This window comes from Cryptomeria japonica, chromosome 5, assembly GCF_030272615.1.
Source record: "Cryptomeria japonica chromosome 5, Sugi_1.0, whole genome shotgun sequence".
Classification (NCBI taxonomy): Eukaryota; Viridiplantae; Streptophyta; class Pinopsida; order Cupressales; family Cupressaceae; genus Cryptomeria; species Cryptomeria japonica.
The window spans coordinates 693690347-693834525 of NC_081409.1; the positions used below are offsets into that span (position 1 = coordinate 693690347).

The 144179-nt window shown below is 34.9% G+C and overlaps 6 protein-coding genes and 1 pseudogene across 6 annotated transcripts; 5 read left to right on the forward strand and 2 right to left on the reverse strand.

Annotated features, from left to right (window-relative positions):
- The first annotated feature begins 36409 nt into the window (after window positions 1–36409).
- Window positions 36410–37547, forward strand: LOC131067352 (abscisic stress-ripening protein 5). Its single transcript, XM_058002319.2, has 2 exons — window positions 36410–36708; window positions 37024–37547. The coding sequence occupies exons 1-2, from the start codon at window positions 36499–36501 to the stop codon at window positions 37204–37206; spliced, it is 393 nt and encodes a 130-aa protein (XP_057858302.2). The 5' UTR covers window positions 36410–36498; the 3' UTR covers window positions 37207–37547.
- An 8417-nt stretch (window positions 37548–45964) lies between these two features.
- LOC131067350 (abscisic stress-ripening protein 5-like) lies at window positions 45965–47193 on the forward strand (annotated as a pseudogene).
- A 32333-nt stretch (window positions 47194–79526) lies between these two features.
- Window positions 79527–79943, reverse strand: LOC131067341 (uncharacterized). The gene has a single exon (XM_058002301.2). It carries the CDS (start codon window positions 79941–79943, stop codon window positions 79527–79529), a length of 417 nt encoding a protein of 138 aa, XP_057858284.2.
- Window positions 79944–84819: 4876 nt separating this feature from the next.
- On the forward strand, window positions 84820–85846 carry LOC131067355 (abscisic stress-ripening protein 5). The gene is made up of 2 exons (XM_058002323.2): window positions 84820–85157; window positions 85471–85846. The coding sequence occupies exons 1-2, from the start codon at window positions 84948–84950 to the stop codon at window positions 85651–85653; spliced, it is 393 nt and encodes a 130-aa protein (XP_057858306.2). The 5' UTR covers window positions 84820–84947; the 3' UTR covers window positions 85654–85846.
- A 1666-nt stretch (window positions 85847–87512) lies between these two features.
- LOC131067353 (abscisic stress-ripening protein 5) lies at window positions 87513–88505 on the forward strand. Its single transcript, XM_059221627.1, has 2 exons — window positions 87513–87838; window positions 88153–88505. Exons 1-2 carry the CDS (start codon window positions 87629–87631, stop codon window positions 88246–88248), a joined length of 306 nt encoding a protein of 101 aa, XP_059077610.1. The 5' UTR covers window positions 87513–87628; the 3' UTR covers window positions 88249–88505.
- A 29715-nt stretch (window positions 88506–118220) lies between these two features.
- On the reverse strand, window positions 118221–118847 carry LOC131067342 (uncharacterized). Its single transcript, XM_058002302.2, has one exon. The coding sequence runs from the start codon at window positions 118845–118847 to the stop codon at window positions 118221–118223; it is 627 nt and encodes a 208-aa protein (XP_057858285.2).
- Window positions 118848–123502: 4655 nt separating this feature from the next.
- On the forward strand, window positions 123503–124492 carry LOC131876394 (abscisic stress-ripening protein 5-like). Its single transcript, XM_059221628.1, has 2 exons — window positions 123503–123826; window positions 124140–124492. Exons 1-2 carry the CDS (start codon window positions 123617–123619, stop codon window positions 124320–124322), a joined length of 393 nt encoding a protein of 130 aa, XP_059077611.1. The 5' UTR covers window positions 123503–123616; the 3' UTR covers window positions 124323–124492.
- The last annotated feature ends 19687 nt before the right edge of the window (window positions 124493–144179 follow it).

A 144179-nucleotide genomic window follows, 5' to 3' on the forward strand; every position in this document is an offset into this window, starting at 1 on the left:
ATTGTAAATTATTTGATTTTAAAGATATGGACTTATGTTGCATAAACTATTATTCTCCATTTCAAAATTTCAATATAAAGTGCTTTGTAATGTTTATGAAGACTAGAATCTTATATGAAATTTGAGCCAAATAAAAAGAGTGGCCACATTTGAACATTTGCTCACGTAAAGACAATTTCTCTCACCAACTCTTTGTATATTAATATAAATGTTCTAGGATATTCTTGATTCAGAATAAAAAATTATCAAAATGAAAACCACATAAAAACTTGTATGAATATTGCTTAACAACAAAAAAGGTTTTCAATTATATTTTAAACACTTATAAAATTATGGAGGCATCATAGACCTTGAGATATTCGTCTATTCATGCTATAACATCCTCCAATTCTTTCAATTCATAAAATTTGGTTTGCTTGTCTTTCTAAATATAGTTCTTTCGCAAGAAAAATATTTGTTATAAATCAATGTGTTTCTTTTCAAGTAATTGTTCATATAAAAAAAATACATGAGATCAAGCATACCTTACAATATAATTTTGGTGATTGAGTTAATTAAAGCATCAAATTATATGATTATGTCTTGATCCTTACCTTCATCCAAATAATTAGAGTGTTAAGTGGTACAAAATTTAAAAATAAAATTAAAAAATGAATGATTCTATAAAATAATGCTTTGATCCCAATCTAAAGAAAAATAAGACATTATCTTCTCGAATTTAATTAATTGAAAATTTAAATAGTTTATATTTTTATTTTATTAAGATCCTAATCAATGTTTTATGAAAACTTCACTATTTCTTTTCTCAAATCATAGCTTCTTTTTCTTTCTAATTCTTTCCCTTTGATTAATGAAAAGACAATGCTCATACACTTCCCCTGAAATCATGCTTCTCTTAATGAACTAGGAGACATATGAAATGCAAGTTGCACTTGTATTGGTTTCTCCTTCTCTTTCTATTATCTTCTTTTCCCAAACATTTATTGATCTTCCCTTTTGTTTGTTCTTGGCATCCTTCTCCTTCGTCCCTTGTCTTGGAGGCTCAACTCTCTCTCTCTCTCTCTCTCTCTCTCTCTCTCTCTCTCTCTCTCTTTGTGTGTGTGTTAATTTCTTTATCTATGTCTTTGTCTTTGTCTCCCTCCCCCCCTCTCTTTATATCTCCTTATATATATCTCTATTACAATTTATCTCATCATGTATATGTATCTATCTCGCCCACTCCCTCTATATCTCTCTATCTCTTCCTCTCCATCTCTCCATATTTCTATTTTCCTATCTTCATATCTCTTTCTACCTCTTTCTATCAATTTATCCACTTCTTCCTATCTCCCTCAATCTTTGACTCTACCTCTAGATCTTCCTCTCTAGGCCTCTTTCTCTTCCTAAAACTCTATATCTATATCTCTTTTCCTCTATCTATATCTATCCATATTCATTTTCCCATCTCTCACTTTGTCTCTATCTTGTTATCTCCCCATCTTACCCCTATATCTCTCCCTTTGTCTCTATCTTGTTACCACCTTACCCCTCATCTCTCTACCTCTTTCACTATTGCAAACATAACATGAGCTTGTTCGTAATGTAGTTTGATTATCTTCCTAATTTAGAGGTTTTATTTTAATCATTTTTGGATCCCTATAAGTAGATTAATAATCAATTCAAATTAAGCTATCACTTCTCCACTGATACCTTTGTCTCACAAATAACATAGTTTGCTAAATAGCCTACCAATTGACCTGATGAACTACACAAATATATGCAAAAATAGACTAATTTTTTATCAAATGGACCTTCCACAGCTCTTCGACGTACCTATTGCACACCAGATTGCGATTGCTAGTTTTATATTTATGTCTCTGGAGACTGTGTACAGCATGGTAAACTGTGGAGACTTAGAGGTCTCAGCACATTTGAGTGCAGCACCGTGCTTTGAATACTACATCAATTTGGGCGTGTTCCTTCTTATATATTATCCTACCCAGCAGGTTCTCTATACTTTAGGAGCATGATGGAACTCAGTGCCACACACTCACTCTTAACATCGGTAGTGAAGCCCACGAGACTTTCTTTTAATTTGAATCTAAATAATTTCTTTGAAAGAGCTTTTGGAGCTCATGGCTATGCCTGAGAAGTGAGAAATGAGTGTCATACTTTAGTTACTATCTGTACACATCGAAATACTAAGGACTATTGTATTTTTATCCATAGTATGTAGATCTTGATTGTCAAACAACCCTCTTTAAAGGAAATTTCCTGATGGAAGAAAACCCCAAACGATTCGCCTATTTTCCTCAAAATATATGGATCTGGAAATTCTAATGGTTGACGAGGCAAAACAAACCAAGTAGTTTGTAAAGTCGTGAACCCTTGTGAAGGCTTTAGTAAGGGTTTCCATGGGAAATCCAGAAGCAGATTTTTAATCCAATAAAATGATTTCTTAAGAATTCAGTCCTTAGCATCCTTCGAATTGAAAACAATAACAAAAGAATTAAAAGAGAGAAACTGGCAATTAATTGAATCATATTAGTTCTAGTGGACCCATTTTTGGATTTTGTACAGAGAAGTTGCCTCACCCTAGATCTGAACCAGAACAACATTGTTATGAAGATCACGAGCTTTGTAGTTGAGAGGAGCCATATCCACTTTAATAAGCAGGACTCTGCACCTAAAATTCTGCACTGGATGTTTCGTTTGAACATTATCTGTCTTCTTGGGGATTTTCTGCACCCTTCCATCTCCGAGAGGATCTCGTTTCTGCAGATTTTCCATGGCCTTCCCATTATTGTTCGGATTATGCTTAATAGATTTTTCTGGGATCTTGTCATCACTATTAGGGTTATGCTTTTGGAATGGTAGGGTTTTCTTCCATGTATTACTCGAACGACGTAAAAAATATTAATTCTGTATGAGTATGTTTTCTCTTGCCAGCATGTCGCCAGGAGGAATCGTTATGTGAGCGCGAGGTATTCCCATGTCATGTGTTCTTGATCATTTTGTATCTGAATGGATTTATCAACCCATTTCCCATTTTGAATTACCCATTGAGGAATATGATGTGTACTGTCGTACTCCCTATATGCCAACTCTGCATCATCGGCTCACCATTCTCTACTGACGCCCATCAAATTTCCACCACCGTTCACCATTCTCTCCAACATCACCATCATCAAGAGTAAAAGTATTCTCCAAGGTGACTAAGCCCTTTGGCACTTTCGTTCATCTAAGTTGATGATTTGATCATAATTATCAAATATTTGTCAATTTATATTATTATTTTGAATAATAAGTCAGTATTAATTTGATAGTATCTTTATTGATCAAGAGATATTTTCTTAGATCAAATCTGATCATTGTTAAAAGGTTAGCTTCAATATTTTTTGTTTGCGAGATTACATAGAAATTTGGAGGCCCACAACATTCTAGGAAATCCCAAATACTACGATAGTACGATCAGCCTAACACTTTTGCTAGTCTAATGTCTAATAACTGGTTATGATTCTAAATTTGTGATGTAACTCAATTTGTGATGTAACTCAAGTTACAGTTATTATTCTAAATTCGTGATGTCACTCAAGTTTTAGCAAATTTTTTTAGAGGATTCAATGTACTAATATTTTATAATGTACTTATTTCTTTGTGCTACATATCTGTAGGTGAGACTTTCTTAGAGTTTTCTTTTCTTTCAATGATACAATAAAAACTCTTTCTCCAAACTCATGAGCACATCTAATATTGTCATAATATAAATTCCTTAATTCATAAAAATCCTTATCTTCCATCTTAACTAGTTTTTAACATTATTTACTTCCAGAACAATTTAATCTATATCATAAATCATATAAATTTCCAACATTATTAAATCAAAATTTTTAAATGGGTCGCAATGGCTACTTCATCTATTTAATTACAAATTGATTTGATTCTTGGATGCTAGGAATAAATTCCTATTATTTAATAGGATGAGTTAAGTGGAGATGATGTTATATTTGTTAATGATTGTAATAATAATTTAGAAGAAGAGGAAAGGTCTGTGAGAATTGGAGCTTTTCTTAGCCATTATCATTTTTTACTCTTATAATTATTATAAATCTAAATAGTCATCAGCGCACAAACAAAGAGGAGAGTATAATGACATTAAACTAATTATTTGTAAAATAAATCCAACTTTTATTTGAGGACAATGGAAAGTTAAAGTTTGGGAAGAAAGGATTGAAAGAAATTGGCAAGAGGAAGAGGCGGTTAAGATTAAATTTAACAATGCTACCATCTACGAAAACAAATATAAAATGAAAAAAAATTCAGAAGAAAATGAGAGAAACAAAAAGCAATCTATACCTATTTCCCAGAAACAAAACTTGAAATTTCTTGTTTGTCGGCCAACAAAAAACTCATCCCTGGAAACGACGCTCTGCAAAACAATCAGTTGCAGGCCTTGGACATGCAAAACGACCCATATATTCATCCAGAATATTCATCCAGTCTTTATCTTCCTCTATAAATACAAAACACAATTCCTTCTGCAATATATGTAAATGTAAGATCTGTACAACTACACTCAATTGGGAAATTATGGAGAAAAGAAATTAAATTAACCATCTTGTACAAATAATATCCATGGCTTTCAAGAAAGAAATTACGGTGAAAGAAGCCAATGAAAACTAGGCTAACACACTGTTGTATTAGTTAGCTTATTGTAGTAATTCATATGAGTTGAATACCTATAAATTATTGAGAAGAAGCTTCAGTTATGCAATTGACGAGAAGAAGCACATTGTCAGTTCTGTGATGCATGAAATGCATGAAGCAAAACTACTGCTAACACCCCCTCAAGTTCAATTAAGGAGACATAAAAGAGGTAAGAAAAGAGGAAAGAGGGAAAATCCAATGGGAACAAAACCCTCCTTCAAAAATAAACACTAACTCTACATGACACCTAATATGCTACTATTGTTCTTCACCTAAGAAGGTCCTAAAGAAAGTGAAAATGAAAAGATAGGTGTCATGGGAGGATCAAAAAACCCTCCACCATATGCAGATAATGGTAGATGATCGAATGCTCGAAACTGGATGCAAAAGATGGTCAACTATCCTCGAACAACATTCCTCCCCTTAGGAATAAACAAAGCCAAAAATGAATGAATGGAGTCTCCCAAATCCTGAAAGGAATATGTTGATGTCTTTGAAAACCAATGTAGATCATAGTCGAAAGATAGTGATGATCCCTTCAAATGCTGCTCAAATGTCTTTAAGCCAATGCCAAAGTGTGACAAATGTTGATAAAATAAATCAGGTACCATATAAGATTCAGGTACAGTGACCATGGATGTATGGTGATAGCTGAACCAATGAGAATTAGGTATTGCCATGATAGAAGAAAATATAGGCAAAGAGAGAGCAAGAGAGTATGAAGATGAGACCATAACATTAGAAGAAGATGAATCAACTCCATAAGAGCTATCATAAAAGAGGATATGAAGATCCTCAATGGTATCCTCCAAATCGGCAATATGGGATTCTACAAACAAGAAAGCAATGTTTGATTAATTATATCTAGCTCATCAAGAGGACATAAATTAACTTGCTGAAGAGAATCTGAAAGGGCATTTAGAGAAGCCAAGATCTCTGTCAAACTTGCAGGTGAAGGTGAAGGTACATCAACTATTTTCGTAGGTGGAGAAGGAGCAACTTGAGATTTTGACGCATTCCCAAAATAGAGTTGAAAGGCATTATGTGAGAAATGAGGACACCATTCATGCCCATGTTGATTGCTCCCACAATACCTGCATCTGCAACCCTTATACATATGCATGATTCACTCTTTAAATTATCTCAAAAAAGTTACAAAAACAGAACCTTCAATACAATGAATATTTCACTCTAAAACAACTCAATCTTCAGTGCTTGCAAATAAAAGTGTTTTGATTATTCTTCCTAACAACCTGCTCTGATACCATGCAAAATTTTGTCAGCTATCCCTACAAAATAAAATAGATCTAGCACAAAAGAAAGAAAGAAACTTGCATGTAAAATAGAGAAGAAAATCAAAACTGAATTAATGCAATTCAATCATCTTCATTACTACAAATCTGTATGAATTACAAATGATATATAGATCACAGGAAACAGAAATTATGCATGAGATGCATGAAATTTCTAAAAATATAGATCAGTTAAACTGAAATTATGAAGTAGAGTCGAAATGAGTCTAATTCGCAGTTCTCCATAATTAGCTTAGTGTAAAATAAAACATGCAATATAAGTTCACCTTGTTCTCTATAAATCACGGAGAAAGACTGGAGCTTACTGAATGCTAACAGTGTGGGGTGGGCCTGGGTGTAATGGCTACCAGGCCACTTACAGTTTTTGTGAGTGCGTTAGCTTACCCTTCCATGGAGGATATGAGTTTGTTCACGGAGAATCGACTGCATTTCTTTATAATGATGATTCTTGTGCTGGTGAAATACATACTACGCTTTCCGCCAATGCAAAAGACTGCAGTGATTTTGGGTAGAAAAGCCTCAAATCCAGTGCCCATAATGTATGTTTTATTCAAATATAAACTTAACAACCATTGGTATTAAACAATGACAGTTAGTATGAATAAAGAGTGTGTTTTGTGCATCTTTAGTTGTGTCTACTGTAGGAGGAGGTGAGTCAGCTTGTTTATCTGGTCTAATCTGTTAAATGTTGTAAGATTTGTAACTCGTCTTTGTGATCGAGATGCATCCTTATTGTTAAATCTACTAAGATTTGTATCCAGTCTTTCATTGACAAATAACTTTTATGTTATATGTGTGGTATTAGATTCGACCTTCGCTACCATATGCATCTTACGTTGAAAAAAGTACTGAGTATTCATAGGATGAGATTTAAGTTCATTTCTTCAAGATCGTACTAAACAATTGGTGATGTATTGGTAATAAAAAATTAAATTGTGTGACTTTTTAAAGTAGATTTATTTATGAAATGATATTTAAATAGAAATTTGTATAGTGTTTTATATTAATTTTGTTTGGTGATGTATTGGTTTGTCTTTTTTTATTTTATTTAGGAAGCTGGTGTTGATTAAGACATTAACAAAATTAAAAATATAAATTAATTAAAATCTAAAATAATTGAATTTGAAAAAGAAAATTGAATTTGAGGAGATAATGTTCTATTATTTTTTGTATTGAGATCAAAGTACTAGTTTGTAAAATCTTTCATTTTTCGATTTATTTTTTTAATTTTGCATTACTTAAAACATTTTAATAATTTGAGATAGATATTATAGATGAAGATAAGCATTGGGACACAATCAAGGAAATTGGTTCTTTGATTGACTCAACCACTAACACTATATTGTAAGGTATGCTTGGTCTCATGTAATTATTTAGTATGAACAATTAGTACAAAAGAAACTCATTGATTTTTAAGGAATATTTTCTTGGGAAATGAGTGTATTCAGAAAGAGAGGTAAGTGAGATTATAGGAATCGAAAGAATGGAAGGATGCTATAGCTTGAGTAGAAAAGACTGCACTAGTTTTGGGTGGAAAAGTGTCAAAATTTAGTGTCCATAATGTATGACTTATACAAAATACAAGTTTAACAACCATTGCTATTAATTATCAAACAATGAGTGTTAGTTTGAATAAAGAAAGTGTTGTGTGAATCTTTAGTTGTGTCTGTTGTAGGAGGAGTTGAGTAAGGTTCTTTTATCTAACGTATTTTCTTCAATTTAGTAAGATTGTATCTCATCATTATCATAAAAAAGGTTTCCTTATGATTAAATCCACTAAGATTTGTATCTAGCCTTGATATTTTTTATGTTAAATGTGTGTGATTTATATTTGACCTTCGATTACTTGAGCACTTAACTTATGCCTTATTATTTGAATTAGGTCATTTCTCATATTTAATTATTGATAGTGAACACCAAATAGTATTTAATAGATTCCTTTATTTATTTTTATTCAAGTAATTAGTCTATTGTTAGTTATAAAGCTTTATTTTCTTCTATTTTTAACTACATGATTAGTTGTATAGCTCAAAGTTCCATAGATATTAGTACAAATTACCCGATAAGGCTAATTTACAATTTCAATTCCATTCCCTTGTTTGTTTTTCTCTAACTTTTTTATTACTTGAATCAAACCATATGGATTACCAATAATAGTTACCATAGTCTATCTTCGCAATATTTTTTTTAAGCTTATAAATGTCCTCATAACCTCCCTTGATGGTATGCATGATCAAAATCCATGAGGTATATCTTAACTAAACATCATTAAAACTTCATTTCAAGAGAATTTGATCAAATAAATTAAAACAAACACTTGAAACCTATATGAAATTGTGTTGAAATAGGACATATGTTTCAAGATAATCTATGAGTTTCATAAATTGAATCCTTTCTTAAATCCATGATTCTAGACATATTCTCCTAGAAATATAAAATTGTCATATTTTGGAAACTTTTCTTTCTTCAAATTTGAATTTTTTCAATGTGTTGACACAAAAACATTCCTCTTATACGTTTTGGATGATTGATGTTTTTGATTAATATAAGTGTGTAAAGGGCCATCAACCCTTTTAGTGTAGAATAAAATACCATCAAAACCAAAGGCTTGGAGATCAAGCCAGTTAAACCATGTTGACTAAGAGAATTTTATAACTAGTACATACAAAAAACCATTAACGTAGAGTCCAAGGATAGCATAATCGAAACAAGAGTATTTAAAAAAATAGAGCGACAAAGGAAACATGAAGACTCTAAACAATTTGACATATCTTTGAATACAACAAGAAATTCTTTTACTTCCCCTCAAGCTAAAATGATTGAATGTGTATTATTTGAAGAATGAATTTCCATTCATTGAGAGGGAAATTCAATTTAGATCCATCCTCACTTGTAAATGAGAAATAAGTTCAATCTTTCCTTTAGAAGTGTGAGAATTTGCCAAGATCTAGAGGTAGTGGAAAACACAAACAACAGAGAACAAAATGTGACAAGAATAAACTGTATTCCTATCAATGATGTAAAATGTGATCAACTAAACCATCAAGATTGTTGTTGTTGTTACATACAATTTAGGATAAGCCTTCTTATAAAGACAAGGCTAAGAAACAAGAGAGCACACAATGGTGACATGTGGCTCAATGAGATGCAAGGGTAGGTAGAGGTAGGTAGGAGAAATAGCAAAATATTCTACATGAGGTGGATCACCCACCGAAGGTGGAATTATCACTCCACAACAAGTGGATATGATAGAGTAGTAACAAGATCACAACATAAAAGGTGGAAATTTTCCTACATACACAACTCCAATGTATGCACATCTCCCTAAGTGTCTCATATGCAAACTACAATGTTGTGCATGTACCTAAGCAAACTTAAGTAAAGTGTAATTATATCTCAGATGAATAAATAATTACACCAAAACTCCCCCTTAAGTGCAACTTAGGGGAATGCACTTAAGTCTACAATGCCACTAAGAAATGCAAGATGGGTCTCAGCTACATGTCCATGTTAGGTACCCATGTACAAATCCAAATTGCAATCTCCCATAAAGTGGGAAAAGAGAAAAAAACCCAATGGGAAAAAACTCTCCCCAAAAAGAGAGATGATGAAAGCACACAATGCTCTCAATGATGTATGAGAAGAAAAAAATTTGTCCCCCCCATAAGAGAGAAGAGGAGACTATGAAGCCCCGCCCCCCCCCCCCCCCCCCCCCCAATAATGTAAAATCTCCTGCAAAGATGGTCCAATGATGTTGACCAAAATACCTCCCTATTAGGAAGAAAGAGAGCCAATATTGCACCAATAATATCAAATTGTGAAAAAACATGGTACCATGTCGATGATTATGAATCACTTGCTGCATGAAAATAAAGATCGGGCATGGAGACAACCTTCTTTGAGCATCAACTAGATACTCGTAAATAGCAGAAATACTAGTACAATCAGAGTCTCATGGGAGTCATGCACAAATGTGTACAATCTAAGCCTCAATTAGAGCCATGCACCAAGTCTCACAAGGATATTCCTAATCTACATGTACAAGATGATTACATCACATATGTCATCAAAGACAAGATACAAAGAGGTGTGACACTTTATGATAGTGCAAGTATAACATTTCTCATGCAAGAGCATACAACAAGAAATAGTGTAAATCTAAAAACATGAAGACGATGCCACCAAAGAAGCCCTGTAGAATACAATATATGAAGACGTCGCTGAGAAAAACATAGGACCAATAGCTCCCCTCCTCCTTGGCTATCAATTGGAAGCGCTCCAAGACAGGCATGGTAGACAAAAAAAAATTTATCCCAATTTGACTTATTATTGATATTTTTGTTTCTTAAAAACTTAATTAAAAGCTTAATAAAAACAATTTATTAAAATTTCCCAAAAACAACTTTATTAAAAAATAATAAAGAAAGGCATAAGTGACTTTTAAAGAAAAATTGATATTAAAAAAAACTTTAACAAAAATTTATTAAAGAAAAACTTTATTTTTATTATTAAAAAAATCATTTAAATAAAAAAAAAAAAAAATTAAAAAAAACTTTAACAAAAATTTATTAAAGAAAAACTTTATGAAAAAACTTTATTTTTATTATTAAAAAAATCATTTAAATTTTAAAAAAAACATAAATTAAAAAAAAACGAGCCTACGGATTCTCCATAGGTACACTGCGGGGGCCACAGGACCTGTGTCACCTATAGGTAGACTTTAGGTCACAAATAATAGAGAACAAAATGTGACAAGAATAAATTGTATTCCTATCAATGATGCAAAATGTGATCAACTGGATCATCAAGATTGTTGTTGTTGTTACATACAATGTAGGATAAGCCTTCTTATAACGACAAGGCTAAGAAACAAGAGAGCACAAAATGATAACATGTGCCTCAATGAGATGCAAGGGTAGGTAGGGGTAGGTAGGAGAAATAGCAAAATATTCCACATGAGGTGGATCACCCACCAAATGTGGAATTATCACTCCAGAATAAGTGGATATGATAGAGTAGTAACAAGATCACACCATAAAAGGTGGAAATTCTCCTACATACACACCCCCAATGTATGTACATCTCCCTAAGTGTCTTATATGCAAACTACAATGTTGTGCATGTACCTAAGTAAACTTAATCAAAGTGTAATTATATCCAAGATGAATAATTAATTACACCAACAATAAGATTAACTTTTTAAATAGATTTATGTTTAATTTTTCTAGATTGGTAAGACTAGTAACTCTCATGTTAAAAAAGGACATCAAAGCAAATCACCACAAATATGACTATGTCATGTCAATGCAAAAAGAAAACCTATATAACCATGCCACCATAATCATCACCAATATTGTACCTGCACCCACATGAGACTCCAAATCTCAAATCATGTCCGACAATGTCCTCAAATAGAAGACAACTTGTGTATCTATCACCATCAAAGTCCAACTCTAAAAAATACTTGTAAACCTGTATCAAGGAGCAACGAATCAGATAATCAATTATATCATTATAATTATCTCATAAAAATATGTGCTCACTCAAGGTTTTGCCTAATGACTTATCTAGATGCTCACATAATCACACCCTAATCTCAGGAACTTACAAGTGATCAACTAAGTACACAAGTCTACATACTCATCAAAATTGTAAAATAATATCACCAGTTTTTTGTCAATTGAACATTCTCTTCAACACATCTTCAAAATTAAAAATATGATTTCATATGCAAAAGCTATCACCCAAACTATGTAATGGAGAACATCTGGCTTCCAGGATCCAAAAACATGTCAAAATGGAAAAATTAGGGAACCAAAACTATACCATGGAATAGTTCTCAAAACTAGCTTCTAATGAGTATAGGAAGTTGAAAATCCAACACCTTGGGTGAAAGTTATGCCTGTTTGAAAAACAACCAATTTTTCTACATGGGCAATAAATTTGTAGATTTCCAAGGCAAATACTCCAATGAAAGTATACCATCTTTAATGAGTTGTCAAATTAAATGCATGTGGATCTCAATATGCTTAGTGTGTTGATGTTCCACTTCATTACAATAAATATGTATGGCACTTTGATTATCACAACAAAGAGTAGTGGGATGATTAGTTGGAAAACCAAACTCAATTATCAACTATCAAAGCCAAAGAAACTCCTAACTAGCCAAGACAACTCCTCAATACTCAACCTCGGTTGATGATAATGAAATCGTAGTTTATTTCTTGTAAAACCGTGCAACTGGACACGAACCAAGACCAAACAAAATAGCTAGAGGTAGACCTTTTATCATCAACATCACTAACCCAATCTCAGTCAATGAAGCCCACAATCTTAGTAGCACCTAATGTGTAACGAATGCCAAACTGTGTAGTGCCCTAAATGTACCACAAGATATGATTAGCTACCTTCCTATGAATTTCATGAGGATATTGACAGAACTGAGAGACAAGATCAACTGCAAAGGAAATATCAAGATGACTATGTGTCAAGTATTTTTTTTTAAAACCAACTATCGATACAAGGTGGCATCAACTGATGGAGTCATGCAACTAGTAGACAAGACATCGCCTGAGTCAAAAACAACAGGGGTTGGATTGCAATAAGCCATCCCAAATATTTGATGCAAATCAAGAGCATACTTCTATTATGAAATAGAAATACTGTTAAAAAAACTGATGAATTTGGAGACCAAAAAAATAGTTCAAGAAACCAAGTTCATTTATATCAAAATGGTCCATCAAATCTTTTTGACTATCCTAATCATGGTGAGAGAACTCCCCGTGAGAATGAATTCATCCACATAAAGAAAAATAATGAGAAGATCCCCCTAGGCCTCTGAATATAGACTTTAGGATGGGAGTAACATCTTGTGAATCTAGAGGTAAGAAAAAACCTATCCATCTGCTCATACCAAGATCTTAGAGATTGTTTGAGATTGTACAATGTATCTCGAAGCTTGAAAACAAGTGAAGGGTCTTGTACAAAGCTTGGTGGCTACTAAATATAGATATCCTATTGAAGATCATTATGTAGGAAAGCACTCTGCACATGCATCTGATACATGGACTTACCCTTAGATGCAACAAATAGAAAGTACAAGATGAATGGAATCCATCTTGGCTATAGGAGAAAGGGTCTCAAAATAATCAATACCCTCAACCTAAGAAAATCATTTAGTCACTAGATGAGTGTTATACTTATCAATAGAACCATCAACTACAAATTCAGTATGATACACCCACTTACACCAAACCAAGTTTCTTCCCTTAGGAAGAGAAACCAAATCCAAAGTATGATTCTTAATCAAAGGAGAATTCTCTTCAGCCATAGAACTATCCCATTTTGGAATACCAAAATCATCTAAAAAATTTTGAGGATCAGTAGAAATTGCATGACTCAAAAGACTGATACCTAAAGTTTGGGAACAAGTGTGATGAGTAGTTGCGGAATCACCTGCCAGAGAACTGACATCCTCAACAACTGTACAATCCTATAAGGGTCAATTGGGTGCATGTGTAGGGGAAGGAGCAGATGGAGTAATATCAACAACTAGATCAATACCATCATCAAGAATAACGTGATCAAGAGAATTAGCATCATCGCCATCATCATCCTCTAGAATCAAAACATCATCTAAAGAAGAAATCAAAAGAAGGGAGGGAGAGCTCTATGATAGTGAATCCATTGAAGTGAAGGACTCATCAAAGTGAAAATCATGCTGAAAATGTACCACTCAGGTGACATGATCAAATAATTGATAATCCTTCACATCCTCACAATAGCCAACAAAGATGAACTATTAACTCTTCTTCATCATTTCTTTGTACGAACCATATAGAATGAATGTCCATGTATAACTTCTAAATACTTTAAAAGAGGAAACCTTGGCCTTGACATGAGACCAAACCTCCTTAGGAGTCACATTCCAAATAGCCTCATGAATCATACGATTCTAAATGTAATTGGCACAATTAACAGTCTTTGTCAAAAATATTGGAGCCATGGATCTAGACTCATTCATACAATTGGCCATCTCCCATAAGGTTCTATTCTCCACTTGGCCACACCATTCTACTAGGCAATGTATAGCACCATATGCTGATGAAGAATACCTCAAGAATGACAAAATTCATGGAAAACCTGATTGACATACTCCCCCCCATTATTTATGTGCATCTTCAAAAGGAAATATCTTGACTACTTCTCCACAAATGCAAGGAAGGTCATAAAATGTCGAAAAACCTCATCCTTGTACTTCAAAAAGCATACCCATGTGCACCTAGAGAAGTCATAAATAAAGTTAAGCACATACTTTGCCCTTGCATATAGAATGGGGAATGACATGAGGTTACTATGCACCAACTCAAGGGGTGTTGAAGCATGTGTGGCCATACCCTTAGGAAAAAGATCTCTATGATATTTTCCCAGGACACAAACTTGACAAACTCCATCTAAACAAGAGATCTGAGGTAAGCCAATCACCAAATTTTGTGTGCTCATCTACTAAAGATATCTATAGTTCAGGTGCCCAAACCATTCGTGCCAAAGATTTCTTATAGAATCTGCATGAGAAATAAGGGATGATCCTGATGAAGACTAAAATCCATCAAAGCTATACAAACAAGATGCATGATCAACTGTGTTTGTAGCAATGACATTGTTAGGATCTTGCATCTCTCAAATGGTCACTTGTGTAGGAGAGAACTCAATGATTCATCCATCACCATGACTGAAAATTAGGTAGATGGAAAGGAGATTATGATAAATATCAAAAACAAGAATAACATCAATGCTATCATCCTCCATTTGAATTAGAGCATATCCCGAAAACTAGGATCTGAGAAGAGTTCCAAACAACAATATGTGAAGTAGGACTATCAAAAAGAGAATCAAGAAGATCCATAGTGTGAGTCGTGGTGATACACACTAGAATCAAGAATCCAACTAGACGTGGTAGAGGATGAATCCTTAGCTGAGAGAGCTTGCCCTTTTCCAAAAGAAGAAAAAATAGGCATGGCAAGGTTGTGCTTCCTCATAACTTTCTCCAACACTGCTAGCCTCATAGAATGTTGTGTATTATTATGCCTAGATTTTCCATGAAATGAATTATTCTTAATTTTCTTCTTCTACTTAGAAGATGACCCTTCTAAGTTAGAAGGAGGAGGAAGAGGTTTAGTCCATTGATCATTCTTCACCTTTGGAGTGGAGGGAGTTTCACTCCCTAAAGATGAATCTATCTTGAGCTTCTTCTTATACTTACCCTTGCCCTTTGGGGATTGAGCCATCAAAGTATGACACTTAGGATGTGCATCCATCTTAATTAACTTGGCCTACTCCCTACTCAAACAATCACAAAACACTTTAAAAGAAGGAATTTTATACTCTTCTCCTATACCATCCATAGTAGAATAGAAGGTAGAGGAAAACACTTGGAAATGATCTCTAAGCTTAGACAAAATCAAGAAAATACACTCCTTAACTTGTTTAGCATGACCCCATCCTTTCAACTAAGACAAAATTGACTTAAATTATGCAATAAAATCTTGAGTGGAGGGAAGTGCATCTGGAGTGAGAGAAGTGATATTAGCTTCAAGGTGCAAGATTCAAAATTGGTTGACCTTACCATACAAATTTTCAAGCTTGTCCCACACCTCCTTAGGTGATGTACACTTAGAAATATGAAATAGCAAGTTATCTAACACATGAATACTGATGATTCCTTTCGCCTCGTCCATTTTGTTTCTATGAATAAACTACTCAAATGTCTTAGTGAATTAAGGTTGGTTGACATCCAACATTTGCTAAGGACCTTGAGATTGCAACAGATTGGACATTTTGAGCTTCCATGTGTGATAGCTATGTGGAGTGAGCAATTCAATCCTAGGGTTCAACATGATGTATAGAGGCACACAAAGGACTGATATCAAAGATAGACCCCCTTAGAGTAGATACAAACTAAAATTGCAATTCCCAAACACTAAATTTTCCAAGAGAGATGATAGAAATAACTTGCAACTTCAAATTAGTAAAAGTGTCAAAAAATGGCAAAATTTTTAGAAAATACCTCTAATACAATGTAGTTCATCAAAGAAGCTTTTAATGATATCTTGTTTGTTTAAAAAGGAATTCATAGGCAAAATTTATGTGAGATTGAAAAAAAGGCCTATTTTAGGCACTTTTAGAATCAAAGTAAAGTTCTTGGTCACCAATGTGACCATCAAATTATCAAGTGCTAAAAAAAGTGGGAGTGGTGGATAAAAATGCAACATCACCGATTAGGCTAGCTTTAACAACCAAGGCATAAGATACAATGCACAACATGTGTTAGAGAGGAGCCACATGAGTATTTCCTCACAATACACTCCTTTGCAATAGGCCATATATAGAGCACAACATCATCATGTACAATGAATGTGGGACTAATATACCTGCACCATAATATTTAACCATTTAACAAAAAACAATCACCTAGTACATGGTAGTGAGAATGGCCATGTGGAATGCGAGGAACATATAAAATGAATGAAGGAAGGAAGTAATTTTAATGACATCCACGAGACCCAACAATCCAAGAGACCAAGAACCAAAATTAGCCCATGTTCAAGTTCCTTTCCATGAAGCCTTGTCTCTTCAAAAAGTTCACTCAAACTGTCCACCTTTAACTCCTTAAACTGAATATGAATATACTCATAATAAGAATAACACACGAAAAAACCATAAAATTGTCGCAGAGTAAGAGTCACCATATGTTGGATAGTGACAATAATTAGAAACATGGAAACAATCGAAATGAGAAATTCCTAATTTCTTCTCACCTTCAGAATAGCACTTCTTTGTGAGAAAGTTTCTACTTTCTTTTAAGGAGTTCTTCTTTGTGAGAAAGTTCATGTTTCCTTTTAAGGAGTATTTTCTTTGTTAGAAAGTTCCTACTTTCTTTTAAGGAGTTGAGTGGGATATTTCTATGTTGGTGGTGGTTGCATTTAGAAGATTTTTTGTATATATCTATGCTGCATATGAAGGCAAATATTAATGTAATTGGTGATGTAATAATTGTTGTTGTGTTTTGCAAATTCAAATTGCAAAAAAAGAAGAGCAACTGTGAAGTTTGTAATGTTTTCTCTTTAGTAATAAGAATACTGATACCTTTCCATGTGGATCTTTCCTTGGCTTTTTGTCAAGGTTTTACCACATAAATTCATGTCTTTTGTGTTGTTTCAATGTTCAGTTAATTTCTTCAAAATATCTTTCCATCTAACTTATTCTACAATATTTAATTATTTGGGGTTTTTGCTTTCTCATGCACAATAAGTGGTATCAGAGAAATTATTTTTTGTAGAGGATGCGTTAGGATTTGGTGTTGATTTTTCCAGAAAGAAATGACAAAGGCTTCAAATTCTAGGTTCGAGGTGGATAAATTTAATGGTAAAAATAACTTTGAGCTATGGAAGCTCAAGACATGGGATTTGTTAGTGCAACAAGGATTGTTTAAGGCATTGACTGGAAAATCAAAGAAACATACAAATATGTTTGATGACGACTAGGAGTATATAGATATGAGAGCTCTAAGCATAATTTGGTTATGTTTAATAGATGATGTTCTCTTTAATATTGTTTGAGAAACTACAGCAGCACGTTTATGGAGCAAAATGGAGAGTCTTTACATGACAAAATCCTTGACAAACCGAATCTACTTGAAGAGGCAACTATATAGTTTACGAATGAAGGAAGGTACAAAAATTACCAATCATTTAAATTTTTTCAATACCCTTATTTGTCAATTGGGTAGTATGGATGTAAAAATTGAAGATGAAGACAAAGCAGTCACTCTATTATGTTCTTTGCCCGAATCTTGGAATCACTTAGTCACTTCTATTAGACTTAGTTCAACCGACTCTCTTGAATTTGATCATGTTGTGGGAGATTTTTTTTCTGAAGAGGTGTGAAGGAAGTCTAATATAGAAACATCCACATTGGAAGCAATGGTGACTAGAGGTCGATCCATAGAAAAAGGGGAGGGTTTGAGAGGTAAATCCAGATCCAAGTCAAGAAGCAAAAACTATATGAAATGTTGGTATTGCAACAAATCAAGGCATCTCCAGAAAGATTGTTGCAAAAGGAAAGAGGAGAATGATGGATCCAAAAAGGAAGAAAAAACTATTGAGACTGATTTAGGTATGGTTGGTGAAGTGTTATCTATTTGTAATATCTTACATCATCAAGATAAATGGATTTTGGATTCTGGTGCTTCTGATGACATGTGTCCACATAGGAGTTGGTTTTCCACTTACCAACCTATTGATGGAGGTTTTGTTCTTATGGGAAATAATTCTTCTTGAAAGACTATTGGGATTGGGAGTATTAGAATCAAGATGTTTGATGGTGTTGTAAAGACACTAACAAATGTAAGACATGTACTAGAGTTGAAAAAGAATTTGATTTCCTTGGGTGTTTTAGATTCTTGTGGTTATAAATTTTCTTGTCAAGGTGGAGTACTTCAAGTGTCCAAGGGCATTTTAGTGGTCATGAAGGATACAAAAGTTGGAAACCTTTACAAGTTAGAGGGGAGTACTGAGGTAAATGAGGCAACAATGGTATCTAAGGAAGTAGATGAATCTACTCATTTGTGGCATCAATGATTGGGTTATATGATTGAGAAAGGGCTAAAGGTACTGGTAAACCGTAAGTTACTTTGACGTTTAAAATATTTGAATTTGAATTTTTGCAAGCATTGTGTCTTTGGGAAGCAATGTAGATAGAAGTTTGAATCATGTAGTCATACAAGTAAATGTGTTCTAGACTATATCCATTCAGATTTTTGGGGTCCATCCTCTGTAGTTTGTTTTGGATAAGCATCATATTTTGTGGCATTTATAGATGACTACTCCAGAAAGGTATGGGTCTATTTTATTTAAAGAAAGGTTGATGTGTTTGGTGTATTCAAGCAGTTTAGAGTTTGGTTGAAAAGAGTACTGACAGATCAATCAAGTGTTTAAGAAGAAACAATGGAGGTGAGTTCACATCTTTGGAGTTTGAAAATTATTGCAAGGAAGTTGGGATCGTAAGGCATAAAACCATGTTTTTCACTCCTCCACATTGTAGAAAATGATTTGGAGATTTGGATGACGAGATATATATGGAACAACCAGAAGGGTTTGTTCAAGATCGCAACAAAAGTTTTGTTTGCAAACTTAAGAAGTTATTTTATGGCTTGAAGTAGTTACTCAGGAAATGGTACAAGAAGTTATTTTATGGCTTGAAGCAGTTACTCAGGCAATGGTACAAGAAGTTTGATTCCTTCACGGTGAGCCAAAACTTTTAAAGATGTGAGTATGACCATTGCATTTACTTTTAAAGTTTGGAAAAAGGCTTATTCATTTTCTTGGTGTTATATGTTGATGATATGCTTGTAACAAGTAAAAGCATGGTTCAAATCAACAAGTTAAAGGCTCAGTTGGCTAGGACTTTTATATGAAGGATCTAGGAGTAGTAAAACAGATTTTGGGCATAGAGATAAATAAAGATAGGTAACATGGTAAGATTTGGTTATAACAATAGAAATATGTGGAGAAGATCGTCATAAGATTTAGTATGGAAAATATGAAACCTATAAATATCCCTTTGGATTCCTAGTGTAAGATTTCTTCAAGTTTATGTCCTAGTACTAAGGAAGGAAAGGATTGTATGCCTTGTGTACTATATGCTAATGCAGTAGGAAGTTTGATGTATGCGATGGTATGTATAAGACCAGATATTTCACTTCCAATTGGTGTTGTTAGTAGATACATGGCAAATCCTAGTAAAGAGAATTGGGCAGTAGTGAAATGGGTTCTTCAATATCTGAGAGGCACAAGTGATTATTGTATCACCTATGATGGTTGCAATGGTTCAGTGTGTGGCTATGTTGATTCTTATTTTCTAGGTGATTTAGACAAAAGGATATCTACATTAGGTTATGTCTTTTTTCTTGTAGGTGGAGCTATTTATTGGATGTCAAAGCTTCAAGAAATAGTTTCTTTCTTCACAACTAAGGAAGAGTATATGGTTGCCTCACATGTATGTAAATAAGCTATTTGGTTGAAGGTTTTTTTGGGAGAGCTTGGAAAGGTGCATGACAAAGTGATTGTATTTTGTGATAGTCAAAGAGTTATTCATTTAGCTAAAAATATAGCTTATTATAGTAGAACCAAGCATATTGAAATTAAGTACCATTTTGTAAGACAGGGTATTGATGGAGGTGGAGTAATCCTTGAGAAAGTTCATACACCTAAAAATTGTGCAAACATATTTACTAAACTAGTAGTGGTAGAGAACCTGAAATGGACTGTGGCTTCTCTTGGCTTGCAAAAGGGGTGATAGTGGTTTTGGGTAGGTATTAGGTAAATTGTTGTCAAGGCGGAGATTGTTGGATAGTGACAACAATTATAAATATGGAAACATTAGAAATGAGAAATTTCTAATTTCTTCTCACCTTCAGAATAGCACTTCTTCTTTGTGAGAAAGTTCTTACTTTCTTTTAAGGAGTTCTTCTTTGTGAGAAAATTCATGTTTCCTTTAAAGGAGTGTTTTATTTGTGAGAAAGTTTCTACTTTCTTTTAAGGAGTTGAGTGGGATATTTCTATGTTGGTGGCAGTTGCATTTAGAATAATTTTTGTATATATATATGCTTCCTATGAAGGCAAATGTTTTTTATTAGCATAAACAGGTTTTGAGGGGACCAAAAACCCCATGCAATAGGTTTTGAAGGGACCTAAAACCCTCAGATTTTTCACGGATCTGAAACCAACAAAGGGACGCTGCTAACAGATACAACAAAGCTAAACAACAACAAAGCCATAGACATCCAAGAAGGATTAAAAATTATATATCTTGTGGCACAGAGTAGCCTAAACAAAACTACCACCAACCAAACACAAAAGAAAGACAATACAAACCAGACTGGCCATAACAACAGATCTAAACCACCCTATAGATCTAATAAATAGAAAATGATTGTTTATCATTCATCCCCAGCCAAAATTCAGGGTATCCTAGGCTCCCTTAACCTATAATAGAGTCTCCAAATCACCAACAACAAAACCCAAGCCTAACCAGAAACACAAACTGGCCAAAATCGACCCTTGAAAACTGCCAGCATCTAGCCTGCCCATGAAAAAAGAAAATTACCAAGGGTTTTTCTAGGCTCCCTCAACCATGATAGTGGGTTTTAAGAGGCTCCCACAACCTAATAGGATACTACTAGCATCTAACAAAGTGGGTTTTACAAGGTTCCCACAACTAGACAAAACACAGATAACAACAACAAATCCTGAAGGTACAATCTGGGACATAGGGTGTAGATCAAGCACCCATAACCAACTGCAAAAATAAACAAGAGGGTTTTGATAGCCTCCTGAACTAGCAACACCAATAGTAGCAACAATAGCCAAAAAAATCCCTCACACCATCTCTCCACCTCAATAGGAGAGAAAACCACATCAATAGTCCAGAAAGGAGAGAAGATCAACTGCCCAGCCAGCTTCCTCACAACCCAAATCTCATGCAGCCTCTCCACCTCCATAGGAGAGAAAGAACACCACAAACAAGGTTCCAAAAGAATGGGAGAGAGGAACAGAATAAACCCCCATTAGAGAATAAGAAACAAAAGCACAAAGGGTCCACCCCAAAGCAACATGCCTCAAATAGGCAAAAAACTTCTCCACCTCCAAAATAAAGACAGTAATCCACTAAGGGAGAAACCAAACCTAAAGACACACAAAAATAGATTAACCGGTGTCCTTAAATAATTCCACAAAAAAGGAGCAACCGTCTCTATGCACCAAAGGTGTCTCCACCTCAATAGGAGACATATTCAGCAAGATAACCACAAAGGATGAGGATGGAAGTCTCCAAAACACCCAAACCCTAGGATTTTCCCCCACAATCCCCTCCACCTCTATAGGAAGGGAGAGCAACTCTGAAGAAGATGCAGAGGAAAAAAACAAAGTTAGGATGGTGAAAGCCCACATAATAAACAATTTATCCAAAAAACTTGAAGTAATTGGTGATGTAATAATTGTTGTGTTTTGCAAATTTAGACTGCTAAAAAAGTAGATCACCTATGAAGTTTGTAATTTTTTGTCTTGAGAAATAAGAATAATGATACCTTTCCCCATGTATGTTTCCTTGGTATTTTGTCAAGGTTTTACCATGTAAATTCATGTCTTGTACATTATTTTGATGTTCATTTATTTTCTTCAAATTCTGTTTGCATCTAACTTGTTCTGCAATGTTTAAATATCTAGGGTTTTTGCTTCTCCTTGCACAACACCATAGACTGTGCGAGCCTAAAATCATGTTACAAATGATGTGTCAAATATATTTTATAGTCCTAAATTTCTTCAATTGCATGTATGTGGGACTAAAGTTTGTGTTCACGCCCTAGTGCCAGCCATGGACGGGTCCACCATGAGCACTTCTCTTAAAGAATGAAACCCTAAATGCCCAAATTTGTATCCAAAATTTCATAAGTTTAGGGCCAAATATATAAATTAAAAAATTAGAAGAATCTGTGCATGGAAGCCAGCACAACTACGTCGATGGGAAATAGTATTGTGAATCATGCCATTCACAAAAAAACTTCTACAGAGGAGCCAATGAACAACGTTTCTCAACAAGACAACTGTCCAATGTAAATGCGACCAAGCAAGAAAAATATAGCCTCATTCTAATTTGTGGTCCTTTTGTAGGCTATGCAAGGGAAAGAGAATTTAACACAATTTTTTCATTCCACCTCTCATGAAAAACATCGAGCCATAATGTCTTTGCAAGCCATAGGCATAGAGACTTCGGTTACCAAAAATGGTAGCACCGAATCAAATAATGCAACACAGACATAGTAGCACCGAATCAAAGAATGCAACATAAACATAGGAACATTTGTCCATAAAGAGATTGATATCAAATTGATGAAAAATTAGTTCCTAGAAGGGGTTTCATGGTCAAAGGCTCTTATACCATGTGAATATTTCTAGGATCCTGGCTTGCAAATCAAACCTTCACAAACACAAGAAACTTAACTAGACAATGAATTACATTGATGGAAATGAGATGAGATTACACTCACAATATCTTATATTTATAACAGAAATGAGTGTGGAAGATAGAAGGTAGTGTGGGATCACACGATCAACATAGGATCCACATAGAGTGACTAGAAGTGGCTAGAGCGGCCATTGAAAGTAGAATAAAAGATATGTCACCTAATTGTAATTAAGTGAACGTGCACACCAACAAATATGTCACAATATAATATCATAGTGGCCTCAAGAATATTCTAAAGGAATCTCTACATGTTAAACACATCCATGCCCAACATCTCATAATAAATAAAATATTACAATTATAAACATTATTATGGAAGGTGTACAACACCTATTTCCCAACAAGGACTACCACCACTTTAGGTAAATGGGATATATCTTTACACTATCTTAGTAAAATAATTTGGCCTCGTGATCTACTAATTTTTATTAAAGATATAATTAATCAGAGTGTCTACGGGGTTAGTGCAGGATCATGGGGGACCAAAAAGTGGTGATATGAAAAAATAGCCTTTTCCTCTCGCTTAAAAATGTGAAAATCCATGTTGACTTTTTGCTTGGCTTGGGTGTCAGTAAACCTTGGCATGGTAAACACCTAGGCAAATTAGATATCTGATTTTAATAGGTAATTTAAATTAAAAAATAAATTATATATTATATAAGATATAATAATATATAAGATATTATATATTATATAATATATAATATTATATAATATATAATATAATATAATATATAATATAATATAATATAATATAATATAATATAATATAATATAATATAATATAATATTATATATTATATAATATAATAATATTTTATATATTATATTATTATTTTAAAGTAATTGAACTATAAAAATTGGATATCCGATTTCCTTGAGACAATAAAAGAGGATTGTGACAACCTGTGGGTTATTTTTAACCCATGGGCTACACGAATTCAAGCAAATCCAATATCCGGTTGGACCCAATATCCAATTTTGTGACCCAAATTTGCAAAAAAATCCAATAAAAGGTAGGATTTTTAATGTTTTTCATCATTGTCATTCAATTTTTTTCATTTTTTTAATGTTTATTTGTTGTTTCATTCAAAATATGTTTTTTTTAATCAAATACAAAATTGTTCAAATTTGTTAACTAAATTCAATTGTCTACATTCAATTAGGTAAAAAATGGGGGATAAAAGTGAAAACATTGATCAACCACAACCACAACAACCAAACCCTTTTGCACAAAACCCTCCTTTTGCAAACCCCCCCTCAAATCAAGATTTAATTGCACAAAATTTTAACTAATTGAGGGGGATTGCAAATTTCTATCGAAGGATCCCTCTTTTGAACCCAATGTTTGATCCCCTCACATCCATCATAAAGAGTATAGAAATTGTCACTAAGGACCATAATGCCGCTATTTTATGGCAAGATTCTATGACGGAAAAATATGTGGGTGGCTTCTCCTATAAGGAGATCAAGGATCTTGAGATATCCAAAGCCGATATCACTGCATTGTTTGTGAATCCCCGCACTGGTCAATTTGTAGACCCCCCAAAAAGAAAACTTTCTATCAAATGGTGCACAAATGATGATATTGTGAAAAAAATTTGGGATCGTTGGTGGATGGTTTTCAATTAACCACCCAACAACAATCTTGATGTCCCCTTCTACTTCATCAAAATATTTTATGTTAAGTTTGTTTTAGGAAAACATGTGAACTACTCTGACATCCAAGCTTTCTAGGGTTTGGGTTAGGTACATTCTCGAAGAGACTTGGGACAGTCAGAGTATTCCAGTGACCATATGTCCCCCCTCCTCCTGTTGATCCCCCACCTCTAGTGCAACATCTAGATATTATCTGTGAGGCGGTGTCATGGACCATGTCGGCTATTCACTCTTTGAGTAGCCTTTTGGTTTCTTAGGCTGGGGCAGTAGCTCATCCTTCTTTTGATGGTAGTAGTGCATCTGGTGGTGTTAACATGTCCTCCTCAGCTCCACATATTTGCATGCCCCATAGTTCTGTCATGTGTGGGTACCTATGCTTGGGTCCAGTTGGACAGCCTGTTGATCCTCCTGCACACACTGCATATTATGAGGTGCATGAGTTGCATGATGCACTAGATATTATGATGGGGACTAGAGGATACCTTGGAGAGTCCTCACATGCTAGAGGCAAGGAGACACCTTCATCATACGTTGATGATGTAGTGGTAAGATTTGTATTTTTGCAGTTCATTCTATATTTTCAATGAATATTTATAATCTAGATAATATTAAGTAATAATGTTTATTTACATTGTCTATTTAATAGTTGATAATAGAGGAGGAGTTGACACAGATCTAGGAGGGCACCTTGATGGCCATTTCATTTGGCCTTGATAGCTTTACGGTACATATATTATTGCACCTAGTCATTTGTATTTTATTGTACATACATGGTCATCATTTATATTTCCATTAATTAGATTATGTAGTAACTTTCATGTATATGTTATTTTACTCTTGTAGGGCACAAGTAGTGTGAGTGCGGGGCTGTGCGATTTGGGATCTGGTAGTGTAGTTGGAGACAAGGGAAAGGTAATTGAATGCAAATATGATTGAATGAATAGTTTAAAAAACTTATAATGATTATACACATCTATAAATAGATTAATAGTTTCACATACTTCTTATGTATATGTATAGAAAATTCTTGGCTTCACATCCTTGTTGACTACACCCACTATACCTGAAGAAGATGAAGAAGAAGAAGAAGAAGAAGAGATACCTCGGGTACACGTGTCTATTTTAGTTTTTTTATTAGATATAATTTGTTATTATCAGTGACAATTATATACTAACTTGTATTTATGTCATGTTTGTGAATATATGTAGGTTGTGTATGAAAATATTGAAAACATACCTCCTCTACCAAAGACATACATCAAGAGTCCTCCAAAGACAAAGAGAAAATTAGGAGATGAGGTAAACAAAAATAGTTCAATTATAGTTCATTTTTATGTTAAATTTTTTAATGTGAGTTATATAATATAACTAATCTTAATCGTGGTTTGTTTTTTCTTGTGTAGGATCCTTCAGAGCCAAGCAATGCAGTGAAGAGGATCGATTTTGATGATCCATCAGTAGCTTAGGATGTTGTAGATATTTTTGGGATGCTTACATGTCTAGTTGGCATGTATATTTTATATATGGACATAAATTCACATATATAGACATACATTTTGTTTGAGTTGGCGTTTATGCCATATTTATGAATGGACATATACTTGTAATAATTTGACATTTTCTTATATACAGAAGTTGATATTTGATTATATAAATTGTTGCTCATGTGTGCACGGTGTTATCATTTTAAACTTTAATCTTCAATACAATAATTAAAAATGGTTAATAATGGTTATTTAATGAACAATACAATTCATTTGATTTCATTGTAAGTGTTGTTTGTATAATCTTCAAATTATGTATAATTCATTTCATCTAAATTGGAAGTGTTAAATTTTGTTTCCTTTGGAAACCTCACCAAATTTAATGACCTCCTTGCTCATTAGGCTCCACGAGGTCAAATATGGAAGATAGGTGTTTTGATGGATTCTCAATGTAGATAAGGTGAAATATAATCATTTTTTATGTAATAAGGTCATCTAGACCAATATTTGGTATGTCTAGTAATAGGTTACTCATATTGGTAAAATTGCTCAAGATTGCTCAAAAGTTGTAAAAAGTTTAAAATGGGGGATTCATGTGTCGAAATGATTCATCTCGGTTTCTCAATATTCCCTACAGTTTTATTAGAGAAGAATTTTTTCAGTTAGCAAAAAAATCGTCAGTCTCATTCAATCAAATGTTGTTGTGTGGCCAATTTCTCGTTCTTCTCATCATGATCATGAATCATCAGTTACAACATTTCCAAATAGGAATTCTTACCCTATGCATGCTCCTATTCCCCCCCCCCCCACTCGGTCGAACACTTGGGGTCATACCCTACCGGTGTCGTCCCTTGAGCGTCCTAATTGCTAAAAACTATCAAACTTTGATGGGCCCTAACTCAAAATCTGTGGCACCTGCGGATGATCCATTTGAACCTATGGGGCCATGAGAGGGGTCCCTACAAAAGCCTATCTCTATTTTCCAAGATTCCCTATGGTTTTATTAGGGCATCATTTTATTAGTAGATGAAAAAATCGTCAGACTCATTCAATGAAAAAATATAGATAAACAAGCATTACACTGTAGACACATAATGATCATCAATATTTCGATGTATTGTATACACATAATTACCATTACACTTTCATGTGACATCCATGAATGAATATGCCAACATGATTTTTCATCATTATCAATACAACTACACCAATGTACTCATGTATAGATACATTGTATATCATCAATACAACTAAACCAATTTGCTCATGGACATCATTTATCATCATAAAAAAGTTACATTAATTAACATCCATATACAAATACAACATCTGACTTCATCTACATCAAACATCCTCATGTCCTAAGAGAAAATCTTATGTAGAGAAATGTATGCATATAAATAAAAACCAAAATAAGCAACCTTTTTATGCGGAATGAATGTGCTACAAGAAAAAAATTATAACCCTTAATACAAATTATAAATAGATCATTTGAAACATTTTTAAGACGTACAAGATTGTATAATTATGAAACTTACCAATTTCTCTATAAAGTCTACAAGCATAACTTTGAAGAAAGACACATGTTCATTAAATCCCTTCTCACTGCATTTCTCACTGCATTCTTTGCATGGTTGAAGACAATGGCAGATATTGTCATTTCTGAATGGCAATACATTCACTTGACATAGTGTGCAAAATTTTACAAAATTTAATCACATTGACAAAGTGAGGTACTTAGTGTTTACACACAAAATTTAATCTCATTAATGCACACAAAATACGATGTTTTGTTTGACTGTAAATTTTGGCAGTTATTGAAAAGAAAACTTAAAAAGTCGCTAAATATTGATAACCCCAAAGAATATGTACCATCACCAAGAGTAAAATAGTCAAAGATGAATGATCTAGCATGAACATGTATTTTTAAGAATTGTTAGTCTACACATAAAATGCATGCACGAACAAAAAGGATTTATAATAATCACTTCAACTAAAATGCATGATAATAAATAAAAAGGTGGGATTATATACCGTAAAAATATGTCCCTTTGAATTATATCGAGTGAACCCACTATGTTGAGGCCAAAATCATAATGCGATAGTGTTGTATATCATCAAAAAGCCCTGCATGAGAATAAAGGTTTTGTGATAATTATATCATCAAAAATTGTCAAATAATTTTGTCTATTATAAAAAATTGTAATGCTCATCAAATGCATGATAATAAGCCATGTTGCAAAATACGTCACTTCAAATTATATCGATTGTACCTGCTATGTGCATGCAAAAACCATGTTGCAAATAAAAACATTAATCAATAGACCTGCATTTTGAACACATACTTAATATACATGTAGCAAACTTGAATATTAAGGTTTAATGATCACTGTTTGAAATCAAATGCATGATAAAAAGAATAAGACACCACTAAAGACCTACTATTCAAGTGTGCCTGAAGGGTCATCTCTTTTATTAAGAGTATCCAGTATTGCTTCATGATCAACAGTAGTCATTGTCCATAGCTCTTTGGTGTTCAATTTTGCTTGATACTTCAACAACCTAACATTTGTAGCTATAATAAGGTGTGAATACATGAGAATGGTTTTGTGTCTCTCATAGTCTTCAAATGCAGGTATGCCATTCTTTCTAATCATGTATATTTGCAACCAAGTTCCCACAACAACAATTGAACCTGTAGGATATGTGAACCCATCATCATCTATTATTGGTTGTGTTAGCTTTTGTTTTCCCTATACACATTGTTCCAACCAATATTTTGATCTCTCTTCATTCCCTTCCGGTGCAACAACTGCAAAACATGTCCTAGTTATACAAGATCTGATAGACGGTCATACTCAAGTGAACTTTCCATGTCATCGTTTGACAATGATACTGTTTGAGATAAAGGACATAGATATTATGGAACCCACATATCAACCCACTCACCTGAATCACACTGATCCCAGTCACTCTGAACAAAAATCTAAAAAAAACAAGCCAACACTTATGTCCAAATGGTCCATATACTTGCATCTGAGCTAAGAAATGAATGCATCTTTGAAGAAATTTTAATTGTTTGACAGTCCAATTTGTCTCACACTGTGCCCTCTTCAACGAACCAAAATAATTTGGTCACTGCTGATTCAAGAGTACCTCCATGTGACAATGTTGAACTACACCAATCAACAATAGAACATGCATCAGATAGATTTTCACCTAAAATCCTCAATTGCTTCTTAACTAGAGCTCTCTTCAAACATGCATCTGCTCCATCATGCACCTCCTTCCCATGCCCTGCCTAAAAAAAACACCAAATATGAGGTATACACCTCTCTACATGCATTCTACTCAACCAATAAAACATATGGTCATTCTTGAATTGTCCCATATAGTTATTTGACCATATGATATGTCTGTCAATTGCAATATCTTTCTCATGCAAGAACTCAAAAAAAATCTCAAGAATGTTGCACATACTCAGAGGAGTGTGATCTATCATGACTCATATAAAAATGATACTCCCTGATTATCTTCTTATCCTCTTCTGTACTATCAGGAGCATGTTTATATGCAATGTGAACAAAAATAACAATCTGGCTTGAATTGTAGCACTCAATTTGTACCTCGTTCTATGGTTGCAATGTATAGTTCTCTGCAAAATCAACCACCGATACAATAGTTCCAATTGGGAAAGAGTTCTTACACACCCTAAACTATTGATCCAACCATTGAGACCTATGGGTGTGCCTTTCTTACTTGTAGAAAATATTTTCTTTAAAATCCAAAATAAAATCAGAAACACTCACTTCTCTTGAGACTAATTCGCATCTAGAACCTTCACCTCCACTCTTCAAAGTATATTTCATTGTCTCATATCTTTTTTTCTCAACATAATTTATTCCAAACTCGTGTTCGCTGCCCTCATGAAAACATGAAACAAACTTTGAAAACCCACCACATTGTGAGAACTTCTCATTCAAACAATCATTTCTATAGAATTAGCAATCATCATCTCTAGGGCATAAAAATAGATCTTGTAAGTCTCTTGATGATCTCAGAAATAACATTGCACCACACTCCTGGAAAATCTCATTAGTATGCATCATAGAATGAATATGGCATAAAAGTTGATGGTACATTGAAAACTCCACATGGTACTTGTAATGACAAGTAATACGAATCTTAAGAGGTACACAATAAAATGGCTTCAAAGATTCAAAGGCCCTTTGTGATATTTGCAAAGTTGGATGTACTTCACAAAATTTTATGTACAACATTGTTTGGCTTGATTCCAAGAAATGTTTGGGATGCGGTGTGAAGTCTCGGTTGCCAATTCTTAATTTCAAAACATCCTATACATTGGGTGATACTCTAGAATTAGAGTGCCAAAATTGTTTAATTTCCTCCTTCACATTGTCAGTCAACTTTCTATCAACACATGGAAGCCTCCCACCAAAATCCCATGTATCTTTTTGAAGTGGATCATCAAGTCTTTGTCTTCGTGTAAGTGCTCTATCCAAAGTTTTACGTTTTGTGTTCAAATCAACACAAGTTTGTCTCATTTGACGAGCCTTTCTGATTTGATGGCTTACTAAGGAGGTTGCAATCACTCTTCAAGCGACTCTCTTATCTCTTTCCTTGATATTTTTTCCAATAGAATTGAGAGCATTAAATAGATTTTTGATAATAATATAATTTAACTCCATCTTCTTGTTCATACGAATCTTCAATTTGTTTAGCAATGGTCTCATATTTATCATCTTTAGCAACTGAACAAAAAGTTGGCATTGCTTGTTCAATGTCTTATTGCTAAAATTTTGGTCGAAAAGTTGTGTAGCCCACAATCGAACAGTTCATGTTGACCTCTTGCCTTCAAGATTCACAATAATGTTCTCATCAATTTCAAGTAACCATTTTGGGGTTCTTGAAGGTCTTGGATTTGGAATTTGTATTTCATCCATGAGAGGGTCTTCATTTCTGAATTAATTAGGTGTTACATATTGTTCACTTGGTTGAGAAATTCCACCTTCAATGTCAAAGTTTTCCATATTTTCAACTCCAATGTCAAAATTTTCCACATGTTCATTTCCCATGTTGAAATTTTCTACATTTTCACCTCCAATATCAAAAAATTTCATATTTACACCAAAATTATGGACTCCTTCATTGTCAACTTCCAAATTTTCACTTTCCATTCTTACATCATGTTGAGCATTTCCATTATCACTTTCAACATTTTCAACATGTTCAACATTTTCAAATTCAATTTCCTCTTCACTTGAAGTAACATTAGCAATATTTAACATACTTTATCTTCTCCTCCTATGACCTTCCCTATCTCTTTCTCTATACACTTCAATTTGGTCATTTGAAAGCTTTTTTTTTGCGTTTAGACTTTCGATGACTACTACTCCCCATTTACCTCCACAAAGATGATCCTAAATGATTGACAATGTAAGATTTGAGTTTAAGAATCAATCAAAAGTACAACTTTGTCTCAACCTATCTGAAAACCCATGATTGTCGATAGAAACCAGAATGTGAAGAATGTGGACCATTGTAATCCACAAAATGGACCACAAGGCTCTTTTTTATTTACAAAAATCAGATATCTGATTTTAATGCATAAATTTGGGGGTCCCAAAAATAATTCCCGTTGTTGCCTTTTTTTCACTATTGCCACATTAGTGGCAGTGGCAGAAATCGGATATCCGATTTGAGTACTCATATTTGAGAGAGAGAGAGATTAGGGGAGGGGGAAAGAGAGAGATTAGGGGAGAGAGGGGGAGAGGGTAGGGAGAGAGAGAGAGGTTAAGGGAGAGGGAGAGAGAGAGATTAGGGGAGAGGGAGAGAGAGATTAGGGGAAAGGGGGAGAGAGAGATAGAAAAGGGGAGAGGGGGAGAGAAGGGGAGGGGGGGAGGGGGAGAGAGATTAGGGGAGAGGGAGAGAGATATTAGGGGAAAGGGGGAGAGAGAGAGAGATAAATATCTAGGGAGAGGAGGAGAGAGAGATTAGGGGAAAGAGAGAGAGAGAGACTAGGGGAGAGGGAGAGAGAAAGATTAGGGGAGAGGGGGAGAGAGAGAGATTAGGGGAGACAGGGGGGATGGGAGAGAGAGAGAGAGAGAGAGAGAGAGAGAGAGAGAGAGAGAGAGAGAGAGAGAGAGAGAGAGAGAGAGAGAGAGAGAGAGATTAGGGGGAAGGGGGAAAGAGAGAAATATTAGGGGAGAGGGGGAGAGAGAGAGAGAGACTAGGAGAGAGGGAGAGGGAGAGATTAGGGGAGAGGGGGAGAGAGATTAGAGGAGAGGAGTCATATGACCCCTTAGGACCCATAACAACCCAATATGGTGTCATAATGGGTCATATTGTGTCCTAAGGGGTCATATGGTGTCTTAAGGGGTCATATGACACAATATGACTCATACGATACAATTTGGTGTCGTAAGGGGTCGCATATTGTCTTAAGGGGACCTAGGACCCAATATGAATCTATAGGACACAATATGACCCATAATGATACTGTATAGTATTGTAAAGGGTCATATTGTGCTCTAAGGGATCATATGGTGTCTTAAGGGGTCATATAACACAATATGACCCCTTAGGACACAATATGACCCATAACGACACAATTTGGTGTCGTAAGGGGTCATATGGTGTCCTAAGGGGTCAGAGGATACAATATGACCCCTTAGGACACTATAGGACCCATAATGACCCAATATGGTGTCCTAAGGGCTCATATGTTGTCGTTATAGGTCATATGGTATCTCATGACCCCTTAGGACACCATATGACCCCTAACAACACCATATGCTGTCATAAGGGGTTATAAAGGGTCATTAGGTTTCTTAAGGGGTCATATAACACAATATGACCCCTTAGGACACAATATGAGCCATAACAACAATTTGGTGTCATAAGGGGTCATATGGTGTCCTAAGGGGTCATACGACATAATATAACCCCTTAGGACACCATATAGGACCCATACTGACCTAATATGGTGTCATAAGGGGTCATATGTTGTCCTTAGGGGTCATATGGTATCCCATGACCCCTTAGGACACCATATGACCTCTAACGACACTATATGTTGTCCTAATGGGTCATAGTGTGCCATAAGGTGGCAAGATGAACCATTATTACAATATAAAAAGCAATGCCAATACTACTTACAAAACTTTGACACCTAAGGGGTCATAGGACACAATATGACCCCTTAGGACACATTATGACCCCTTCCCCCTCCCTCTTTATCTCTCTCTCTCTCCCCCCTCCCTCTATCTCTCCCCCCTCCTCCCCTCTCCCTCCCTCTCCCCTAATCTCTCTCTCTCTCTCTCTCCCTCCCTTCCCCCATCTCTCTCCCCCCTCTCTCTCCCCCACTGCCCCCTCTCGCTCTCCCTAATATCATAAAATAATATATTATATTTTAATATAATAATAAACAATAGATTAATTATGTGAAAATTTAGTTATTGAATTACTTATTAAAATCAGATATCTGATTTTTGTTGTACAAATTTCAAATTTGAAATTTTGGCTTGGGTTTGCTTTGGGATTTGGCTTGAAAGTGACAAGCCTAGAAAGTCAACTAAAAAAACGTGTTTGTCAATATTCCTTGATTTTCCAGACTTTACACTTGTGGTTGACAAAATTTTTTATAGCCAGAATTGATAAAACAAAAAGGGTTTTTTAAGGACGTTCTCAGCTTTCCAACAATATAAGGCTTATCTTATTTCGAATTTAATAAAAAAATTATTATTTATTTTCTAATTGAATTTTGACAAAAGTCTTGATTGGTAGACTGGTTGAAAAACATTCATAACTTTCAAACGATATAACATTTTTTGAATCCAAAACATGTGTCGCATCCTATGCTTCTTCCACTATAGGGAAAAATTTTAAAAAATGAATTTCATAAGGTTTTGACCAAGTTAAGGTTGTCAGACATAGGAGTTTATGAATTTATGAAAAAGATATAGTAAAAAAATCATAAATAATTATTTATTTTATAAAAAATTATAAAAAAATATGTGTCACATCTGGATATGAGTCTAATACTTATATTATAAATCTTATAAAATAATATTATGATTTGATTGTGATTAGGGTGGTTAGACATACACCTACTTATGTTTTTCCTGAAAATTTAGTACCACTACATTGAAATTTAAAATTTTCATCAAATAGGATTTTTTTTTCCCAAAAAAAAACTAGTAGCTTAGAAAATACATTCAATTTTCTATAGATTCTTTTCTTACATATTTTTAAAATAATGTTCATAACTTATTCAAATTTTCATGTCAAGTTGCATAACTCTGATTTTCTGAAATTTCATTATCACTTAAGGGTCTGTTTTGGCACACCATGATCCTGCACATACCCAATGTTTTTTGTAAATTTAGTCAAATTTTATTTTATTTTAATTAATATAAAATATATAATGTACTAACTATATAATCTCTTTATTCCCTACTATAATTATTGTAAGAGGCTAGGGCACCAAGGTAGTTTCATGAAATGTGCTTTTCTTTATAAATGCTTTATTCCACAAAGTGTTTCATGATTAGTTCACCAGTCTAAGTGTTGATCAAGAGGAAAGTGTTTCATATCTTGTTTATATAACTTCTTAATGATGAATACTTTATTCGCAGTTGAAGCCATAGCATACATAGATGTAAGCTTGTCCCAAACTTCTTTTGCTATAGATTCGGCTGTGACATTATTGGACAATGAAAGAAAAATCATTCCTCTAGCCTTCTTTTCTAATTTTTCCAAGTCTTCATTAGCCATTGTGGATGACTTCTCCACTTTCCCTTCAAGAGCCAGTGAGAGATCTTGCTTAATCAGTAAGGACTCAATCTGCACTTTCCACAAGCCAAAGTTCTGGCCAGAGAACTTCTCGATTTTCACTTCTTCCATTTCTCAAGAATGCAATCATCGAATTCCAACCAGCATCTTTAACATGCTCTGATACCAATTGTGAAGTAGAGAAGAGCGAAAAAAAAAAACATAAAACTAGAACAAAAATACATAAAGCAATTTGACACCAGAATTTATCGTGGTTCACCAAAATCTGACTACATCCACACTGAGCATAGGAATATTTTATTATATCATAACTATTCATTTACAATAACACAGCAACAACATATATAAAATGCATCATGTATGCATAAGCTGAAGAGTCAGCAATTGGAGGGAAACAAGAAGTGTCCGTTGGCCTTCAGACTTAACATTTTTAAGTTTCAAGATATATTTAAAAAGATTGCCTTGAGTATTTTTTAATATGAATCTAGAAACTTGCTTCTATTATAACATTAAATATATTCTTATGATTGATAAAACCAATAAATAAATTTAGACAGAAAGTTTTTAATAAAATTAGTGATGAATTAATTTTTTTTAACAATTTATATATTTTTTTTCTATAAAATATCAAATAAAAGACATTCAAATGACCAAACAATCATAGAAATTGAATGATATTTTATTGGATATATTAAGAATAAAAAAAAAGAATATGCTATGGAATATACCACCCCATAATCTATACCACCCCATAATGAAGCTGTTAGTTCAGTAACTTGAAACTCCAGTTACTCCACCAAGCAAACCTTTCCCCACAAAAGAAAGGCAAACAGAAAATTGCTCCTTATCTCTGAAGCCGACAATTGTCCACCACCAAATAATTGCATCTGCAAAAAGAAAAATCTTTAAAGCCTGCTCTCTCAAATCATACACTGACAACACTAGTTTACCAAATAAATTTATGTCTATCCCATTAACACGTAGCATTTAAGAGGAGTCTCAAATAGTCGAAAAAATACCCAACAGATATTTTCGAAAAGGAATTGGAGGATATTTTTCAGATATTTTCGATCAGGAATTGAAGGATATTTTTCAGATATTTTCGATCAGGAATTGAAGGATATTTTCCCCGCGTATTGTCCGCATCACACTAACCAACAATAAACACAAATAATGCACGTCTTTTAACAGGCTGTCATGTGAGCGCCCCTCACGCCGTCCACAACGCGGTTACCTCCATCAGACGCAGTGCCCATACGGTCATATACACATTGCATATCTCCCTATTCTAAATAACCCTTTACAACCTCCATCACAGGCACTGTCGCTAGTGCTATATATACATTGCATATCTCCCTATTTCTATATCACTCGTTTCCAACAATTTTACAAAATTGTACCTATCTTTAGTGCTTTGAGTTGTAGCTTCTGTGTATACATCCATACTTTTCATTTCCAGTATGTCTGAGGAACATCAGCATCATCTTTTTCACCACAAGAAAGATGAGGAGTTGAGCGGCGATGCAGATAACAGTGCTTATGTAGAGCAGACGCCTGGTGAATATGGGGGTGAAGACAAGTATGAAAAGGCGAGAAAGGAGGAAAAACACCACAAGCATCTGGAGGAAGAAGGTGAACTTGGAACCGCCGCCGCTGGAGGATATGCGATGGTATACTTTATTTGATATATATACACTATATATATGATAAAACTGCTGCTTTTTAGGGTTTGAAATTTAAATTGTAGGCCGTCTTTCTACTGAATATATGTTAAAACTGCTTCTTTTAGGGTTTGAAATTTAAATTGAAGGCCGTCCTTCTGCTGAATATATGTTAGAACTGCTGCTTTTAGGGTTTGGAATTATAATTGAAGAGCGTCCTTGTACTAAATTTTTTGTTATAACTATTGTTTTTAGGGTTTTATGTTATAATGTGAAGGGCGTCCATTGTACTGAACCGATATTTTGGCATGTGTGATGTGACAGTATGAGAAGCACGAAACAAAGAAAGATCCAGAGAATGCTCACAGGCACAAGATAGAGGAGGAGCTCGCTGCAGCCGCTGCTGTGGGCGGTGGTGGATCTGTATTCCATGAACACCATGACAAGAAGGAAGACAAGAAAGAAGAAGAGGAAGCCCATGGCAAGAAGCATCACCATCTCTTTTGATATTCCAGTTCTAACAATAAATCTATTACAGAAAATAGATATTTATATATATATATAAATATATATAAGTGTATATAAGTGTGGTGCTGTATTGGAGATATTATTAAGCCAGCATTGTATGAAGTTCTTACCATAAATCTACTACAGAGATATTTGTTTATATATATATATATATACATATATTATTAAGTGTTGTGCGTGTTGTGCTGTATTGGAGATATTATTAAGGCAGCATTATTGTGAAGTTCTTGCCAAATGCTGACTGTGCTGAAGAAGTTATAGACAAAGGCAAAGCAACTCAAATAATTAGATTAATTATTAATTCAAAATGAGTTGAAAGATATTCTTGTGTGGTTGCATAACTTATTTCTAACCATGAATAAACCAAAGCTTTTGGAGAAGCATTAATTGGAATTACTATTGTACTTCCATACTAAAAATGCAGTCTAATAACTAAAATAGAGAACAAGTTTTTGCAACTTCAATAGTATGTGAATATTTTTAAGTTCATGAAACAAAATGTATGTATAATAGGCTAATATTTGAGGAATGTTAAAAATTTTGATTAATGAATTGTCAAATCTAATATTTTTACTTTCATAAATGCAAAATCATGACTTATAACTAATTTTGAAGATTTATAGATGTATTAAACCCTATCATGACATTAAAGAGGCTAACACTTTTCTTCTGATTTAAATGACCAGATGTACTAGACAAAATTATATTGTGATTTCATGCAATACTACATAGCCAATGAGAAACGATTAATAAAATGAAAACATCATTATTTTGATAGACAATAGTACCAAATCTTAGCCACTACTTAATGACTTAATTTTTAAAATCTAGGAATAATGTAGTCGTAGACCCTAAAGTGGATGTAACTCTGCACAAACATTGAGTAAAATGGATTAATTACCATTAAGTTATGAAATGCAAATTTTACCATAAAACATGCTTTAACAACTTTAAAATGAGATGTTGGGGTTTTTATAGACCACTTCAAGCATGTCGTGGAATTATTCACAAGCCCCTCATATGGCTGAAATTGAGGTATTTTTAGACAAATATTTTGTAACGAAACCATATGCTGGTGGACTTTGGTCTTTTCTACAAACACTTCAGAGACAAATCCCACGTTGCCGAAATTTAGCCTTCTCTACAAAGAAGTTGTAAAATGAAACCCCATTTTCATTAAATTTGTTTATTTTTCATAAAATTAATCTTTTATGGAGCCGTATTCAGGGAGTTATTGCTGAATACATAGCTTGAGTAAGACAAGGAGGCAACGAATGCACTATTGGGAGTGGTAGTGGGAAGGAGCCTAAGACATCAAATGAAAAATTTGGATTCATTAATGCCTCATGTAAACAGTTTGAAAAATTTGGAATGTGATTGAGCTAAAATAAGATTTCGTCATGTTTGAGAATACCAGTCTACCATCGTTTCATAGAAAACTTATATAAGTAAAAGAAACCTTAATCAAATTTGATCAGGATTTAGCTTCTAGGCAACAAATCTGAAGTCGTTTTCTCCAATTTTAAAGTCATTTTCTAATGCAAGAAAAAACTCCCCTTGCCTACAACCCAGAGAAACACAAACACAAAATCTTCACAAAGCCTCTCTCTTAGATTACACTTTTCTCAAACTCTCTTTTCCTTCTTTTGCACATTCTGCACTTCTACCATTCCTCTTCTCAAAGTGCGACCACACTACCACCTGTGGTCTTCCAAAACTAAATTCAGCCTCACGCCCACATAACTCTCTTCGAAACAATTTCAGGGCCCTTCAGTGCAGTCCTTGCAGAGTGAATCTCATACCCCTAGCCAAGGAAGTTTCCAGTAGTCTAGTGGGCCAATAGGTAAAAGAGGACCAAGTAGAGGAGCTTGCTTCTCTTGTAGGCAGTTTGATCACAAAGCCGCGCAGTGCCCTCAGCGTTTCCACAATACAGGTAGTCAGAGGTTAGCAACATCAGAGCTTACAAGATGTAGGGAGATCTGATAGAGTGTTTATAGTGGTGGATGACTGCCAAGTTGATCCTTAGGTAAGGATCCTATAGGACCCAAATGATGAGACCTTGGCGACTTGGGAGGATGCAGCGAAGATGAGAGAGTTGTATTCTTATTTATTTTAGGCTTCTAGGAGTAAGCCTAGTTTTGGGGGGAGAATGTAGTACCCCTACTCATTTGAACTTATTAGTTGCAAGCTTCATGATATTAGAAATATATTTTTATTAAAGTTTTTGTGGAAAAATAAATTAAATTAATTGTATTTATAATTCCCTAAAATTATAAATAAATAAAAGAATAAAAGAATAAATAAATGAATGAATAAAATAATTAAGTAGAATTAAAGTATTGCTTTAATTTCTTTATTTAGAAAATTAATTAATTTGCATGAGAAAAGAAAAGAAAGAAAAATGATTTTTAATTATTGTATGTTAACTTATCCCTTTGTTAGAAAATTGGAAAAGAAAATAAAATTGTTTTTATTCTTTATTTAGGTTTTTGAGAAAAAAGTTATTCAACCTAGAATTTTTGTTTAAATAGGGGAATAGGTCTTTATTTTAGGGACACACAGAAACAAAAAGATTAGGTCTCTTCTACAGATTTCTTCCAAGAAAGTTATACCAGGTTGGATGACTTCTTTGATTGTGGGTTTTTAGAAAATATTTCTATTTTTCTCTGAATGATGTGTTTGTGAATTATTTGTCAGTTTCAAAACCCTCTTTTGGTTAATTCAGGTTTTGAATTAAAATTCTTGCCTGATGTTAATTTTCTAGTTTGTGGGAGTAATTTAATTTTGAGAACATTGGGAAAATTATTATGGAAAAATTATTCTCTCTGGTTTGATTTGATCTGATAGTCTTTTAAATAAATCTATGTGATTTCTTTAGAAATAAATTTAATTGTGAATTAAATTTATTGGATTATCTAATGTTAAAAAAAAACTGTAATTGAAATAAAATTCTAGGAATGAATTTTATTGGATAGGAAAAATTTAATTCTATTTAAATTCTATTAAATGTTTTTTTGTGGATTTGAAAATTATTTTCATGTTTTAAAAAAAATATATATAATAAATAACTTTGGGTAGCGGCTACCTATGGTAGCAGTGCTACCGGTGGTAGCATAGGCTACCGTGCGGTAGCATAGGTTATCGTGCCAGGGCCAGTGTGTTAACATTTTTTGTTAAATTAATTTTTTTTTACCCTGTGCGTACTATGACATACTATTTCGGGTTTCGAGCCAAGGGGTTAGGTAAATAGAATAATTTATGTGTTATATTATGTGTTATATATATATATATATATATATATATATATATATATATATATATATATATATATATATATATAGATGTGTTTTCTTTATGGTGGTGATTATAATATTTTAACTGTTATTAAAATACTAGTGAGGAGTTGATATATATATTTGTAATATAATTATAAGTATATATATATAGGTATGCATACAATTATACTATAGTTGTAAAATCAGTTTATAGTTTGAATGTTTTAGAAAAGCTTATAATTTTTAGAATTTATAATTCTGAAAATACTTTAGGAGAATTATTTCTGTTTAACTTTATTGGACAAATGACAAGATGGATTTATTTGTATAATTATATACTTGTAATTTCTTATTTTCTGGAAATTCTTTATTTTCAAGTAATTTATGCTTTTGACTGTTTTAAGAAAAGATTGTTTGTATTAGGATCTTGTGTAAATGGTGGTTGCAGTCAAGCTTAATTTCATTGCAATTCTAGTTGAGTTGTTATTATGTTCTATGTTATTTCTCCTTGGTCAGGTGTTGTTGTATAACCTTGTTGATATGAACCATTGTGTGTTTTGTCTAAATGGTCAATCTTGGGTTAGTGATTGTGTATCCTTCACCTGTGCTTTGTCAGGATTGTTTATGGTTGTCTATTTTGCCATAGTGTTCTCGTAGAGAGAGACTTTTCCTGTTAGTGTCCTATGAGAGAGTGGCTTTCAAGCGGGGGCCATGCTCGAAGTGGATGAAAGGATAACCTGCCAGAAGTCAGTTAAAATGTGATAACCTAATAATTGATTAGGAGGTGAGTAGAATAAATATTAATTAAGATAATGTACCTCGTGCATAGGTGAGTGCTTGTACAGGTCTCATAATGTTACAAGAAGGCTTGGAATTGAAAACTTACTACCTTGTGTTCACGAAAGGATTGGTAGGGTCCGCATGAGACTTAGTTGGAACCGAAGGCTCGAGAGAGGTTACCAGGAGAAACCTAGGATGGGGGCCGAGACCTATGGAGGCTGTACCATTGTATCCACCGTAAGACATGTGATGACACTCTCTCCTTAGAGTCACTAGTGTTTTGTGAGTTGAGTTACATGGATGTTTGCAGAGTCTTGTAGTCCTTTCGTACTTGTCTTACTTTTCTTTCTTGAGGGTTTTCTACTATCTCCTAGCATGGTGGGGTGGTTCCACTTCAAGATCACATCGTCGGGTGGTAGTGCCACTTCCCATCAGATGTTCTGGATTGTATCTTCAGGTGAGGAAAGGCTTTGCTGGTGTTCTTGGTTCATGGTTCATGTACCAGCTCTTGTTCGAGATTATTATTCATTTGAGACCCTGTGGTCATTGTATCAGACTTTTATGTAACCTTGTTAGGGTAACTTTGTAATCTGTGGCATCATTGGAAGCCATGTAGTTATAGATATTGTAATATTATGTCAGTGGAATGTATGTTGATTCAATTGCTTTGATATTATATATAAATGAAATATGGATAAATAAATGCATTGGAATACTTTGATTTCTTTCATTATGAAGATTTAGATGTATGTGTAGTTTTGAAATTAAGCATTTAATCTATCTAAGTATTTATGGACAATTGGATTAACTGTGGTGGTAATGTAATCTATGAATTAATCTTCATTGGTAACCCTTAGGAAATCATATGTTAGACTTCGGCTGTGTTATTAAATGTGCAATAGTCATAGTTAGTGCACTTAGTCTTTTAAAAAAAAATTATTTCACCCTTTAGTTGCCTAGTTGTGTTTTTTTCCTTTAGGGTTCCTGGCGGGGCACTACAAAACTTAACCAGACAATGAATTACATTGATGGAAATGAGATGTGATTACACTCACAATATCTTGTATTTATAATAGGAATGAGTGTCGAAGCTAGAAGGTAGTGTGGGATCATGAGATCAACATAGGATGCACACAAAGTGACTAGAAGCGACTAGAGTGGTTGTTGAAAGTATACTAATAAATATGTCACCTAATTGTAATTAAGTGAACATGCACACCAACAAATATGTCACAATACTATATCAAAGTGGCCTCAATAATATTCTAAAGGAATCTCTACATGTTACACATCCATGCCTAACATCACATAATAAATAAAATATTATAATTATAAACATTATTATGGAAGGTGTAAAACACATATATCCCAACAAGGACTACCACCACTTTAGGTAAATGGGATATATCTTTACACTATCTTAATAAAATAATTTGGCCTCGTGATCTCCTAATTTTGACTAAAGATATAACTAATCAAAGTGTCTATGTTTTTGCAAATTTAGTCAAATGTTATTTTATTTTAACTAATATTAAATATATAATGTACTAACTATATAAGCTCTTTTTTCCCTGCTATAATTATTGTAAGAGGGTGGGGCACCAAGGTAGTTTCATGAAATATTGACCAACAAAACCAAGAACCCCTACCCATATCCATATAATGAAATTGGGTATAAATAATATAGCAATAAACCTAATTAATTCATCCAATCATTTTATTCTTTAATTTATTTATATGTTCATTCTCTCTTAGCCATCTCTATAATAAGATGCTGATGATTTTCAATAATTTTCTTTTAATATTTTGGTCAAGAACTTATCAAATAGATTTATAAGATAGTAACAATTTCTCTGAAGTGATACAAGAGCAAGACCTTCATAATTTCAAATATATATATTTCTATCCAAAATCCTATAATAATAAAATTTGAAGATAGTAATTGCTCATATAAAGTGATTGTTGATGGTGATATTAGCACTACCAATGTCAAGTAGAATGATAGGTTCCTATTCAACCAAGTCTTGATTATTTTAGAAAAGACAAGTGGCTTGTGAGATTTGTTTACAACGAGGCTTTGTTGGTGTTATCATATTCAACATTGATAAACAATTAAGTGGTTCAAATTTGCTTATACGAAATATTGGATCTTTAAGGTTCCAATGCAAGCCTTTCTTTTTAAACACTTTAACAATCTTAGCTTATCCTATATTTAACTTAAGATCTAAGTTAAACTATATTTTATCCTAGCTAAAAAAAGATCAAAATATGTTAGGATTAGAGAAAATAAATTAAAAATAAATAAGTGGACAATGACTAGTTCCATTTTGTTTCTTAAATTTGAAAGGTTAGATGAAATCCAAGAAACCAATATTGTAATGGTTAGTATGTCGAGCACACCAAATAGAAGATGTGGTATGAACCAATATCTCATTCAATGGAAGAATATATCATTTGAAGATGTCACATGGGAAGATGAAAAGTTCATTCAGAAGAATCCTTACTTGGTTAGCATTGAGGATAATGCTTGTTTGAAGAAGGGGGGAGTGTTTCTCCCTTAATCCTAGAGAATACATATGTTTAGGAGTAGTCAACTTGTGGCTACCTTAACCCTTAATTAAGTCGTATTATCATTATTACATTGTTATTTAGTTAGTTAGGTCAGCCTTATGCCTATATAGTAATATTTAGGCCAGTCCAAGTAATATGCTATGCATAAATAGGATATTCAGAGGTTTTTCTCCTTGAAGTGTCTTATTACTTTATGATATTATATATCCTCAACATATTTCATATTATCTTCCTTATTTGTGCAAGTTACTTCATTACAAGGTTCCTAATTTAGTGGAGGCTTATTATATATGGGGATATAATAAGATATGGAGGTTAATTGATATCCTTCACATTATATTATTAAAGAATGAAATTAATCTTAAGTTAAGAGTACAAATTTTAATGATTTTTTTTTTGTAAACAAGCAATAATGGCATCATTCTATGAGTCTACATAACCAATCAACAAATGATGTTTTAAGTTACATGACAACTAAAAATTTGTTTTCTAGGGTTAGTGAAAATGGAGTGTCAAAAATATCTAAGTTGTTCAAAATAATTAGTGAAGGATTCCCAAAAGGAATGATGATTTGGAGTCTCGGGATTCATAATTTGCCAATTTTTCATAATTAGTGGAGGATTCCCAAAAGGAATGATGATTTGGAGTCTCGGGATTCATAATTTGCCAATTTTATTAAGTTGGTAGGCTAGTTTATTGGCGAAAGCAATATTTGTGATAATATGTTGAAGGCCTTCTCAGATGATAATTGCAACAACTACTATAATCTAGAGGTGAAATATCATTTAAAAATATTATTTTGTTTAACCTATGACATACCCAATTACATACTGGCTTGTTAAAATTATATATTAAACACTAATGATTTCCCTTTATATTTGATACATGTCCATACCCTATTCACTTGATTTCTTACAAGATATATCTATGCTACATAGTACCTCAATACCTCTAAATCGAAGTCAAGTGCTCACACATACCTATATGAAACTAGCAACAAAGAACTTTAGAAAACCTATTTAATTCTTTCCTAGCCCTCTTCTCATTTCGATGACTTTTTTGGAATTATTTGTAAAAATAAAAACTTATCTTCAACTAATAAAATTGGACACTAGCCAAAAAGAGCTAGATAAACCATCAATTTCCATGCGCTAAAAGAACAAGAAAAAATCAAACCTCAATAAAACTCTTATTTTTCCTCTCATATGCTTATCAATGTGATGTTAATGCTATTTTGTTTAGATGAAAACATTAATCCTCAACCCATACAGATAATGACTAACAATTAACATTTTTTAATATTTTTAATGAATTATCATCCACTATAATTTTTAATATACTCAAATAATTAATATTAAGCAATATTTTATATTTTATTAGAATAAATTTGATTTGTAGAGAAATGATATAGAACTAAACAAGAAAAACAAACAAAAACTATTTAGAAAGTCCAACACTTCAGTGCACAGTTGGAATAGTTTTTAATATGAATTGAAAAACATAGTTAATTTAATTTTTATAATTAGATTGTTTAGATATTTTCTAATATGAATTTAAAAACTTGGTACATTTTAAATTTTTGACATGCATCACTTATCATAATTTAATATCAAAATATAATTTTATGAGGTTTAAATTATAAAATTATATATTAATTTAGAATCTTATTAAAATAAAATATAATTATTTTTAACTTTCAAGCCAACAAATCATACACTCACAACGCTATTTTACCAAATAAATTTTTGTCTATCCCATTAACACGTAGCATTTTAGAAGAGTTAAAAAACGGAAAGCTTCTCGCACTCACCCAACAGATATTTTCGAAAAGTAATTTAAGGATATTTTTCAGATATTTTCGAAAAGGAATTGAATTATATTTTCCCCGCGTATTGTCCGCATCACACTTACCATCAATAAACACAAATAATGCACGTCTTTTAACAGGCTGTCATGTGAGCGCCCCTCACGCCGTCCCCAACGCCGTTACCTCCATCACACTCAGTGCCCATACGGTCATATACACATTGCATATCTCCCTATTCTAAATAACCCTTTACAACCTCCATCACAGGCACTGTCCCTACTGCTATATATACATTGCATATCTCCCTATTTCTATATCACTCGTCGTTTCCAACAATTTCACAAAATTGTACTTATCTTTAGTGCTTTGAGTTGTAGCTTCTGTGTATACATCCATACTTTTCATTTCCAGGATGTCTGAGGAGCATCAGCATCATCTTTTTCACCACAAGAAAGATGAGGAGTTGAGCGGCGATGCAGATAACAGTGCTTATGTAGAGCAGACGACTGGTGAATATGGGGGTGAAGACAAGTATGAAAAGGCAAGAAAGGACGAAAAACACCACAAGCATCTGGAGGAAGGAGGTGAACTCGGAACCGCCGCCGCTGGAGGATATGCGATGGTATACTTTATTTGATATATATACACTGAATATATGATAAAACTGCTGCTTTTTAGGGGTTGAAATTTAAATTGTAGGCCGTCTTTCTACTGAATATATGTTAAAACTGCGTCTTTTAGGGTTTGAAATTTAAATTGAAGGCCGTCCTTCTGCTGAATATATGTTAAAACTGCTGCTTTTAGGGTTTGGAATGATAGTTGAAGAGCGTCCTTGTACTAAATTTTTTGTTATAACTATTGTTCTTAGGGTTTTATGTTATAATTTGAAGGGCGTCCATTGTACTGAACTTATATTTTGGCATGTGTGATGTGACAGTATGAGAAGCACGAAACAAAGAAAGATCCATAGAATGCTCACAGGCACAAGATAGAGGAGGAGGTCGCTGCAGCCGCTGCTGTGGGCGGTGGTGGATCTGTATTCCATGAACACCATGAGAAGAAGGAAGACAAGAAAGAAGAAGAGGAAGCCCATGGCAAGAAGCATCACCATCTCTTTTGATATTCCAGTTCTAACAATAAATCTATTACAGAAAATAGATATTTGTTTTTATATATATAATTAAGTGTTGTGCTGTATTGGAGATATTATTAAGCCAGCATTGTTCTGAAGTTCTTACAATAAATCTATTACAGAAAATAGATATTTGTTTATTTATATATATATATATATATATATAAATTTTATTAAGTGTTGTGCTGTATTGGAGACATTATTAAGGCAGCATTGCTGTGAAATTCTTGCCAAATGCTGACAAGACAGTTTTGTGCTTAAGTTATAGACAGCCAAAGCAACTCAAATAATTAGATTAATCATTAATTCAAAATGAGTTGAAATATATTCTTGTGTGGTTGCATAACTTATGGATATTTCTAACCATGAATAAACCAAAGCGTTTGGAGAAGCATTAATTGGAATTACTATTGTACTTCCATACTAAAAATGCAGTCTAATAACTAAAATAGAATACAAATTTCTGCAACTTGTGAATATTTTTAATTTCATGAAACAAAATGTATGTATAATAGACTAATATTTGAAAGAAAATTAATTTTTTTGTTTAATGAATTGTTAAATTTAATACTTTTACTCTCATAAATGCAAAATCATGATGTAAACTAATTTTGAAGATTTATAGATGTACTAAACCTTGTCATGACATTAAGGAGGCTAACACTTTACTTAAGATTTAGATGATCAGATGTACTAGACAAAATTATATTGTGATTTCATGCAATGCCACATAGCCAATGAGACATGATTAATAAAAGAAAACATCATTATTTTTGATAGACAATAGTACTAAATCCAGGCCACTACTTATTGACTTAATTTTTAAAATCTAAAAAATAATGTAGTCGTAAACCCTAAAGTGGATGCAATTTTGCACAAACATTGAGTAAAATGGATTAATCGCCATTAAAGTTATGAAACACAAATTTTACCATAAACCATGCTTTAACAACTTTAAAATGAGATATGTTAGGGTTTTAATGGACCACTTTCAGTAACGAAACCATATGCTGCTGGACTTTGATCTTTTCTACAAACACTTCAAAGACAAAACCCCACGTTACCGAAATTTAGCCTTCTCTACAAAGTTGTAAAATGAAACCCTATTCATTAAATTTATTTATTTTTCATAAAATTAATATTTTATGGAGCCGTATTCAGGGAGTTATTGCTAAATACATGGCATGATTAAGACAAGGAGGCAACGAATGCACTAGTGGGAAGGCTTGAGACATCAAATAAAAAATTGGGTTCATTAATGCCTCATTTAAACAGTTGAAAAATTTGGTATGTTATTGAGTTAAAATAAGATTTCACCTTGTTTGAGAAATCCAGTCTCCCATCATTTTATAGAAAACTTGTATAAGTAAAAGAAATCTTAATCAAATTTTATCAAGATTTAGCTTCCAGGCAACAAATCTGAAGTCGTTTTCTCCAATTCTAAAGTCATTTTCTAATGCAAGAAAAAACTCCCCTTGCCTACAAACCAGAGAAACACAAACACAAAATCTTCACAGAGCCCCTCTCTCAGATTACACTTTTCTCAAACTCTTTTTTCCTTCTTTTGCTCATTCTGCACTTCTACCATTCCTCTTCTCAAAGTGCAACCACACTTCCACCTGTGGTCTTCCAAAACTAATCAGCCTCACACCCACACAACTCTCTTCGCTACAATCCCATCGAATTCTTATAAACCTTCAATCGAATCCCATCATTTCATATTCCTCACAATTCATATCTCTACTGATTTTATCGGTTCACATTCTCATTGCCTATTTTGCCATTTTACCCATATATTTGATGCCCTTGCATACTAGTCGACTCCTTCCTCGACAAGATTTAGAATCGATGTTAGAAAAACTTTATTTAATTTGATTCCTGTGACATTTAGTGCATTAATTGTCCATATCAACTCAAATGCTTTCAACCAATGAAATTAAAAATAAATATTTTTTTGAACATATTTATTTAAAAAATTTGCATCTAAATTTTAAGAAAAATAAATATTTTTTTCATATAAAAATTGTTGTAACATAATTGGTTAAAAACATAAGCATTAATAACATGTTAAAAACAACACCTAGACCAACTAAAAATGAGATCGCTTGAGCTATTTATTAATTTTGACTTTTTGGCAATGGTAGCAACTAATTCACATGCTCATGGTGTGTTGCATACTAGCCTTGGACACATAGAGAGATTGCATATACTCTTTTGGAGACTTGGGAAAATGATCCAAAACTTTTGAAGACTAACTTTGCAAATGTATTTCTTAAGATGGCATTGTAAAAACCGTTGAACTCCTATATATATGTATATATTTGGTAATGCAAATTTTGATGTATATTGCATTTATGTTTTCATGTATTTGCTTACCTTTGTCATTGCTGTCAAGGGGGAGTAGTATTGGTCAGTTAAAATTTTGTAATAGAATGTAATTTCTAAGGGGGGTTTTTGTGTGTATTTGAGTCATGAGTCATAATTTTGTAATGTGACACTTAGTTGACAACTTTTTTCCTGAGTGTTGCCATCAATGCCAAAGGGGGAGATTGTTGGCTTGATGATGATATGGTGTAATAGGTTAATTGATGACTTTTTTTGTGTTGTCATTGATGGCAACCATATTTTGTTATTCATCTAAGTCATTTAGACCAACCGATAAAGCCTAACCGGTAGTGGAAGTAGTTAAACAACAAACCGGTAAATAGGAATAGTACTATGTTCAAGCGACCGGTATGGGTGATCACTTAACAGTTAAGTGTTGCGGTTTGGAATGTATGTTCATGATATTGGCCGGAGTCTATGACTGGAACCACATCTATAGATTCGATGGAACGAGTGACTTATGATGTACTGAGCAGTTAGTCAGGAAAAACAATTAACCGATATAGCAGAGTTACTTAGATTGGTAAAATAGTAGATATAACATTTTATTTTAAGTTATGAATTATGTGGCTGACATGAGTAAAGTGTGTTGAGAAAGATTGACTAGATACATTGAACCTAGGAAATTGTTCCAAGGGTTTTGGTTGACTTAACAGAGTTGTTTATAAAAAGATGAATATTGTGTGATGTTGTATGAAACGAAGGATCTAGAATGAGAATTTGATTGTGCGGTGGAAAGTGAAGCTCTATATTGATGTTTAGTTACTATTAGAAGCAAAACTAAAGCGGTTCTAATCAGGCACAAAGGTGCTATATGTAGATCAGTTAAACTTGTTGTTCCCTGACAATTGCAACATAAAAATCCTCTCACAAGGTCACTCCTAACAGGGTGCAGTAGGATCCTAACGGGTCTGAAGGTTTAAATCCTCTATCCAGGTGACACATTAGCTTGTGTTTTGAAATCCCATAGCTGGGTAGCTCCTAATAGGGTTGGTCTTAACATGCCTTATTGTAATAGCTCTTAACCGGGCTAAGACACTCTTAACCTGGTGTGCTCCTAACATAGCAGTTGTATGACCTTAACTGGTCAGATCTCTATTCTACATATAGTTGATCTTTGTGGGTACTGATTCCCACCGTGGTTTTTCCCATTTGCATTTCCACATGAAAATAATTATTTTATGAGTTGCATGCTTTATTGGGTGTTTGTTTATGTGGTTATATTTCTTGCATGCATATTGATTTTCAAGTTGGTTAAAGTGGTGATTAGATATATATATTTTTTGCTTGCACTGATTCACCCCCACTCTCAGTCCCTTATAAGTTTATCAAGAAGAAATCACCTAACTAAAAAGGAGTAGGGGTTGGCTTGCAATCAACCATCCTAAATCCTTGATGCAAATCAAGAGCATACTTTTGTTGTGAAATAGAAATACCGTCAAAAAACTGATGAATTTGAAGACCAAGAAAATAGTACAAAAAACCAAGATCAATCATATCAAAATGATCCATCAATAATTTCCTAGTATCCTCAATCATGGTAGGAGAACTCCCTATGAGAATCAAGCCATCAACATAAAGACAAGAATGAGAAGAACCCCCCATGCCTAGAATATAGACTATAGGAGTGAAGTGACATCTTGTGAATCCAAAGGTAAGCAAAAATCTATCCATCTTCTTATACCAAGCTCTGTGAGCTTGTTTGAGATTGTACAATGAATGTCGAATCTTGAAAACAAGTGAAGGGTCCTACATAAAGCCCAGTATCTTCTCCATATAGATCTCCTATTGTAGATAATCATGTAGGAAAGCACTCTTCACATCCATCTAATACATGGACCAACCCTTAGATGCAGCAATAGAAAGTACAAGATGAATGGAATCCATCTTGTCTATAGGAGAAAAGGTCTCAAAATAGTCAATACCCTCAACTTGAGAAAATAATTTAATTCCTAGACAAGTCTTATACTTATTAATAGAAACATAAATTGAAAATTTTGTACAATACACCCATTTGCACTGACCCAACTTTTTTCCCTTAGGAAGAGAAACCAAATCCCAAGTATGATTCTTCATCAAAGAAGAATACACCCTAGCCATAACACTATCCCATTCTAGAATATTAAAAGCATCTGAAAATTTTTGAGGATTAGTAGAAACTAGATGACTCAAAAGCATGATACCTGAAGCTTGGGAATGAGTGCAGTGAGTAGTTGTGGAATCACCTAAAAGAGATCCGACATCCTCAACAACTGCATGATCCTATAAGGGTTGACTAGGTGTAGGTGGAGGAGAAGGAGAAGATGGAGTAATATCAACAATTAGATCAATACCAACATCAAGAACAACATGATCAAGAGAATTAGCATCATCATCATCATTCTCTAGAAGAAAAAAATCATCTAAAGAATAACTAGGAAGAAGGGAGGGAGAGGTCTATGATGGTGAATCCATCAAAGTGAACGACTCACGAAAGTGAACATAATGATGAAAATGTACCACTCAGGTGATAGGATCAAATAATTGATAACCCTTGACATCCTCACAATAGCCAACAAAGATGAACTGCTGACTCTTCTTCTCCATTCCTTTATGCCAACCATCTGGAATGAATGTCCATGTATCACTACCAAATACTCTAAAAGATGAAACCTTGGGCTTGACATGAGTCCAAGCCTCCTCGGGAGTCATATTTTGAATTGCCTTGAGAGGCATATGATTTTGAATGTAATTGGTGTAATTAACAGCCTCTACCCAAATTTTTGGAGTCATGGATCTAGACTAAATCATACAATTGGCCATCTCTCGTAAGGTTATATTATTTCACTCAGACACACCATTCTATAGAGGAGTGTATGGCAATGTGTGCTGATGAATAATACTTTGAGTACGACATAATTCATGGAAGACCTAATTGACATACTGCCCCCCATTATTTGTGTGAATCTTGAAAAGGGAATGCCTTGACTACTTCTCCATAAATGCAAAGAAGGTCATGAAATGTCGAAGAATGTCATCCTTGTACTTCAAAGAGTACATCCATGTGTGCCTTGAGTAGTCATTAGTAAAGTTTAGCATATAATTGGCCCTTGAAAATAGAGGAGTGGGGAATGACATGAGGTGACTATGCACCAGCTCAAGGGGTGTCGAAGAATGCGTGGCCATACCCTTAGGAAAGGGATCTATATGATATTTTCCAAGGACACAACCTTGAAAAACTCCATCTAAAAAAGAGATATAAGGTAGGCTGATCACCAAATTTCATGTACTCATCTACTGAACATATCTATAGTTCAAGTGCCCAAACAATTTGTATCAAAGCTTGCTCATAAAATCTACGTGAGCAATAACGGATGATCCTGATGAAGACTCAAATCTATCAAACCTATACAAATGAGATACATGGTCAACTGTGCCTATAGCAATGATCTTTCTAGGATCTTGCATCTCCCTAATAGTCACTTCTGTAGGAGAGAACTCAATGATTTGTCTATCACCATGATTGAAAATTTGGTAGATGGAAAAGAGATTCTAAGAAATATCATGAACAAGAAGAACATCATCAATTCTACCATCTTGCATTTGAATTGAGCCTGTCCCTAAAACTGGAATTTGAGAAGAGTTCCCAACAACAATATATGAAGTAGGACTATCAAAAAGAGAATCAAGAAGATCCACAGTGTGAGTCATGCATGATTCATGTGGTAGAGGATTTTCCATGAAAGGAATTATTCTTCATTTTCTCCTGATAATTAGAAGATGCCCCTTCTAAGTGAGAAGGAAGAGGAGGAGGATGAGGATGTTTAGTTTATTGATCATTCTTCACCATAGATATGGAGGGAGCCTCACTGCTTGAAGATGGATCTGCCTTGAGCTTTTTTTTATACTTACCCTTGCCCTTAGATGATTAAACCATCCAAGCATGACTCTTAGGATGAGCATCCATCTTAATTAACTTGGCCCGCTCCATAGTCAAATAATCACAAAACACTTCAAAAGAAGGCATTTTATGGTATTTTCCCATAGCATCAATAGTAAAATAAAAGGTAAAGGAAATAACTTGGAAAGGATCTCTAAACTTATACAAAATCAAGATAATACACTCCTTATCTTGTTTAGGATAACCACATCCTTTCAACTGAGACAAAATTGACTTAAACTATGCAAGGAAATCCTAAATGGAGGGAAATGCATGTGGAGTGAGAGAAGTGAGATCAACTTCAAGTTGCAAGATTCAAAATTGGTTGACCTGCAAGCTTGTTCCACACCTGCATAGATGTCATACACTCAAAAATATAAAATAACAAGTTAGCTGACACATGAAGACTGGTGATTCCTTTTGCCTCATCCATTTTGTTTCTATGAACAAATTTCTTAAATGTCTTAGTGAATTAAGGTTGGTCGACATTCAATATTCACCAAAGACCCTGAGATTGCAACAATTGGGCCATTTTGAGCTTCCATGTGTGATAGTTGTGTGGAGTGAGAATTTAAATCCTAAGGTCCGACATGATGTATAAAGGCACACAAAGGACTGATATGAAAGTTAGACTGCCTCAGAGTAGATACAAACTGAAATTGCAATTCCCAAACACTAAATTTTCCAAGAGAGACAATAGAAATAACTTGAAACTTCAAGTTAGTAAAACTATCAAAAAATGGTGAAATTTTTATAAAATACCTCTAATACAATGTATCTCATCAAAGTAGGTTTTCGATGATATCTTGTTCGCTTAAAAAGGACTTCATAGGTAGAAGTTATGCGATATTGAAAAAAAGGCTTGTTTTAGGCACTTTTAGAATCAAAGCAAAGTTCTTGGTCACCAATGTGACCATCAAATTATCAAGTGCAAAAAAAGTTGGAGTGGTGAGTACCAATGCCACATCACCAATTTAGCTAGCTTGAGAACCCAAGGCACAAGCTATAATGCACAACATGTGTTGGAGAGGGGCCACATGAGTCTTTCCTTATAATGCACCCCTTTGCAATAGGCCATATATAGAGTACATCTTTATGTACAATGAATGTGGGACTAACATACTTGCACCACAATATTAAACCATTTAACAAAGAGCAATCACTTAGAACGTGGTTATGAGAATGACCATGTGGAATGCAAGGAGCATGAATAATGAATGGATGAAGAAATTTTAGTGACGTCCATGAGACCAAGTAGTCTAAGGGACCAAGATTCAAAATTATCCCATGTTCAAGTTCCTTTCCATGTTGTTTATTATGTACTCACTTTTTATGAAACCTTGTCTCTTCAAAAAGTTTACTCAAACTATCCACCTTTAACTCCTCAAACTAACTACAAAGATCTTCATAATAAGAGTAACACATAAAGGAACCACATAATTTTCATAGAGTAAGAGTCGCCATAGCTTATGTGAGCCTAATATTAAATTACAAATGATGTGTCAAAGATAATTTATAGTCCTAAATTTCTTCAACTGCATGAATGTGGGACTAAAGTCCCTGTTCATGCCCCAGTGCCATCCATGGATGGGCACACCATGAACACTTGTTTTAAAGAATGAAACCCTAAATGCCCAAATTTGTATCAAACAATTAATAAGTTTAGGGTCAATATATAAATTAAACAATTACAAGACTCTGTACATGGAAGCCTGCACAACTATGTGGATGAGAAGCAATATTGTGAATCATGTCATTTCACAAAAAATATTCCACTAAAGAGCCAATTAACAATGTTTCTCAGGAGGATGACCCCACACTGCAACGGTTAGCTGCAAGCCTCCTATATGGGAGGTCTTAAGTACAAATCTGAGGGCATTGTTCAAAAAAAAAAAAACATTGCTCAACAAGTCAACCGACCAATGTAAACGCGACCATGCGAGCAAAATCTAGCCTCATTCTAATTTATACCCCTTTAATTGGCTATGCATGGGCAAATATCATTTAATACAAATTTATCATTCCACACAGCATGACTGGAAGCGACTGGAGTGGCCTTCGAAAGTAGAATAGTAAATATGTCACCTAATTGTAATTAAGTGTATGTGCACACCAACAATAATGTCACAATACAGAATCACACCGGCCTCAAGAATATTCTAAAGGAATCTCTACACATTACAAGTCCATGTGCAACATCACATAATAAATAAAATACTACAATTCTACAAAATATTATGAAAGGTGTACAACACCTATTTCCCAACAAGTACACCACTTTAGGTAAATGGGATATATCTTCACACTAGCTCAATAAAATAATTTGGCCTCGTGAACTACTCATTTTGACTAAAGATATAACTAATCAGAGTGTGTATGTTTTTGCAAATTTAGTCAACTTTTAGTTTATTTTATTTTATATAATATAAAAAATATAATTTACTAACTATATAAGCTCTTTTCTTCACTACTATAATTATTGTAAGAAGCTAGGGCACCAGGGTAGCTTCATGAAATGTACTTTTATTTATAAATTCTTTATTCCACAAAGTGCTTCATGATTAGTCCACCATTCTTAGTGTTGATCAAGAGTAAATTTCCATTATCTAGATAGGAATATTGACCAACAAACCAAGAATCCCTACCCCTATCTTTATAGTGAAATTGGGTATAAACTATATATCAATAAACCTTATTAATTCATCTGATCATCTTATTCTTAAATATATTTATATGTTCATTATCTCTTATCCATTTCTATAATAAGATCTACATGATTTTCAATAATTTTATTTTAATATTTTGGTCTAGAACCTACCAAATAGATTTATAAGATAGTAACGATTTCTCTTGAACTGATACAAAAGCAAGACCTTTAGAAGTTAAAATATATATATTTCTATCCAAAATCCTATAATAATTAAATTTGAAGATAGTAATTGCTCATATAAAGTGATTGTTGATGGTGGTATTAGCACTACCAATATCAAGTAGAATGATAGATCCCTCTACTTCTCTTGAAAAGACGGAGATTCAACTCCAAGGTTCCTATTCATCCAAGTCTTGATTATGTTGGAAAAGACGGGTGGCTTGTGTGATTTATTTACAATGAGGCTTTTTTGGTGTTATCATATTTGACATTGATAAACAATTAAATGGTTCAAATCTGGTTATACAAAATATTGGATCTGTAAGGTTCTAATGCAAAATTTTCTATTTAAACACACTAACAATCTTAGCTTATCCTATATTTACCTTAAGAACTAAATTAAACTATATTTGAGCCTAGCTAAGAAAAGAACAAAATATGTTAGGATTAGAGAAAATAAATTAAAAAATAAATAAATGAACAATGACTAGATCCATTTTGTCTCTTAAATCTGAAAGGTTAGATGAAATCAAAAGAAACCACTATTGTAATGGTTAGTATGTTGAGAAAACCAAATATTGAGACGTGGGGTGAACCAATAGCTCATTCAATGGAAGAACCTACCAGTTGAAGATGTCACATGGGAAGATGAATAGTTCATTTAGAAGAATCCTCACTTGGTTAGCATTGAGGACAATGCTTCTTTGAAGAAGGGGGGCATGTTGTGCCCTTGATCCTAGAAAATACATATGGTTATGATTAGTCAACTTGTGTCTACCTTAAACCCTAACCCAACTATAGTATCATTATTACATTGCTATTTAGTTAGTTAGGTTGGCATTAGGCCTATATAGTCATATTTAGGTTAGTCCAAGTAATATGCTAGGCATAAATACCTAATATTTGGAGGTTTTCCCCTTTGAAGTGGCTTATTACTTTCTGTTACTATACATTCTCAACATTTTTTATATTATATTCCTCATTTGTGTGAGTTATTTCATTTACATTATTCCTAAAAGAGTGCAAGCTTATTATATATGGGGATATAACAAGATATGGAGGCTAATTGATAACCTTCGTATTATATTATTAAGGAATAAAATTATTCTTAGAGAAAAAATATTGGGAAGGCTTATCCTATCCTCCCTATGTAGGTGTTGGTCCTATTGGAAGTCTTCGATCAAGGGTTGCATGTAGATGGCAACCCTCAGGCGAAGTTTGGATGAAGCTAAAATTTGATGGGACATCCCGTGGCAACCCAGGGCAAGCAGGGATAGGATGTGTTGTTCATAATTAGGAAGGCAAGAAACTAGCAACCCTTGCCTCTGTGGTTGGCATCAACACCAACAATTGGGCCTTGGTTGAGGGTCTGCATTTATGCAGGAAACTAGGAGTTAAGAACTTGGAAATTGAAGGAGATTCGGCTATAATTGTCAATGCTACGAGGAAAAGCAGTATGCCTAATTGGAGACTAAATACTTTGTTGTCAAAAGCTCTTGACCTATGCAAAGATTTTGAAATGTTCACAATCAATCATATTTATAGGGAGGAAAATAAAAGAGCGTATGAGTTGGCCAATTTGGGAGCCGATGGCATCAATCTCCTGTCTATGCCACCTTAAGGTATCAGTCTTTTGTTTTCGTGTCCTAAGTTGTCATTAGCATGTTCCTCCTTTCATCCCCTTATGTTTCTCTTGCCCAGACTCTGTTTTAACCCCCTTATTTATTCCTCTTCCTGCCCCCTATAGTTTCGTATAGATACTCAACAAACATTCAGTTTAAATATTGGCTTCTCAACATAAGCCGTTAACTAACACTTTTGTTTCGAATATCACTTCTATCACGTATTTCCTGCATTCATCGATATACTATTTTCGGTCACTAGGGCTGCCTCCTCCCAGCTTCCTATCTGATATCCATCGGGTTTTATGTCGATGAAACCTTGGGCTTCGGTGACCTCCTTTACTTTTCCATCGAAATACTTCTTCCATCGATATCAATGCCCTATCGATGAATGGATTTATTGTCTCACCAAATACTTCTTCCACCAATAAAGTTGTATCGGTGAAACAACGCATATTGAAGACATGCCTTTTAGCCTCCTCTAAACCTATTTCCTTATCGATATCTTTTATCGATGAAACTACCTTTTGTCTATTCGACCTTATTCTTTTTATGTGAACGTTTCTTTCGGTGACCCTTTATCCCCTTGAATACCTTTTCCCATCGATGAAAACCATCTCCACCTTCATCGATATCTTTTATCAATGGAATTACTATCTCCGATGAGTCATTTCTGAAGTTTATTAGCATTTCCTTTCCTTCGATACCCTTTTATATTGATGAGACATCGTTGGGTCTCATGTCAAAGAAACCTTGGGCTTTGGTATTTCCTTTATCCTTCCATCGAAACACTTTTTCTATCGACATCACTACACTCCTTCGATGAATGGGTCTATTGTTTCATAGAGGCCATCTTTCTTTTGATGATTTACTTCACTTTCATCTTTCATTGATGAGCTCATTAGTAATCTTCTTCAATAAAATTGCATCGGTTAAACCACACACATCGGTAACATGCTTTTTAGCTTCCTCGAAACTACTATTCTTATCGATATCTTTTATCAATGTAGCCTCCTTTTGTTTGATCATGATTGTATATGGTGAAAATGGATAAACAACAATAACAATATTGAAAGACTAAATGGATTCAACCACAAAACCCTAGCCTAACAACAACAAAGATCCACCATAACATATGAAGATTACCTAAGACAATGCAAATCAAATGAAATCACAAAGATTATACCATCACATGTCCAATAGGGTTTAAATCTCCATTCTTCCTATCTCCATTGATCTTGCTTGATATATTTGCTCTCAGATTTTATGTGTGCACAAGAGCTCAACAAAGAATGGAAATGTGGTTGCAAGTAGGATCACATATGAAGGTGCAAAGTGTAGTGTCGTCAATTGATCAAGTAGTCGAGGGTTTGATAATGAAGGAAGCATCTCCTTATATAGAAGACACTATATGAAATGGAGGGATAAGATTGAGAGGTGTAAAAAGAGGTCGGCTATGATTAGAGGGTAGGTAAAGAAAATAATAAAATAATGAAAGGGGCAGGTAGTGTAGGAATTAAGAGATGAATGACATGTGTCATGGGTAGAAAAGGTTAATGAATTAATTAAATAAATAAGGATTTATTTAATTAATAGAGGAAGTGGGATCAATTAAATAAATAAGATATTTATTTAATTTAGGAAAAAGACAATTTAAATAAATAAAAGTATTTATTTAAATGAGAAATAAGGCTAGAAGAGGATAAATGAATTAATTAAATAAATAAAGATTTATTTAATTAATAGAAGAATTAGGCTAAAGATAATTAAATAAATATAATATTTATTTATTTAGACTGGATAATTTTAGGTGTCTACATTTTGCCCCTCTTTGAGACAATGTAGCTTGTCGCATTGTTTCAAAGAAGATAAGATGAACTGATACAAAGTTGCCCCAAGATGGGAATGATATGCCCCCTCAAGAGATTGGATGAAAATGTCTAGAAAGATCATAGACAATCTCTCGATAAGAAAGACAGGATAGAATGGACTGACCAGATAAAGTGACAGAGTCATGAGATAAAAAAGGCTGACTCGAGAGATGAGGGCGAGGGCTAGGGCTAGGGAAGTCTATAAATAGACCACGAGGGGAAAACATCCACATTGTCATCCACACATCCACGAGATTAGAGTGTAGAGAAAGATAGAGCAGCAGTAGTCAGCAGTGATGGCATTGGTGCATAGATTCGATCACGTTCGTCGATATCAGAGGCCAGCAGACACAGGAGAGCCGGTGAGTACCGCAAAACCTCCTTGTAGTTTGTCGCAATAAATGTTGTCATTAATGCTTCTTAGGTAGTGCAATAAATGCACTTTTAGGTAAAAGCCAAAAATGTCAAAAATGTGTAGGTGCGTTTGTGCTAGTGCCAAGCGCGTCTATGCTGGCTAGGCACATCTGTGTTTGTGCCAGGCACGTCTGTGTCGGAAAAGGCGTCTGTGTAGGATGTGATCGCGTCTGCGTTGTGCAGGGACGTTTGTGCTAGGCAGGCACGTTTGTGTCTCTCAGGCGCGTCTATGCAGAGCATAGGCACGTCTGTTTGTTTCAAGCGCGTCTGTGCAGAACAGGCATGTTTATGCAGTCTCTAAGCGCGTTTATATCATGAAAGTGTGTTTGTGTCAAAAAATATGAATTTGTGTCTTCTAGGTCAAATCGGTAGTTCTGTGATGAACATACGTTGTCGATTGGATAAGCTGCTAAGAGGATACACTCAAGAAGGTCCTATAGGGAAGACTAGGATAGCAGATAGGGCTAGGATTGACAATTATGTGATAGAACATACGTTGCCAATTAGGAAACTACTCAAGAGGTTTCACTCAAGCAGAGGCCCTAGGAGAGGATAGATCAAGGCACTTTGTGATGAACAGTTAGTACCAAGACATAGTACTTTGTGATGAATAGGGAGTACTAAAATATGAGTAGCACTTTGTGATGAACAAGGAGTGCAAATGTAAGCAACACTTTATGATGAACAGGGAGTGCAAACACGTAGTACTTTGTGATGAACAGGGAGTACCACTAGGATAGAAGCAACACTTTGTGATGAATAGTGAGTGTTACTAGGATAGAGTACCATATGCACTTAGATAAAAAGTAGCATTTTGTGATGAACAGTGAATGCCACTATGACTGACATGATTGATTTGCTTGACTACAGGAGTATTTGCCTATGCTAGAGTCACAAGAGAGATTCTCATCGACTCAGAGGTTGCTACCAGAGTTGACATTCGAGGACAAAGCTTCCATTGAGGGCATGGGTTTGCGATACATTATGTATGTGCCTGAGTTTCAGGCGAGCATGGGTTTGCTGAATGTGCTAGCTAAGAGATGGCACTCCGAGATGTGCACTTTCCATTTGCCGATGGGTGAGATGACAGTCACCTTGGAGGATGTGTACAGGATATTGAGGATACTAATTGATGGGGAGCTTATTCCTTATGATCGAGATGGAGACAGGAATGCCCTGAGATGAGTGTTCCGGGACCCAGGACTAGAGATGAGGGCGGGACATGTGGCTTGGGACACCATGACAGCTACAAGATTAGCACTACCAGTAGTGCTAGGGGGAGTGATTAGTGGGTTCCTGTGTCCAGACAGGGCGACATGATGGTTGGCTGTGGGCTGGGGGAGAACCTTGGAGACGCTGGTTACACAACACACCAGATATGCTTGGGGACCATGTGTGCTAGCACATTTGTATTATGAGCTGCATCAGTTTGTTTATCATGGATCTGTAGGATTGGGCTGCGAAGTTACATTGCTACAAGTGTCGACATATGAGCATCTGCCAGTGACACGAGCTATACACTTCAGGGGCAGGGGGCATGGATGCAGTTTTGTACATCTGTATGACATGATTACATCGCAGCCACGGATTGGTAGGTTGGAGCATTGGCGTCTCCTAGATGAGATCGACACTTTTATATGGAGGCCGTACCTTGGGTGTGAGCAGTGGGAGGAGGATGCAGTGGATCTCCCGTATACCTTCCAAAGCAGATGTTTGATTGGGCAGATGCCCTATGTTTTGGAGAGACAGCTGATTGATAGGGTATGCAGGTAGTTTGGTCATATTCAGCAAATGCCACAGGGTTCCGGGATGTATGCTCAGACAGTCAGGGATTAGGTACACTTTGGGCCACTGTTGTCATATGATCAGGTCATGACACAACTAGCAAAGATGGTGCCAATGCCATGGGATATGTGGTCAGATATTGAGGATGCAGGCATGGATGCAGAGTACACTGCATATTGGGCTGAGCATCCATTCCCACGACTGACAGACCTAGGGGAGCTTGTAGAGGGAGATGCTGGTGGGGATGATGATGATGATGGAGATGGTGGGGGGAGAGGCCGACAGAGGAGGCGGGGTGCCATTGGAGAGAGGAGGGTGATTCCATCGAGAGAGGGTGGGGAGGAGAGACAGGCTCAGGTGGTGAGGGGTCGGGGTGGATTGCCACTACAGGGGCCAGCAACACAGGGTCCTAGATAGGTGTAGGGATAGGGATAGAGGTAGGTACAGGTATAGGCACATGCACCAGTACAGGGGGAGCCACAGGTAGAGGCATAGGGGGCCGAGGCAGAGGAGGATGAGCTGGTAGAGCTAAGGGAGATCTGCCAGGGACAGGCAGATGAGATCCAGGACCTGGAGAGGGAGACTGCTAGGCTCAGGAGGCGACTGAGGGAGATAGAGCATGAGTGAGATCAGGCTATCCAGCGCTATATTGAGGCTGAAATAGCACTGAGGGATGCGAGGCACGAAGCAGAGGATACAGGGGCTGGATATGCCTATGTTCTATGGGTAGGGGAGGAGATAGGTTATTGGCGTGACCTATACTATAGGGTAGTGCCACCAGAGCAGCGGGCGAGGAGCTTCCGCAGACCATTGAGGATAGCGACGACTATAGGAGGGAGCCAGAGGTGACAGGCATCCAGCGGTGGGGTTATGGGTCCTCCACCACCACCAGATAGAGGGGACAGGAGAGATGATCCTTGGGTGGGTCCTTCTAGGCCTCAGATTCCATCGAGGCTAGGCGGCTCCGAGGGAGGGAGTTCATCATAGCCATAGAGGGCTCCCTATGTATCAGTATTGTACCATTTTTGTATTATGATGTAGACACCTTTGGGTGATTGTAGCCATATGATTTTGACATCATTGTATCATGACACTTTATATATATATATATATGAGATGATTCATCTTTGTGGCAGCTATATGCATGTGTACCTATGTGATGAGATGTTTAATGATGTATGTTTCTATGTGATGCTTATGATATGGATGCAAATATATACATGATGAAATGCAATATTTTTTGTTCTTTTATGTTTTATATGTTATGCAAATGCAAATGTGAATGTATGAAATGCCAATGAATATGATAATGCAAATAATTATTTACATGATGAGAATATAAGATGTGCTAACATGTGTTGTGTGCAGGATGTGATGCAATTGTGATATCTATATGTATGTATGAAATGCTTAATATGTGGTAATGCAGGTGCAACTACATGAAATGCAAATATTTGTGGTGTGTCATTATACTCAATCATGTGATAGCACTGAACCATATGTTGTCCGAGTCTGTTGAAAGATTTGATTTGTTGAAGTCCATTGTTGTTGCTGTGTCTCATCTGAAACTGACTGAATCCATGCAACTGATACTTTATTGTGGAAAAGATGATACTTTATTTTGGATTGGCGATACAAGTGTTGCTTTATTGTAGATTGTGTGCGGATAGACTGAAGAAAAGTGGAAGAAACTGTACTCCTCAAAACATGTGATGCTCTCAGTTCCACACCCATCACTAGATGTACGATTTGCCTTAGCTACAGATAGGATCTAATTTATTATGGATGGAAAGGGTGAAAAGGAAGGATTATTATGAATGGCTAACCAATCTTGGGTAGATCAATAACAAGCCATGATGGGAATGTGTATAGTTTATTGTGGATGAATAGGTTGTGAGTGTGTGCAAAGTGAAGGATGAAATTGAATCCTGTAGGAGGGAGGAGCAATGTCTCTACACATGGCGCTGGTAACCCAGTTTTCACCATGGTACTTGCCCAGGGTGCCACCAAAGTGGTTTTCACCGTTTGGATGAAATATTTTTTCTTTACTTTTTTTATTTATTTTTATTTTCTTTTGTTGTCACAAGGTGCCTGTTTGCCAGGTTTTCACCAAGTAACTATTTTTATGTTTTTATGATTTTTTTTTGTATTTTTGAATTAGGATAATCTGAAGAGCTATGTGTAAAACCTGCGAAGGTGCATACTATTGATAGAATCCTCAAAAGGTTCACCTTCTATAGTTGAGAGCTGATATGCCCCAGATCCATATGCTGCTATAATGATGTAAGGACCAAGCCAGTTTGGTTCGAACTTGCCCTTCTTCTCTCTGTCTTGCTGATTTTTTGGGTTTTCTCTGAGAACCAAATCACCTAACTCAAATGTGTGAGGCTTGACTTTGTGATTGTAGCTGTGACTCATTTGTTGTTGATAAGCCTTGAGATGAATAAAAGCAGTTTGTCTTCGTTCATCCAATAGCTCAAGTTCTTGTAAGTGAGAGACCCTATAGTCTTCATCACTGATAATGTTTTGAAAAGAGACTCATAAAGAGGGTAGCTCGACCTCAATAGGCAAGATGGCTTCAGTGCCATAGATAAGTGAATAGGGTGTAGCCCCTGTAGGTGTGCGGACACTTGTGCGGTAGGCCCAAAGTGCAGGATTAAGTTGGATATGCCAATTACGGCTAGCGTCGTCGACTATCTTTTTTAAGATTTTAAGGATTGTTTTATTAGACGCCTCATCTTGATCATTACCTTGGGGGTAATATGGTGTGGAGAAACGATGGGAAATGTGGAAGCGGTCACAGAGTTCATGAACATCCTGATTTTTGAAGGGACGCCCATTATTAGTGATAATGGAAACAGGAATACCGTATCGACAAATGATATAGTTGAGAATGAATGTAGCAATTTTTTTTCCAGTGACTTGCATGAGAGGCACGACTTCAATCCATTTTGTAAAATACTTTGTGGCAGTGATAATGAATTTATGACCATTGGAAGGAGGGTGAATCTTGCCTATGAGATCGAGTCCCCACTGACAAAAGGGCCAAGGAGTCGCAATTGGTTGAAGTTCTTGTGCTAGCGCATGAATGAGGTCTCCATGAAGTTGACATTGCTTACATTTCTTGATGAACTGATATGAGTCTTTTTCCATATTGGGCCGATAATATCTAGTCCTGATGAGTTTCGTAGCTAAGGTAGGACCATAGAATGTGGACCACATATCCCTTCATGTACTTCACATAATGCAATCTGAGCTTCGTCGCTTTCTAAACATCTAAGAAGAGTGCCATCTAGACCTCGATGGTATAGGACATCGGCTAAAATGATGTATCGAGAAGATTGGCGAATGAACGTGCGACGTTGGTTATTGGATAGATTAGGAGGTAGGGTATTGTCACGAAGGTATGTGAAAATGGAACTATATAACTGGGACTCAGGACCAATGACACATATCATCTCAGTAGGAGTGATTTCATATGAGGGAACCAAAAGGTTATCCACCAAGAACTCATAGCAGGTCTCATTTGGAGGTAGATCAATCAGTGAAGCAATTGTAGCCATGGCATCTGTGGCTCGATTCTGCTCTCTTGGTATCTGCTCAAAGTCTATCTTTGTGAAATGTTGTTTCAGGTTATCCACCATTCTTTTGTATGGAATTAATTTCTCATCCTTTGTTTGGTAATCATCAATTGCTTGACGAATTACAAGTTGAGAGTCCCCAAAAACGTGAAGTTCCTGGATCTTCCATTGAACTGCAATTCGTAATTCAATTGTTAATGCCTCATATTCTACTATATTATTAGTGCAGGGAAAAGATAATCGATATATTTTGGTATAGAATCCCCTTGAGGAGTTATGAAGAGGATGCTAGCTCCTGCCCCATGCTGTGTGTATGAGCCGTCAAAGTATAGTTGCCATGGCTTTGCATGTGACACTGTTAAAATGGATTCATCTGGAAATTCTGAAATTAGAGGAACATCATCTATCATGGCAGCATCTGCTAACTAATCTACGATAGCTTCTCCTTTTATTGCTTTTCTGTCCACATACTTGATGTCAAATTCACTCAAGATCATTACCCATTTGGCTAGTCACCCAGTAAGTGTTGCTTTATTGAGAAGGTATTTCAATGGATCAATTCTTGCAACCAACTTAGTCTTATGAGTTAGCATGTAATATCATAATTTCTGTGAAGTAAAGACCACAGCGAGACATGCACACTCAATTGTTGTTTAGTTTAGCTCATATCCCACCAATGTGCGACTGATATAGTATACTGCCTTTTCTTTGCCCCCAGCAACTTGTTGTGCTAAGAGTGCCCCTAGTGCTATTGACGTAGTTGATATGTATAATAATAAAGGTTGATCTAGAACTAGTGGCATCAAAACTGGCGGATTCAGAAGATAATCTTTGAGTATCTGGAAAGCCTATTGACAGTTATCATCCCATTTGAATTTGATGTTTTTATGTAGCAAGTGCTGAAAGGGATTACACTTATCTGCAAGTTGTGCTATGAATCTTCGTATGGACTGAAGTCTCCCTTGTAAAGACTGAAGTTGATTGATATTTCTTGGTAGTTGCATCTCTAGGATGGCCTTGACTTTTGCTGGATCGACTTCAATTCCCCTTTTTGATACAATGAATCCCAGGAGCTTCCCGGAGGTTACTCCAAAGACACATTTCTTGGGGTTTAATCTTACCTTGTATTTTTCCAACCGATCAAAGACGACTGAAAGTATGTCCAAATGTGTATTTCTATCTATTGATTTTCCCAAGAGGTCGTCAACATAATCTTCCACAGTTACATGCATGAGATCATGAAAGATAGTAGTCATGGCTCTTTGATATGCAGCGCCTACATTTTTTAGCCCAAAGGGCATGACATTCCAATAGAAAGTTCCCCAAGGACAGGTGAATGATGTTTTGTGTTGATCCTCAAACACGATCTTTATTTGATTATAACCAGAGAATCCATCCATCAATGATAACATTTCATGACCTGTTGTGAGATCTATAATCAAGTCAATATTTGGTAATGGAAAATCATCCTTAGGACAAGCTTTGTTGATGTCTCTGAAATCTGTACATATTCTGATGTTGTGATTTGGTTTACTGATAGGTACTAACTTGGAGATCCATTCAGGATAATCAAATGGGCATTTGAATCCGACATCCAATAATTTTTCAAGCTCTGCTTTGACCAATAATGCGACTTGTGGATTCATCTTTCTTAATTTCTGTTTCACTGGTTTTGTCCCTGGTTTAACTATCAAATGGTGCATTACAAAATCCGGATCCAATCCAGGCATATCAGCGTATGACCATGCAAAGTTGATTTGTCATTCTTGAAGAAACTTATGAATTTTGACCTTTCTGACTCCATCAAAGATTGGGCCAGGAATATGTTGTGTGGAACCTCTTCCGTACCAATATTTGTTTTGATAGTCTCCTCTACCAACATGGATGACTTTTCCTCATATGATGCTCGGAGAATGTCGAGCCTTCCATCTTCGGGTGCCTCAGAGAGATTTTCGCCCTCAGATACATCCTTTCTTTTTACTTTTTTGGGGTCAGATAGTGCCACAGTGTGGTTTTCGCCATAAGACCCTTGGTTTGTTTTTATTTTCATATTTTTGTGACTAGAAGGCTCGACACCCTCACCGAAATATTCCACGCTATTGAATTCTATAGTGTATCCTGCTTTATGGTCCCCAGGGGGAAGATCATCTCGTATGCCAAGATAGTCAATAAAAGCTTCATCATTTTGGAATGTGTCAAACTGTGCAGGTCCTTCATGATCCCAGTCAATAAGTTGGTGGTGAATAAGGGGAAGGCCTTTAATGTCTTCGAAGTTAGCGGGGCTAAGAGTGAAGATGCAGTTATATTCAGGTATATCGAGGTAATTATCAAGGTCATCGTTGGCACTCTCCTCATTAGTCTCGATCATGAATGAATCCAAATTATCATCACTAGCAGCACATTCTGGAATAGGTGTTCTCATTCTATGTGATTTCAACCTAGGACCTAGGGACAAGGACTATGTGGAATCCTCAAGGGTTGTTTCTTGACCAACTTTGAATTTTTCCTAAAATTCTTCTTCTTCTGTGGGTTCATTAGGCTCTCTAAATGTCTCGGTGAGCTCGTAGTCACTGGAGGATTTGTCTGAACCCCATTCCCATTCGTTGGAGTCTGTGGAATAGCGATTCTCTTGTTGAATTTTGGCAGCTTTGATTTGTAATGCTTCTTCTATCCTTCGAGTGTGGACCTTGGAAGTCACGAAACCAAGTCCCTTCGAGCGTTCCTTTTTAAATGTCAATTCAGGTTGTAAAGGTTCAATGATGCCTTCCTTTCTTAACCTAAGAGGGCTTTTGCCATCATACCCAAATTTTTGCAGAATCTTGAAACCCTTGCCATATTTCTTACATGGTATACTGATGTGATCTTGTGTATCATTTTCAAGGTCTCTATAAAGCATTTTGTATAATTCTTCCTCTTCCAGTTCACCTCATTTTTGAAAGATAGTAGAGTCCCATTTGAGTACAATGATAGAAACTTGTTTATTAGGATGTGGTCTTCCATATTCTTTTGGTGAACTCATGACTTGTTGTACGCACATGCTCTCATTTAAAGTGTATTCACCCATGCCCTTGTCCTGAAATTTACCTTTAAGCTCACCTTGTTTTGATGTCAAAGGTTTTAGTGACTTAGGATCAATGTATGCCGAAGAAGGAATAGCTTCGCGATTACTGGGAATGATGGTCTCGGTTTTTGATCTCAAGTTATTGCAGTATATGAACGGATTAGGATCACCATTAACTGTTATCTCAACTCCATTGTGAGGAAACTTAATGCATTGGTGATATGTAGATGGGACTGCCCTCATTTCATGAATCCAAGGATGTCCTAGCAATATGTTGTATGTGAGATCGAGATCTAGGACTTGACAAATCACATCCTTTGTAACTGGCCCAACTCTAAGAGGTAAGGTGACTGTGCCTTTGGATGAACACTCTTCATCATCATATGCCTTGATGGTGATTTTGTTTGTAGAATTCACAGCTTTATCAGAATATCCCAATTGTTTAATAGTACTCAATGTACAAATGTTTAGACCTGCTCCTCCATCTACCAAGACTCGTTTTATTCGATGTTTGTGTATGAAGGCTTCAATATGTAATGGTGCATTATGTGGCTGACTTACGGAGGCATCGTCGGCTTCTATGAATGTAAGAGAGTGTGGAATGGAAAGGTATCCCACCATGGCTTGAAATTGGTCCACATTCAGATCAATAGGAACAGAGGTGTCTCTCAAGATTTTGTCAAGAATAGCTTTATGTGCGAGGGATATGCGTAAGAGCTCAAGGATGGAGATGAGCGCAAGTGTCTTCCCTAATTGTTCTAAAAGGTCATACTCAGGTTTGGTTGACGAGGAAGCAGTGTTTTTAGTTGGAGCACCTTGCAAAGTGAATTTACCTTGATGGGTTGTAACATGACATTCAAAGGTAGGTTCGGAAGAAGATCCAATTCCTTTTAGGACAATCTTGGGTCTCTGGGTAGAATTCTCAGGGTTTTTGTACTTGATGATAATAGTAGAGACATAATTGTCCATTGAGATATGATTGATAGTTGAATCGTAGTTATAAGATGCTCTAGTATAGTTGGTCTGGTCATCTATGGCTGCAGCTTTTCCCTTGTCATGCTTTGGGAATGGTTCCTTAAACATCTCATGTTCTTGATTGGATGAATGCCCTTCAATTTCAATGTCACCTCTATCAATGAGATCTTGTATGATGTTCTTCAGTCAATGACAATTTCTTGTTTTATGACCCTTGCTCTTATGGAATTCGCAATACTCATCATCATTCCACCAATTTGGTTTGACCTTTGGTTCATATGGAGGAAAATCTGGAATTGTGATTACTTTGTTTGCCACTAGCTTCTTGAAGATTGATTCTAGTGGTTCTCCCAATGGGGTATACTTCCTTCATGATCTGGAAGTTGTTTGAGTATTCACTTGATTGTTTGTAGAGCTTGATCCAGAAAAAATGATTTTTGGTCATACCATATTAACATCAACAACACCATCATTGACTATGTTCTTGTTTTTATTCCAAAATCTTGGCTTATCTTTTCCTTTAAATTCATCTTTGTTTTCCTTGATAATCTTAATGACTCCTTATTCAATTAGGACCTTTTCTGTTGCTAAGGCTTTTTCAATGATGTCCTTGAAGGTGGACAAACAAGCTTTCCTTAGATCATAGCCAATGTCTTTGTTAACATTCTGGGTGAACATCTCTAACATTTGTTTTTGTGGAATTTCACAAGAGCATCTGCTGGTTAGATTTCTCCATCTTTGTAAAAATGATGAAAAAGACTCTCCATCTTTTTGCTTGGTGTTGCACAAAGTAGTGACTGATATGTCTATCTCTATGTTGTATGAGAAATGTTGGATAAATGCCTCAGCTAAGTCACCCCATGACTTAATTCCAGGTGGAAGTTGGGAGAACCATTCCATAGCTTGATCTCCTAAGCTTTGTGGGAATAATCTCATCAAATATGTCTCTTCTACTGCTACCTCAATGCAAGCTGTGAAAAACTATCTTATGTGTGCCTTAGGATCCCCTTTGCCTCTGTATTTATCAAACTTAGGCATCATAAAGTGTGTAGGAAATGGAGGCATTAGAATGCTCTTGTCAAATGGATAAGGACATATGTCTCTCATTGTGTATGTTGGCTTTGGTGTATTTATGTCCTCCATTTTCTTTTGTAAGTCCCTGATTTGTTGCTCCAAATTGCTTTTAGGTGGAGATAGACTCCTTGGACCATATCCCATGCTTGAGGCACCAATTGGAGGAGGAGCATCTTGCATATATGGATGATATTGATCATACACATGTTCATATGGAGGAGGTCTATAATGATGCTGCATATATGGACCACTTGGTATAGATTCATGTTGAGGAGCGAAATATCTATTTTGTCCATGTATACCATACTCTACAGGCATGTCATGTTCTAATGTGTTGCCCCCAAATTTGACATGGGGTTTCCTTGTGTCCAAATTTTGAGCATGTCTTTGAATATCGAATTGCTTTGGTGGTTGACCCTTAGCATTGGTATGTGATTGAGCATATTTTTCTACATAAGACTTCCATAATGGCCTACGAATGTGAGTATCATATGTGTGACTATGTGTATGTGGGACCTCTGGTTTTTGAAACAAAGATGATGGTGATTCAGGCACCATATGTGGTTCTCTATTGCCTCCACTATTAGGCCTCCTTTGATCCATGTTGGAGTGAGTTTGTTGCAAAGGTCTATGTTCCATTATTTGAGACATGTCAAAATCATGAGGGATCTTGGTTCCACTTTGTGCCATCACTTGTAGAAAATATTGTCTATCTCTCCTTATTATTTCCTCAACCAATCGATTGAAATCAGGATTCATAATGGTGTCTTCCACTGCTGATGAATGTATGGAGAAGTTGTCCATATTGTCATTGTGTGTATCATTGTTGTTTGTAGTGTCCATGTGCTCAACATTTGGAATGTTTCTATAGGCATCCATGTCAGGTAATGTAGTATGATCAGAATTGAAAAAGATATCATTGTCATACTCATAGGAACTCATGTTTGTGGACTCTTAAGCCTCTTTAGTTTCTCTCCTAGATTTTTGGGAACGGGTTTCAACCATGAACTAGGTATTGACCAAGATGTATGAGACTAGATGAAAATGGAAAAGAGTATGGAAGACCAAGAGTTGGATGGAATGTAAATGAATCTGAGGTGTACTTGCAATGTCCAAAGTGTAAGACCAAGTATGTATGTAGTAGAGTAGGTGTGACTTCCAAAGAGAGGATAGTTTCTCTTGATGAGGTAAGTTGACCTTGACTCTAAGTAAGACCAAATGAGACCCAAAGGTGATAGACCTTGATGAGGGACCACTTAGCAAAATGTTGTTGTATGTAGTGTGTTGACAAAGTATGATGAGGACAAGCAAGTGACCTTTTGACTCAAGTTTAGACAAATGTGAATGTAATGCAAGGTGTAAAGAAATGATGGACTATGTGAGACCCAAAGATAGGTTGAATGCTAGATGAAACCCTAGAGAAATAACCTAGGAAGCTCAAGAATTCTGAAACTGACTGTGTTTGTTTGCTGGACTATAAAAGTTTTTCAATTATGAACACAGACACGCCTGTATACTGCACAGACATGATTTCCTGACATAGACGTGGTTCTGTTTAACACGGATGCGTTTCTATGATTTTGTAAATGCAATGTTGATTCTGAGAACACAGATGTGTTTCTGCCCTTCACAGAGGCAGTTATAAGACACAGACACTATTATGTCAAACACAGATGTGTTTTTGCAAAATTTATGCAATTTTTTCCAATCTGTGAAGTTGTTTTGTTGTGACCAAATCTGACTATTCGACTATTTTTCGAGACAAGAGGACACAGTGTTGATGAGGACTCAATGTTTGCAAGTGTCTAGACTCAAAAATATGACTCAAACAAAGTGTGTTGTTCGATGTAACAAATGTTTTGCATACACTTGAAAACACAAAAGACACAATGTTTTGTTGTTTGGTCTTGAATGTTTGATTGTTCAAAAGTAAGTCAAGCACAATTCTTATGGTTGGCCAAGACAATAGTTGTTGATCCCACGTGGGGTTTTACCCTTGAGGCTACACTATTCAGAGCAGATACTTAGATGCTTGACCTCACTAGCTCCACCCTCGGCACTCACTTCTTGGGTCAGCCAAGCATTAGTCCCCACGAAAACACCTTGTGGCGAACTTTGTATCTCTACTAAGAACCGTATGTGTGTGGGCCGCTACTAGAGGTCTGACCTCCTGCCCCAACAACTAGAAGGATTTTGGCTTCTAAAACAAAAAAGTGCTACTAAGGGCATCCACTCGTGTGTCCATACATGCGGCACTTTTAGCTCTGTAAATAAAGAAGGCTCCTAGTCGGTAGGCGTTACGCCCTAAAATTGATCAAATAAATTTGATCAAACGGGTTTATGGGGAGACATAGTGTCAGTATGAACTAATCAGCACATGTTACCCATAGTTTTCACCATGAATACAGTTGTTTATAGTGGTTCGGAAGAGGTGGGTTTTCCTCTCTACCACTTGGGTCATTCTCTTTTCACTAGTAGTCCTAATGACCACACGGGAAGACGGGCCCTCTAAAGATTAAACAAAAAGAGCCTATTGCTCAAGACACAAAAGACAATGATTCAATTTTAGTGCACCAATTGAAGTATTTGCTGGTCTATGAAAACAAGACACATAATAAAAATCAAAAACCCTTGCCAAGGACCTGCAACAAAGATCTATTAGTAGTTTGGATTGTTTCAAATGATCACCTCTTCCTGCAAGAACACAAGTTAGGTAACTTTTAAACCTAAAAGACTTTGTGAAAATAGGGGCCTTCAACAAAATGATTTTGCTTTCAAGACAAGCTACACCAATTTCGTTAGCTAGATCTAAAGATGTTAGCTCAAAATAACTAGATCTGAAAAACCAAATGATTAAAACTGAATCAATGAAAAAAAAAAACCCTAAAAATGAAATTAGTGCACAAACGAAGGTACAATACACAGACGTAGCTTTGAGACACAAACGTGCTTCTGTGAGACACAGACGTGACTCCATAACGCAGACGCGGCTTTCGGACGCAGACGTGCCTACAAACCCCACAGACGCGACTGGAGATCACATACGCATCTTTTGGAATCTACAAAAAAAAAATGAAATAGTGTCGCAGACGCAGATGCGATTCCAGATGTCACAAATGTGGCAGAAAGTCACAAACGCGATCCAGAAGTGCGTAGATGCGACAGAAAGCCAAAAACACGTTCCGAAAGTACGCAGACGCGAAAATATCAAAATGCTGTCGAAAATGTCAGATCTGCAACTTCAAAACACAAAATATGCAACAAGGATGTTAAATGCAAAAGGGACAAGAGTCCCACCAGGCATGCCAAAATGTATATGCTGAAAATGGATAAACAACAATAACAATATTGAAAGACTAAATGGATTCAACCACAAAACCCTAGCCTAACAACAACAAAGATCCAGCATAACATATGAAGATTACATAAGACAATGCAAATCAAATGAAATCACAAAGATTATACCATCACATGTCCAATAGGGTTTGAATCTCCATTCTTCCTATCTCCATTGATCTTGCTTGATATATTTGCTCTCAGATTTTATGTGTGCACAAGAGCTCAACAAAGAATGGAAATGTGGTTGCAAATAGGATCACATATGAAGGTGCAAAGTGTAGTGTCATCAATTGATCAAGTAGTTGGGGGTTTGATAATCAAGGAAGCATCTCCTTATATAGAGGACACTATATGAAATGGAGGGATAAGATTGAGAGGTGTAAAAAAAGGTCGGCTCTGATTAGAGGGTAGGTAAAGAAAATAATAAAATAATGAAAGGGGTAGGTAGTCTAGGAATTAAGAGATGAATGACATGTGTCATGGGTAGAAAAGGTTAATGAATTAATTAAATAAATAAGGATTTATCTAATTAATAGAGGAAGTGGGATCAATTAAATAAATAAGATATTTATTTAATTTAGGAAAAGCACAAATTAAATAAATAAAAGTATTTATTTAAATGAGAAATAAGGCTAGAAGAGGATAAATAAATTAATTAAATAAATAAAGATTTATTTTATTAATAGAAGAAATAGGCTAAAGATAATTAAATAAATAAAATATTTATTTAATTAGACTGGACAATTTTAGGTGTCTACAGTGATCATTCTTTCGATAAGAATGCTTCTTTCGGTAAGTTTCCTTCATTGCGCCAATGGTATTATTTCCTTGGTAGCCTTTTCCCGTCAATGAAAATCGTCTTTGCTTTCTTCGATATCCTCTTTCGTTGGAATCAATGCTTTCAATGAGTTCCTCTTAGGTTCATCAGTGTTCCCTATCCTTCGCTACCCTCTTTATTTCGATGAAACTCTCTTATGTTTCATCGACCTTTATCTTTCGATGAAAATGCCACTGTCGGCCAATAACTTTAGTATCTCTTCGATACCCTCCTTTCTTGAACAGTCCTATTGATGAAACCTTCCCCAGTTTCTTCGATTTCATCATTTCGGTAGAACTATCTTCTTTGTTCTACTCATTGCATATCCTACTGATTCCGAAGTTTCTTCATTAGCCCTTCTTCATCGATGGAACCTCCTTTGGCTTCATCGATATACCTTCTATTGATAAACGAATGCTTTCAATAAGTCCCTTTTGAAGTTCATCGAGGCCCAAGTCTATTCGATAAATCATCTTATCGGTGAAACACCGATAGGTTTCTTCGATTCCCTTTTTTGATGAGACATCGTTGGGTCCTATGTCAAAGAAACCTTGGGCTTTGGTAACTTCCTTTATCCTTCGATCGAAACACTTTTTCTATCAACATCACTTCACTCCTTCGATGAATGGGTCTATTGTTTCATCGAGGCCTTTTGTCTTTCGTTGATTCGCTTCCACTATCATCTTTCATCGAGGACCTCATTAGTAATCTTCCTCAATAAAGTTGCATCGGTAAAACCACACTCATGGGTAACATACCTTTTAGCCTCCTCGACACTCATATTATTATCGATATCTTTTCGTTTGATCGTACTTTTGATAAGAACGCTTCTTTCAGTAAGTCTCCTTCATGTTGTGCCGATGGCATTATTTCCTTGGAAGCCTTTTCTTGTCGATGAAAACTGTCTCTGCTTTCTTCGATTTCCTCTTTTGGTGGAATCTATGCTTTCAATGAGCCCCTCTTAGGTTCATCGGTGTCCCATTTCCCTCGATACCCTTTTATATCGATGAAACTCTCTCATGTTTTATCAACCTTTCATCTTTCTTTGAAACTGTCTCTGTCGGCCAATAACTTTAGTATCTCTTCGACACCCTTCTTCTCTCGAACTGTCCTATCGATGAAACCTTCCCCAGTTTCTTCGATCTCATCTTTTCAGAAGATCTATCTCCTTCGGTGATTTCATTACATGTCCTACCGATACTGCAATTTCTTCAGTAGCCTTGCTTCATCGACGGAACCTCAATTGGTTTCTTTGATAACCTTATATCGATGAAAAATAATGCTTGCGATAACCCACTTTTGAAGTTCATCGATGCCCAAGTCGATTTGATAAATCATCTTATTGATGAAACATCGATAGGTTTATTTGATTCAACAGGTGTACCATTTCGGTAAAATAAAAGCCCTCATTTTATGCATGTGTTGGCCTATAGGAACCCCTAAGTGCCCTACCATATACTCATTTCATATTTGTTGTTGAGCTTTCTATAATTGAATGGCTATCTGACAATCCACAGACTGCGGGTAATATGTGGTGCTACCATAAAACTCATCTACCTCTATTACCCTCAGCTGGACTCAGGCAAGACTATGGATGATCTCTTCTCAAAATGGAAATTATCTAGAAAATTTGTTTATGAATATACTATATTGATGACTTTATAATTTTAGATATATGAGGTAAAGAATTTAGAAACATCAAAGATGGATGTCAAATCACGTTGGAATACTACATGTGACTAACAATCTGGGCAAGTGTTTTGAAAACTAACCATGCAGGAGGGTAGGGCCATCTTGAACAAATGACAAGATGAAAGCTGCTAAAATGACAAAAGACTACATGCAATCAAGGCTCAAACTCTGAAACAAAGCACAAGCAGAACAGTGACAATTGAAAAATAGTAATATGGGTCTGTAAGGGAAGAAAATATCTTCCCACTTGCTCACCCTAGCTCGGGGTGTTTTTGTATTATTCTGAATCTATGGTTATTGTAATTAGATGTAGAAACTATCTGGACTACGGTCCCAGGCAAGGCTAGAGGTTTTCTCTCCTCCACTCTTTCCTACCAGCACCTACACGAGTGGAGTAATGTAAAAAATTAATTTTGATTAATAAATTTTTTTGGCTACGGCCTCTTACCGATCAAAAAAAATAAAAATGAGTACAAATTTGGATGGATCTTTTTATTGTAAACAAGATATAACATTGGTACCATTCTATGAGTTTAAACAACCAATGAACAAATATTTTTTTAAACATGACAACTACAAATTTTTTTTCTGTAGGATTAGTGAAAATGGAGGCTCAAAAAAATCTATGTTGTTCAAAACCATAAGTATTTGGCCTCAGACCATTGATGTAGGAAAGTTCTTATGATAATTTGGAGTCTGGAGACTCAAAATTTCCTAATTCTATTAAATTAGTAGGCTACTCTATTGGTGAAAACAATCTTAGTAATAATATGTAGAAGGCCTTCTCAGGCAATAATTGCAACAACTACAATAATCATGAGGTGAAATGTCATTTAAAAATATGATTTTATCTAACCTACGACATACCTAATTAGAGAATGGCTTGTGAAAAGGAATGACAATGGCATTCCCAAATAGATTAAATATTAAACACTAATTATTTCCCTTTATATTTGATACATGTCCATACCCTATTCAGTTGATTTCATACAAGACATATTCATGCTACGTAGTACCCAATACCTCTAAGACGAAGTCAAGTACACACATGTACCTATATGAAACTAGCAACAAAGAACCTTAGAAAACCTATTTAATTCTTTCTTGGCCCTCTTCTCATTTGGTTGACCTTTTTGAAATTATTTGTAAAAATGAAAACTTATCTTCAACTAATAAAATTAGACACTAGCCAAAAAGAGCTAGATAAACCATCAATTTTCATGCACTAGAAGATCAAGCAAAAACCAAACCTCAATAAAAATCTTGATTTTCTTCACATACTTGTCAATGTGATGTGAATACCATTTTGTCTAGATGAAAACATTAATCCTCAACCCATACAAACAATGACTAACAATTAACATTTTTGAATATTTTTAACTAATTATCATCCACTATAATTTGTAACATACTCAAATAATCAATCTTAAGCAATATATTATTTATTTTATTAGAATAAATATGAAAATGATAGAGAAATGATATAGAACTAAACAAAAACAACAAACAAAAAATTGTTTTGAAGGTCCAATGCTTGAATACAACACTTTATTATTTCCTATATCATTAACACTATTGTTACTATATCAACAAGGAATATCTTTAGAGTGTATATATTGACATGTTATATTTTTATAAAATTGTATATATAATCTTATTGAATTAATAGTAAAGTAAATATAATATAGTATTCTAATTTATAATATATATTTTTTAACAAGTAAATAGCTACAGAGGGGCAAGGCAACACCCTTGTATTAAACAAAAAAGAGAATACAAAGCCTGATTCAATAAGTGTGGTAGGGAGAAAGAATTAGGAAGAAAACCTCCTACCTTAGCTCTAGTCCCAAGATAAGAAAGACCAGCCCTGAAGGCTGGATGAGTACAAACATATACCAACCTTTTAAAGATAGAAAGGTTTTAAGACAAAAATAGACAATCTCAAAAAACAGAGAGACCAGAGGGCCCAATGAAAACCGGAGTGAAAGAGAGTCTTCAGAAGCATCATCCACAAGTGCATTAGCCGCATCCAGGACAATGGGACATTCCGTGCCACAGTTAGAATGAGTTGTTGATTCTACCTTCTCCTTTGGGAGTCGGTAATCGTTTGGGAACCACTCTTCGCCCAACCCAAAACCCCATTTTCATCCACCAGATCTTCATTTTCCAAAATCCCAAAGTCATCTGTACCCGTTAGATCTATATCATAGAAATTTTTCCCTCTATTTCGACGTGAAACCTCTTTGTATGCCATCCGCTTTAAGCAGGAAATCAATGTTCCTGGAGATGACAGGCCAAATTGCTTGGAGAGACTCGAAATCCAAAGAATTAACTATTGCAAGCTTCTTCACCTCTGCTCCATTGCTTAGTGACATATAGTAATTTTGGGGAAGCAGAATTCTAAGATTTGCATCAATATTATCCAATACAACATCTATTTCTCCCAACAAGTGATGCTTAAACATCATTTGCGTTAACAATTTTTCTTTCTGCTTACTAGTCCCCATGTAAATTATCATTGCAAGAAAAAAAGTTGGGATATCGGCATTGGCTATGTACCTATCATAAGCCATAAGAAATTCCTTTCCTAGAATCCTCTTAAGGCTGTGGAGAATAAGAGGATGTCGAGAGAAGAGGACCTCTTGTAGACATTTGTTCATTATTTTGCCCAGGAAAGCCATCTGGCGACAAGTAGCTTCAAGGAGGATTGGGGTCTCCATAGCGAGTCACCAAGAAAGGAAAGCAATTGTTTGATGGAAAGAAAGGGTATACCATTGTTAAATAGCATGACATCAAACTAGAGAATACACCACCCTGCAAGGAATTCATACCCAATAAAAACCCACATGCATGAGCTGGTAGTATCCAAAACACCATATGCGCCAAAGCTCCTCAACTTTGTGTCGACTGACTTTAAGCATCAAGTGATCATAAACAAATCTTGAGAGGATCTAGTCGTAACTAGATATTAATAAACTAGACTTATAATTAATTGCCACAAGGCCAAAAATCGACACTAATCAATGATGCCGACAATGCGTCACATCTCGTTTGTAAGAAGAAACCTTAACAGGTTAACCAAGAAGACAGTCGATCTCTCCACCGGAGACCATGACCATAAAGTGGAGAAGGGGTAAGGCGGCTACCGAGCAGCAAAGCACCATTTTGCTCCACAACCAGAAGTTGCAGAAAGAACCGAAGAGTGCACAACCATCAATAGACCCAACCAGAGAGTGTCCCCCTCAATGGAAAGTGATGATAGCATGTCAAGCAGTGGAACCAATGCCACATCACCAATCGGCCAAACAGAAAATCATCATCGGTGGATATTCAAGTGGGGTCATCCACGGCTATAGCTAATTTAGAAAGTCTATCAGCTTCACCATTAGCTTCCCTGTAGATGTGGCTAACCCAAAATTCATCAAAGGTAGCTAGCCGCGCCAGGATTGGTTGAAGCCACTGGTTAAGGCGCCAAGTAGGGATGCTATTACAGTGGATCGCATTAATAACATTTAATAACTCTCCTTCCAAACGAATTCTCTGCACCCCTAGCTCCTTCCCTAACTGAAGACCTCTTAAAGCTGCTCTGAATTCTGCTTCATTATTAGTAGCCACACCAATCTTTTTAGAGATTTCTTTTATACAGAGAGCATTAGAGTCCCTCAGAATACAACCAATACCACTTTGATCCGGATTTCCTGCAGAAGCACCATCAAAGTTTACCTTGCTCCACCCATCCTTTGGCATATCCCATTTCACTCCCACTCTTGGATTGATCTGATCCACCGAGGTTCCCAGTCCGAAGATGGGTCAGATGAGTAGGTTTCGAAGAACTGGCTTAATCTTACAATCCCAGTCTGTGAAAAAATTTCTCTTTAATTTTTTGGATTGGGCAACCTCATTCAGGGGCTCAGTCAAGTGGTTCTCAATTTTTCCACAAAGAGACAATAGGCTCATTTCTTTACCCTAGAAGATTCTACGGTTCCTTTCTTTCCAAATTTCCCAAATCAGAAGTAATGGGAGGATAAAAATAAAATCAGCAAAAACCACCTTACCTGTCAATTTAGGCCATTGCAAAAACCACTTATCCAGCCCTGTAGGGAAGGGGCCAAAGATTCTCAGTTTTCCATTGAAATGCCACCAGCAGTGACTGGAGAATTTGTAGTGGAGGAGAAGATGATCCACAGTCTCTTCATGTTCTAGACATAAAGTACATCTTTTGGGTCCATTGATACCCATTGACTGGAGTCTTTCTTGAATTAATATTTTTCTCTGACAAGCCAACTAGGCAAAGGAGCCCGCTTTGGGAAGGAGGTGTTGATGCCAAAAAAGATTAAAAGGCCAGTCTTTTTTATGAATAGCCACTTCTTTCAATTTGTAACCAAAACATACTTTGTATTTACCATCGGAGGAACCGCACCAACTAATAATGTCCTTATCAAGGGAAGGGAAAATAATCCTTTTCTTGAGAATGTCAATAAATAAGTCCTTTTGAAGCTGATCCAAGTCCAGCTGATCCAAAGAGTTCCATTTTCATTTAGCAATACCATTTTCTTGGATTGGATAACCATAATCACAAATATAGTGCCGCCAAAGGCGACATGCTTCTGCCATAATAGGTTGCAGAGAGGGGTTGTGACATAGGGCATCTTCACCAGACCAAGAATAAAACCAAACAGAGGCATCCCTACCATTCCTAACATCCCAGGTAACCTGATTGCTTATGATTTCCTTGTTGTCCAAAATGAAATTCTAGATAGCCGAGCCTCTGGGAGGATTATTGATAGTGAGAATCCTTTTAGGCTCCAGGGAGTCCAGATATTTATGTTTCAGGAGCCTTGCCCATTTTTGCTTCCCGTCGCTACAAATTTCCCAAACCAGTTTAGCACCCATTGCTAAATTCATAATCGAGATTTGGTGAATGCCAACACCTCCTGCCTTTTTTGGTTGGTAGATCTTTTTCCAAGATATCAAAGGGAATTTACCTTTATCATCTGAACCATTCCAAAGGAAACTTCTCATTAGAGAAATCAATTCATATTCCCACCAGTAATCTCAGGCAAGCCATGGAAAAAATCGGTAGTACTGAAAGAATAGACTTTATCATAGTGAGCTTCCCAGCAGTGGATAACCACTTGCCTTTCCAAGTTGCAAGTTTGGATTTGCACTTATCAATAAGATGCTTCCAGTAGTGAGTTCTGTTACTGCCAATGAAGAGGGGGGTACCAAGAAACTTCCCTAGGAAGTTTGTGACTCTAAGATTAAGAATCCTTGATAATACAACTTGTAAGTTAAGCAGAATGTTGACAAAAAAACACTTCAGATTTGTGCTAGTTGATTTTCTGCCCAGAAGCGATACAGTAATCATCAAGGCATGTTTTAATAGTTCTAGCTTCCCTCCTACATGCCGAACCAAACAAACTGGTGTCATCAGCAAACTAAAGATGAGTCATTTTTTCACCCCTGTTGCCACATTAACTCCAACCCAATGATCATCTTGCTGAAGAGCTCTTATAGATTGACCTAAAGCTTCAACCATTATGATAAACAAAAATGATGATAATGGATCACCTTGTCTGATTCCTCTTATCGAAGAGAAGAAACCATGGGATGAGCCATTAACTAGAACAAAAAATTTGGGGGAAGAGAGACAACTCGTGACCCAAGTCAGCCATTCCTTACAGAAGACAAATTTATTAAGAACATCAAACAAGAAATCCCTGTCCACCATATCATAAGCTTTCAGGATGTCCAGTTTTAAAATCATACATGATTCCTTGGTCTTTTTGGCTGTGTGAAGCATTTCATGAGTAACGATAATGCCTTCTACAATGGATCTTCCAGGGGCAAAACCACTTTGTTCATTTGATATGATGTGTTTAAGGAGGGGCTTCAATCTGTTAGCTATGATCTTTGTTACAATCTTATATATAGTGTTGCATAGAGCAATGGGCCTAAAGCCACTCATCTATTGTGGATTTTTCTTCTTTGGAATTAGAGTCAAAAAGGTGTGATTGATAGCCCCTATCATAGTCATCCTCTTTCTTGATTCTTCTACTGCAAGATGTAGATCTCGAGCAATGATATCCCAGAAATGATGGAAGAAAGCAGCAGGGAAGCCATCTGGGCCAAGAGTCTTATCCGGTTTCAGTTGGAAGGTAGTATTCCTTACTTCATCAATTGAAATAGCAGTACAGAGAGCTGTATTTTGATTAACGGATATAACAGATGGGATTGAGTTCAGAATTATGGCTCTTGCTTCATGGTGGATCTGATGGTCACCATTCAACAAAGAGTCAAAGAATCTTACAACTTCCTGCACAATCTCCTAATAATTCCTGACAGTGACTCCATCCAATCTCATAACCTCCGATATTCTATTTCTATTTTGATTGGCAATGGCCGACCAGTGGAAGAATTTGGTGTTTTTATCACCTTCCTTTAGCCATAACTCCCTTGATTTTTGATGCCAGTGGATTTCCTCACACCGAAGGATTTCATTTAGGTCAGATTTGAGAGAATTTTCTTTGATAAATATATCCTCAGTCATTCTTGAAGTGATAACAGAGCTGGTTAAGTTTGCCAGTTGAGCCTTGATTCTTAATTTCTCCATATGAATATTCTTGAAATGGCTCTTATTCCATTTGTTGATCTTGACCTTAATATACTTGAGCTTTTTATTGAGAATGAGTAGTCTCGAATGATTCCCCAAAACCGGTTCATTCCACCAAGCAGCTATAAGGTCATATATTTTAGGCACTTTGAACCATATTTTCTCAAACCGAAACGAGGTACCTCCCTCTGCTTGACCCAAGGTGATCTCTAGACAAATCGGGTAGTGATCTGATCCGATAAGCGGGAGAATTGACGATTCTAAGGCTAGATTTTTTCCTAACCACTCACCAATAACAAGAAATCGATCAAGCCGTTTAACAATATTAGTAAAACCCACTCTCTGGTTCGTCCATGTGAAAATTCCATTTTTCGGAACAATGTCTAAAAGGTGATTCTTCTCAACAAAATCCAAAAAGTCCTTCTAGGACGTACCAGTCCTCTGAATACCCCCACTTTTCTCAGTGCCAGAAAGGATCGCATTGAAGTCCCCAAGTACCACACAACTACCATCGGTAATACTGTTTAGTTAGCTGGATAAGAGATCCCAGAGAGCCCGTTTATCACCAACAGTAGATGGTCCGTACACATTGAAAATATTGAAATTCACATTCCATCCAAGAATAGTAAGCGAGCAATGTTGCCAATACTTATCTTCCCCAACAAGTCAGATCTTAACATTCATGGGGTTCCAAATGATTCCCAAGCCACCAAAGGCTCCATCCGATTGCCTAAAAAGCCCATTCCACTGTTTCCAAACTCTCATTTTAGCAGCAGTCTCAGCCTTGCTCCATTTAGTTTCCTGTAGTAGCCAAATATCTCCTTTGGTGTCGTCAATCTGGCGCTTAATCAAGCGCCATTTGTAATTTATAATATTAATATATATCATTTTATAATATTTATTATAAAATATAAATTGATTACGAATAATTTCAAAAATTGACGTTTCTACATTTTAAAATAGCTTTTAATATAAATTGAAATACATAGTTAATTTAATATTTATAATAAGATTGTTTAGATATTTTCTAATATGAATTTAAAAACTTATAAGAGATACATTTTAAATTTTTGACTTGCATTATTAATACTTATCATAATTTAATATCTATATATATATAATTTTATGATGATTAAATTATAAAATTAAAATTATATATTAATTTAGAATCTTATTAAAATTAATTATATATATATATATATATATATATATATATATATATATATATATTGTCTTGAGTATTTTTTAATATGAGACTAGAAACTTGCTTCTATTATAACATTAAATATTTTCTTATGATTTATAAAACCAATAAATAAATTTAAACAAAGAAAAATTTCTATAAAATTATTGATAAATTAAATATTTTTTGATAATTTATATTTATTTCCATAAAATATCAAATAAAAGAAATTCAAACAAGCAAACCATCATAGAAATTGCATATGGCAGGTAGGGGTGACCATCAAATTCCAGGCTGGAAAGAGTGCATTAAAGGAGAAATGATATTTTATTGGAAATACTAAGAATAAAAAATAGGAATTTGCTATGGAATATACCACCCCATAATGAAGCTGTCACTTCAGTAACATGAAACTCCACCAAGTAAACCTTCTCCCCCAAAAAGAGGCAAACAGAATATTACTCCTTATCACCAAATAATTGCATATGCAAAATGAAAAATCGCCTGCTCCGTCAAATCATACACTGACAACACTATTTTACCAAATAAATTTATGTCTATCCCATTAACACGTAGCATTTTAGAAGATTCTCAAATAGTCAAAAAATAAAACCTTCTCACACTCACCCAACAGATATTTTCGAAAAGGAATTGAAGGATATTTTTCAGATATTTTCGAAAAGGAGACTGTCAAATGAGCGCCCCTCACGCCGTCCGAAACGCGCTTACCTCCATTACACGAAGTGCACCTACGGTGATATACACATTGCATATCTCCCTATTCCAAATAACCCTTTACAACCTCCATCACAGGCACTGCCCCTAGTGCTATATATACATTGCATATCTCCCTATTTCTATATCACTCGTTTACAACAATTTCACAAAATTGTACTTATCTTTAGTGCTTTGAGTTGTAGATTCTGTGTATACATCCATACTTTTCATTTCCAGGATGTCTGAGGAGCATCAGCATCATCTGTTTCACCACAAGAAAGATGAGGAGGTGAGCGGCGATGCAGATAACAGTGCTTATGTAGAGCAGACGACTGGTGAATATGGGGGTGAAGACAAGTATGAAAAGGCGAGAAAGGAGGAAAAACACCACAAGCATCTGGAGGAAGGTGGTGAACTTGGAACCGGCGCCGCTGGAGGATTTGCGATGGTATACTGTATTTGATATATATACACTGAATATATGATAAAATTGCTGCTTTTTAGGTCTGAAATTTAAATTGTAGGCCGTCCTGCTACTGAATATATGTTAAAACTGCTTCTTTAAGGGCTTGAAATTTAAATTGAAGGCAGTCTTTCTACTGAATATATGTAAAAACTGCTGCTTTTAGGGTTCGAAACTATAATTGAAGAACGTTCTTGTACTGATTATATGTTAAAACTGTTGTTTTTAGGGTTTGAAGTTATAAATTGAAGGGTGTCCATTGTACTGAACTTATATTTTGGTATGTGCGATGTGACAGTATGAGAAGCACGAAGCAAAGAAAGATCCAGAGAATGCTCACAGGCACAAGATAGAGGAGGAGATTGCTGCAGCCGCTGCTGTGGGCGGTGGTGGAGCTGTATTCCATGAACACCATGAGAAGAAGGAAGATAAGAAAGAAGAAGAGGAAGCCCATGGCAAGAAGCATCACCATCTCTTTTGAACTTCCAGTTCTAACAATAAATCTATTACAGAAAATAGATATTTGTTTATATATAAATATAAATATTAAAGAGTTGTGCTGTATTGGAGATTAAGACAGCAATGTTGTAAAGTTCTTACAATAAATCTATTACAGAAAATAGATATTTGTTTTTATATATATATATATATATATTATTAAGTGTTGTGCTGTATTGGAGATATTATTAAGGTAGTATTGCTGTGAAGTTCTTGCCAAATGCTGGCAGGACAGTTTTGTGCTTTTTTAAGTTATAGACAAAGCCAAAGCAACTCAAATAATTAGAGTAATTTCATGAAACAAAATGTATGTATAATAAGCGCAAAATCATGACTTATAACTAGTTTTGAAGATCTATAGATGTACTAAAGCCTATCATGACATTAAAGAGGCTAACACTTTTCTTCATATCATGGATTTTTCTTCATATCATGGATTTAGAATGAACAGATATACTATACAAAATCATATTGTGCTTTCATGCAATGCTACATAGCCAATGAGACATGATTAATAAAAATGATAACATCATTATTTTGATGGACAATAGTACTAAATCCTAGCCACTACTTATTGACTTAATGGTTAAAATCTAGTCTACCATGATTTCATAGAAAACTTGTATAAGTAAAAGAAATCTTAATCAAATTTGATCAGGATTTAGCTTCCAGGCAACGAATCTGAAGTCGTTTTCTCCAATTTTAAATTCATTTTCTGAGGCAAGGAAGAAACTTCCCCCTACAAACTAAAAATCCAAACACAAAAACTTCAGGGAGCCTCTCTCTCAGAGGCACGGGCAAGGAGGATATTTGCAGAGGAATTTAGCTTTACACCTGCCAAGGCATTTGTTTGGAGATTTCCATAATCTGGTAAACAAATACATTCTATACGATTTAAGATTTTGAGGCATTCTCTCAATCAGTCCACAGGCATGGTCTATGTTCCACATTTACATATATGTCTGGCAAGGCAGTCATGGCTATAATATCTCACCAAACTTATTGATGAATGTCCATGCCCTGAGGATGTTGGCAAATTGAGGAGATTGGTTTTTTGCTTCAGCTAATTGCATTTGTTTGCATAAAACAATCATTACTTTGAAGCAGTTTTTACTATAAAATTGAATGGAGACGGACAAACCAAACCAAAACAAAAATCCACCAAAAGTGAAGAAACATAAACCAAAAATGTGAAAATTGAATTTTTTTTTACATTGTTAATTGCCAATTCGTCCAGGTGCTTCTGCACCATTTTATCCAAATCTTGCTAATGAAACAACCTTCTTGTCTTGCGTAGGACAATTCAAGGAGATGTTGAACAATTACTATGCCTCTTCCCGCTTGTAATCCTCAATGTTTGCTACAATGGGATAAAATTCAACATGCCTCATGAATATCCGCCATGGCAACAGCAAGTGCTCTGTAAAATTACAAAATTAATTTAATAAGAACATTAGAAAATAACATGGAAGCAATCCATGAGAATTCTGCAACAAATTTAAGTGCATGTGTAACCAACAACATATAAAATGAAGAAAAAAAAAATGCATAAAATATCAAAGTCAAGAATTAATAATTGGTTTTAAGAATTGATTATTCTATTATAAAATCGGACATAAAAATGAAACAGTTAACCAGTTAACCAATTAATTGTTCATATCTACTCAAATGCTTGCAATCAATGAAATTAAAAATAAATGAGCGCCCCTCACGCCGTCCGAAACCCGCTTACCTCCATTACACGTAGTGCACCTACGGTGATATACACATTGCATATCTCCCTTTTCCAAATAACCCTTTACAACCTCCATCACAGGCACTGCCCCTAGTGCTATATATACATTGCATATCTCCCTATTTCTATATCACTCGTTTACAACAATTTCACAAAATTGTACTTATCTTTAGTGCTTTGAGTTGTAGATTCTGTGTATACATCCATACTTTTCATTTCCAGGATGTCTGAGGAGCATCAGCATCATCTGTTTCACCACAAGAAAGATGAGGAGGTGAGCGGCGATGCAGATAACAGTGCTTATGTAGAGCAGACGACTGGTGAATATGGGGGTGAAGACAAGTATGAAAAGGCGAGAAAGGAGGAAAAACACCACAAGCATCTGGAGGAAGGTGGTGAACTTGGAACCGCCACCGCTGGAGGATTTGCGATGGTATACTTTATTTGATATATATACATTGAATATATGATAAAATTGCTGCTTTTTAGGGTTTAAAATTTCAATTGTAGGCCGTCCTGCTACTGAATATATGTTAAAACTGCTTCTTTTAATGTTTGAAATTTAAATTGAAGGCCGTCGTTCTACTGAATATAAGTTAAAACTGCTGCTTTTAGGGTTCGAAATTATAATTGAAGAGCGTCCTTGTACTGAATATATGTTAAAACTGTTGTTTTTAGGGTTTTATGTTATAATTTGAAGGGCGTCCATTGTACTGAACTTATATTTTGGTATGTGCGATGTGACAGTATGAGAAGCACGAAGCAAAGAAAGATCCAGAGAAAGCTCACAGGCACAAGATAGAGGAGGAGATTGCTGCAGCCGCTGCTGTGGGCGGTGGTTGAGCTGTATTCCATGAACACCATGAGAAGAAGGAAGATAAGAAAGAAGAAGAGGAAGCACATGGCAAGAAGCATCACCATCTCTTTTGAACATCCAGTTCTAACAATAAATCTATTACAGAAAATAGATATTTGTTTATATATATATAAAAATATTTTTAAGCGTTGTATTATTAAGGCAGCATTGTTGTGAAGTACTTACAATAAATCTATTGCAGAAAATAGATATTTATATATATATTATTAAGTGTTGTGCTGTATTGGAGATATTATTAAGGCAGCCTTGCCAAATGCTGACAGGACAGTTTTGTGCTTTAAGTTATAGACAAAGCCAAAGCAACTAGAATAATTAGATTAATTCAAAATGAGTTGAAAGATATAAATATTTTAATTTCATGAAACAAAATGTATGTATAATAGGCTAATATTTGAATATTTGAAAAAAATTAAAATTTTTGATTAAAGAAATGGCAAATCTAATATTTTTAGATTTGAGTGGAAAATCATGACTAATAACTAGTTTTGAAGATCTATAGATGTACTAAAGCCTATCATGACATTAAAGAGCTAACACTTTTCTTCATATCACGGATTTAGATGAACAGATGTACTATACAAAATTATATTGTGCTTTCATGCAATGCCACATAGCCAATGAGACATGATTAATAAATGAAAGTCATTATTTTGATAGACAATAGTAGTAAATCCTAGCCACTACTTATTGACTTAATTTTTAAAATCTAGTCTACCATCATTTCATAGAAAGCTCGTTTAAGTAAAAGAAATCTTAATCAAATTTTATTAGGATTTAGCTTCCAGGCAACAAATCTGAAGTCGTTTTCTCCAATTCTAAATTCATTTTCTGTAGCAAGAAAAAAACTCCCCTTGCCTACAAACTAGAAACCCAAACACAAAAACTTCACAGAGCCTCTCTCTCAGATTACACTTTTCTCAAACTCTCTTTTCCTCCTCCTGCACATTCTTCCCTTCTGCTATTCCTCTTCTCAAAGTGCAACCACACTTCCATCTGTGATCTTCCAAAACTATATTCAGCCTCACACCCACACAACTCTCTTCGCTACCATCCCATCGAATTCTTATAACCTTCAATCGAAAGCCATCATTTCATATTCCTCAATTCATATCTCTACTGATTTTATCAATTCACATTCTCATTGCCTCTTTTGCCATTTTATCCACCTTTTCGATGCCCTTGCATACCGGTCGTCTCCTTTGCCATTCAAAACAAAAGTTGAATGATTTTGCATTGATGAGATTTAGAATCGATGTTAGAAAAACTTTATTTAATTTGATTCCTGTGACATTTGTAAATGATACCCTGTTTAGGTAGTGTCACTTCACATCCCCTACTCTCAATGCACACGCAGCCCAATCATTTTCCAGTTTGTTGTTACTTAAATCGTTTCAATTGAATCAGCTTTGATGTAAAGTTTGTGTTTGATCATAAGTTTCTAAAGCCTTTCTAACTAATCCATCTTGCTCATCCTACAATCATGTCAATTCATGAGACATTTCTAAGAGACATTTGATCAAACAGTTCACATGTCATACACGGCTACCAGGGCAGTTGCAATTACAAACATTTGACAAAATTCTTAATCGATGGATATCTATGCCCTGTTCCAAAGTTCCCATTTTGGCACGGGCAAGGAGGATATTTGCAGAGGAATTTAGCTTTACACCTGCCAAGGCATTTGTTTGGAGATTTCCATAATCTGGTAAACAAATACATTCTGTACGATTTAAGATTTTGAGGCATTCTCTCAATCAGTCCACAGGCATGGTCTATGTTCCACACTTACATGTGTGTCTGGCAAGGCAGTCATGGCTACAATATCTCACCAAACTTATTTTTGAATGTCTATGCCCTGAGGATGCTGGCAAATTTCGGAGATTGGTTTTTTGCTTCAGCTTGCCTCTTCCCGCTTGTAATCCAAAATGTTTGCTACAATGGGGTAAAATTCAACATGCATCATGAATATCCTCCATGGCAAGAGCAAGTGCCCTGTAAAATTACAAAATATGAAAACAGTTGAACTGTTCAAGAATTAATAATTGGTTTTAAGAATTGATTATTCTATTATAAAATCAGATTTGAAAATGAAACAGTTAGCGCATTAATTGTCCATATCCATTCAAATGCTTTCAACCAATGAAATTAAAAATAAATAATTTTTTAAATATATTTATTTAAAAAATTTGCATCTAAACTTTATGAAAAATAAATATTTTTATCATATAAAAAATTGGTGTAACATAATTGATAAAAAACATAAGCATTAATAACATGTTAAGAACAACACCTAGACAGGAACTAAAAATGAAATAGACTGATCTATTTATTATTTTTGACTTTTTGGCAATGACAGCAACGAATTGACATGCTCATGGTGTGTTCCATAAACTGGCTTTTTTTATTATGTAATGCTCTAAATTCTGGTCAATAGTGTGGTTAGGTTAGAAGGATGTTTTTTTAATGGAAAATCATTTATTTACATAGAAAAATCTTGAGTGTTCTTTTCAATAGTATGGTTAGTTTAGAATAATGTTTTTTTATTTTTATAGAAAATCATTTCTTTACATAGAAAAATCTTGAGTAATAATTTGAAATAATTTGTTAGTTTTAGAACATATTCTAGATATTTGTATAAAAAGAACTAAAGAGAACCAAATAAATATTGAAAAAAATTAAAGAGATATATATTGAATTACAAAATATGAAGAGATATATATTTAATTACAAAATATGAGTAAATAATACAAATAGTATATTTCAAAGTAGTATATTACAAGTTTAAGATGACAAGAAAGGTTCACAACCATAGATATGAGGAAAAAGATTGTAGGTAGGTCTAGGATTGTACTAGAACATAAAACATAAGTTTTAAGATTATGCTTAAAATAATTTCATGAAAAAACACATACCATAATCTACTATTAAATATTTTCTTATTAGATTCAAAAATAAATGCACCTCTCTTCGTCAATTAAATATTTTAATTATTAATTTCTTATTTGCATTATATATATATATATAATCCTAAATTATTTATTTATTCATGTAATTTAAGTCTTCAAATCTAAAATCGACATCACCTTAAAATCTCGTCCCACATCATCATGCCACCTCATCACCATGTGACAAAAATAATTAAATATTATTCATATTTAATTAGCTAGTTATATTCAACATGATCCCTAGTCAATAGGATGAGGAAACTTATGTGTCCTCCTATCTCCTATATTCTCACTCACATCCATACGTCTTAGAGAGAGGTTTTGTCCACATCAACCTAGTCAAAGTGATTCACTGTCCACTTGTCCTAGGAAATAGGTAAATCTTCTCCAACCTTCATAGATTGTTGAATCCTTCATGTCTTAGGAAACCGATATTCCCTCAAAACATCTTATATCTTTGGAATCCTTATCCTTGGCCAAGATGAGAATGTTTCCATGTGTCTTCTCTTTTCATCTTATCCTCTATCTTGTCATTGTCGGAGGAACATCTTCCCCCTTTTTCTCTCATATCTCAATCGATTTCTTTTCAATTGTTCACGATCTCAAGATTAACTCCTAACCATTGACATTTGCCACCTTGGATTTTAGCCATGGAAAATCTATAAAAGGAAGCCTTCAACCAACATTTCAAGTTAGTTATACTAGTGATCATTTTTAGAGCATTCAAGTATTCGAGCAGCCAAATATTTTAGGACTTAAGTACTTTAGCCATCATTAGCTTTATCACCTCACATCCATTATCATTGCATTCATATAATTTAGAGTCCATCTTTCATTTCATACACCACAAAATTCCATCCTTGTTGTCATCTTGAAACCCATAAGGGCACAATTCTAAGAGAAATATTCATACATCAATAGGATGATAGAAGATAGGACAAAATGGAACCCATGGGAGCAGTTGACAACATGCAAGTATAACTTTGTTGTTTGTAGTCTCTCTCTATTGTTTCATTTTGTTTTAGATTAGATATCATTCTAAAATATATTTATGGTTATTTGTTGTTTGTAGTCTCTCTCTATTGTTTTATTTTGTTTTATATTAGATAGAATTCCAAAATATATTTATGGATATTTAATAGTTTCTATCAGATTTCACATTTAAACCATCATATTTTTGGTGCCCACCATGGGACTTTGCCCTGTATTTAATATTTTCTTGGAAGTTTTAGTGTATACAAGCTTCACTGGTCATTCTCCCACATTCATTTTCTAGTCTAGTGCATCCATGACAGACAACATAGTTTCTCAGACTAGCATCATAGTTCATTCTCAAAAAATCCATCTTTAAAATCTTTCATTTCATATTTTAGTGCTTTCATATCAACTTTTAGCACTTCCATTCCATCTTTTAGCGCATTCACTCCATATTCTAGAGATTTCATTAATCCTTTCAGCACTTTCATTACTTCATGTACCTCTTTCATAGTTCTTTTATTCCTTTCATTACTTTATTTAAAAATTTTATTAGTTATTTTAGCACTTCCTGTAGTTCATCTAGCACTTTCATTAGTTTTTCTAGCACTTTTGTCAGTTATTTTAGCACATATAGAGTCTATTCTGGCGCATTTGTAATAGAGAAAAATAAATAAAAAAGAAAAAGAAGGTAGTGGATAAGGTAGATTAGGTGATTTAGCTAATTTTGTGTACTAAAGTGTTTTGGTGTAGAATTACTAAACCAAATCTTTACACACTAAGTACATTTAAAATAGAAGAAACAATCTTGCATCACATCTAGCTTAATTAGGGGATTTGTAAATTGTTCATCTTTTGTCAAATCTAGTTTAAATAAGAGGTTGAATTAACATGATTCAACTTGCATACAAGTTTTTTCTATTAAAATAGTTTCACCTAGATCTAATTTAGGTTGGTTGAAAAATAAGTTTCTTTTGTGTCTTTAAAGGTGGTAGGTGTATGCTCTCCCCTTGTGAAAACTTGGGTGACCAAACACTAGACCCATATATTTTCATTTTTGTTTAAACTCCTTTAAAATGCTTGACTCCCATTGTGTGCTACACCTAGTGAGAGGGAACAACCTAAGCAACACTTTCATCTGGTTGCAATATAAATAATTGGGAGGGTGACAAAAGTCATCAAACACCTGGTGTCGTTGTTATATACTGCCGAATGTCACCCCCAATATCTGTGTGATACATATAAACCCTTTGGGATTAGAGGCCTACCCGACTCACCTCTGAATACTTGTGATACATTTCAGTGTAAGGTTGGGGAAGAATCCACCCCCAAGAAATTCAGCATAGAGCTCCCTTGAGAAGAGACAATAATCCCTGGACTTGTATAATGTTTTATAAGCTTTTTGAGGAAGGGGGGAGAGATCCCTTATCTATTAGCTCTCAAAAAGACAAAAAATAAGGTGCACCCATTTAGGTGTGACAAGGCTGCATGACTTGATGGAGATTCTAGGAATGAGTTGTGATATTGCAGTAAAGCCATTGACCTTAGGTAGAAATTTGTTTGAAGTATCTTCAGATTGTGCATATACTAGTGGAAATATTTCTCTTTGTTTGAGCCTTGAACATACACTCTTTGTTTACATTCAAAAACTACCATTTTGTCTTCATTGTCTACAACCTATTCTTGTCAAAAATAAAAAAAGTCATCCCAAAAACATTAGAAAAACAAAAAATTATTCAAAAGCATCAATAAAAGTTCAACAGAACAAAACGAAAAACTGTTAGAATTGATCGGAATAGTGCATTTGATAGATCTTTTAGCACATCTGATTTATTTTATTATGCATCTATTATATTTTGTACCACATTTGCCTAATATTTTAGCACTTTTGGCACAAACTTTAGTGCATTTACTAATTATTTTAATGCATTTACCCCATATTTTAGCGCATTTACAAAATATAGTAGCACATCTGAAGCATATTGCAATGCATTTGACAAATCTTCTAGAACTTTTACAAACTATTTTAGTGCTTGTTTTTTAGCGCATTCATAACAGAGAGCAGAAAATCAGGTCTAGGGAAAAATTCAATTTTAGATTTAGATACCCTTTTCCATAAAGAGTGAATTTTAGTAAACCATACACTCAGTCCAAATTTGCCTCAAACAAATTTTCAGCAGAACCATTCTTTCCACACATAGGAACAACTTAGACAAAAATCAAGATTCTTTTAGTGCTTTTGAGATCTTTATCACCACAACGTAGTTAGTTCCCTATCAAAATCTATCATCCTTCACCTAGGAACTAGACTAATACCAAATCTTGAAAAAGTTAGTCACTCACTAGACTATCTTTTCAACATAAGAGAAAACACTCACTTTAGGTACCTTGATTTAGTTTTATCCATAGCTTCATTCAAATCAAAACAACAAAAGTCATTCAACATTCACAAAAATTTCATACCCTAGGACTATTTCATCACAATTTCAATATCTCGTATGGCTAAAACTAGAGCCCAAAAGAAACTAAAAGAGAAAATGGATCTCTTTGGAGAAACCTCATGACATATACATGATCTCGATAGTGATTATGAAAATTCTAGTGATATATCTAAGGGACATGTTCTTGATGCTTCAAAAGACCCAAAATTTTACAAGCTAATGGAGAAGGTCATGGAAAAGGATAGAGAGAAATAATTCCTTATGCTTTCTCAACAAGGGGTCAAATTAGGGACCCGACCTGATAGTAGCATCCCTGCCCTTCTGCATCAATGTGATTTTGATGTCTCGCAACCCAAAGGAACAACTGATGCTAAATAAAATAAAAACACAATTGAAAATACCAATGAGACAACAAAATACCAACATAAACACAAAGAAAAAGGATAAGAATTATAACCCTCTAGATGCACTCACAAAACAGATCCAAGATTTACAACAACAACTTGGAAACATACAAAATAGATGTTCAACTAAGAGATATTCAATACAAGATATATCTTCATACCCTTTTGATATAAATTTGGTTATGTTTCCTTTTCCTCCTAATTACAAAATTACAAAATTTGACAAGTACAAGGGGAAAGGTGATCCACGTGACCACATTAGATAATTTTGTGTTGTCAGCTTATAAGTCACTCACATTGAGAGATACATAATGCAACTCTTTCCAAAGAACTTGGGAAGTCAAGCCATAGGATGGTTCTGTCATTTACCACCTAGAATTCAAACATTCAATGAACTAGTGGATATGTTTATCACCCATTTCTCTTATAGCATGGAACATTGGGTTTCAATGTTGGACCTTTGCAATACTAAACAAAAGAATGAGGAATGATAAATAAAATTTTTGAACTAAGAATAAGAACATTGTGAATGTCTGAGTTGTAGATTCTCAAAATTTTACACCAAAACAACCCATCTTCAGTCTATCAAGTCCTCAAGGAAAAACCTCATGAAATAATCAAAACAACAATCTACCTAAAACTAAAGCACCTAATGCTCCCAACAAAAAAATTATGCCAATGAGAGAACTACTTGAATCTACTTTGAATGAGCTTCTTTCAAACAATCTTATGACACTTCTCAAAGCAAGAGATTCTGGGACCGCCAATAGACCATCATGGTAGAATGATTTATATTTTTATGACTTCCATAGGAGCCAAGGACATAAAAAAAATGATTTATAGAGGTTGAAAAACACTATTCAAGATTTAATAGATAGGGGTGATATATCCGTTGACGGACAAAAATCTAATGAAGAACATGTGGCATTCAAGGATCCTCTTCCCAAATATGAAAAAGGTAAGCCCCTCATATTCAGGCAAAAATAAATTCAATTACACAAATAAGTCAATTGGTTATGTCATTAATCACATATTTGAATGTGACTCTTATGAAAATGTGATTACCATTAAAAAGAAACTTGGGTTTAATATTACCACTCATAGAGTAAAGGTTACCCTTCAAGGAGAACCCCTCAAACCATCCTCTATATCTAATCAATATAATGTCCTAGATCAGCTTAAAAAGACACTAGCCCATATATCAATTTTAGAGATTTTACATATATCACCAAATCATAGAGATATCCTAGAAAAATCTCTACAAGAAACTACCGCGCTCCTAGATCTTGACCAAGCCCAGTTTCAAGTCATGGTGGGACATCTCGCTACACCACATTTATTATCCTTCGCTAAATATCATGGCTTGGCTATCAACCAACCTCACAATGCACCCCTCCATATTGAAGTACTTATCCATAAGCATCAAATCAAATGTGTTCTTATAGATGGAGGAGCTGGTTTAAACATCTGCACCTTCAAATTAGTTCTTGCATTGGGATGTATTCTTTAAATGTGATAGATCCAAAAAATAAAATCACTATAAAGGCTTATGATGAAGAAGAAAGAGCTTCCAAAGGATTATTTGTTCTACCTATAACAATTAGACTAATGGAAAAATATGATGTTTTTGTTTTACTTTGTCAGGAATTTAATGATGTGTTGTCTTAAGAATATGGAGATTTGAAAGGTTTTAACCGTGAGTTAGAACCCAATACAAACCTAGTGAAACAAAGGAAAAGGCCTTTCAATCCCAAATTGGAACACCTCATGAAAGTGGAGTTAAGCAAGCTGATCCAAGGTAACAACATTTTTTCCATTGAAACAAAAAAAACCTAGATGAAATAACCACTCTCTTTCCCGCTATGAAAGAGGTCAATAATTGTCAAAGCATTGAAATATAATTTCACAAAACCTTCGTCCTTCCCATGTGAAAATATTTCATAGATTAAACCTTGATCTTGTACGCAAACAAGTCGGAAGCAATTAGTGTAACAATGGAAGGCAATACAATAAATAAGAAAAAAAAAATTACAGATCATCAAATTATGGATTTAAAACCATTGGAAGCCTTGGATATAACCTCTACAGTGTAGAACATAGATGTCCAACACTTCCTACCCAAATCCCTAATGTAGAATTTTATTACTCAACTATATCTGATGCTCAGATGCCAACATCACAATTATTAGTTGCTTGCAGATGAAGTGGATCACCTTACAATAGAAAACCAATTAACATTGTTATGTAATGTCTAGAAGTTTCCTTCCCATATGTTGAATCAAGTGTTTTTCTTGGATGATTTATAATACTTTTCTTGCCTTAGTAGAAATCCTTTTTGCTTAATAAACACATAGAATCATATGTTCTCAAATAAATAGCTTCCCAACTTTGATATTTTATTCTTGTAATACTTTGATCTTGACATGGTCCTCTTGATCTATATTAACTTTCCTTTTATTTTACACTCCATCATCAAGCGAAAAACTATTCTCCAAGGTAGCTAAGTGCTTTGGCAATTTGATCTAATTTGATGGTTTGACCTTCATATACCTTTTCTATCTTGGATTTTACATATTTTGCCAATTTTCCTAGTTATTGGATGAAAAATGCAATTTAACCATCACTCTCATATACTTGCCAAATTGTATGGTTCTTTGGAGTAATAGGCCAAATTTTTAATTTGATAGAATTTTTATTGACAAAAAATATTTTATTAGATCAAATTGCAATCTCATCATTGTTATATGATTAGCTTTGACATTTTTTGTTTGTAAGATTACATAGAAATTTGGAGGTCCAAAACAATCTAAAAGATCTTTGTGAGAATTAAGTTATCTCAACTTTTCAACCTTAACATTGATAATTAATTCGATTAATTATTTTAGTGCATATTTATTTATCCTTACTGATTAATTATGTTTGTTAATGATCATAATAATAATTTAAAAACAAATGTAGGGTTTGTGAGAATTCGAGCTTTTCTTAGCCATTATTATTTTTTACCCTTATAAATATTATAAACTGAAACAGTTGTTAGCGCCCAAACGAAGATGATAGTATGACATTAAACTAAATATTTATAAAATGAATCCAAGTTTTACATGAAAAGATCGCCATGATTCAGAAATTAAGAGAAGTAATGGCAATAGAAAGGTAAAGTTGGGAAGAAAGGCTAGAATGAAATTGACATGAGGGAGAGGCGGTTGGGATTAATTTTGGCATTGCTACCTTCTACGAAAATGAATATAAAATGAATCAAATTTCAAAAAAAATGAGAAAAGAAACAAAAAGAAATAAATACCTAAGAGAAAATGATGTTTCCTAGATTCCAGAAACAAATTTTGAAATTTTCAGCAACAAAAATTGATCCCATGAACTCTGGGAAATCTGTGAAGGTGCTGGAAACGACGCTCTACAAAAAAATCAGTTGCAAACCTTAGAAAAGTAAAAAAAACCGTATCTTAATTAACTTAGACACCAACACTATATATTAAGGTAAGCTTGGTCTCATGTAATTGTTTAATATAAACCAATGGCGGAAAAGAAACTCTTTGGTAACTAAGGAATTTTGTTTTGGGAAAGGATTGCATTTAGAAAGAGAAGCAAGTGAGATTTTAGGGATTGAAAGCATTGGAAATTATTTTTCATTAAGTGAAACCCCGCACAACAAATTTTGAAAGGATCTAAAATCTAGAATACAAGAAAATGATGTCAGCATATAACACTCAAACAACCGATAGTCCAAACACAAAAGAACATAAAAGTTAGAGCATTAGTAAATTTTTTGCACAAGAAAGAAGGTCAAAGCATCCTAACAACTCATCTCAAGGAGCATAATAACAATGGGGTTTGAATAGCATTCCAAAACCTTTATTGAGCTCCATTTTCCTTCCATAGTCTCCACCTCAATAGGAGAGGAATGAAAGGATATTGGAAAACAGGCATCTTCATCAACCATGTAGCCAAGACATTGAGAAATGGTAGCAACAACCCACTTGGAGCATCATAGAACCTCTCCCATACAAAAGCATGGTCTACCTCAATAGGAGAAGTACCCACCTCAATAGGATAGCTATGAAAGGGAACCAACTAATGAAGAACCAAACCCTCAGCTCTTTCAATAAAGAAGGTCTCCAACTCAAATGGATATTAAAGAGAAGAAGCTAGGGTAAAGATACTATAGGCTCTCAACTAATAATCCACAATAACAGAATAAAGAGTCCTCTCAATGCAAAAAAAGGAAACTTCTCTTCCACAATAGTAGAAAATACCTTTAACAAAAACAACCAAAAGCCAAAAAAGGATGCCCCTAAACATTTAAGGACAAAAAGTTCAAGCTTTAAGAAAAACCCAAAAACTCCTCACATAGTGAATCTGCAACAACTATACCCCATAGGAGAGAAGTAATCCCATGATTTCAGCTCCGAAAGAAATGAAAGTAGGAAAAATAGATCCCACCAAGAATAGAATTAGGTGTTGGAGGGTAAGTAATACTATCATGATAACCCACCACACAAAACTTACCAACATTGGTAGCTAAAAAAAACATCTCGTTCAAAATATAGTGGAGGAATCCAGAGTTGCTAGAGTTGCACCACTAGAAGCAATATCCCTAAAAGCAATCAATAGAAGACTAGGGTTCAACCTAAATTAGAGAGACCCTCTAGAGCGAATCACCAAGATCATGTCAATGAATAGACCATCGCCAAAACACCAAATAAAACAAAGGAAAAATACCTCCAAATGAAAAACCAGAAAAAACATGAAATAAAACAAAGCAAATATACCTCCAAAAGAAAAACTAGGAGAATTTCTTAATAGAGATATTAAAATCCATTAAAACCTCCTTACTAAAGCTCACTTTGGCCAATAGAAAGGAAAAGTGAGAACCAAAGTGAGAAAACACCACAGTCTTAACCACAAACAAGCTAGCTAACACAACAACAATATTTAAGAAACATTCCCCTCTATATTCTTCTCCAAAGATTCCTCGCCAAAATTAGCAAGCTACCAAAAAACCATCAAGAAATAGTAGAGCTTACTCATAGGAGTCACACAGAAAGATGCAACTACAACAAGGAGAGCTACAACCAAAAATGGAGGACAAAAATATTGCTCCCACCAAAAACAACATCATCCCCAAAGGAATTGCTGAAGCTTCTAAAAAATACCTTCCCAACAAGGATTAAAGGGCCGCTAGCAACACAGATGACCAAAACACCAAAATGCACACAAACTACTCTTTGAAGCCAAAAATACTATTATAGCAACAAAGTAGAGGAACCAAATAACATGACTCACACTCACTGACACATAAGCTTGTTGTATGTAAATAGATGCAACCAACAAGATAACATCCTCAACAGACAGTGCAACCCTAAGAAACCCAACTAAGACCAGCCCTAGAAAGACATAGATAGAGAGACAACTAAAAACCCCCAACAAACATCGGTGCCAGAAAGGTACAGAGAGGTAAAGTAAAAGTAGGTAACTATTTCTTACATAACCACACAAGTCTATTGGTCTTCCCAAAATCTCTCACTAGCAAGTACCACTCTAAAACCCAAACCTATGAAGCATCAATAAATCCCTCCAAAGAGGGAAGCACCACGAGCAAGACAAAACACACAAACCCATGATACCCTTACTCTTTTCAAAAGGTTCAGAAAGTACAAATGAACTAGGATCATCTGTGTCTCCATCTTCCCCATAATCAAATCCATCATAATCACCTTGCAATTATAATTCAAGTGGAGTAAGTTTATTGTTTTCTACGATCTAAAATTCAATTGTAGAGTCATAATTTTAAAATGTTTATATCATGAACCATTACAATTAGCTCATTGTTCATTTTTTATCAATTATTTTTAGTGTATTAAGGTTCAAGTTGTTATATTGAGATGAGATTTATATACATGTTTATAAATTTTTTTACAAATATATAGTAACAATATTTCATTATTAAAACTTTAGGATGTGTATTTATGTAATGTCCACCTTTTAACCAATCATGTGGTGATCTATCAGTAGCCCATCTTGCCATGGTCCCAAGGCTTAGCAAAGAATTTTTCAGGGATCGATGTCATGTTGGCCGAGGCAATTCCAATTTGAGACCAATCAAAGTTGTTTTAGTAGGGTTTCCAAATACTTACTACTTATAGTTAGTCAGCAGTGGCTCAATGGCTGAGATTATTTGATTAATTTTATAATGTCAATATTTCGGTAATCTTTATTCATTACCAAGTTTGCAAAATTTAATGAGCCATTAATTAATTGGGCATTTAAGTCAAAAGTTATCAAAGTTAAATTTAAATATCTAAATTCAATAATTTATTAATGTTGGGACTAATGTTTTAAGGAAAAAATTAAAAGTTCCCTTTCAATGAGGGGACATAAGGGGATATTATTATTTTATTATAACATGGATCCCACATTTATGGTGTATTGGGAATCATGGCCAAATTGAGTTCTAAATGAGAGTTGGAAGAGCTTTAGGGGTATCTTGAAATTTGTGTTAGCTTGAAGTTTGGGTTTCTAGAGTTAATTCTGGAGATTTTTTTTTGAAATTTAAGGACGTAATCCCTCATTTGGGACACATACTACGCTTGTGAAAGGATTAAGTCTAGGAAGTTGGAGTTTGGATAGGCAAAGGAAATAATCAGATTGGATGATTCATAAGTGATAGGTCATTGGGACATTAAGGTTGGTCATTCTCAAAAAAATATCAAGGCTAGCTGACTAGTAGAGTCGCTTGTTCAACACAAGAAAAATCATAGAACTCACCAATCATGGGAATAATGGAAGGTTTGAGTTGAGCTACGCTACCCATCACTTATAGCCGTAGTAGACTTCAAGGGAGCATGCCGAAAGTCCTTTTCTTTAGTTGGCGCCATTAATAAATACTGGGCACCTTTTTATTTTTGGGCACAAGTTTGTATGTTGAGCCTTGAGAAAGGCTAGTCACAACATCTGTAGAAGGTGCATACAATATACTGTGAGGGCCTGTGTGCTGGAAGGAAGTTCATGGAGCTTGGTAGTCATTAGGGAAGCCACCAATAGACCATAGTTCTAACTATTAGCTGCATTAAAATTGCTGGAAAATACAAAATAGGCAAGGGGTATGTTAAGCATTCAAATTGAATGTATTTAGTTTTGAGAGATGAAAGAATTTTTAAATTAGGATTTTAAGGTGTAAAAGGCTGAAAAATCTATAAGGCAATTCCCTTCTCATTTCTTAATTTAAATTAAATTAATGGTTTTTGGATTGAAGTCATGAATGTTGTTTCATATACTTAATTCATCTTAAAACATTGAAAATTCCTAGTGTTATAAAATATGAGCCCATTCAAGTAAGAAGTTAGAAAGATAATTTCAAATAGAATGCAAGCCAAGTGCTTCACAAAATGACAAACCCTAAGGCTACTAAACTAATGGAAATGAGATAGAGCATCCTTACAATGGTATTAGAACAGAAGATTTTGTCAACCTGAGGGTTTGAAGCTAGTGCATCATCAATATTATTTGAGGAGAAACAAGATAAACACTAATCTCAACAACCAACCTGAAACTGGGCAAGAGGGTGATCCATTTTTTGCTATTATTTATCCCAACAACCCACCAGAAGCTGAGCAAGTGGGTGATCCATTTTCCACTAGAAATATGAGTGACAAAGGGGATGAAAGTGTAGAACCAACTAGTAGGGACATGGTCAATGATTTGTCTAGAGTGCAGCAAGAGCATTAGATGATATTACAATGGATGGCGACTCTTATGACAATATTTCATAGCCATGAAAAATGGGAACCACTGGAATCAAGGAAATAATAACCCAAGTGGACAAGGGAATGGTGGGAACAATGGAAATGGTAATGGCTCAGTAAATAATGGGGTTTATAGGTAGCAGAATAGAGAAGGATCAATAAGTAGTAGACCTCTCATGCCTCAATTTCCACCAAGACAAAATGATCAAAACAATTATGGACCCACTCAATAGGACATGCATAATCAAATTTTAGATGATTACAAGAACTCTGGGTTATATTTTTCAGGCTAAAATTTCATTTAGAGATTACATTATTGTTAGGTTGAGACATATACCTATGTGGAGAAATAGGCAACAACATTATGACCTTAAGAAGAAATTGGAATAGCTCATAATTCTATTTTTGATGGTCCTGGGAAAACTATAGCAAGAGATTGGGTTCGAAAATTAGATACATACTTTCAGCTTAACCAGATGCTAGAAGAAGATGCCATCCAATATGCAACATTACATTTGGATGGTAACGTACATGAATGGTGGCACCATGGGATGGTGATCATGGGTCATGCACAGATTGACACTTATGTAGAATTCGTAGAGAAAATGTTTGAGAGGTTTGATATTAAGGACCCATAATTGCATTATAAGGAGCTAGCATAACTTAGACAATGGGGGTTAGTTGATGTGTATGTTGTTAAATTTAAAAGAGGATACTTGTTTTATTCGGGGATGGTCTTTCAGATCCATTGCAAGGTTGGGTCAGCCAGGATCCTTTGACATTACAGGAGGCCTTTTAAAAAAGGTAGAGACCTTGCACCATCATCCTATAAAACTAAATTTTAGTATAAGGACTCTCATTATAGAACATACAAAGATAAGAAACCATTTTGAAAATATACGCACCAACCATGAGAGGGTGCTATGAAGTTGGATAATGATTAGCTTAATGATATTAGGGGGAAAAAACTATATTTTCATTGTAGGGAGCCATGGAACCCTTCCCATAAGTGTCCTCTTAAGTCCAAGGCCAAGAAAATTAAGTACTTATCAGCAGAGGATACAACTTCAGAGAGTTTAGAAAATTCATCAACTTTTGGGAATAGTAATTATGGATCAACAACTGGAGAAGAGATTCATGATAAGAAGGTGATAGCATGATTGACGGTTACCCAAAAGGCAATCACCTTCAAAGTGCGAGGTGTGATACATGGGAAATGTGTGATATCTTTTATTGATACTGGAGCCACACATAATTTTATTAATGCTTAGATAGTGGAGAAATAGGGTCTATGCACAGAGGAGCATGAGGGATTCAGAGTCATAGTGGCTAGTGGACACAAACATCTTTGAACTCAAAAGATCACTTGCACATGTGGATTGGTCACTTTGAGTTAGTGGATGATTTCTATGTGTTGATATGGGGGATAATGATGTGATATTAGGTATGACTTGTTGGATTGTTGGGAAGATTGTTGGATTTGGTTTTTGTCATTGCTGCTGCTAGAATATTTAGTTATCATTGATGTCAACATATTCCTATGATTTATTCCGGTGAGTTTGGAAAGAAGTTCTAATCCTATTTTGAAGTTTGGTTTTGCTGATCACTGTTTTGTAGAATCTGGTATTTCCTTTAGTATATTTCAGTGTGATCAAATCTTGTGCTAGGACTTTGGGATATTAGTTGGGATGATCTTGTGTATCCTCATTTTTGATGGTTCATGATTTGGTGCTCCGCAAGTTATTTTTCTTCGTGACAGTTGTTGATTGGTTGTGTTCTTGAGCTTTCCATATGTTAATCGATGAAGATTTAGAAATTGGTGTTTGTGAAACTATTCCAGAAAGTTCTAACATGCTTACTGGTGTTTCCTAATCATGTCCTATTTTTTTGGGTGATCTGCATTGATCGTTGTGTGATTTTTTGGTGATTTCTATGAACCAGTGATGATTTTCATGTAATGTAGTATTTCTGGTGGTATAGCGTGTTGCAGTTGATCTTGGCATAATTTTTGGTGGATGTAATCATTTGGGATTTTGAATTAGGTCCAGGTTATATAATGTAAATTGTTATACTGGTCTGGTGATCAATCTTTGTATCGTGTAATATAATATTTATAATTATGAGTTGAGGGTTGAGGGTTTAGCCGATCTTGTTATCAAGGTTGATGATTTGTATTTATAGATGAAATACATATGGAATTTAGGTGTTGGTATTTATGTCTGCATTATCAGAGAGAGGTGATTGTGTGAACAAGAGAGTTATCATTTAGTGTAGTGTTGAGGTGAGATTGGTGTTGTAGAACAAACAATTGTGCTTAACCAGAACTATCATCAAGTATTTGTAGATGCTATCATTGCAATTTATTTCTTCCAGATTGTAATTCAAATCATATTGTAAGCCAATGAGACTTCCCTGAGGGTTGTAGCCTTCCAGGTATATATCTTTTGAGTAGTGAGTTCTAGGCAGTGTGCCTGAATGCATGTTCTTTCTCCATTGTAATATTTTCACATACTACTACAGAGTATCATCTTACTGTGGGTAGATTACTATCATGGTTTTTCCCTTAACTGGGTTTTCCATGTCAAAATCTAGGTGTTGTGTGTTGTGCTATTAATTTTTTTATTTGATTCATTGCTGCAGTTTATCAATTTATGTTTTGAAGTTTAATTTTCTTTGATCCAGTGAAGACCCCACCTCTTAGTCTTCCTTCTCGATTTCTGCTAACAATTGGTATCAGAGATAGATCCTTTGGTAGTAGCTTCATCGCTTGAGGAGATTCTGGATGGAAGCTCAACGTATTCTTTTTAAGAAGGATAGTCTGAGGTTTGATGGAAATAACTATACTATATATGGAAGAGCTGGATGGAGGTGCATTTGAAATTTCTTGGAGAAGATTACTAGAAGACTGCTAAGAATGTCTATGTTGTTCCTCATAATGGACCATCGAAACTCGATGAGGTTAAGGAAGTGGAATATAACATCAAAGTGAAGGAAGCATTGCTTAGTTCCCTGAGTGATTCTAAAATGATAAATGTTATCAGACTTCAGACCACACATGAGATCTAGGAGAAGCTTGAGATCCTATATAAAGGTGAAAGCCAAGTGAAAGTTGCTAAGTTGCAGATCTTGAAAGGAAAGTATGAGACACTGAAGATGGGAGATGATGAGAACATACATTCATACATGGGTAAAGCGAATGAACTTATCCTTGGTATCAGGAATGTCAGTGGAAAGATTGAGGAAGATGAGATTGTTGCTAAGGTGTTGAGATCTTTGCCTCCTACATTTAAGCATAAGGTTGCTTCTTTTGATGAGATCCAGAGTGTGACTATAGTGACAATAGATGTGTTGGTTGGAAAACTTGCTGCATTTGAGCTAAGAGAATTTGGAGAATCACATGGAAAGTTTGAGACTGCATTTAGAGGATCAACATTAGTATTCGATAAGAAGAAGTATGATCTTGATGAGCGTAGGATATTTAGATATGAAAGAGAAAGAAGAGAGATAGTAGAACAAGAAAAATATCTTGATGAGATTGAAGCACTGATTGCTCAAAGATTGCCTAAAGGTGTCAATAAGTATGATGGAAAGTTGCCTTTGAAATGTTTTTCTTGTAATAAGATAGGAAATTTTTCTTCTATATGTCCGGAGAGAATGGCTAATTATGATAGACATGATAAGTTTGATAAGTATGATAGGAATGATAGATATGAGAAGCATGAAAAGTATGATAAGCCTTACAAGTCTAACCAAAGGTTTAGGAACCAGAAGAACTGTTATTATGCTGCAGATGAAAGTTACAAATGATGTATCAGAAAGAGATGAATTGTTTATTGCCATCAAATAAGATAGATATATACCTAGTGACTTCATAAGCTATTGTGTTGAGGAGAAATATTTGGCTGCTAAGGTAGAAGAAAAGGGTGTATGGGTGATTGACAATGGTTGTCCACATCATATGATCGGTGAAAAAAGAAAATTTGTAAGCATAGAAAGGTATGATGGAAGAATAGTTAGATTTGGAGATGAAAAAGCTTGTGTGATCCATGGGATAAGTTCTATTTATTTTGACGATAAGCATAACATTGGTGATGTTGTTAATCCTATGAGGATCCAGTTAATACTGAGAGGGGGGGTGAATCCGTATTAAGACCAATTCAAACTTTAACTTATTTCAACTTATCTCAGATCTGAAACCATTTAACCAATATCTCAACTTTTGTAATCGGATCTAATAACCCCTTCATCATATTTGCTTAACATATTAATCAAATCATTTACCAATACTTTCACCACCAAAGTAATCATATAAAATTTATGAATTACCAACTCATTAACCTTATCAATAAGATCAAATACTATCTCAAACAACTTCATATCAGTACTGGTAACTTCTGATAAAATTTTATTAAAACATCATAGCTATTGTCTCATAAATAATGCATGGAATATAAACAAGAACATCACATGAAAAACATTCCACACATGAACATCATAAGTTTTTGACGTGGAAACCCAAATAGGGAAAAAACCACAGTGGGAGTTGTCACCCACAAATATTTTTACTCTTTTGAAGTACGCAATGTTAGGATCTTAGCCTTGTTAGAAGCTTACAATACACCCGGTTAAGATAAGACCCTCTTAGGAGTCACCCTGCTAGGGGATTTTCCTTCCAAATTTATTAGGAGCTTGATGATCTATTAGGATCAACCTCATGAGAGGATTTAACACTCTTTTGAGAGCTTCCCTATTAGGGGACTTAAATGTTTAAGGCCTATTAGAACCTACCCAGTCAAGGGATTTAACCTGCTGCAACTATTAGGGAACAACAGTAAAAGAATGGTCCGTTTACTTCCACCTCTTAGATTGCTTGATCAAATCTAGTTATACTCAAAACTCTAAAACTCAGGCAGATTTCACACTTCACTGGGATGACTTAACACATTCTCTAATACCACTGACACAATAAACATCAACTGTGTTAACATAAATAGCCATCTCAAACTAGGTCGGCTATAAAACCTAATTAGATCATGAATTTACAATAAGATCACAAAAGATCATTATAGATCACTATTCAGATCATAACAACAAATTATAGTGCAATATCAATCGTTGATTGATCATAACTCATCACGGAAATCTGATGTGTATCCTCAAAGCACTCTCCAAAGCTTTTCGTTGATTCCCAACAAAATCTTATTTAAATTATGCTAAAACAACTATTAAATCTTTCACGTGGGTTGTGTCGTGTTACCAACTTTAAGTAGAATCAATGTCAATCATCATCATAATAGTAATCATTACCGGTTTGATGATTTCTTCACCGCTCCTTAAACCCTACTAAAACCTTAGCAAAAGTTCATCAGAATTGAAACATGCCTTCCAGTAATCATGACAAGTTCCTGTTCTGATCACATACACCTTTCCATGATATAAGTTCACCATCCAAACCACAAATTACCAATCATCGCCAATCAGAACAATTCAGATTTATTAGTTAAACTCCTATTTCACGGACTTTAGCTCACTACCAGTAAACCCCGTCTTTTGGTAAACCAAATCGCTTAGATAATAAAATAAAACATCAATAACATTAGGAACATTAGGAACATCAATTTCTCTAGCAATGACAACAGAAATAACTGATCATGATATCTATTCATAGAATCTCAATCTCTTCATCACAAATAGACTTCTATCCTTTATCGGTGCAGTCATCCAACTTCAATTGCATGACTTGGTCTGCATCAGTTATGCCAAATGCCAATAGTTTCTCCCTTTGGCATTGATGGCAACACTAATCAGATATACAATTAGAATACCATCATCATCAACAACTTGCTTGCTGATATCACATCTTTGATCACATCTCTGTTGGTTCTCCTTTTGTCAACTCCCCCTAAATCAATGCCTCACTCAATCTGATCTTCAACTTCTCACATGTCTATCATATCCGATTTCTATTCATTTCTTCTACCTCTTTGACAACAATTCCAAAGATGTAAATGCATCACTTGTCTTCAATTTTGTTGTTGCCTCTTTCATCATCTCTACTATATAAATCAGAAAAACTATAACTGAGCATTCAATCAGAACTTTACATCAGACTTGCTCCCCAAAGGAGTATCATGTACCTTCATCAATCTTTAGTGAAAAATAAACATGAAATCCATAGGATTGATAGATCCCCATCACTTTAGTTATTCTGGTGTAGGGGCCTAACCCCTAGTTTACTTCTAGGAAACTAAAAAGTAGCCTTCGGTAAGGGATTAGTAAATATATGAGTTAACTGATCTTTACTCTTCACATATTCCATCTTCACATTCTTATCTTGAAATATTTCCCTTAGGAAGTGATACTTCAATTCAATGTGCTTGGTTCTAGCATTAAGTATAGGATTCTTAGAAATGTGGATTGCACTTGTATTATTATAATAGATAGTCACCAGTTTTGACATATCTATCTTGAATCCTTCTAGCACATGTCTCATCCATATTGCCTGTGTGCAATTCATGGATGCAGCTACATACTTAGCTTCAACTATAGATTGAGAAACACAAGTTTGTTTCTTTCTCATCCATGCTACTAATCTTCCTCCATGTAGAAAATCTCTACCGGTTGTTGTTTTTCGATCATCCACGTTTCCTGCCTAATGAATATCAGTAAATATATCTAAAGTAAAATCCCCTTTATAGGGATACCATAAACCATAGTATATTGTGCCTTTGAGATACCAAAATATTCTCCACAGCCACCATGTGACTCTCTTTAGGATCTTTTTAAAATCTAGCAACTAATCCAACAACATGAGCAATGCCCGATCTTCAATGAATAATATAGTGTATCTTGCCAATCATAGATCTGTACTCTTTTTCACTAACAGTAGGAGAATTATCTTCTTTTGACAACTTGCAACTAGTCACCATCGGTGTCCCTACTGGTTTGCAGTCTTCCATGCCGAAAGTCTTCAAAACCTCTTTGATACACTTGGTCTGATAGATAAAGATACCACCATCCAGTTGCTAGACCTATAAGCCAATAAAGAATTTAATTTCACCAATTAGGGACATTTCAAATCCCTTATTCATTATATCAGCAAATTCCATACACATATCATCATCGCCACTAAAATTTATGTCATCAACAAACACTTCTGCTATCAGCATCTTGTCTCCATTAGTCTTCAAATAAATGTTGTTGTCCTCACTGGTATGATGGAATCCAATCTTCATAAAATGTGCAAGTAATCTCTCATACCATTCTCTCAGTGCCTGCTTAAGACCATACAAATCTTTATGCAATTTACACACCATGTCTATATCATCAGTCAAGGAAAATCTATTTGGTTGTTCAATGTATACTTCTTCTTCTAGAATCCCATTTAGAAAGGCTCACTTGACATCCATTCAGTAGAATTTGAATCCCTTATATTCAGTAAATGCTAGCAGCATCCTTACACCTTCTAATCTAGAAACAGGTGCAAATATTTCACCATAGTCCTCACCTTCCTCTTGAGCATACCCTTTGCATACTAACCTTGCCTTTTTTTTTCTTACAATCCTTTGTTCTTCATCTAATTTATTTCTGAAGACCCATTTTGTTCCAATTACATTTTTATCCTTCGGTCTAGGAACAAGTGACCATGTTTGATTCTTCTCAATTTGATCTAATTCTTAATTCATTGCCTTAACCCAATCATCATCCTTAAGTGCTTCCTTTACTATCTTGGGTTTAATTATAGATATCAAACATGAATTCTCTCTGATCTTTCTCCTGGTTTGCACAACTGCATTCTTATCACAAATTATCTGCTCTTGTGAATGATTCAGTATGACATATCTAGGTATTGCATGTGTCGGTTCTGCATCTTCTTCATCGGGTTCTTCATCTTCTCCCTCACTATCATTGCTCACCACTTGAGCACGTAGTTCTACATTCACCGATTCTTCATTATTCTTTGCTTCCAGTTCAGTGATCACAAACTTTTCCTCATTGGTTCTCATCTGCTTGTACCTTTAGACATGAGATAAATCATCAACTTTTACATTAGCACTTTCAACTATTTTCTTAGTTCTCATATTGTAACATTTATATGCCTTACTCTTAGAAGAGTACCCAAGAAAAATTCCCTCATCAGATTTTGCATCAAACTTCTCAGTGTAGTTATCTCTCTTGATAAAAGATTGACATCCAAAGATTTTAAAATAACTAACACAAGGAGTTTTTCCATACTATAGGGTGTCTTATTATTACCTCTTTTTACCAGTGCCCGATTTAGAGTGTATACAATAGTACTGACCGCTTCTCTCTCAAATTTTTTGGATACATTACCCTATAATAACATAGTTCTTGCAGCTTCCACTATTGTTCTATTCATCCTTTCTGCTATGCCATTATATTGTGGTGTCCTCAGAGCTGACATCTTTCTCTTTATACCTTGTTCATCACAATACTTAACAAATTTATTAGATGTGAATTCGCCTCCTCGGTTTGATCTTAAACACTTCAAGTTATTACCGATATCCTTCTCAACTAGAGATTTACATGATTTAGATTTATTAAATGCTTCTGATTTCTCTCTCAAAAATGTTACCCACATCATTTTATAATAGTCATTGGTGAAGATCATGAAATACCTATCATCATAATAACTCTTTGTTCTCATGGGGCCACATAGATCAGTATGTACCAAATCTAAAATATTCTCAGAAATACCATTCTTTCTCTTGAAAGAAATAGAAGTCATCTTACCGATTTGACAATCTTTGCATATCACACTATCCGGTTTGACAAGTCTATTAGTAGTTTGGATTGTTTCAAATGATCACCTCTTTCTGCAAGCACACAAGTTAGGTAAATTTTAAACCCAAAAGACTTTATGAAAATAGGGGCCTTCAACAAAATGATTTTGCTTTCAAGACAAGCTGCACCAATTTCATTAGCTAGATCTGAAGATGTTAGTTCAAAATAAACTAGATCTAAAAAACCAAATGATTAAAATTGAATCAATGAAAAGAAAACCCTAAAAATGAAATCAGTGCACAAACGTAGGTACAATACACAAACGTGGCTTTCAGACACAAACGTACTTCTATGAGACACAAACGTGACTCCGTAACGCAGACGCGGCTTCTAGACGCAGATGCGCCTACAAACCCCACAAATGCGACTGGAGATCACATACGCGTTTTTCGGAATCTGCAAAAAAAAAAATGAAATAGTGTCGCAGATGTAGATGTGATTCTAGATGTCACAGATGCGGCAGAAAGTCACAAACGCTATCCGGAAGTGCATAGATGCGGCAAAAAGCCAAAAACACCTTCCGAAAGTACGCAGACGCGAAAATATAAAAATGATGTCGAAAATGTCAGATCTGCAACTTCAAAACACAAAATCTGCAACAAGGATGTTAAATGCAAAAGGGACAAGAGTCCCACCAGGCATGCCAAAATGTATATGGTGAAAATGGATAAACAACAATAACAATATTGAAAGACTAAATGGATTCAACCACAAAACCCTAGCCTAACAACAACAAAGATCCACCATAACATATGAAGATTACCTAAAAAAATGCAAATCAAATGAAATCACAAAGATTATACCATCACATGTCCAATAGGGTTTGAATCTCCATTCTTCCTATCTCCATTGATCTTGCTTGATATATTTGCTCTTAGATTTTATGTATGCACAAGAGGTCAACAAAGAATGGAAATGTGGTTGCAAGTAGGATCGCATATGAAGGTGCAAAGTGTAGTGTCGTCAATTGATGAAGTAGTCGGGGGTTTGATAATGAAGGAAGCATCTCCTTATATAGAAGATACTATATGAAATAGAGGGATAAGATTGAGAGGTGTAAAAAGAGGTTGGCTATGATTAGAGGGTAGGTAAAGAAAATAATAAAATAATGAAAGGGGTAGGTAATGTAGGAATTAAGAGATGAATGACATGTGTCATGGGTAGAAAAGGTTAATGAATTAATTAAATAAATAAGGATTTATCTAAATAATAGAGGAAATGGGATCAATTAAATAAATAAGATATTTATTTAATTTAGGAAAAGGACAATTTAAATAAATAAAAGTATTTATTTAAATGAGAAATAAGGCTAGAAGAGGATAAATGAATTAATTAAATAAATAAAGATTTATTTAATTAATAGAAGAATTAGGCTAAAGATAATTAAATAAATTAAATATTTATTTAATTAAACTGGACAATTTTAGGTGTCTACAGTGATCATTCTTTCGATAAGAAAGCTTCTTTCGGTAAGTTTCCTTCATTGCGCCGATGGTATTATTTCCTTGGTAGCCTTTTCTCATCAATGAAAATCGTCTTTTCTTTCTTTGATATCCACTTTCATTGGAGTCAATGCTTTCGATGAGTTCCTCTTAGGTTTATTAGTGTTCCCTATCCTTCGCTACCCTCTTTATTTCGATGAAACTCTCTTATGTTTCATCAACCTTTATCTTTCGATGAAAATGCCACTGTCGGCCAATAACTTTAGTATCTCTTCAATACCCTCCTTTCTCGAATAGTCCTATTGATGAAACCTTCCCCAGTTTCTTCGATTTCATCATTTCGATAGAACTATCTTCTTTGCTCTACTCATTGCATATCCTACCAATTCCGAAGTTTCTTCGTTAACCCTTCTTCATCGATGGAACCTCCTTTGGCTTCATCGATATACCTTCTATTGATAAAAACAACGCTTTCGATAAGTCCCTTTTGAAGTTCATCAAGGCCCAAGTCTATTCGATAAATCATCTTATCGGTGAAACACCGATAGGTTTCTTCGATTCCCTCTTTTGATGAGACATCTTTGGGTCCTATGTCGAAGAAACCTTGGGCTTTGGTAACTTCCTTTATCCTTCGATCGAAACACTTTTTCTATCAACATCACTTTACTCCTTTGATGAATGTGTCTATTGTTTCATCGAGGCCTTTTGTCTTTTGTTGATTCGCTTCTACTATCATCTTTCATCGATGACCTCATTAGTAATCTTCCTCGATAAAGTTGCATCGGTAAAACCACACTCATGGGTAACATACCTTTTAGCCTCCTTGACACTCATATTATTATCGATATCTTTTTGTTTGATCGTACTTTTGTTAAGAACGCTTCTTTCGGTAAGTCTCCTTCATGTTGCGCTGATGGCACTATTTCCTTGGAAGCCTTTTCTCGTCGATGAAAACCGTCTCTGCTTTCTTTGATTTCCTCTTTCGGTGGAATCTATGCTTTCGATGAGCCCCTCTTAGGTTCATCGGTATCCCGTTTCCCTCGATAACCTTTTATAGCGATGAAACTCTCTCATGTTTTATCGACCTTTTTTCTTTCTTTGAAACTGTCTCTGTCGGCCAATAACTTTAGTATCTCTTCGACACCCTTCTTCTCTCGAACTGTCCTATTGATGAAACCTTCCCCAGTTTCTTCGATCTCATCTTTTCAGAAGATCTATCTCCTTCGGTGATTTCATTACATGTCCTATCGATACTGCATTTTCTTTGGTAGCCTTGCTTCATCGACGGAACCTCCCTTGGTTTCTTTGATAACCTTATATTGATGAAAAATAATGCTTGCGATAACCCCATTTTGAAGTTCATCGATGCACAAGTCTATTCGATAAATCATCTTATCGATGAAACATCGATAGGTTTATTTGATTCAATAGGTGTACCATTTCAGTAAAATAAAAGCCCTCATTTTATGCATGTGTTGGCCTATAGGAACCCCTAAGTGCCCTGCCATATACACATTCCATACTTGTTGTTGAGCTTTCTATAATTGAATGGTTATCTGACAATCCACAGACTATGGGTAATATGTGGTTCTGCCATAAAACTCATCTACCTCTATTACCCTCAGCTGGACTCAGGCAAGACAGAAGTCCCCCTTACCCCCTTTGTATCCTGGATATCATCCATTTTTAGGGATAGCATCCGGGTACATGAGAAAAAGGTGGTAAACAGGTGATTCATAACTATGGATGGTCACTTCTCAAAATTGAAATTATCTAGAAAATCTATTTATGAATATACCATATTGATGACTTTATAATTTCAGATATATGAGGTTAAGAATTTAGAAACATCAGAGATGGATGTCAAATCACGTTGGAATACTACATGTGACTAACAATCTGGGCAAGTGTTTTGAAAACTAACCATGCAGGAGGGCAGGGCCATCTTGAACAAATGACAAGATGAAAGCTGCTAAAATGACAAAAGACTACATGCAATCAAGGCTCAAACTCTGAAACAAAGCACAAGGAGAACAGTGACAATTGAAAAATAGTAATATGGGTCTGTAAGGGAAGAAAATATCTTCCCACTTGCTCACCCTAGCTCAGGGTGTTTTTGTATTATTTTGAATCTATGCTTATTGTAATTAGATGTAGAAACTATCTGGACTACATTACCGGGCAAGGCTGGATGTTTTCTCTCCTCCACTCTTTCCTACCGGCACCCGCATGAGTGGAGTGATGTAAAAAATTAATTTTGATTAATAAAATTTTTGGCTATGGCCTCTTACCGATCAAAAAAAAAAAAATGAGTACAAATTTGGATGGATCTTTTTATTGTAAACAATCTATAACATTGGTACCATTCTATGACTTTAAACAACTAATGAACAAATAATTTTTTAAACATGACAACTACAAATTTGTTTTCTGTAGGATTAGTGAAAATGGAGCCTCAAAAAAATCTATGTTGTTCAAAACCATAAGTATTTGGCCTCAGACCATTAATGTAGGAAAGTTCTTATGATAATTTGGATTCTGGAGACTCAAAATTTCCTAATTCTATTAAATTAGTAGGCTAGTCTATTGGTGAAAACAATCTTAGTAATAATATGTAGAAGGCCTTCTCAGGCAATAATTGCAACAACTACAATAATCATGAGGTGAAATGTCATTTAAAAATATGATTTTATCTAACCTAAGACATACCTAATTAGAGAATGGCTTGTGAAAAGGAATGACAATGGCATTCCCAAATAGATTAAATATTAAACACTAATTATTTCCCTTTATATTTGATACATGTCCATACCCTATTTAGTTGATTTCATACAAGACATATTCATGCTACATAGTACCCAATACCTCTAAGATGAAGTCAAGTACACACATGTACCTATATGAAACTAGCAACAAAGAACCTTAGAAAACCTATTTAATTCTTTCTTGGCCCTCTTCTCATTTGGTTGACCTTTTTGAAATTATTTGTAAAAATGAAAACTTATCTTCAATTAATAAAATTAGACACTAGCCAAAAAGAGCTAGATAAACCATCAATTTTCATGCACTAGAAGATCAAGCAAAAACCAAACCTCAATAAAAATCTTGATTTTCTTCACATACTTGTCAATGTGATGTGAATACCATTTTGTCTAGATGAAAACATTAATCCTCAACCCATACAGACAATGACTAACAATTAACATTTTTGAATATTTTTAATTAATTATCATCCACTATAATTTGTAACATACTCAAATAATCAATCTTAAGAAATATATTATTTATTTTATTAGAATAAATATGAAAATTATAGAGAAATGATATAGAACTAAACAAAAACAACAAACAAAAAATTGTTTTGAAGGTCCAATGCTTGAATACAACACTTTATATTTCCTATATCATTAACACTATTGTTACTATATCAACAAGGAATATCTTTAGAGTGTATATATTGACATGTTATATTTTTATAAAATTGTATATATAATCTTATTGAATTAATACTAAAGTAAATATAATATAGTATTCTAATTTATAATATATATTTTTTAACAAGTAAATAGCTGCAGAGAGGCAACACCCTTGTATTAAACAAAAAAGAGAATACAAAGCCTGATTCAATAAGCGTGGTAGGGGGAAAGAATTAGGAAGAAAACCCCCTACCTTAGCTCTAGTCCCAAGATAGGAAAGACCAGCCCTAAAGGCTGGATGAGTACAAACATATACCAACCTCTTTAAGTTCGAAAGGTTTTAAGACAAAAATAGATAATCTCAAAAAACAGAGAGACCAGAGGGCCCAATGAAAACCGGAGTCAAAGAGAGTCTTCAGAAGCATCATCCACAAGTGCATTAGCCGCATCCAGGACAATGGGACATTCCGTGCCACACTTAGAATGAGCTGCTGATTCTACCTTCTCCTTTGGGAGTCGGTAATTGTTTGGGAACCACTCTTCGCCCAACCGAAAACCCCATTTTCATCCACCAGATCTCTGTTTTCCAAAATCCCAAAGTCATCTGTACCCGTTATATCTACATCACAGAAATTTTTCCCTCTATTTTGACATGAAACCTCTTTGTATGCCATCCACTTTAAGTAGGAAATCAACGTTCCTGGAGATGACAGGCCAAGTTGCTTGGAGAGACTCGAAATCCAAAGAATTAACAATTGCAAGCTTCTTCACCTCTGCTTCATTGCTTAGTGACATATAGTAATTTTGGGGAAGCGGAATTCTAAGATTGGCATCAATATTATCCAATACAACATCTATTTCTCCCAACAGGCGATGCTTAAACATCATTTGCGTTAACAATTTTTCTTTCTGCTTACTAGTCCCCATGTAAATTATCATTGCAAGAAAAAAAGTTTGGATATCGAAATTGGCTATGTACCTATCGTAAGCCATAAGGAATTCCTTTCCCAAAATCCTCTTAAGGCTATGGAGAATAAGAGGATGTCGAGAGAAGAGGACCTCTTGCAGACGTTTGTTCATGATTTTGCCCAGGAAAGCCATCTGGTGACAAGTAGCTTCAAGGAGGATTGGGGTCTCCATAGCGAGTCGTCGAGAAAGGAAAGCAATTGTTTGATGGAAAGAAAGGGTATACCATTGTTAAATAGCACGACATCAAACCAGAGAATACACCACCCTGCAAGGAATTCATACCCAATAAAAACCCACATGTGTGAGCTACTAGTATCCAAAACACCATCTGCGCCAAAGCTCCTCAACTTTGTGTTGACTGAATTTAAGCATCAAGCGATCATAAACAAATCTTGAGAGGATATAGTCGTAACTAGATATTAATAAACTATACTTATAATTAATTGCCACGAGGCCAAAAATTGACACTAATCTATGATGCTGACAATGCGTCACATCTCGTTGGTAAGAAGAAACCTTAACAGGTTAACCATGAAGACAGTCGATCTCTCCACCGGAAACCATGACCATAAAGTGGAGAAGGGGTAAGGTGGCTATCGGGCAGCAAAGCACCATTTTGCTCCACAACTAGAAGTTGCAAAAAGAACCGAAGAGCGGGCAACCATCAATAGACCCAACCAGAGAGCGTCCCCCTTAATGGAAAGTGATGATAGCATGTCAAGCGGTGGAACCAATGCCACATCACCAACTGGCCAAACAGAAAATCATCATCGGTGGATATTCAAGTGGGGTCACCCACGGCTATAGCCAATTTAGAAAGTCTATCAGCTTCACCATTAGCTTCCCTGTAGATGTGGCTAACCCAAAATTCATCAAAGGTAGATAGCAACGCCAGGATTGGTTGAAGCCACTGGTTAAGGCGCCAACTAGGGATGCTATTATAGTGGATTGCATTAATAACATTTAATAACTCTCCTTCCAAATGAATTCTCTGCACCCCTAGCTCCTTCCCTAACTTAAGACCTTTTAAAGCCACTCTGAATTTCGCTTCATTATTAGTAGCCACACCAATCTTTTCAGAGATTTCTTTTATAGAGAGAGCATCAGAGTCCCTCAGAATACAACTAATACCACTTTGACCTGGATTTCCTGCAGAAGCACCATCAAAGTTTACCTTGCTCCACCCATCCTCTGGCGTATCCCATTTCACCACCACTCTTGGATTGGTCTGATCCACCGAGGTTCCCAATGCGAAGATCAGTGGGATGAGTAGGTTTCGAAGAACCGGCTTAATCTTACAATCCCAGTCTGTGAACAAATTTCTCTTTAATGTTTTGGATTGGGCAACCTCATTCAGGGGCTCAGTCAAGTGGTTCTCAATTTTCCCACAAAGAGACAATAGGCTCATTTCTTTACCCTAGAAGATTCTGCGGTTCCTTTCTTTCCAAATTTCCCAAATCAGAAGTGATGGGAGGATAAAAATAAAATCAGCAAAAACCACCTTACCTGTCAATTTACGCCATTGCAAAAACCACTTATCCAGCCCTCCTGGGAAGGGGCCAAAGATTCTCAGTTTTCCCATGAAATGCCACTAGCAGTGACTGGAGAATTTGCAGTGGAGGAGAAGATGATCCACAGTCTCTTCATGTTCTAGACATAAAGTACATCTGTTGGGTACATTGAAACCCATTGATTGGAGTCTTTCTTGAATTAATATTTTTCTCTGACAAGCCAACTAGGCAAAGGAGCCCGCTTTGGGAAGGAGGTGTTGATGCCAAAAAAGATTAAAAGGCTAGTCTTTTTTATGAATAACCACTTCTTTCAGTTTGTAACCAAAACATACTTTGTATTTACCATCGGAGGAACCGCACCACCTAATAATGTCCTTATGAAGGGAAGGGAAAATAATCCTTTTCTTGAGAATGTCAGTAAACAAGTCCTTTTGAAGCTGATCCAAGTCCAGCTGATCCAAAGAGTTCCATTTTCATTTAGCAATACCATTTTCTTGGATCGGATAACAAGAATCACAAATATAGTGCCCCCAAAGGTGACATGTTTCTGCCATAATAGGTTGCAGAGAGGGGTTGTGAGATAGGGCATCTTCACCAAACCAAGAATCAAACCAAATAGAGGCATCCCTACCATTCCTGACATCCCAGGTAACCTGATTGCTTATGATTTCCTTGTTGTCCAAAATGAAATTCTAGATAGCCAAGCCTCTGGGAGGATTATTTATAGTGAGAATCCTTTTAGGCTCTAGGGAGTCCAGATATTTATGTTTCAGGAGCCTTGCCCATTTTTGCTTCCCGCTGCTACAAATTTCCCAAACCAGTTTAGCACCCATTGTTAAATTCATAATCGAGATTTGGTGAATGCCAACACCTCCTGCCTTTTTTGGTTGGCAGATCTTTTTCCAAGATATCAAAGGGAATTTACCTTTATCATCTGAACCATTCCAAAGGAAACTTCTCATTAGAGAAATCAATTCATATTCCCACCAATAATCTCAGGCAAGCCATGGAAAAAACTAGTAGTGCTGAAAGAACAGAATTTATCATAGTGAGCTTCCCAGTAGTGGATAACCACTTGCCTTTCCAAGTTGCAAGTTTGGATTTGCACTTATCAATAAGATGCTTCCAGTAGTGAGTTCTGTTACTGCCAATGAGGAGGGGGGTACCAAGAAACTTCCCTGGGAAGTTTGTGACTCTGAGATTAAGAATCCTTGATAATACAACTTGCAAGTTAAGCAGAATGTTGACAAAAAAACACTTCAGAGTTGTGCTAGTTGATTTTTTGCCCGGAAGCGATACAGTAATCATCAAGGCATGTTTTAATAGTTCTAGCTTCCCTCCTACAGGCCGAACCAAACAAACTGGTGTCATCAGCAAACTGAAGATGAGTCATTTTGTCAACCCCTGTTGCCACATTAACTCCAACCCAATGATCATCTTGTTGAAGAGCTCTTATAGATTGACCTAAAGCTTCAGCCATTATGATAAACAAAAATGGTGATAATGGATCACCTTGTTTGATTCCTCTTATCGAAGAGAAGAAACCATGGGATGAGCAATTAACTAGAACAAAGAATTTGGGGGAAGAGAGACAACTCATCACCCAGGTCAGTCATTCCTTATAGAAGACAAATTTATGAAGAACATCAAACAAGAAATCCCTGTCCACCATGTCATAAGGTTTAAGGATGTCCAGTTTTAAAATCATACATGATTCCTTGGTCTTTCTGGCTATGTAAAGCATTTCATGAGTAACGATAATGTCTTCTACAGTGGATCTTCCAGGGGCAAAACCACTTTGTTCATCTGATATGATGTGTTTAAGGAGGGGCTTCAATCTATTAGCTATGATCTTTGTTACAATCTTATATACAGTGTTGCATAGAGAAATGGGCCTAAAGCCACTCATCTGTTGTGGATTTTTCTTCTTTGGAATTAGAGTAAAAAAGGTGTGATTGATAGCCCCTAACATAGTCATCTTCTTTCTTGATTCTTCTACTACAAGATGTAGATCTCGAGCAATGATATCTCAGAAATGATGGAAGAAAGCAACAGGGAAGCCATCTGGGCCAAGAGTCTTATCCTGTTTTAGTTGGAAGGTAGTATTCCTTACTTCATCAATTGAAATAGGAGTACAGAGAGCTGTATTTTGATTAACGGATATAACAAATGGGATTGAGTTCAGAATTATGGCTCTTGCTTCATGGTGGATCTGATGGTCACCATTCAACAAAGAGTCAAAGAATCTTACAGCTTCCTACACAATCTCCTCATAATTCCTGACAGTGACTCCATCCAGTCTCATAACCTCTGATATTCTATTTCTATTTTGATTGGCAATGGCCGACCAGTGGAAGAATTTGGTGTTTTTATCACCTTCCTTTAGCCATAACTCCCTTGATTTTTGACGCCAGTGGATTTCCTCACACCGAAGGATTTCATTTAGGTCAGATTTGAGAGAATTTTCTTTGATAAATATATCCTCAGTCATTCCTGAAGTGATAACAGAGCTGGTTAAGTCTGCCAGTTCAGCCTTAATTCTTAATTTCTCCATATGAATATTCTTGAAATGGCTCTTATTCCATTCGTTGATCTTGACCTTAATATACTTGAGCTTTTTATTGAGAATGAGTAGTCTCGAATGATTCCCCAAAATCGGTTCATTCCACCAAGCAGCTATAAGGTCATATATTTCAGGCACTTTGAACCATATTTTCTCAAATCGGAACGAGGTACCTCCCTCTGCTTGACCCAAGGTGATCTCTAGACAGATTGGGTAGTGATCTGATCCGATAAGCAGGAGAATTGATGATTCTAAGGCTAGATTTTGTCCTAACCACTCACCAATAACAAGAAATCGATCAAGCAGTTCAACAATATTAGTAAAACCCACTCTCTAGTTCGTCCATGTGAAAATTCCATTTTTCGGAACAATGTCTAAAAGGTGATTCTTCTCAACAAAATCCAAAAAGTCCTTCTGGGATGTACCAGTCCTCTGAATACCCCCACTTTTCTCAGTGCCAGAAAGGATGGCATTGAAGTCCCCGAGTACCACACAACTACCATCGGTAATATTGTTTAGTTAGCTAGATAAGAGATCCCAGAGAGCCCGTTTATCACCAACAGTAGATGGTTCGTACACATTGAAAATATTGAAATTCACATTCCGTCCAAGAATAGTAAGCCAGCAATGTTGCCAATACTTATCTTCCCCAACAAGTGAGATCTTAACATTCATGGGGTTCCAAATGATTCCCAAGCCACCAAAGGCTCCATCCGATTGCCTAAAAAGCCCATTCCACTGTTTCCAAACTCTCATTTTAGTAGCAATCTCAGCCTTGCTCCATTTAGTTTCTTGTAGTAGCCAAATATCTCCTTTGGTGTCATCAATCTGGCGCTTAATCAAGTGCCATTTGTAATTTATAATATTAATATATATCATTTCATAGTATTTATTATAAAATATAAATTGATTAAGAATAATTTCAAAGATTGATGTTTCTACATTTTAAAATAGCTTTTAATATAAATAGAAATACATAGTTAATTTAATATTTATAATAAGATTGTTTAGATATTTTCTAATATGAATTTAAAAACTTATAAGAGATACATTTTAAATTTTTAACTTGCATTATTAATACTTATCATAATTTAATATCAATATATATATATATATAATTTTATGATGATTAAATTATAAAATTAAAATTATATATTAATTTAGAATCTTATTAAAATTAATTATATATATATATATATATATATATATATATATATATATATATATATATATATATATATATATATATATATTTTGTCTTGAGTATTTTTTAATATGAGTCTAGAAACTTGCTTCCATTATAACATTAAGTATTTTCTTATGATTTATAATACTCATAAATAAATTTAAACAAAGAAAAATTTCTATAAAATTATTGATAAATTCAATATTTTTTGCTAATTTATATTTATTTCCATAAAATATCAAATAAAAGACATTCAAACAAGCAAACCATCATAGAAATTGCATATGGCAGGTAGGGGTGACCATCAAATTCCACGCTGGAAAGAGTGCATTAAAGGAGAAATGATATTTTATTGGAAATACTAAGAATAAAAAATAGGAATATGCTATGGAATATACCACCCCATAATGAAGCTGTCACTTCAGTAACATGAAACTCCACCAAGTAAACCTTCTCCCCCAAAAAGAGGCAAACAGAAACACGTAGCATTTTAGAAGATTCTCAAATAAATTTATGTCTATCCCATTAACACGTAGCATTTTAGAAGATTCTCAAATAGTCAAAAAAAAAAAACCTTCTTACACTCGCCCAACAGATATTTTCGAAAGGAATTGAAGGATATTTTTCAGATATTTTCGAAAAGGAGACTGTCAAATGAGCGCCCCTCACGCCGTCCGAAACGCGCTTACCTCCATTACACGAAGTGCACCTACGGTGATATACACAATGCATATCTCCCTATTCCAAATAACCCTTTACAACCTCCACATCACAGGCACTGCCCCTATTGCTATATATACATTGCATATCTCCCTATTTCTCTATCTCTCGTTTACAACAATTTCACAAAATTGTACTTATCTTTAGTGCTTTGAGTTGTAGATTCTGTGTATACATCCATACTTTTCATTTCCAGGATGTCTGAGGAGCATCAGCATCATCTGTTTCACCACAAGAAAGATGAGGAGGTGAGCGGCGATGCAGATAACAGTGCTTATGTAGAGCAGACGACTGGTGAATATGGGGGTGAAGACAAGTATGAAAAGGCGAGAAAGGAGGAAAAACACCACAAGCATCTGGAGGAAGGTGGTGAACTTGGAACCGCCGCCGCTGGAGGATTTGCGATGGTATACTTTATTTGATATATATACATTGAATATATGATAAAATTGCTGCTTTTTAGGGTTTAAAATTTCAATTGTAGGCCGTCCTGCTACTGAATATATGTTAAAACTGCTTCTTTTAGGGTTTGAAATTAAATTGAAGGCCGTCGTTCTACTGAATATAAGTTAAAACTGCTGCTTTTAGGGTTCGAAATTATAATTGAAGAGCGTCCTTGTACTGAATATATGTTAAAACTGTAGTTTTTAGGGTTTTATGTTATAATTTGAAGGGCGTCCATTGTACTGAACTTATATTTTGGTATGTGCGATGTGACAGTATGAGAAGCACGAAGCAAAGAAAGATCCAGAGAAAGCTCACAGGCACAAGATAGAGGAGGAGATTGCTGGAGGCGCTGCTGTGGGCGGTGGTGTAGCTGTATTCCATGAACACCATGAGAAGAAGGAAGATAAGAAAGAAGAAGAGGAAGCCCATGGCAAGAAGCATCACCATCTCTTTTGAACATCCAGTTCTAACAATAAATCTATTACAGAAAATAGATATTTGTTTATATATATATAAAAATATTTTTAAGCGTTGTATTATTAAGGCAGCATTGTTGTGAAGTTCTTACAATAAATCTATTGCAGAAAATAGATATTTATATATATATTATTAAGTGTTGTGCTGTATTGGAGATATTATTAAGGCATCCTTGCCAAATGCTGACAGGACAGTTTTGTGCTTTAAGTTATAGACAAAGCCAAAGCAACTAGAATAATTAGATTAATTCAAAATGAGTTGAAAGATATAAATATTTTAATTTCATGAAACAAAATGTATGTATAATAGGCTAATATTTGAAAAAAATTAAAATTTTTGATTAAAGAAATGGCAAATCTAATATTTTTAGATTTGAATGCAAAATCATGACTAATAACTAGTTTTGAAGATCTATAGATGTACTAAAGCCTATCATGACATTAAAGAGGCTAACACTTTTCTTCATATCATGGATTTAGATGAACAGATGTACTATACAAAATTATATTGTGCTTTCATGCAATGCCACATAGCCAATGAGACATGATTAATAAAATGAAAGTCATTATTTTGATAGACAATAGTAGTAAATCCTAGCCACTACTTATTGACTTAATTTTTAAAATCTAGTCTACCATCATTTCATAGAAAGCTCGTTTAAGTAAAAGAAATCTTAATCAAATTTTATTAGGATTTAGCTTCAAGGCAACAAATCTGAAGTCGTTTTCTCCAATTCTAAATTCATTTTCTGATGCAAGAAAAAAAACTCCCCTTGCCTACAAACTAGAAACCAAAACACAAAAACTTCACAGAGCCTCTCTCAGATTACACTTTTCTCAAACTCTCTTTTCCTCCTCCTGCACATTCTTCCCTTCTACTATTCCTCTTCTCAAAGTGCAACCACACTTCCACCTGTGATCTTCCAAAACTATATTCAGCCTCACACCCACACAACTCTCTTCGCTACCATCCCATCGAATTCTTATAACCTTCAATCGAAACCCATCATTTCATATTCCTCAATTCATATCTCTACTGATTTTATCAATTCACATTCTCATTGCCTCTTTTGCCATTTTATCCACCTTTTCGATGCCCTTGCATACCGGTCGTCTCCTTTGCCATTCAAGACAAAAGTTGAATGGTTTTGCATTGATGAGATTTAGAATCGATGTTAGAAAAACTTTATTTAATTTGATTCCTGTGACATTTGTAAATGATACCTTGTTTAGGTAGTGTCACTTCACATCCCCTACTCTCAATGCACACGCAGCCCAATCATTTTCCAGTTTGTTGTTACTTAAATCGTTTCAATTGAATCAGCTTTGATGTAAAGTTTGTGTTTGTTCATAAGTTTCTAAACCCTTTCTAACTAATCTATCTTGCTCATCCTACAATCATGTCAATTCATGAGACATTTCTAAGACATTTGATCAAAAAGTTCACATGTCATACACGGCTACCAGGGCAGTTCCAATTACAAACATTTGACAAAATTCTTATTCGATGGATATCTATGCCCTGTTCCAAAGTTCCCATTTTGGCACGGGCAAGGAGGATATTTGCAGAGGAATTTAGCTTTACACCTGCCAAGGCATTTGTTTGGAGATTTCCATAATTTGGTAAACAAATACATTCTGTACGATTTAAGATTTTGAGGCATTCTCTCAATCAGTCCACAGGCATGGTCTATGTTCCACATTTACATATGTGTCTGGCAAGGCAGTCATGGCTACAATATCTCACCAAACTTATTTTTGAATGTCTATGCCCTGAGGATGCTGGCAAATTTCGGAGATTGGTTTTTTGCTTCAGCTTGCCTCTTCCCGCTTGTAATCCAAAATGTTTGCTACAATGGGATAAAATTCAACATGCATCATGAATATCCTCCATGGCAAGAGCAAGTGCCCTGTAAAATTACAGTTGAACTGTTCAAGAATTAATAATTGGTTTTAAGAATTGATTATTCTATTATAAAATCAGATTTGAAAATGAAACAGTTAGCGCATTAATTGTCCATATCCATTCAAATGCTTTCAACCAATGAAATTAAAAATAAATAATTTTTTAAATATATTTAATTAAAAAATTTGCATCTAAATTTTATGAAAAATAAATATTTTTATCATATAAAAAATTGTTGTAACATAATTGATTAAAAACATAAGCATTAATAACATGTTAAGAACAACACCTAGACAGGAACTAAAAATGAAATAGACTGAACTATTTATTATTTTTGACTTTTTGGCAATGACGGCAACGAATTGACATGCTCATAAACTGGCTTTTTATTATGTAATGCTCTAAATTCTGGTCAATAGTGTGGTTAGGTTAGAAGGATGTTTTTTTAATGGAAAATCATTTATTTACATAGAAAAATCTTGAGTGTTCTTTTCAATAGTGTGGTTAGGTTAGAAGGATGTTTTTTTAATGGAAAATCATTTATTTACATAGAAAAATCTTGAGTGTTGTTTTCAATAGTATGGTTAGTTTAGAATAATGTTTTTTTATTTTTATAGAAAATCATTTCTTTACATAGAAAAATCTTGAGTAATAATTTGAAATAATTTGTTAGTTGGAGAACATATTCTAGATATTTGTATAAAAAGAACTAAAGAGAACCAAATAAATATTGAAAAAAATTAAAGAGATATATATTGAATTACAAAATATGAAGAGATATATATTTAATTACAAAATATGAGCAAATAATACAAATAGTATATTTCAAAGTAGTATATTACAAGTTTAAAATGACAAGAAAGGTTCACAACCATAGATATGAGGAAAAAGATTGTAGGTAGGTGTAGGATTGTACTAGAACATAAAACATAAGTTTTAAGATTATGCTTAAAATAATTTGATGAAAAAACACATACCATAATCTACTATTAAATATTTTCTTATTAGATTCAAAAATAAATGCACCTCTCTTCGTCAATTATATATATATATATAATCCTAAATTATTTATTTATCCATCTAATTTAAGTCTTCAAATCTAAAATCCACATCACCTTAAAATCTCGTCCCACATCATCATGCCACCTCATCACCATGTGACAAAAATTATTAAAGATTATTCATATTTAATTAGCTAGTTATATTCAACATGATCCCTAGTCAATAGGATGAGGAAACTTATGTGTCCTCCTATCTGCTATATTCTCACTCACATCCATACGTCTTAGAGAGTGGTTTTGTCCACATCAACCTAGTCAAAGTGACTCACTATCCACTTGTCCTAGGAAATAGGTAAATCTTCTCCAACCTTCATAGATTGTTGAATCCTTCATGTCTTAGGAAACCTATATTCCCTCAAACCATCTTATATCTTTGGAATCCTTATCCTTGGCCAAGATGAGAATGTTTCCATGTGTCTTCTCTTTCCATCTTATCCTCTATCTTGTCATTGTCGGAGGAACATCTTCCCACTTTTTCTCTCACATCTCAATCGATTTCTTTTCAATTGTTCACGATCTCAAGATTAACTCCTAACCATTGATATTTGCCACCTTGGATTTTAGCCATGGAAAATCTATAAAAGGAAGCCTTCAACCAACATTTCAAGTTAGTTATACTAGTGATCATTTTTAGAGCATTCAAGTATTCGAGCAACCAAATATTTTAGGACTCGAGTACTTTAGCCATCATTAGCTTTATCACCTCACATCCATTATCATTGCATTCATAGGATTTAGAGTCCATCTTTCATTTCATACACCACAAAATTCCATCCTTGTTGTCATCTTGAAACCCATAAGGGCACAATTCTAAGAGAAATATTCATACATCAATAGGATCATAGAAGATAGGACAAAATGGAACCCATGGGAGCAGTTGACAACATGCAGGTATAACTTTGTTGTTTGTTGTCTCTCTCTATTGTTTCATTTTTTTTTAGATTAGATATCATTCTAAAATATATTTATGGTTATTTGTTGTTTGTAGTCTCTCTCTATTGTTTTATTTTGTTTTAGATTAGATAGAATTCCAAAATATATTTATGGATATTTAATAGTTTCTATCAGATTTCACATTTAAACCATCATATTTTTGGTGCCCACCATGGGACTCTGCCCCGTATTTAATATTTTCTTGCATGTTTTAGTGTATACAAGCTTCACTGGTCATTCTCCCGCATTCATTTTCTAGTCTAGTGCATCCATGACAGACAACATAGTTTCTCAGACTAGCATCATAGTTCATTCTCAAAAAATCCATCTTTAAAATCTTTCATTTCATATTTTAGTGCTTTCATATCAACTTTTAGCACTTCCATTCCATCTTTTAGTGCATTCACTCCATATTCTAGAGATTTCATTAGTCCTTTCAGCACTTTCATTACTTCATGTAGCTCTTTCATAGTTCTTTTAGTCCTTTCATTACTTCTTTTAAAATTTTTATTAGTTATTTTAGCACTTCCAGTAGTTCATCTAGCGCTTTCATTAGTTTTTCTAGCACTTTTGTCAGTTATTTTAGCACATATAGAGTCTATTCTGGCACATTTGTAATAGAGAAAAATAAATAAAAAAGAAAAAGAAAGTAGTGGATAAGGTAGATTAGGTGATTTAGATAATTTTGTGTACTAAAGTGTTTTTGTGTAGAATTACTAAACCAAATCTTTACACATTAAGTACATTTAAAATAGAAGAAACAATCTTGCATCACATCTAGCTTAATTAGGGGATTTGTAAATTGTTCATCTTTTGTCAAATCTAGTTTAAATAAGAGGTTGAATTAACATGATTCAACTTGCATACAATTTTTTCTATTAAAATAGTTTCACCTAGATCTAATTTAGGTTGGTTAAAAAATAAGTTTCTTTTGTCTCTTTAAAGGTGGTAGGTGTATGCTCTCCCCTTGTGAAAACTTAGGTGACCAAAAACTAGACCCATCTATTTTCATTTTTGTTTAAACTCCTTTAAAAGGCCTAACTCCCATTGTGTGCTACACCTAGTGAGAGGGAACAACCTAAGCAACACTTTCATCTAGTTGCAATATAAATAATTGCGAGGGTGACAAAAGTCATCAAACACCTGGTGTCGTTGTTATATACTGCCGAATGTCACCCCCAATATCTGTGTGATACATATAAACCCTTTGGGATCAGAGGCCTACCCGACTCACCTCTGAATACTTGTGATACATTTCAGTGTAAGGTTGGGGAAGCATCCACCTCCAAGAAATTCACCATAAAGCTCCCTTGAGAAGAGACAATAATCCCTGGACTTGTATAATGTTTTCTAAGCTTTTTGAGGAAGGGGGGAGAGATCCCTTATCTATTAGCTCTCAAAAAGACAAAAAAGAAGGTGCACCCATTTAGGTGTGACAAGGCTGCATGACTTGATGGAGATTCTAGGAATGAGTTGTGATATTGTAGTAAAGCCATTGACCTTAGGTAGAAATTTGTTTGAAGTATCTTCAGATTGTGCATATACTAGTGGAAATATTTGTCTTTGTTTGAGCCTTGAACATACACTCTTTGTTTACATTCGAAAACTACCATTTTGTCTTCATTGTCTACAACCTATTCTTGTCAAAAATAAAAAAAGTCATCCCAAAAACATTAGAAAAACAAAAAATTATCCATAAACATCATTAAAAGTTCAACACAACAAAAAAAAAAACTACTAGAATTGATCGGAATAGTGCATTTGATAGATCTTTTAGGACATCTGATTTATTTTATTATGCATCTATTATATTCTGTACCACATTTGCCTAATATTTTAGCACTTTTGGCACAAACTTTAGTGCATTTACTAATTATTTTAATGCATTTACCCCATATTTTAGCGCATTTACAAAATATAGTAGCACATCTGAAGCATATTGCAATGCATTTGACAAATCTTCTAGAACTTTTACAAACTATTTTAGTGCTTTTTTTTAGCACATTCATAACAGAGAGCAGAAAATCAGGTCTAGGGAAAAATTAAATTTTAGATTTAGATACCCTTTTCCATAAAGAGTCAATTTTAGTAAACCATACACTCAGTCCAAATTTGCCTCAAACAAATTTTCAGCAAAACCATTCTTTCCACACATAGGAACAACTTAGACAAAAATCAAGATTCTTTTAGTGCTTTTGAGATCTTTATCACCACAACGTAGTTAGTTCCCTATCAAAATCTATCATCCTTCACCTAGAAACTAGACTAATACCAAATCTTGACAAAGTTAGTCACCATGAACTGAGATTTATCATCTCCAAATTTGACTTACTTTGTATCACCCATTGATAACTATTTCTTAATAGTTCAAGACTATCTTTTCAACACAAGAGAAAACACTCACTTTAGGTACCTTGATTTAGTCTTATCCATAGCTTCATTCAAATCAAAACAACAAAAGTCATTCAACATTCACAAAAATTTCATACCCTAGGACTATTTCATCCCAATTTCTATATCTCGTATGGTTGAAACTAGAGCCCAAAAGAAACTAAAAGAGAAAATGGATCTCTTTGGAGAAACCTCATGACATATACATGATCTCGATAGTGATTATGAAAATTCTAGTGATATATCTAAGGGACATGTTCTTGATGCTTCAAAAGACCCAAAATTTTACAAGCTAATGGAGAAGGTCATGGAAAAGGATAGAGAGAAATAATTCCTTATGCTTTCTCAACAAGGCGTCAAATTAGGGCCCCGACCTGACAGTAGCATCCCTGCCCTTCTGCATCAATGTGATTTTGATGTCTTGCAACCCAAAGGAACAATTGATGCTAAATAAAATAAAAACACAATTGAAAATACCAATGAGACAAAACAAAATACTGACATAAACACAAAGAAAAAGGATAAGAATTATAACCCTCTAGATGCACTCACACAACAGGTCCAAGATTTACAACAACTTGGAAACATACAAAATAGATGTTCAACTAAGAGATATTCAATACAAGATATATCTTCATACCCTTTTGATATAAATTTGGTTATGTTTCCTTTTCCTCCTAATTACAAAATTACAAAATTTGACAAGTACAAGGGGAAAGGTGATCGATGTGACCACATTAGATAATTTTGTGTTGTAAACTTATAAGTCACTCACAATGAGAGATACATAATGCAACTCTTTCCAAAGAACTTGGGAAGTCAAGCCATAGGATGGTTCTATCATTTAGCACCTAGAATTCAAACATTCAATGAACTAGTGGATATGTTTATCACCCATTTCTCTTATAGCATGGAACATTGGGTTTCAATGTAGGACCTTTGCAATACTAAACAAAAGAATGAGGAATATTTTACTATTTATCTTCAATGATGGAGACAACTTGCAAAAAAGTGTCAATATGATATACTAGGGAAATGAAAGATTGAAATATTTGTCCACAATCTCAACACCAAATTAAGTTATCAACTTCAACTACAATGTCCACCTTCTTTTAGTAAGGTTACTCATAGAAAAAGCATTGATAGGAAAAGGACAAATCCAAATTTTCAAGGATATACCTAGTTCTCACAATAACAATGATAAATCAAATTTTTGAACTAAGAATAAGAACATTGTGAATGTCTGAGTTGTAGATTCTCAAAATTTTACACCAAAACAACCCATCTTCAGTCTATCAAGTCCTCAAGGCAATACCTCATGAAATAATCAAAACAACAATCTACCTTAAACTAAAGCACCTAATGCTCCCAACAAAAAAATTACGCCACTGAGAGAACTAGTTGAATCTGCTTTGAATGAGCTTCTTTCAAACAATCTTATGACACTTCTCAAAGCAAGAGATTTTGGGACCGCCAATAGACCATCATGGTATAATGATTTATATTTTTATGACTTCCATAGGAGCTAAGGACATAAAAAAAATGATTTATAGAGGTTGAAAAACACTATTCAAGATTTAATAGATAGGGGTGATATATCCGTTGATGGACAAAAATCTAATGAAGAACATGTGGCATTCAAGGATCCTCTTCCCAAATATGAAAAAGGTAAGCCTCTCATATTCAGGCAAAAATAAATTCAATTACACAAATGTGTCAATTGGTTACGTCATTAATCACATATTTGAATGTGACTCTTATGAAAATGTTATTACAATTAAAAAGAAATTTGGGTTTAATGTTACCACTCATAGAGTAAAGGTTACTCTTCAAGGAGAACCCCTCAAACCATCCTCTATATCTAATCAATATAATGTCCTAGATCAACTTAAAAAGATACTAGCCCATATATCAATTTTAGAGATTTTACATATATCACCAACTCATAGAGATATCCTAGAAAAATCTCTACAAGAAACTACCGCGCTCCTACATCTTGACCAAGCCCAGTTTCAAGTCGTGGTGGGATATCTCACTACACCACATTTATTATCCTTCGCTAAATATCATGGCTTGGCTATCAACCAACCTCACAATGCACCCCTCCATATTGAAGTACTTATCCATAAGCATCAAATCAAATGTGTTCTTATAGATGGAGGAGCTTGTTTAAACATCCGCACTTTCAAATTAGTCCTTGCATTGGGATCTATTCTTTAAATGTGATAGATCCAAAAAATAAAATCACTATAAAGGCTTATGATGAAGAAGAAAGAGCTTCCAAAGGATTAGTTGTTCTACCTATAACAATTAGACCAATGGAAAAATATGATGTTTTTGTTTTACTTTGTTAGGAATTTAATGTTGTGTTGTCTTAAGAATATGGAGATTTGAAAGGTTTTAACCGTGAGTTAGAACCCAATACAAACCTAGTGAAACAAAGGAAAAGGCCTTTCAATCCCAAATTGGAACACCTCATGAAAGTGGAGTTAAGCAAGCTGATCCAAGGTAACAACATTTTTTCCATTGAAACAAAAAAAACCTAGATGAAATAACCACTCTCTTTCCTGCTATGAAAGAGGTCAATAATTGTCAAAGCATTGAAATATAATTTCACAAAACCTTTGTCCTTCCCATGTGAAAATATTTCATAGATTAAACCTTGTTCTTGTACACAAACAAGTCAGAAGCAATTAGTGTAACAATGGAAGGCAATACAATAAATAAGAAAAAAAAAATCACAGATCATCAAATTATGTATGTAAAACCATTGGAAGCCTTGGATATAACCTCTACAGTGTAGAACATAGATGTCCAACACTTTAGGGTTTGGAAATAGAAAGGATGCGCTCAATGATGTGCTAAGAAACATGTAGGAGGGCCCTCCAAATTCCTACCCAAATCCCTAATGTAGAATTTTATTACTCAACTATATCTGATGCTCAGATGCCAACATCACAATTATTAGTTGCTTGCAGATGAAGTGGATCACCTTACAATAGAAAACCAATTAACATTGTTATGTAATGTCTAGAAGTTCCCTTCCCATATGTTGAATCAAGTGTTTTTCTTGGATGATTTATAATACTTTTATTGCCATAGTAGAAAGCCTTTTCGCTTAATAAACACATAGAATCATATGTTCTCAAATAAATAGCTTCCCAACTTTGATATTTTGTTTTTGTAATACTTTGATCTTGACATGGTCCTCTTGATCTATATTAACTTTCCTTTTATTTTACACTCCATCATCAAGCGAAAAACTATTCTCCAAGGTAACTAAGTGCTTTGGCAATTTGATCTAATTTGATGGTTTGACCTTCATATACCTTTTCTATCTTGGATTTTACATATTTTGCCAATTTTCCTAGTTATTGGATGAAAAATGCAATTTAACCATCACTCTCATATACTTGCCAAATTGTATGGTTCTTAGGAGTAATAGGCCAAATTATTAATTTGATAGAATTTTTATTGACAAAAAATATTTTATTAGATCAAATTGCAATCCCATCATTGTTATATGATTAGCTTTGACATTTTTTGTTTGTGAGATTACATAGAAATTTGGAGGTCCAAAACAATCTAAAAGATCTTTGTGAGAATTAAGTTATCTCAACTTGTCAACCTTAACATTGATAATTAATTCGATTAATTATTTTAGTGAATATTTATTTATCCTTACTGATTAATTATGTTTGTTAATGATCGTAATAATAATTTAAAAACAAATGTAGGGTTTGTGAGAATTGGAGCTTTTCTTAGCCATTATTATTTTTTACCCTTATAAATATTATAAAACGGAACAGTTGTCAGCGCCCAAACAAAGATGATAGTATGACATTAAACTAAATATTTATAAAATGAATCCAAGTTTTACATGAAAAGATCACCATGATTCAGAAACTAAGAGAAGTAATGGCAACAAAAAGGTAAAGTTGGGAAGAAAGGCTAGAATGAAATTGACATGAGGGAGAGGCGGTTGGGATTAATTTTGGCATTGCTACCTTCTACGAAAACAAATATAAAATGAATCAAATTCCAAAAAAAATGAGAAGAGAAACAAAAAGCAATAAATACGTAAGAGCAAATGATGTTTCCTAGATTCCAGAAATAAATTTTGAAATTTTCAGCAACAAAAATTGATCCCATGAACTCTGGAAAATTTGTGAAGGCCTTGGAAATGACGCTCTACAAAAAAATCAGTTGCAAACCTTAGAAAAGTAAAATAAACCGTATCTTAATTAACTCAAACACCAACACTATATATTAAGGTATGCTTGGTCTCATGTAATTGTTTAATATAAACCAATGGTGGAAAAGAAACTCTTTGGTAACTAAGGATTTTTTTTGGGAAAGGATTGCATTTAGAAAGAGAAGCAAGTGAAATTTTAGGGATTGAAAGCATTGGAAATTATTTTTCATTAATTGAAACCCCGCACAACAAATTTTGAAAGGATCTAGAATCTAGAGTACAAGAAAAATGATGTCAGCATATAACACTCAAACAACCAATAGTCCAAACACAAAAGAACATAAAAGTTAGAGCATTAGTAAATTTTTTGCACAAGAAAGAAGGTTGAAGCATCCTAACAACTCATCTCAAGGAGCATAATAACAATGGGGTTTGAATAGCATTCCAAAACCTTTTTTGGGCTCCATTTTCCTTCCATAGTCTCCACCTCAATATGAGAGGAATGAAAGAATATTGGAAAACAGGCATCTTCATCAACCATGTAGCCAAGACATTGAGAAAGGGTAGCAACAACCCGCTTGTAGCATCATAGAACCTCTCCCATACAAAAGCATGGTCTACCTCAATAGGAGAAGTACCCACCTCAATAGGATAGCTATGAAAGGGAACCAACTAATGAAGAACCAAACCCTTAGCTCTTTCAATAAAGAAGGTCTCCAACTCAAATGGATATTAAAGAGAAGAAGCTAGGGTAAAGATTCTATAGGCTCTCAACTAATAATCCACAATAACAGAATAAAGAGTCCTCTCGATGCAAAAAATGGAAACTTCTCTTCCACAATAGTAGAAAACACCTTTAACAAAAAACAACCGAAAGCCAAAAAAGGATGCCCCTAAACATTTAAGGACAAAAAGTTCAAGCTTTAAGAAAAACCCAAAAACTCCTCACATAGTGAATCTGCAACAACTATACCCCATTGGAGAGAAGTAATCCAATGATTTCAACTCCAAAAGAAATGAAAGTAGGAAAAATAGATCCCACCAAGAATAGAATTAGGTGTTGGAGGGTAAGTAATACTATCATGATAACCCACCATACAAAACTCACCAGCATTGGTAGCTAAAAAAAACATCTCGTTCAAAATATAGTGGAGGAATCCAGAGTTGCTAGAGTTGCACCACTAGAAGCAATATCCCTAAAAGCAATGAATAGAAGACTAGGGTTGCACCTAAATTAGAGAGACCCTCTGGAGAGAATCACCAAGATCGTGTCAATAAATAGACCATCGCCAAAACACCAAATAAAACAAAGGAAAAATACCTCCAAATGAAAAACCAGAAAAAACACGAAATAAAACAAAGTAGAAATACCTCCAAAAGAAAAACTAGGAGAATTTCTTAATAGACATATTAAAATCCATTAAAACCTCCTTACTAAAGCTCACTTTGGCCAATAGAAAAGAAAAGTGAGAACCAAGGTGAGAAAACACAACAGTCTTAACCACAAACAAGCTAGCTAACACAACAACTATATTTAAGAAACATTCCCCTCTATATTCTTCTCCAGAGATTCCTCACCAAAATTAGCAAGCTACCAAAAAACCATCAAGAAATAGTAGAGCTTACTCATAGGAGTCACACAGAAAGATGCAACTACAACAAGGAGAGGTACAACCGAAAATGGAGGACAAAAATATTGCTCCCACCAAAAACAACATCATCCCCAAAGGAATTGCTGAAGCTTCTAAAAAAAACCTTCCCAACAAGGATTAAAGGGTCGCTAGCAACACAGATGACCAAAACACCAAAATGCACACACACTACTCTTTGAAGCCAAAAATACTGTTATAGCAACAAAGTAGAGGAACCAAATAACATGACTCACACTCACTGACACATAAGCTTGTTGTATGTAAATAGATGCAACCAACAAGATAACATCCTCAACAAACAATGCAACCCTAAGAAACCCAACTAAGACCAGGCCTAGAAAGACATAGATAGAGAGACAACTAAAAACCAACATCGGTGCCAGAAAGGTACAGAGAGGTAAAGTAAAAGTAGGTAACTATCTCTTACATAACCACACAAGTCTATTGGTCTTCCCAAAATCTCTCACTAGCAAGTACCACTCCAAAACCCAAACCTATGAAGCATCAATAAATCCCTCCAAAGAAGGAAGCACCACAAGCAAGACAAAACACACAAACCCATGATACCCTTACTCTTTTCAAAAGGTTCAGAAAGTACAAATGAGCTAGGATCATCTGTGTCTCCATCCTCCCCATAATCAAATCCATCATAATCACCTTGCAATTATAATTCAAGTGGAGTAAGTATATTGTTTTCTACGATCTAAAATTCAATTGTAGAGTCACAATTTTAAAATGTATATATCATGAACCATTACAATTAGCTCATTGTTCATTTTTTATCAATTATTTTTAGTGTATTAAGGTTCAAGTTGTTATATTGAGATGAGATTTATATACATGTTTATAAATTTTTTTACGAATATATAGAAACAATATTTCATTATTAAAACTTTAGCATGTGTATTTATGTAATGTCCACCTTTTAACCAGTCATGTGGTGATCTATCGGTAGCCCATCTTGCCATGGTCCCAAGGCTTAGCAAAGAATTTTTTAGGGATCGGTGTGATGTTGGCCAAGGCAATTCTAATTTCAAACCAATCAAAGTTGTTTTAGTAGGTTTCCAAATACTTACTACTTATAGTTAGTCAGCAGTGGCTCAATGGCTGAGATTATTTGATTAAATTTATAATGTCAATATTTTGGTGATCTTTATTCATTACCAAGTTTGCAAAATTTAATGAGCCATTAATTAATTGGGTATTTAAGTCAAAAGTTATCAAAGTTAAATTTAAATATTTAAATTCAATAATTTATTAATGTTGGGACTAATGTTTTAAGGAAAAAATTAAAAGTTCCCTTTCAATGAGGGGACATAAGGGGATATTATTATTTTATTATAACATGGATCCCACATTTATGGTGTATTGGGAATCGTGGCCAAATTGAGTTCTAAATGAGAGTTGGAAGAGCTTTAGGGGTATCTTGAAATTTGTGTTAGCTTGAAGTTTGGGTTTCTAGAGTTAATTCTGGAGATTTTTTTTGGAATTTAAGGACATAATCCCTCATTTGGGACACATCCTACGCTTGTGAAAGGATTAAGTCTAGGAAGTTGGAGTTCGGATAGGCAAAGGAAATAATCAGATTGGATGATTCAGAAGTGATAGGTCATTGGGACGTTAAGGTTGGTCATTCTCAAAAAAATATCAAGGCTAGCTGACTAGTAGAGTCGCTTGTTCAACACAGAAAAAATCATAGAATTCACCAATCATGGGAATAATGGAAGGTTTGAGTTGAGCTACGCTACCCATCACTTATAGCCGTAGTAGACTTCAAGGGAGCATGCCGGAAGTCCTTTTCTTTAGTTGGCGCCATTAATAAATATTGGGCACCTTTTTATTTTTGGGCACAACTTTGTATGTTGAGCCTTGAGAAAGGCTAGACACAACATCTATAGAAGGTGCATACAATATACTGTGAGGGCATGTGTGCTAGAAGGAAGTTCATGGAGCTTGGCAGTCATTAGGGAAGCCACCAATAGACCATAGTTCTAACTATTCGTTGCATTAAAACTGCTGGAAAATACAAAATAGGCAAGGGGTATGTTAAGCATTCGAATTGAATGTATTTAGTTTTGAGAGATGAAAGAATTTTTAAATTAGGATTTTAAGGTGTAAAAGGCTGAAAAATGTATAATGCATTTCCCTTGTCATTTCTTAATTTAAATTAAATTACTGGTTTTTGGATTGAAGTCATGAATGTTGTTTCATATGCTTAATTCATCTTAAAACATTGAAAATTCCTAGTGTTATAAAATATGAGCCCATTCAAGTAAGAAGTTAGAAAGATAATTTCAAATAGAATGCAAGCCAAGTGTTTCACAGAATGACAAACCGTAAGGTTACTAAACTAAGGGAAATGAGATAGAGCATCCTTACAATGGTATTAGAACAAAAGATTTTGTCAACTTGAGGGTTTGAAGCTAGTGCATCATCAATATTATTTGAGGAGAAACAAGGTAAACACTAATCTCAACAACCAACCTGAAGCTGGGCAAGAGGGTGATCCACTTTTTGCTATTATTTATCCCAACAACCCACCAGAAGCTGAGCAAGTGGGTGATCCATTTTCCACTAGAAATATGAGTGACAAAGGGGATGAAAGTGTAGAACCAACTAGCAGGGACATGCTCAATGATTTTTCTAGAGTGCAGCAAGAGCGTTAGATGATATTACAATGGATGGCGACTCTTATGACAATATTTCATAGCCATGAACAATGGGAATAACTGGAATCAAGGCAATAATAACCCAAGTGGACAAGGGAATGGTGGGAACAATGGAAATGGTAATGGCTTAGTAAATAATGGGGTTTCTAGGTAGCAGAATAGAGAAGGATCAATAAGCAATAGACCTCTCATGCCTCAATTTCCGCCAAGACAAAATGATCAAAACAATTATGGACCCACTCAATAGGACATGCATAATCAAATTTTAGATGATTACAAGAACTCTGGGTTATATTTTTCAGGCTAAAATTTCATTTAGAGATTACATTAATGTTAGGTTGAGACATATACCTATGTGGAGAAATAGGCAACAACATTATGACCTTAAGAAGAAATTGGAATAGCTCATAATTCTATTTTTGATGGTGCTGGGAAAACTATAGCAAGGGATTGGGTTCAAAAATTAGATACATACTTTCAGCTTAACCTGATGCTAGAAGAAGATGCCATCCAATATGCAACATTACATTTGGATGGTAACGTACATGAATGGTGGCACCATGCGATGGTGATCATGGGTCATGCACAGATTTAAACTTATGTAGAATTCGTAGAGAAAATGTTTGAGAGGTTTGATACAAAGGACCCAGAATTGCATTATAAGGAGCTAGCATAACTTAGACAATGGGGGTTAGTTGATGTGTATGTTGTTAAATTTCAAAGAGGAGACTTGTTTTATTTGGGGATGGTCTTTCAGATCCATTGCAAGGTTGGGTCGGCTAGGATCCTTTGACATTACAGGAGGCCTTTTAAAAAAGGTAGAGACCTTGCACCATCATCCTATAAAACTAAATTTAAGTATAAGGACTCTCATTATAGAACATACAAAGATAAGAAACCATTTCGAAAATATACGCACCAACCATGAGAGGGTGCTATGAAATTGGATAATTATTAGCTTAATGATATTAGGGGGAAAAAACTATATTTTCATTGTAGGGAGCCATGGAACCCTTCCCATAAGTGTCCTCTTAAGTCTAAGGCCAAGAAAATTAAGTACTTATCAGCAGAGGATACAACTTCAGAGAGTTTAGAAAATTCATCAACTTTTGGGAACATTAATTATGGATCAACAACCGGAGAAAAGATTCATGATAAGAAGGTGATAGCATGATTGACGGTTACCCAAAAGGCAATCACCTTCAAAGTGCAAGGTGTGATACATGGGAAATGTGCGATATCTTTTATTGATACTAGAGCCACACATAATTTTATTAATGCTTAGGTAGTGGAGAAACATGGTCTATGCACAGAGGAGCATGAGGGATTCAGAGTCATAGTGGCTAGTAGACACAAACATCTTTGAACTCAAAAGATCACTTGCACATGTGGATTGGTCACTTTGAGTTAGTGGATGATTTCTATGTGTTGATATGGGGGACAATGATGTGATATTAGGTATGACTTGTTGGATTGTTGGGAAGATTGTTGGATTTGGTTTTTGTCATTGCTGCTGCTAGGATATTTTGTTATCATTGATGTCAACATATTCCTATGATTTATTCCGGTGAGTTTGGAAAGAAGTGCTGATCCCGTTTTGAAGTTTGGTTTTGCTGATCACTGTTTTGCAGAATCTGGTATTTCCTCTAGTATATTTCAGTGTGATCAAATCTTGCGCTAGGACTTTGGGATATTCGTTGGGATGATCTTGTGTATCCTCATTTTTTATGGTTCATGATTTGGTGCTCTGCAAGTTATTTTTCTTCGTGACAGTTGTTGATTGGTTGTGTTCTTGAGCTTTCCATATGTTGATCGATGAAGATTTAGAAATTGGTGTTTGTGAAACTATTCCAGATGGTTCTAACATGCTTACTAGTGTTTTGTAATCATGTCCTATTTTTTTTGGTGATCCGCATTGATCGTTGTGTGATTTTTTGGTGATTTCTATGAACCAGTGATGATTTTCATGTAATGCGGTATTTTTGGTGGTATAGCGTGTTGCGATTGATCTTGGCATAATTTTTGGTGGATGTAATCATCTAGGATTTTGAATTAGGTCTAGGTTATATAATGTAAATTTTTATACTGGTCTGGTGATCAATCTTTGTATCGTGTAATATAATATTTATAATTATGAGTTGAGGGTTGAGGGTTTAGCCGATCTTGTTATCAAGGTTGATGATTTGTATTTATAGATGAAATACATATGGAATTTAGGTGTTGGTATTTATGTCTGCATTATCAGAGAGAGGTGATTGTGTGAACAAGAGAGTTATCATTCAGTGTAGTGTTGAGGTGAGATTGGTGTTGTAGAACAGACAATTGTGCTTAACCAGAACTGTCATCAAGTATTTGTAGATGCTATCATTGCAATTTATTTCTTCCAGATTGTAATTCAAATCATATTGTAAGCTAATGAGACTTCCCTGAGGGTTGTAGCCTTCTAGGTATATATCTTTTGAGTAGTGAGTTCTAGGCAGTGTCCCTGAATGCATGTTCTTTCTCCATTGTATTATTTTCACATACTACTACAGAGTATCATCTTACTGTGGGTAGATTACTATCATGGTTTTTCCCTTAACTAGGTTTTCCATGTCAAAATCTGGGTGTTGTGTGTTGTGCTATTAATTTTTTTATTTGATTCATTGCTGCAGTTTATGAGTTTATGTTTTGAAGTTTAATTTTCTTTGATCCAGTGAAGACCCCACCTCTTAGTCTTCCTTCTCGATTTCTGCTAACAATTGGTATCAGAGCTAGATCCTTTGGTAGCAGCTTCATCCCTTGAGGAGATTCTAGATGGAAGCTCAAGGTATTCTTTTTAAGAAGGATAGTCTGAGGTTTGATGGAAATAACTATACTATATATGGAAGTGCTGGATGGAGGTGCATTTGAAATTTCTTGGAGAAGATTACTAGAAGACTGCTAAGAATGTCTATGTTGTTCCTCAGAATGGACCATTGAAACCTGATGAGGTTAAGGAAGTGGAATATAACATCAGAGTGAAGGAAGCATTGCTTAGTTCCCTGAGTGATTCTAAAATGATAAATGTTATCAGACTTCAGACCACACATGAGATCTAGGAGAAGCTTGAGATCCTATATGAAGGTGAAAGCCAAGTGAAAGTTGCTAAGTTGCAGATCTTGAAAGGAAAGTATGAGACACTGAAGATGGGAGATGATGAGAACATACATTCATACATGGGTAAAGCGAATGAACTTATCCTTGGTATCAGGAATGTCAGTGGAAAGATTGAGGAAGATGAGATTGTTTCTAAGGTGTTGAGATCTTTGCCTCCTACATTTAAGCATAAGGTTGCTTCTTTTGATGAGATCTAGAGTGTGACTATAGTGACAATAGATGTGTTGGTTGGAAAACTTGCTTCATTTGAGCTAAGCGAATTTGGAGAATCACATGGAAAGTTTGAGACTGCATTTAGAGCATCAACATCAGTATTCGATAAGAAGAAGTATGATCTTGATGAGCATAGGATATTCAGATATGAAAGAGAAAGAAGAGAGATAGTAGAACAAGAAAAATATCTTGATGAGATTGAAGCACTGATTGCTCAAAGATTGCCTAAAGGTGTCGATAAGTATGATGCAAAGTTGCCTTTGAAATGTTTTTCTTGTAATAAGATCGGAAATTTTTCTTCTATATGTTTGGAGAGAATGGCTAATTATGATAGACATGATAAGTTTGATAAGTATGATAGGAATGATAGATATGAGAAACATGAAAAGTATGATAAGCCTTACAAGTCTAACCAAAGGTTTAGGAACCAGAAGAACTGTTATTATGTTGCAGATGAAAGTTACAAATGATGTATCAGAAAGAGATGAATTGTTTATTGCCATCAAAGAAGATAGATATGTACCTAGTGATTCCATAAGCTATTGTGTTGAGGAGAAATATTTGGCCGCTAAGGTAGAAGAAAAGGGTTTATGGGTGATTGACAGTGGTTGTCCACATCATATGATCGGTGAAAAAAGAAAATTTTTAAGCATAGAAAGGTATGATGGAAGAATTGTTAGATTTGGAGATGAAAAAGCTTGTGTGATCCATGGGATAAGTTCTATTTATTTTGACGATAAGCATAACACTGGTGATGTTGTTAATCCTATGAGGATCCAGTTAATACTGAGAGGGGGTTTGAATCCGTATTAAGACCAATTCAAAATTTAACTTAGTTCAACTTATCTCAGATCTGAAACCATTTAACCAATATCTCAACTTTTGTAATCGGATCTAATAACCCCTTCATCATATTTGCTTAACATATTAATCAAATCATTTACCAATACTTTCACCACCAAAGTAATCATATAAAATTTATGAATTACCAACTCATTAACCTTATGAATAAGATCAAATACTTTCTCAAACAACTTCATATCAGTACCGGTAACCTCTGATAAACTTTTATTAAAACATCATAGCTATTGTCTCTTAAATAATGCATGAAATATAAACAAGAACATCACATGAAAAACATTCCACACATGAACATCATAAGTTTTTGACATGGAAACCCAAATAGGGAAAAAAGCATAGTGGGAGTTGTCACCCACAAATATTTTTACTCTTTTGAAGTACGCCATGTTAGGATCTTAGCCTTGTTAGAAGCTTACAATACACTCGGTTAAGATAAGACCCCCTTAGGAGTCACCCGGTTACGGGATTTTCCTTCCAAATTTATTAGGACCTTGATGATCTATTAGGATCAACCTCATGAGAGGATTTAACAGTCTTTTGAGAGCTTCCCTATTAGGGGACTTAAATGTTTAAGGCCTATTAGAACCTACCCAGTCAAGGGATTTAACCTGCTGCAACTATTAGGGAACAACAGTAAAAGAATGGTCTGTTTACTTGCACCTCTCAGATTGCTTGATCAAATCCAGTTATACTCAAAACTCTGAAAATCAGGCAGATTTCACACTTTACTGGGATGGCTTAACACATTCTCTAATAACACTGACACAATAAACATCAACTGTGTTAACATAAATAGCCATCTCAAACTAGGTCGGCTA

Bases quoted from the DNA above. Each gene is read 5' to 3' on its own strand.
- LOC131067352 (XM_058002319.2), top strand. From the start codon at position 36,499: ATGTCTGAGGAACATCAGCATCATCTTTTTCACCACAAGAAAGATGAG. The intron at 36,709-37,023 runs GTATACTTTATT...GTGATGTGACAG, and splicing joins CCGCTGGAGGATATGCGATG to TATGAGAAGCACGAAACAAA.
- LOC131067341 (XM_058002301.2), bottom strand. From the start codon at position 79,943: ATGCCAAAGGATGGGTGGAGCAAGGTAAACTTTGATGGTGCTTCTGCA.
- LOC131067355 (XM_058002323.2), top strand. From the start codon at position 84,948: ATGTCTGAGGAGCATCAGCATCATCTGTTTCACCACAAGAAAGATGAG. The intron at 85,158-85,470 runs GTATACTGTATT...GCGATGTGACAG, and splicing joins CCGCTGGAGGATTTGCGATG to TATGAGAAGCACGAAGCAAA.
- LOC131067353 (XM_059221627.1), top strand. From the start codon at position 87,629: ATGTCTGAGGAGCATCAGCATCATCTGTTTCACCACAAGAAAGATGAG. The intron at 87,839-88,152 runs GTATACTTTATT...GCGATGTGACAG, and splicing joins CCGCTGGAGGATTTGCGATG to TATGAGAAGCACGAAGCAAA.
- LOC131067342 (XM_058002302.2), bottom strand. From the start codon at position 118,847: ATGAGCCTATTGTCTCTTTGTGGGAAAATTGAGAACCACTTGACTGAG.
- LOC131876394 (XM_059221628.1), top strand. From the start codon at position 123,617: ATGTCTGAGGAGCATCAGCATCATCTGTTTCACCACAAGAAAGATGAG. The intron at 123,827-124,139 runs GTATACTTTATT...GCGATGTGACAG, and splicing joins CCGCTGGAGGATTTGCGATG to TATGAGAAGCACGAAGCAAA.